This window comes from Jaculus jaculus, chromosome 10 (genome assembly GCF_020740685.1).
Source record: "Jaculus jaculus isolate mJacJac1 chromosome 10, mJacJac1.mat.Y.cur, whole genome shotgun sequence".
Classification (NCBI taxonomy): Eukaryota; Metazoa; Chordata; class Mammalia; order Rodentia; family Dipodidae; genus Jaculus; species Jaculus jaculus.
In genome coordinates this window covers 72,887,600-73,031,778 of record NC_059111.1, presented here as the reverse complement: position 1 = coordinate 73,031,778, position 144,179 = coordinate 72,887,600, and the positions used below count along the sequence as shown (strand labels likewise).

The 144,179-nt window shown below is 39.4% G+C and overlaps 2 pseudogenes; one reads left to right on the top strand and one right to left on the bottom strand.

Moving 5' to 3' along the window:
- Positions 1-61: 61 nt before the first annotated feature.
- Positions 62-1,421, bottom strand: LOC101596393 (annotated as a pseudogene).
- A 25,719-nt stretch (positions 1,422-27,140) lies between these two features.
- Positions 27,141-86,103, top strand: LOC123463971 (annotated as a pseudogene).
- Positions 86,104-144,179: the final 58,076 nt, after the last annotated feature.

Sequence of the window (144,179 nt, the reverse complement as noted above, 5' to 3'; positions counted from 1 at the left end):
TATACTTTACTTTTAAATTTCCTCCTTTTCTTGTAGTCGGTTTTTCCCCCCAAATCCCATTCTACCCTGGCTTAGAGTCCACAAATTTCATCAGACCATCTGTGCTCATGGACTTGGGCCTTTCCAGGGGGAAGCCCAGGGCTCTGCTCCAGATGAGTTGTGCCAGCACCCCTAGTGCCCGTGACACCCCAAACAAGACTGCGTAGTAATTCATCTCCGTCATGCCATAGTATTGGAGCAGTACTCCACTGTGAGTATCTGCATTGGACCAAGGATTCTCAGCCTTTCCTTGCTCTAGTAGGATTTTGGGCACAATCTTGTGAAGTTGAGCAACCAGCTTAAACAGGGGTCATTAGGCAGGTCTTTAAGAGCAAACTCTCGCTGACGTGAATACCGTGGATCCGGCTTTCTTAGCATCGCATGGCCATAGCCTGGGACAACCCGCCCTGAGTTAAGTGTATTCCAGATGTAGTCTCTTAACTTTTCACGTGACACATCTTTATCAACTTCCTTCTGTGGTTGTGTTAGCCAGACAAGTACTTCCTGATTTGCAAGGCCATGAAGAGGCCCCTCTAGCCCATTCATAACTGCTGCAAAGGACAGGTAAGGCTCTGAAAGGGCACTGCCCACCAAGTGGCTGGTATGGGCACTTACATTGCCACCTTCATGGTCACTGTGGTTGGTAAGGTACAAACGCATGAGCTCAGTGAACTGGGCATCAGTATAGCCTAACATGTTGGTGAAATTGTGGGACCAATCCAATGGCCCCAATACTGCTTTGCTGCAGCACATGGTAGCTTGGCAATCAGGCCCATACAGTCTTCATAAATCAACTCCCAGTACTTGGTTCGGTGGACACACTCAGCATATGCCCGGGCAAAGTTACTTTCACTACTGAGGGCTGTAATGGCTGCACTGAGCTGAGACATTGGGTGTAGGTTGACAGGAAATTTGTCCAGCATGGTGATCACATGAGTAGGCAGAGCTGCTCTTTTTGCCCAGTCCTGTGAGAGCCAAGATACCTGTTCTTCTGTTGGTATCTGATCAGTTACCAGCAGCCAAATTAAGCCTTCAGGCAGGGTTTCTTCTCCACCCTTAGCCTTGGGCAGCAGCTTCTCACATTCAGGTATACTGTGGCCACGGAAACGGATGCCCTCATCAGGATCAAGAACTGAAGTTTCATATACCAGTCCTTTCGTGCCTCTCATGCCACCATACATCATGTCCACGGTGATTTGGCCCACCACTGTCTTGCCATGTTGCTGCCTGAAGGTCTTAATTCTGGCCTGCTCTTTAGGTATCAGATTGGCCAGCACACCTTTCAAATTCGTGGAAGAAGCACTGGCATGGCGGGCAGCAAGGACAAAGCAGGATGTATTCTTGGCTCCCCAGAGCCGGGCTGCTGCAGTGAGTAAAGCCATAGCAGGTGAATTCTGGGATCTGGCAGGGAGGGAAGGAAGGCAGAGAGCTGCGGCAAGGACAGGAGTGGCGGCCGCTGCAACCTGAGATGTGGTCATTTCATTATTATGTGGGGATGTCTCCTGTGCTGTATCCCCATCACTCCCCCTCCCTTAAATGCCAGCAGCATTCTTTGCTCAGTTGGAGAACAAAGTGTCTTTGTACATTGCATGTTGTGTATGGTGGGGTGAAGTTATCCATAGTTGAGAATCAGTGCTTTCTTCCCTTTAGATCATTTGCATGATCTAAATTTAGATACATTAACCAACAAGCTCCCTGTATCCCAATTTCTGCTAGGAGGATGGAAACAAGAATCAAGAGAGGGAAGAGAGGCTGAGTTGCTGGCTTGAAAATCAAGGCTCGGGAATATGAACTCTTGGGAAAAATTATACATAGTCTCAATGTTTGAGCTCAAGATACTTTTCCACTTTCCATAGAAGTGGATATCTGTTTGAGTTTTTAATTTTAGACACTTAATTTTAATTTTAAAATTAAAGTGTTCTTATGGGCAATGAGATGTTCACATTTTGTCATTTCTATTATTTATATCATTGTTGGTCAGGTGTATCCACATGTATTTGCCTATATATTATTTTTTCTAGTGCAATTGATTGGAAAGAAAGCTATCTTCAACAAGGATTTTCTCTTAATTTATCTTGTTTTTAAAGGTTCTTTCTGTAAATTCATTTATTAGATAAAATACTATGAATCTTTTTATGACATTTGATTCATGTCATGGCATTGCTTTTTAAGAAGCTTACATGAATTTCTCTTCCCACTCTTAAGACTGAAAAGTATCATTTTCATAATATCTTTTCAGTCATACTAACTTACATGGAAAAGTAAGTTATTTTATTTTAACTTGCCTGCTATGAAAGTCAGCAATCACTATTTCTTACTTTTTTTATAGTCCTCCTATTTCTGTGAAAGTTATATTTGCATATTTCCTCACTAAGTGAGGCACTGTGTTTCACTTAGAATATACTCATGTATAACTAGAGAAGGCTCAAAAAAGTATAAAGTCCAAGAAAACATCAAACCCTACAAAACACTACAACATGGTAGGGATTAAATTAAACTTCACAGTTATTACTTCAAACACCACTGGTCTTAATTCACCCATCAAAAGATACAAGTTAACAGAGTGGATCAGGAAAATGGCACCTTCACGTTGCTGTCTTCAAGAAACCCAACTCACCACTAAAGATATACACCTCCTCAGGTACCAAATACACCAAATACAGATGCACCACAGTTTATAGTACAAAACATACTTGAAAACAAAACAGAAATAAGCATCAATACCATCATAGTTGGGAATTCAATAATCCACTATCATCAATACACAGATCATCCAAACAGAAAATCAATAAGGAAGTAAGAGTACTCAACACCACCATTGATCAACTAGACCTAATGGACATCTAAAAAAATTCCACCTCAAGTCTACAGAATACAGATTCTTCTCAGCAGCCCATGAAGCCTTGTTCAAAATTGATCATATAGTAGGCCATAAATCCTGTTCCCTAAATTCAGGAAAATTAATATGATTTCCTGCATAATATCAGATCACAAGGCTGTAAAGCTAGAAATTAACAACAAGAAATGTTTCAGGAATTCCCCCAGCTCCTGAAGACTGAAGAACACACTTTTAAATATAATAAATGGTTAGAGAAAGATATCAAAAAGGAAATTGTAAAATTTTTCATATTTAATGACAATAAAACACAAATCATCACAATTTATGAGATACAATAAAGATAGTCCTTAGGGGAAAATTCAAAGAACTAAATGCTTTCATAACAAAGACAGAGAGATTCCAAATTAATAACATAACCATCTACCTAAAGGCTTTGGAAAAACAAGAAGAATCCAACCCAAAGAGCTCCAAGTGGAAAAAATCAAGATCAGAGCAAAAATTAATGAATTGGAAAGTAAAAAAAAAAAAAAAAAAAAAAAGAAACTTCATGAAATGAAGAACAGGTTCTTTGAAAAAATAAACAAGATTGGTAAACCATTGGCCAATTTGATCAAGCAAAAAAAAAAAATGCTTCAAATTAACAAAATTAGAAATGAAAAAGGAAAGATTACAACTGACATAAATGAAACTGGAAGAATCATTAGGACATACTTTCAAAACTTCTACTCCAAAAAATTGGATAACCTGGAAGAAATGGATGAATTCCTAGCCACAGCTAAACTCAGTACATCTTAATTTCTCAAATAATCTATAACATCCATCAAGATTGAAAAGGTAATCAAAAACCTCACCATAATGAACAGTCAAGGACTGCATAGCTTCTCAGCCAAATACTATCAAATCTTCATAGAAGAACTGAAATCAATTTTTCTCAAATTGTTCCACATAATCAGAGAACAGGGAGTGCCCCCCAACTCTTTTTATGAAGCTAGAATCACCCTAATACCAAAACCAGACATAGATACAACAAGCAAAGAAAACTATAGGCTCATATCCCTGATGAACTTAGACATCCTGAACAAAATCCTTGCAAACTGAACTGAACAACACATCAAAAGTATTATTCACCTTGATCAAGTAGGCTTCATCCCAGGGACATAGTGACAGCTCAACATATGGAAACTGGTCAACGTAATACACCACATAAATCAACTTAATCACAAGAAGCACATGATCATTTAAATAGATGTAGAGAAGGCCTTTGAAAAAATACAACATCACCTCATGATCAAAAACACTGAAGGAGAGATTGGGAACAAGACAGGGGAGCCCACTCTCACCACTATTCCTCAAGATCATACTAGAAATCCTAGCCCAAGCAATATGATAGGAAAAAGAAAAGGGATACAAATTGGAAATGAAGAAGTCATATTAGCCATTTGCAGATGGCATGATCCTATATAACTGACCAGAAAGTCTCCATCTCAAAACTTCTAAAGGTGAATAATTACTTCAGTAAAGTGGCAGGATACAAAATCAACACACAAAAAATCAGTACCCTTCTATACACAAAGGAAAAATATACAGAGAAAGAAGTTAGCAGGGCTTTCTCATTTTCAATAGCAACAAAAACAAAAATTAAAGGTACTGGAATAACACTAACCAAGGATGGACAACAATCATTAAAAAAAATCCAAGGACAACAAATGTTGGCAAGGATGTGTAGAAATAAGAACCCTCATTCACTCTTGGTGGGATTGTAAGCTTGTACAACCTCTATGGAAACAAATAGGGAGATTTCTGAAAAGGATGAATACAGATCTTCCAACAGACCCAGTTATTTCTTTAGTGGGCATTTATACTAAATGCTCCATGCTTCACTACAGAGATATTTGCTCAACCGTGTTTATAGCTACTCAATTCATAATAGCTAAGAACTGGACCCAACCAAGGTGTCCATCATTGGATGAATGGTAATGAAGTTGTGGTACATTTACATGAAGGAATTCAACTCAGCAGTAAGAAAAAAAAATGACACAATGAAATCTGTAGAAGAATGAAACAGATCATACTCAGTGAACTCACACAGTCACAGAAAGGCAATCACCCTGTGGTCTCACTCATCTGTGGTTCCTAACCTGGATCAGCCTCAGTTGCTGACTTGATAGGCAACTCAAGGTCTGGACAATAGGGATGGATGGTCTTAGGGGGAAGGTAGGGGTGAAAAACCCAAAAATGAACCTAAAATGAACCGGTACCATAGAAACCTTTATTCTTGAAGATAGACAAGAAGGTTGAACCATCAACAGGAACTTGGTGGAGGGGGATAAGATGAAAATAAGGGCCCTAGTAGGGGTTGGATTAAGTGTAATCTTAATTAAAAAAATTTATTTTGTTTTTTTGGCCTGTATCTCTCAGTATAAGAATGCAATTACCACCCACAATGATATGTTGATTGGAGAGACATACAAGGTCCCCCAAACAAGATAGGATTCTGTCAAAGCACTTGATTACCAAACTAAGGTAAATGGTAACACCCTAGTCTTGAAGACTTCCTGTGCTGCTGGCACCAAATACAGAGAGACCTGGTCAGATTCTGGAAGAGAGCTAGACCTCTGACAGTTAGCCCATCTAGTGCTGGAAAGCACTACATGAGCTGCTGGGGGAAAGTGGCCAACAACTGTCCAAGCAACTAGGGGTCTAAGCTACTCAGAAGCAAACACCCTGATGAGATGTACACACAAGTGCAATGGTGGCACACAGCCTTGGTGGGCAACCTATAGCTTTCTGATTGGCTAAGAGATCTGCTCAGTGGCAAGGAACCCATATGTGTGTGGAATTGGGAACCAGGTCAGAATCCCATGGAGACAAGTACTATGCCCTCCAATGTCAAGATCCCAGGAATCTTGGGTTAAAAGAGGGACTATATCCATCAAATTCTCTCTAAATTAGTAATGTTTATCCAATTTAACACTCTCTGTTGGACAATCTGCTTTTCTTTTACAGATGGTAGCAAGACCCAAGGAGATAAACTACCTCTGGCACTCCAGCCAAACTCTATGTGAAACCACAGAGGAACTGGGGAAATGAGTTAGAATGCAGCTTCCATGGTAAGCCTGACAATCAATACCTAGGTGAAGGAGACAGATGTTGTGGACACTCAACATCTACCAAAGCAGAGATTGAGAGGCTTCTAAGAGCCCATCACTAAAGTAGACTTAAAACCCACCCAACATGGCTCAGGGAATTTTACAGAAGAGGGGGCAGAAATATTGTTGGAGCCACATGTTGAGAAATCATGCCGAGAGGCACTGCTTCTCTCCAGTAACTGACTACTGCTCCCATAACACATAACCCACAATCCCACAGGGAAAACCTGCAAACCTCCTGAGCAGGGTCCCCAGTTTGGAATGGAGGCAGCGATGAGGAAAAGGATGGTACCAACACATGATGTATCCATACTAATTATGTCCATAATTAGTGAAAAATTCACAACCATGATATTTAATGAAAGAATATCAAATGAGACACAGATTAAATTATCTTGCTAGTGTCAAAAAAAAAAAAAGAATGTGCTCATGTGTACTCTCTTAGCTCTGGTTCTCTATAATAGTTTTTTCTATCTTCTGTTTATTTGGTGGTATAATTTTAAACAAATATTTAATAATGAAATTATGTTATTATACATAAAAATCCCTTTACAACCATGTAACAATATTTTTATATATAATGATCTTTTCACAGTTATTTTTTTTTTTTTAAACCATCACTGTTATTTGTCTTGACAGGACTCTGCATGAGTACTCCCAGGACTTTTGCTGTTCCTGTAGGGCTGAAATATACCATCATTCAAATGTGTTTTCATAACTGCACTCTGTTTTCAACACCCACATGAAAACCCAAGAGAGTACAAAAGGAACTGTATCATTCACGGCACATTAATGTAAACCAACTCACATCCTTATAGACTATCATCTTTCAAATACATGTACTAGGCACAAAATTATAGTTGACAGAAAATATGCTTTCCCAACATAAATATATCAAGGAAGATTTTTGGAAGTGGAAAATAAGCAGTTATTTTAGGTCCATCCACAAGTGAATAACTTCCATGTCTGTCCACTTGTGCAAGTATAGTCAGTGCTCATGGGTCAGAACAAGGAGAAAGGAAAGATCAGGCAGTCTTCAGTCAGAAAATCCCAGTTCCAAGTCCTGTCTTTCGAAATTTGTAATAACTGAGTCAACTTAACCTTATTAAGCCACATCTGTTTTCTTACATATAAAACAAATCAGTGGCTTAGCTTGGTTCAGAATTGGAGCTTTGAGAATTTTCACTCCAATTTATACATCATCACTGTATGATATGAATTGTAGCTTCCATTGTTAAGGAATGTCTTTTTGAACTTTTTATTACAACAGCCACAATGCCCTGACCACATTTCCTCTCCCACATTGCCTACCTTTCCTAACTCTCTATAGTGCTTCTCACCACCTGATGTCCTATTGATTGACTAGTCACAATACACTGTAGAAAGTACTCTCAAGGGGAGAGATTTTCCTTTTATCTCCTTCTGTTTCTCTAACACCTGGAAAAGTATCAACAGACACTTTACTTGTCAAATGAATAAATAAATGATGATCTTACTCTTAGTCCAGGATTTCCATATTATTTTCTCTGCTATTTTTGAATCTCTTTAAAATTATCTTAGAGTACAAACTATACTGAAAGTGAATTGACAAAATTGTTTGATTTTTGTGTTATTTAATTGCTAAATTAGAGAATGTTTTTAACTAAGAAAACTTTAGCATACACTTGAATTTCTCTTATACTTGTTCAAAGTACTATCTTTTAAACTAGAGTGTCAAGTCTATTTTTTTTCCATTTATTTTGAGATTAAACATTAAAATACCAAGGCATTGAATTATGCATTCAGTACCATCTTTAGGCATGTTGAATGTCTGGTGGAATTCTTCAGTCTGGGTCAGCATGAATCTGTAGATCTGAAAATCCAATTTTTGTGTTATCCTACAGCAATTTACAAAAATGGACAATTTTTTATCTTTTAAATCAATGAGGGGAAAGATGGAAAAATAATATGCTCATGTGATCAAGTTGAAACAAATAATGCAGGCTCTTTCTCCTAGTGCCACAACCTGTTAGCCATAACTTTCTTTTCTTTTCTTTCTTTTTTTGAGGTAGGGTCTCACTTCAGCCCATGCTGACCTATATAGTCTCAGGGTGGCTCGAACTCACAGTGATCCTCTTACCTCTGCCTCCCAAGATCAGGGATTATAGGCGTGCACCACCACACCCAGCCCATAACTTTCATTATGACATTTGATCTTTCTGAACCTAGGACTCCCCACTTACAAATGACAGCAATATCCTTTATCTAGTGAGGTTGTGGGGGTTGAATGAAATTAGCATGGGGGTTACTCAGTACAGTGATTTATGGAATCATAAACTCAATAAATTATTTCCTTCCCTCAATTTATTTTATAACTAATGTAGTATGAAGAATTCTGATGGCTGATTTGATTCCTAGCTCCCACATTATCTGCATGACCAGAGCACATTTTATAAGCTCCCTGTGCTTTCACTAGTGGATCTGTCACAAGCCACAGGGGATGGTGTCTGTCTCCTAGGGTTCCTGAAAGGACGGAGTCAGGTAGATACATGTGTATGTTTTGCATTCTACCTGAAACATGCTAAATGCTCAGAGAGGAAGTTTATTATTAGTAGTCATTTAAGTAAAGCAAACTGACACTGGCACCAATTGCCTGAGATAACAATGATGGACACAAATTTAATGGGAAAGGAAAACTGTCACTAAAGAATCATTCTTGTATCTGTACTTTCTTTGTTTCTCAAGTTTATTATTATTATTTTTTATTGTTTGAAACAGTATCTCACTATGCTGGCCTAGAACTGGCTGGGCTTACAGGAGTGCACCACCATGCCTACCTGGTTTCCCAAATTCCTAACAACAATTATATCCACAACAGTATTTGTTTTTAAAAAATAAGGGACAAGGGAACATCTTCACAAACACTAATTTATGATATTGCCTGAAATGAATCAAAGGCACAAATTGTTTTCCGGGCTGGAGTAACTCATGTATTTCACATAACATATATCTGTCATGGACCATTGTTGGAATCATTCTAGAATGTGCTAACTTGTAATATTGTAAGCAATAGCTCCCGAGGTTTACCTGTGATACAGTGACTGTTGTGTGGCATTTATTAGCTGATAAATGACTTTCTTATGGAGTCATGTTCAGGGAGCCACTCCTGGAGGAAAATGACTATTTTAGAGAAAAGATAAAAATGGTGCTAAAATATGTAAGGTACATTTGTTTGTTCTTTTAAATAGGAAGTTTTGAGCTAAATTTAAGCTATAAGTCAGAATTTTTTTTTGCCACTTAAGCAATGTCCCAGATGAAGTGCATTGCCTATTTGTGCAGTCATTGAGAACAAAGCAGCCCAGTGATATTGGCTTTATGTCCAAAAGCATATGATTCTATGGTCACATTCTGTGCCAGTGCTTTATATGGGACATCCCTCACCTGGTGAGGTCTTTACTGGTCTGAAATGGCAGACTGATTCCTTCATCTTATGAATAGTGAGCTCACACTTCCATGGGCTCCTAGATTCTATAAATTTTATTGGTCCATCAGCTTTAACTACTAAACATGAAAGAGCATGTCTCCTGGCTCCAAAATTAAAAGATGCATTAATACTCCAAAGGACAGGCCACATGGGTAGAAAAGTGACAGAGCTGTTGCCTATAGCTTGCCCTACTTTAATATGCTAAAATGCACAAAATATACAGAAATCCATTCTTAAAATCCATACCATTATTATTTTTAACACTTACAATTACATGCCATATTTTTGAAATCTTTAAATAAATATGCATTTCTAGAAAAGTGTGCTTTCAGTTCTGATACTACCTACCCTAGGGAGTCCTACATCTAAAAAGTCATTAATGCTCCTGAAGCATTGTGCCAAATAGACAGGATACAATTCAGTGTCGTGATTCAAATGAGAAGTGGTTAAAATACCTTTTCACTTGGTCTACAGTCAGGACACTATATTGCATCCTTTAACTGAGGTATATGGAAATCAGGAGAGTGCAAAGCTAGCTGAAAGCACATAGTTTCAAAGCCACATTGAGTTGCACTACAAGTAACAGGGTGTTGCATACTGATCGGTCCTTCACACCTATCTCAGATATTCCACCATGGCAATCACCCCAACGCTTTCTTCCTGAGTCTCCTCATGTGGAAACTAATAAGCCAGGAGGAAACTTTCACAGACTCCCATTTCTAACATTGTGTGGCTCCCAACTTTGCTGGTTCCCAAGTTTTGGCAAGACTTCTGACATTTGATTAGAAATTCTTAGAGGATCAACATTAATTTTGTCTCTCAACCTACTAAAAACAAATAAGTGAAAAAAATATGATAAAGGAAATAAAATTTATAAACAACAAAGACCAAGTAAAATGTAGTACTATCTACTGCCCTTATATTCATTATTTACATTAGTTTGCTAGAGTTCACCCATGACCACCTTCTGTCCAAATCTACTTGTTCTAATTCATCACTCTCCTCAGTTTCTTTTCATTTTGTGTCATAATATGGGAAAGTCTTTCATAGACAGAGTCTTAGACATCTTCTCACTCTGACTTTAATGTCTGTGCCTCTTTTGTTTTAATTTCTTTTATTTATCATAAAGATCAGCCCCATCTCTTCTTCTTTCTGTATATTCATTTCTTTAGAAAAACGATAATTTTCCTCATCTCTTAACCTACCTACCATATATAAATGTTTCTTCAAAACATTTGCACAGTGAGAGTTTCCCTCCTAATCACATATGTATAATAATCTATAAGGTGGATATTTACATATATTGTATTATGTCATTCTAACACATCAAAATTGAAATTTATCATATTTTTCTTCTCAACTTGTCAAGAAAAGCATAGGCTAGAGCATTTCTCCAACTTTAAGTTTTCATTAATAATAATACTTTTGCCTCAAGCTACAAGTTTCAAAAGCTTTAAGTAGCTAAGATGATTAAACGATAGTCAGGCTACCTGTGCTCAAATTTTATATTAGCTACTTACAGACATTAAGACCTTGTTAAGTTATTTATTTCTTTTTGTGCCTGTGTTACCTTATATATAGAATAGGGCTGGCTAAACACTTTAAAATACATTGACTACTCTGGTACACTACCTATTTTTTTTTTTTTTGGTTTATTTGGTAAGATATTATTTATAGAACCAAAAAAAGTCAAAACATGATTAACTTTAGGAAAAACAATAAGCTGCCTAAGGATGAAGATGTATTAGTTGTAATTCACCTGTGAATAATAATTGGTTTATTATACGTGAATACTGGATATGGACTTAGCTAACATTGTGAAATAATAATGTTAGGATGCAGAGAAAACATTTGTTTGTAGTTGTGGTGTGTGTGTGTGTGTGTATGTGTGTGTGTGTGTGTGTGTGTGTGTGTGTGTGTATAGTGTGAAAAGGGCAAATATGTGACATATATCACAGAAAGACCAATAAATAACAATAAAGCATGTTACTGAGGAATATAAACACTCTGAAAAAACCCCATTGAATCCAGACATGGTGGTACATGCTTTTCATTCCAGCACTTGGGAGGCAGAGGTTGGAGGATCACCATGAGTTCAAGGTCACCAATATAAACCAAAAACATTAAAGACTAGGTGCAGGAATGAACCAGAGCTGGGATGGAATATATCTGTGAGCTACTTATTTGGGCCCATAAAATTTTCATGTTATTATTTGAGTTAGAACTCTATGTTCAAGTTTTTTTTTTTTTTTTTTGAGGTAGGGTCTCACTCTAGCCCAGGCTGACCTGGAATTCACTATGGAGTTTCAGGGTGGCCTCGAACTCACGGCAATCCTCCTACCTCTGCCTCCTGAGTGCTGGGATTAAAGGCGTGCGCCACCACGCCTGGCCTATGTTCAAGTATTAATGGGGTAAACACAAAAATTTTACCTAGATAGATTACTCAGTGATTAATGTGCATTCCTGCAAAGCTTCCCAGCATTGGCTCAACTCCCTAGCACCCATGTAAAAACAGATGCAAAATGGCGTATGTATCTGTGATTCCAATGGTGCCCATGACATCGAAAGGCAAAGCCAGGAGAATCCAGAGTTCACAGACGAGCTAAATCTGATGTCCTTTGCAATCTGGACATCTGTTTGCAGCAACAGGAGACTCTACCCCAATGAAGGCATAAGCACAGACACCTCAAGGTTGTCCTTGGACCTCCACATATACACAAGGGACAACCCATTTGCACAAATACAAGATAAAATGTATAAAATGTAAGATAAAATATCAAACAAAACTTTTAAAACATTCATTCAATCATGGAGAGGAAAATGTTACTATTTGATGAATGTATTGTTTGCAAAATTTAGTATTCTACACTATAACTTGGAGTGCTAGCTATAAGTATAAATTGATTTTGGAAATAGTAAATCTGTGGTAAATTTATAACCAAAGTCTAAGGCAGATGTGGATGTATAACTGATGGATCATGAAAGGCAACTATGATATTTGAATGAACCCTTTTCAAAGGATCAAGAAACCAGCTTGCAAGGATTTCAACCCTGACCTACAAATCATGAAGCAGGGTCAAATGTGATTATTTACTCAAACAGTGATCAGACCAAAGACACTTTGGCAATATTTCCGCATATATATATATATATATATATATATATATATATATTTTTTTTTTTTTACTAATGCTCTGTTCTACTTCTGCATGTCACTTTCCAACTTTATTTATATTTACATCAAGTGCCATCACCACCCACATAGTTGGATCAGTGTTTATGAAATAAAGTATTTTTGCAGTATGTTGAATATTAATAATTAAAACTACAACTTCAGAATAGCTTTAAAAACTATTAATGTGCTCTGCTTCTTAAATATAGATGAGTTTGTTATTGTTTCCTATAGAATGAAAGCAACAGAATTTATGGCATTTAATAATGGTGGGGAAATTCAAATCTTCCAATTAATAATCACTAGTAATTTATGGTGTACAAGATGTTAAATTGTTGTTAGGATTGTCTAAACCAATTTGGAAACATGAGGATGAGGGCTATTTTTTTTTCTTTTAAATTGGCCTTCATATCTACAGAGCCAATTTAATTTACTTTAATTTCTCTTATTTATTTGAGAGAAAGAAAGAGGGAGGGAAAGAGAGAGAGAGAGAGAGAGAGAGAGATTGAGAGAGAGAGAGGTGTGCCAGGGCCTTCAGCCTCTGTAAATGAACTCCAGATGCACCACCTCGTACATGTGGCTTGGGCACTGGAAATAGAACCTTGGTCCCTTGGTTTTGCAGGCAAACACCTTAACTGCTAAGCCATCTCTCCAGCCCTGGGGGCTAATTTCTGCCTTGTGTTATGATGGGTTCCAGAGAACTTTTGAATACCAAACACATCTCATAAGCATAAAAATGTTACTCTGCAATGGAACTTGAAAGGAGTGGGCTGGTTTCAGGAGGGGATGAGTACCCCTGAAATGCCAGGAGGAGTGCTGGTTGGCAAAGCCAAAGGTGTCATTAGTAAAAATCTTCACAATCAGCTCTCAAAGTACACCTTCAAGCATTTGAGGTAGCTGGCATTTTACCTCTTCAATAGCTTCAAGAGGAAACAAATACATTAATCAGAAGTTCTTCCAACCTGAATGTGTGAATAACAAAAATCATCCGTAGTGAAAAAAGGAAAGAAATGAGTGCTTCTTTAAAATCAACACTCCTAGTTTCTGCCACAGGAAAGAGAGGCTGAGACCTCTTTCATGTGCAGCTTTGAAAGCATACTGATGAGTGTGTTTTCAGAACTTGACATGAATGAAGATTATTTCCTTAAATCATTCCTTCCCACAACCTGAAAACTTGGGTTTTGACATATTACAGTAAATTTAAAGTCTTTTTATACATTGATTTGTGTGTGTGTAAGCCATGTGATCTTCATTCTTTATTCTTTTCCTTCTCAATAAGTCCAACATTATTCCATAATAATGACAGATTTCAAATAAGACATACTCCAAAAAATAATAAACCTAATAAGACATATTCCAAAGTCCCACTATGAAAATAGCGTTTGCTTTAAACTCAGGTTTTTGTCTAAAAGGTTTTTCTTAAGGTTTTAAAGAATGAAATTAATCAACAGAATGATCATCAATTCCAATTTTACTGTCTACTGCCATCAGCTAGGGAAGCTCTAAACCCACCCTCACCTGGCTGTTCGCTGGGAATCTGATGCACAGCCTGGCCTTCAGAACCCGCAGGAGCTCCCGAGCGGGTTTAGATTCTGGTCCTCACTCAGTAGCACTGCTCTGGAGATTAATGACTCAACATCAACCATCCTCATAAGATTGCACAATCTCAGATAAAAATCCTGTCTCCGAATCTAAACGTGGTCACCTGCAAATAGAGAAGCAGGCTCGCCAGCCAAACACGCCACCGGCAAATGACACACGCTCTTCACCAACCCCCAAAACCCTGAGGAGAATTTGCAAAGGGGAGGAGGAAATCAAAACTTCTGAGGCCCTGCTTTTCTTCTTAAAAGTACTTTAAAAGGAAAAAGAAATGTATTTTTATTTACATTTTATCTTTTTGTACATATTGTTAGGGGCCAGCCACTTTTAATGATAAGGGATGACCAGAGCAGTTTTCAGAGCTTTCTCTGTTCTACTTCTGACTTTACTTGTGGTGTGACTGTGTTCATTATAATCTCAAAAAAGAGGGGGGAAAAAAAAAACCTTGTAAAAACACAAAAACAACAGATAATCTTTTTTTTTTTTTTTTTTTTAAAGGTAGGGTCTTACTGTATCCCAGGCTGACCTGGAATCCTGGAATTCACTATGTAATTTCAGGGTGGCCTTGAACTCATGATGATCCTTCTACCTCTGCCTCCCCAGGGCTGGGATTAAAGGGATGCGCCACCATGCCTTGCTAGATAAATAATCTTATTCCGGGCATTCCAGTAACTTTTTTTTTTTTGTGTATGTACCTAGCTGTACTATAGTAGCTGGTTTGTATGAGATGGTCAAAAAGGCCAAAGATAAAAGGTGTCTTTCTCCTTTTTTTTGTCTATGAAATTGCTGTTCATTTAATTAATTAATTATTTATTTATTTTTGCACCTATTTGATGTATGTGCAAAACAATATCCAACAATAAACCAGAATTTTATTTTGATGAGTTGTTCTAAAAAGAAACAATTGTACAATCTGTACACTGAGTAGATTTATTTTATTTTATTTTTTTGTTGTTATGTTCTCTGTAGAGAAGAACCCAGAAGAAAGGTGCTACATTAATCACTAAAGCAGGATTCACCACATAGCCCATGTGTTTCTGATCCTATTGCACTTATTTTTTTGAATGACAAGTGAAATAATTCTGCCTTGTATCTACTACTGACTATTTCTTAGGATAATAATTGTCAGCAAAAGCTCAATAATGAAAGCACAATATAGACTTTTCACTCTGAACTCTAGAAATTCAACTCTACTTCAAGAATCTTTATTATTACTCATAGTTGGAAATTATCAGTTGGGCTACAGGACTATCAGTATCACAAATCTGGTATATTTCTAGTTTGTTTACAATTTCCAGTAGGCCAGCATAAAATTTAACAACATAAAATTGGAAAAAGTTTAATAAAGGATCTAGCTTGGTCATATTAATTTATAGAATTTGATATTATTCCTTATAATTACCATGGAAGGTCCCTGATTAAAGAGCCATGAGAAATCATTATAGTGTCTTTAGTATGGGAATAGCAGTTTCTTTATAAAAAACAAAAACAAACACTTGGATATAGATTAGGTAGAACAATATGAGTTTACTTGGGAGATACTGAAATGTCTTTGAGACATCCAAGTAGACATGTCAATAGGCTACTTGGCTGTGATATCTGGAGAGGTAAATGTACAAGTCTCCACAGACAGAAAATAGCTGGTTGTCATAGGCAAAATGAAGGGGCCATCAGCTAGGATGAGGAATCAGCAGTGTGAGGAACACCATGTACAGTCATATCCAAGAAATTCTGAACTAAAAGGGAAAATATAATAAACATGCTTTTATTTCCATCTATTTCCATATTTATATTTTTAATATACTTTTTATTTGCAACAGAGAGAGAGAGGGAGAGAGAGAATGAACCAGGGCCTTTAGCCACTGCAAATGAACTCGAGACCCATGTGCCATTTTGTGCATCTAGCTTTATGTGGGTCCTGGGGAATAGAACCTTGGTCCTTTGGCTCTTCAGGCAAGTGCCTTAATTACTAATACATTTCTCCAGCCCCATATTTCTATTTGTTGTATAAAACTGGCAATGGAATTATTATGTTAAAGAACATTTATATCTACTGACATTTTTATATGGCTTAGCTATACTATCCCATCCTTCTTTCTAGCTCTTAACTAGTAAAATTATGACCACTGAATAATTACTGTGTTACTACAAAGAGAGTCATTTAATATTTTTTTGTTCCAGACCTTGTACTACCCTTGGAGCCATTTGTATTTCCAAAATCAAATGTTTTATGGTAGATGTACTTTTGGTTTTGAATAAATGAGTATATTAAGACCATAGCAAGCAAAAATGAAAGACTATAGATAAATATCCATACAAAGCCAGGCACTGGCACATTCAGCAGAAATGATTGAAGTAGCCCCATTGAAAAGGGAAAGAACTGCCAAGACAGATAATAACAGAACGTCAGATTGGGCACTTAACACCATTCAGAACAAATGAGTTAAATCCTGACTGATGGTATCAAGTAGCACATAAACCACAGAATGGCAGATAAATTACAGATCACTAGATTGGGTGCTTATAGTCTCCAGCAGAAAGGACTGGAGAAACCCCATTGAAACAATTAGCTGGAGTTCCTGAGGGAGTCCTGTGTGGAGGTCTTTTCCTTCTGCTAGGCTTCCAGTTAGCAGTTCCCAACACAGGTACCTTTATATTATGAGACAAAATAGAGTTGAATGTTAAGTGTAGAGACCTGGGAACAACTGGCCTTCTGCTGTTCTCAAGGATGCAGTGTTTTATTCTTGGGCTCTTTTGCTGCTCTTTTTCTTTTGGTCATATGGTTAAGGGGCCTGTTTATCCCAGGACAAAGGGTTTTGGAGGACACTTTAAAATCAGCATTCTTGGATCTGAGATGGGGGTGCCTACTTTATTCTCAGACTCACCTTCTCGGAAAACTTAAGCAGCACATGGCAGTTTACCAACACAATTTATATTGCACCATTATACTATGCATAAATACATGTAAAGGAAAATTAATTAAATCATTAATTAAATGTAACTAGATGGTGAAAAGCAATTGAGAGCATTGACTATTGATCCATACTGACAGCTTTCCAGAAAGCTAGTGAAATAGCTTTCTTTTTCAACATCACTAAATATATATGATCTTTATCAATGTGATTGATAACAATGTTACCCCATTATCTCATGGAATTCAAAAATTTATATTATGGGCATATAAATGGCATTGCAATATATAAATGAGACCAAGAGGCTTTAAAATGAGACCCTGTCAGGAACACAGTAATTTTTCTAGTAAAGTTGCTGAATTAAGTTAAAATGATAATATGGCCATTTGTTTTCAGAACATGGATCAAAGAGCAAGTGTTAGAATATTTGCTTGCTAAGCTGCAGTAAGAAGAGCCCGTGGTTGCTCGCCACCCCTTCCCAGGTCTTCTTGCTGGTGGGACCGGCAGGACACAATGTCTTAAGTTACATCATTATTCAGACTGAGACTCAATAATAGCATTTCCAAATTTATCTAGAAACTTCAAAGTTACATAATGATGTGCTTGCTTTTGTTCACATAAAAAATCAAATTTTTAAACAAGACATTTTAAATTATTTATTTGGGAGAATAACCATGGAGCTATCTTCCCAGCACGAAGAATTAAATTTTGACTGAGTATTTTCATACTGCAGGAAGTAGAGAATTTTTGACATTTTTCATTTGATCAATATTTTGACTTGTCATACATCAACGTTAAGAACACCATGTTGCATAAATTTATGATATAAAAGTGCAGAATATGTTAGGGCAATTTTGGAAATTATTGGAAATTCTGTTCTAATGACAGGTCAAAATTCATTAAGTCCCATTTTTTTTAATGAAATTCAATTCAGCCACTCAAAAAGACATTTTTAAAATCTAACACCTGAACACAACAGAAAGATAGGTTAATTTGTAACTTATATGCTGGGAATTTTTTTTTTCCATAAGAGCAGAGAACTTCATGAGTACAGTAAAAACATTACATTTCATCACATCCAACAGTGGCCAGTGTGAGCCAAGTTGTTTCCCACTGTTTGTTGGTGTCGATGTGGTGTGACCCCAGGAACAGTTCAAAGTGACATGTTGTGTTCACAACCAAGGGTTAGGGAAGTCTATTGGTGTAATGGTCCTGTACCCCAGATTCACAAGAAGTTGGATTTTAAATTGTGTGGTCACATAGTATTCAGAAACCTTTTTCCAATGTTTTTGTATTTCTAAAATAATTTATTATGGCAATGGTATGATCCATTATATAATCAGTGTCTTTATTTATTTTTATTATATATGAACATATTTAGTATGTAAACAACACATGTTGGTACCACCCTTTCCCTTCTCCCTGCCCCTTTTCTGAAGAGCCCTTCCTCATTGGGGATGCAGGTCAACTCCATGGGGATTATGGGTCATGCGTTATGGTGGGGGTGGCTCTGTGCAAAATGCACAATGTCCCAACTTGTGGCTCTAACAATCTTTCCACCCCTCTTCCACAAAATCCTCTGAGCTATGCTGGGAGTACTTTAAGTCTACTTTGGTGATGGGCACTAAGTAGTCTCTGGATCTCTGGTTTGGTACATGCTGAGTGTCCTTAGTTTTATGTCAGATTCATTAAGAAAGCAGCACTCTTACTCATTTCTCAAGTTCCTCTGTGGTTTCAGTTGGGGCAAGGGTGGAGTACACTGGGTTATTTATCTCCTCAGATTCAGCTCCTCTCTGAAAAAGAGAAGCAGATTCTCCAATGGAGAATGGAGTCAGCATCAGTTAAATGGGGTGACCATTATTAGAGAGAATTTAAAGGGTGTAGACCCTCATATAGCCCAAGGATAATGGGAGCTTGACAATGGAAAGCAGAATCATTATCTGGATATGATTCTGACTTGTTTCCCAGTTCTATATATGGATTATTTTCCAATGAGTGGATCTGTTAGCCAATCCAAGAGCAGGTGCTTACCCACCATAGCTGTGTGCCACTATTGCACTTCTATGAGTTTGTTTGCTTCTGAGTCACTTAGACTTTCAGTTGCTTGGACAGATGTTGGCCACTTTCCCCTGGTAGCTCAAGTAGCACCTTTCAGCACTAGATGGGCTAACTGGGGACTGGCTCTCCTTTGGATTCCAACCAGGTCTCTTCATGGTTCATGCTGACAGCATGTGGTGTCTTCAGCAGTAAGGTCTTACCATTAATCTCTGGTGGGAATTCAAGTGCTCTGAGAGAAGTCTCACTTTTTTGTTTTGAGATATCTAGTAGGTCTCTCTGGTCAACAGCTTATTGTAGATGTATACCACATCCTGGTACAGGGAATTACAGGCCAGCACCAAGGGGAGGAAAAAAAGAAAAGGACAGAGAAGAAAGAGAAATAGGATAAATTTAAAGTTATGTTTTGTCTCACCCACTCCAGGACCCTTCAATTCAGGTGTTCCCCCTCAGGTCCTCTTGAGGGTTCCACCTTTTAGTCTGACTTCCAGGAGATAGGATTCTATAGTACTAGTTCAATTTGAGTTCAGTTTTGTGTGTCTGACCCCTGTCCCTCCCCTTCCTGCAAGCTGTATCCACTCTATTGTTCAACCCTCAAGATGCTATTCAGGTATGTCAGCAACTCGGGCTGATCGAGATTGGGAACTGCAGATGAGTGAGACCACATGATGTTGTCTTTCTGTGATTATGTGAGTTCACTTAGAATGACCTTTTCCAAGTTTGACCATTTTTCTACAAATTTCAATGTGTCATTTTTTTCTTAATCCTGAGAATTTCATCATGTACTTATGCCTATGCAGGCAAAGCTTTTCTTTTCATCCTGACAGTAAGGATATTTCTATTGGTATGTCTTGTGCTGACTCTGCATTCTATTAATAATAAAAGGCTAGAGGGTCGGGGTGTAGTTGAGGGGAAAGCTTTGCTAGCTACACACAAGGCCTGGGGTTGCTCCCCAGCATAAGTGCAGCAAACCATTGTCAAGCCTTGCACAGCTTTCTTGGTGCAGCCCCATGTTTCTGGTTAGTGTTTCAGGAACTTTTTCTCCACTTCCCTCTCTCTCGGGGGCTTCCAGTTTAGGTCAGTCTTATTAAACCAGCCTTTCCTTTATTGCTCAGCCTAAGTACCCCTCCTCCTGCCCTGTCCCCACCATAGCTCTCCTTCTCCGCAGCCCTACCTGGGCCTTGTTATCCTTTTCCACTGTCCCATCAGTTCTCAACTAGAATCCTGACCGATATATTTGCCTACAATTATTCCCTTTAGCCAAGACTTAATGTGGCAGCAACAATCATCCTATTTAAACATGCAAGAACCATCTGTATGGGCAGGCTATCTTGTCTACACCACTAGGATTGTTGTGCCTTGGGGTGGTTTTCAAATGAGGCCCCAAAGAAACTTGGAGGTTACCTACAAGTAGCACTTGAAAGGAAGCCCAGAGGCTCAGAACCAACCTGTCCTCTCCTTTCCTGGGCAGATTTGATTTGTAGAGGAATTGTACATTGGGATGATGCAAGCACCAACACAACAGGGAAAGATTTGAACCAGAAAGACATATCTTAAATGCTCACAGGAAATATCCCATTCATAGTCAGTAAAAAAAAGCCCCCATCCTTGTCTCTACATCTCACTACACCCCATAGTCTATGGCTGCCTCCTCTGATCATTTCCTCTTCTAGTCCCCTCTCACCAGCTTCCCTCACAAACAAAAATGAACAAGTTGTCTTTTGCCTTTTTGAATATGTATTCTTTGGCCTGTTGGAAGTATAGAAGATATGGTGTTTTTGGTAATTTATCCCAATCATCAGAAGCTTCCTGATAAGCTTGACTAAGCAGTCAACAGATAGGTACATGAATGTGCCACTGTACAAAATAAAAAGGGAGAGAAAAACAGAAACAGGCTTTATCCTTTATTTATTACACTGATCATTGCCTTCTTAGTTTCCTATTACTTTAAAGTTTGCTCCTTTTGAATTTTCCTAAGTCGTAAGACACACAGTCCCACTTGCTGAACATCTGAGCAGTCTCCAGTTGTATTCTTAGAGTTACACATCGTGTAGTTTTTACAATCCAGGATGCTAGTGATTTCATGAGTTTCTTCAGTTTCTAAAGTCAAACAGACAAATAAACAAAAAAAGAAAGAAAGAAAGAGAAGTATTTACTCCTGGATATGTTCACTGAGTTCTAGAAGGATTCCAAAAATGAAACACTGTGGAAAAATATTGATGAGAATGTCCCCCAGTTAAAACACAATTAGCTGTTAATAAAACTTAAATATATGTTTGTTTTAGAAGTACTAGGGACTACAGTCTGACATAGTATAAAGAACTGACCACCCTGTGCTTTGAATATGTCTAGCATTGTTGGATGATTTTAAAAGAAAGCCACATTGGGAGTTCATTGTACACCACCATAGCATACTGGATGCTCTTCCATTCCAGGAAGTGGAGGCCACAGGTGCATAGGTTAAGGTGTGGTTTCTCAGGAGATGTCTTACACTACTATACTCTCAAATATGTGACAAGGACTTCCTACACCTTTTATCATGAGCTAACTTCATTCAGGAGCCATTTTGAAATATCTCATATTTTATGTTCCAAATTACTGTATTCTAAGCTGGTTTTCTTCTGATACAATATTCCTGATAATTATTGATCTAAAAAAACTCATGTACATTTTTGCATGTTTATATATGCTGTGCGTGCATATGTGAGTTCTTCTGTATGCAGGTGCACTTTACCAACTGAGCCACCTCCACATCCTTCATTGTGGACATGTTACAAGCTCTCTTATATGATCATAGATAACATTAGAGAGAGGGTGTAGGAAGAAGAAGAGGAAGAAAGGAAAAAAGGGAGAGGAGGAGGAGGAGGAAAGGAACAGAAAATCAGATGGAGCAGATGTTGTTCATTTGCCTTTGCCCTTCACTTGTACATAGCACTCAAATTACCACACCCAGAGCATAACACTGGAGAAACAGAACTAGAAAGGGGGGCTTGACCTTCCCTGTATGCTATTTTGTGTTATATATATTGTATATATCTGGAAGTGGGAAGAACTGGACTTCAGGTCTCACAATAATTTGTAAAATGAAGGATCAGAAAAGGTAATCTCTGAATTCCATTTTTTAAATATAATGTAAGAGTACACTCTAAAGTTAAAATGAGAAATTTTGTATGAAATTCTCAAAATTTTATTCATTTTAAATGAGTTATTTGTAAAAAAAAAAAAAAAAGTAAATCCTTCCACTCAATGAATACATTTAACTAGGTTCACTGAGTGCCCACCAAGACACATTGTTAAGTATTTTGCCATTTTTATAGTCTTTTCATTTGCTTCAACTTATCTCTTCCTATAATTAAAATCTTACCTGACATGGAATGTAGGCCAAGAAAGACAAGAGCTAAGGAAAGGAAATAAATCCTCATGGCAAGGTAGCACCAAAAGAGCCAAGTGTCTTGGCACGATCCAGCAATGTAAGTGCGGATGGTTTTAGAATCAAATCTGTGTGTAGAGATCTTTGTAGATGAGCAGGATCTCATATGCTGTAGTCTCTCTTGGATTTGTGGGCAGTCAGCTCCTCAGACCCCTGTGTCCCTCTTGCTTGTTTTCATCTCATTATGACATAGACAAGTTCTTATTACACCATCATAGCACCTCTTGCACAGGGTGAGGCTCCTCCAAACTGTTGCTATGTTGTGCAAGTGAGATCAAATTTGGGCCTCAAGCTGCCAATTCCATTAATCTTGATACATTTGAACTACCACACCAAACACTGGAAGGTTGGCTTCAATTATTTGCGGCTTATTTTTTCTAGAGATCAATGAATACCCAACCCTTAGGCATAATACAAGATATGCCATCATTTCTGAGAGAATTTCCCTTTACGGGTCTTTCCTAAGCATTATCTTTTAATAACACTAGAGAAGATCCACTTTTTATATTTTAAAGGGAAAAAAACCAAACTTTTGAAATTATGCAACAGTTAAGGCAGAGAGCTTTAATACATCTGGAAAAGAAATTAATGTCTTGAAAAACACCAAATGGTTGAACTCATGCTGGGGCAGTTACAATATTGTACAATGCATAGAAAGGCACATGATATACCTGCTTCTGATGTTATCCACAGTCTCAGAAAGTTTGGGCTGTAATGATGAAAAGGTATAATGGGGTTAGTTACAAACAGTAAGAAATTTATTTTTCATAGTTCTGGATTTTGGGGAAGCACAAGATCACACCCTAGATCCATTCTTTGTCTGGTTAGGGCCGACTTCCTAGTCAATAGTTTGTTCTCTTGTGTCCTTGTCTGGGAGAAAGGACAAAGGGTATTTTCAGAGGCCTTTTCATAAAAGGATCTTATGATCCCATGCATTAAAATTCCATTCTTTTGTTTTTAGCACCTCCTGTTATCTCCAAATAGCATAACACTATTGATTAAGTTTATTTGTATTTGAAGGGATACAAACAATATCATAATGCCCACAGACACATTTTACCAGGTGGCCCTAAGAGCTAGCAAGGCTACCTCATCAAATGAAGCAGCCTAATACAGCCAATCCTTACTCATCTATAACCCTTGGCTACCTCAGTCTTTGCTTCTAAAGCTTATCAGCCTGCTTCTTTATTAATTTTATGCCTTGAATTCAGAGACTTGAGACACATCTGAATTACTCACAGACAAATTCAAACTTCTAAAGTCACATTGCAACAATTATTTTCCAACAGTATTTTAAACTGTGTAAGAAAATTGGGTGATGTTGGGTTTATTCCCATCTTACTGCCCACAAAGCTGCCTTTCAGAACAGCTCAAATATGTTTACTGCTTTACAAGCAATGCTTATTGGGAATTTGAGTCCAGGCTTACAAGATGTGTCATAAGCCCTTTGAGAATGCTAAAGATAGCAACCCAGAGATTGCAGAGTTTTGATTGTAGATGATTTAAGCATATAAGGTAATGGTGGTGATCCACATTTATAATGAATAATCTTGCACTTGGTAGACAGTAAAAACTGAAGATATGGTGATTTGGTGTATGTTTCTATTTTTATTTTAGGTATACATAAGCTGAATGTTGATCTCTGCCAAATGGAAACAGTATCTTTATGTGTAAGGAAGTATCCTTTTCTCTTGTATGGTCCAGCCTTTACAAAGATATCTGATAATAACAATCTAAGTGCCAGGATAAATATTCCTAAGAACTACAGTCAGTGGTTTTTAAATGTATGTGCAGTATTATTAAATATACCATTGAACATGTTGTTAAGGTTATTTAATTTATGTCTAAGAAGCAAAAAGTCAGAACCTTATCTTCCTTGGGATGAGATCAGGCGTTTCCTCTTTATCAATACCAGAATCTCTCTAATGTGCAGAGCTCTGCCTTCCACAGTTGGTATTGCTCTACAAAGACAAGAGCAAAACGTCTTTCTTTGTACTTTCTGATGGTGGTTTGGTAGCGATTGAAAAATACAAAGGATGACTGGGAGATGCATCAGAGTTGAACTAATTCATAAGGTTTATCAGGATGAAAATCTTTAATTCAAAGTTAAATAGATTTAGGTGTTCTAAAAATGCTGGAAATTGGAAATCAGTTCAATTTTTCAGATTAGTATAGGAAAGTACAAAGAAAATGAAGACAGCTTTTATATCAAAATAAATGTTATATTTTATTAACTGTAATTTAAAACTTGTATTAAGAAAAGAACTGTATTTTTGTATCTCAAATGTCTATCAACATAACCTTTGATAAATTACAACACAAAATTTAGTAAGGGTATGTCAACAAGTGACATAGTAGATAAGCAAATCAAACCATTATATACTAATTCCAAATATATACATAAAGGAGAGAATGAGAGCTAAGATGGAAAGTAATAGAAAAATGAGAACATGTTACCATTTTCTGCTTTGAAAAAACAATTAGGTATGGAAATGCAAGTAGAGAAACATGACCCAGGCAGGTCTGGGGGGATATTTAATTGCAAGAGTACATGTTACAGAAGAGGAAACCAGAGGAGGAATTGGGCATCAGGAGGGGACATCCTACCCTGACTTGCATTCACTGTTGGCTGTGGTTAAGTTGCTTAAGAAAGCAAAGCTTAGAATAAAATTCAATGGATAATTTAACTCAATGTATACAAATGTATTTTTCTTTAAACTTGGATCTTAGGTGGAGATTGTCAAGAGATATCACAGTAAGCCTGAAAATAATACTGAAGCACAGGCTTGAAGCAGACTTGGGGCCCAACTAAGTCTCTCATGTGCTTTGGACTCTTTGGGAAATGACAGAAGTTCTGACTGTGCAAATGTTGCCATTGATCATTGGATGAAAACAATCTAAAATTATATGACTCTGAGTTCATGCATGTTTATTTTAATAGAATCAGTGTAATCCTAGATTCATATTTGTGATTATTTATGTGTAAACACACATATATATGCATGAAGGAGCAATATTAAAGCTATTTCACAGTTTATTGTCAGCTAATCAAAACAGGAGCTGGCTATATCTAACCAATATGGTCATAGCAGCACATACCTCTCAACACAGCTCTGCAGAGAAAATGTCACAGATTCATGCATAAAGATATAGATTCAGATTCTCAGTAAATCAAATGCATACTCATACCACAGAAGGCAATGCATTGTTACTGTTCTCACCCTCCATTGTAGAGTCAGAGTGCAGAAGGAAACTAATGTTTTTGAAAATAGACAAAAAAAAAGGAGCAAGGGAAGGACTGCATTTGAGGATCATTCCTTCAAGTAGCAGAAGCTGTGTTTGAATAAAGGCAGAACCTGGCATTGCTTTTCATGTACATAATTTATCTAATCTTTTGATTAATACTAGAGCTCAAAAGTCTCTTGGGAAAAAACTTTGAAAAAAAGTTGAATTCAGATGTACAGAGTTCAGACTCATCTGATGGATCAACGCAAGAAGCACAGGAACTGGGAGACTTGAGTGGGGAACTTAGGGAAGGACCTCCCTCCCCCTTAGAGAAAGAAGAGTCTAGCTGTGGACCAGACTTAGCTGGATAGGAAGATGGTTGTGGGCGCAGCTCAGGGAGGGGTGCAGCTGCAAGGCAGAGTTCATGGATGCTTCTGAACCCTATCAAGCTTTCTCTTCTGTGGGACCTAGGCCATCACTAAACCTATCTGGATTTAAGGGTTTTTAATGTATGAAATGGGGGTTGGTGATCCTTATGTGACAAATGAGTTGCCATGTAAAATCACTTTCCACTGGGGTAAGAGGCAAATCTTTCAAATCGACCTTCAAGAAGTGAGTGGTAATGCTGGGCCTATTGTTTTCAGCTGCTCCACCTGCCCCTGTCTTCCCCATTGATGCTGCAGTCTAAAGACCCATAGCATGCTTCGGCTCTTCCCATTAAATATGAAGACGGCTCAGTCACTTTGTCCTGTAAATAATAAGGTTTGGACGTGTACAGGTTACTATTGCCAACTAAAAAGTAGTTAAATTGAAAATTATCCAGTCCTGGCAGACATTCATGTGACCTAAGGTTTGGGTTTTTCTTAGAATTTATAACCTTCACAGTTAATTTTGCAAGACTTGTTTAAAGCCTGTCACTTAGCACAAATTGACATTTTTTAAAGCTCCAGTGTAAAACTGTAAAGACAACTTGGGGTCTTTTTCCTATTAGAATCACCTATTATTTATTGCACTAGTCATGGAAATGAATCATCAAGCTTTCCTTTTTAATATTTTCTTAGAAATTGGAGGTATTGGAGAAGATAGCATATCCTCAATTAATTTTATTTATTTATATATTTAAAAAAATAAGGCTAGCGAGATTGTTCAGTGGTTAAGCACACTTCCTGTGCAAGCCTGAGGGCCTGAGGAGGCCTAAGGAACCGCATGAGTCCCATCTCCAGAATTCTCACACACAGCTGTGTATGGACCAGTCCCATGGGGACAAGAGTCTGGAAAACCATTGGGGCTCCTGACTATAATGGCAAGCTCCAGGTTCAGTCGGAGACTCTGGCTGAAGTAAGAACACTGAAATATCTCAATCACACCTTCCCAGGCTCAGGGTCCCTTGCAGAAGAGGTGGTGGAAAGAATATAAGAGCCAAAGGAAGGGTAGGGCTTCCTATAACATGCTCCTCCAGACACAAAATGACCTGGATATCCATGACCTCACAGAGCCTGACACTACCTACACAAGACCATCATAATAGGAAGAAAGGATCATAACATCAAAATAAAAGAGAGACTGATTGAGAGGGGGAGGGGATATGATAGAGAATGGAGTTTCAAAGGGAAAGTGGGGGGGGGGAGGGAATTACCATGAGGTATTGTTTACAATTATGGAAGTTGTCAATAAGAAAAATTAGAATCTAAAGAAAACAAAATAAAAAAATAAAATATTTATTTTGAGTAAAAAAAATTAAAAGGAAGAAAAAAATTTATTTTATGACAGAGAGAGAGAGAGAGAGAGAAAGAGAGAGAGAGAGAGACCAAGTGTACCAGAGCCTATAGCATCTGCAAATGAACTCCAGACTCATGTGCCATTTGAGTATCTGGCTTTCTGTGGGTACTGAGGAGTCAAATCTGAGTTCATAGGCCTTGTAGGCAAGTGCCTTAACTGCTGAGACATCTCTCTAGCCCAAGAAATAAATTTTTAAAAATCAAATCAGAAATAAGTTAAATACTCCTCAACACAGAGTAATTAAATAAAGTTAGTTCCTCTGAAAAATCAAATAAAATACAGAATTCTCATGCTGGAGACATGGCTCAGCAGTTAAGGCTCTTGCCTTCAAGGCTTATTGACACAGGTTTGATTCCCTAGTGTCTATATAAAGCCAGATGTGCCAAATAGCTCAAGTATCTGGGACTCGTTGGCAGTGGCTAGAGGCCCTGGTGCACCTATTTTTTTTTTTTTTTCTGTCTTTCTCAGTTCTGTCTCTCTCTGCTTGAAAATAAATAAATAAATAAATAATGCTTTAAAAAAAAAAAGAAATACAGAATTCTCTGGTAATTCTTATAGAAAAAGAGTGGAGAGGCACCAGAAACAAGTGTAAAAACATGGCCATAGATGCAAATAATACTCATAAAATTAGAAGAGAATTCTACCCAAAGTTTATGCCAATAAGTTTAAAAGTTTAGAGGAAATTCTCCAAATACTATCAGGAGAGATATGCAACTAATAGATTGCTATAGAAAATAGCTGAAAGCACTTAAAAATATCTACCCTTAATAAAAAGCATCTGTTTCCAGACCACTTTTTGTATGTATTCTACAAAACCTTTTTAGGACAGACTTTTCAAATGTTTTATTTGAATTGCTTCAGAGCATTGAATATACATAAAACCTTTTTACTGTTAGGCTAGCATAAAACCACACTGAACAAAGACTGCCTTAAAGTCTTCCTGTGAATTCAACACATGTTAAAAATAATATTTTAAAGAGTTTGTGAATCAAATGACCTAGAATATGTTGAATGGTATATCAAGACCAAGTCAGACTTTTATAAGAATAAAATGATAGTCAAGCAATTAAACAATCAGAAATGTATCCAATTAATTCAAAATATAGAAAAAGTAAAGTCAGTATGACTCTTGTAATTGATAGTGAAAAGGAAGTTGATAACATCCTAAGTCTGCTCCTAAAATAAGCTCTGTAATCTTGGATGTGCTAGAAAAAATGAGCTTAACCCTTGTTTGTCTTGTGTTATTTTATCTTTGCTTTGACAAAATACCTGGCATAAGTAACAAGGAATGGAAAGTTTATTTTGCCTTTCAGTTTGAAAGTACAGTTCATTATATCAAGGGATGGCATGGCCACAAACAGCTCTAGATGTGACTACAGGAGTGAGAAGTGTCTAGTCACAATGTGTCCACAGGAAGCAGAGACAGATAAGGCTACTACTCAACTTGGTTTCTCCTTTCTTTCCTTTTTAATTCAGCCCATGAGATGATGCAGACACACCAGAGGAATTCTTCCCCCACTCAAATTTTTCTGTAAGCACTTACAGACTCAGAGGTGTCTCCTAAGTGATTCTGAATGTAGTTAAGTCAATAAAAATTAACCATCACACTCTCCTTAGGACTAACCAATAAGGTGTAAAAGATACATTTTCCACTTCTGTCTTCTGTCTAGGTTTTCCTTATGCCCAGGATGCAATTTTGCATTTCCAGAATAGGAAGGAATAGACTAACACATTCTGTCTGTCCTAGACATAATCACATGCAATAAGAAGGTCTGGCTACATAAAGGCATTTAAGATGGACTGTCTCCCCAAAACTCAGTGAGAGCTTTATCTTTGTAGCATTTGCAATAGATGAACAACCAGACTGAGAACTCAAATGAGGAAATCATTGCAGCTTTCATGGAAGTAGTATGTAACGTAGAGTGGGAATGACCCAGAGGACGCTTGGGTTCTGAGGTGGCAAATACCCAGTGCCCATAAACAAAAGCTCTGGGCTTGTGAGAGCTGTTCTAGCATGGCTGGAACCCTGGACAACTGTTGAGATTAGCTGTACTTCTCAGCACATTATGCATGTCATGTGAGTGCATGTGCATACGTTTTGCTTGTGCATTGAGTGTGTCCCCATGTGCATGGTCATGTGAGAGGAGTCACACTCAGTTTATATAACACATGTGAAATATTCTGAAACTATGATAAGTAGCCATAGAATTTTGTCAGATGGTCAAATAAAAGATTGCCATATTGGGCTGAAGAGATAGCTTACTTAAAGCATTTGCCTACATAGTCAAAGAACCTAAGTTTGATTCCCTGGGGCCCACATAAGTCAGATGCACAAGATAGCACATGAGTCTGGGGTTCTTTGCAGTGGCCAAAGGCCCTGGCATGCCCATTCACTTCCTCTCTTTCTCTCTCTGTGCCTCTTTCTCCCTCTCTCTCTTAATAAATAAAAATGTAAAAATTAAAAATGATTAGCATTTAAATATGACTTGCTTTCTTGTATTCCAGCATTAATCATGCTTCTGCTAAATGGAGGATATACCTCATTCACATTGGCAACAGAAATCTATGAAGCACTATGAAACCATCATAAGATGTATAAAATTAATATTAAAACAAGGTGATATGATTTCTCATACTTAAGCAAAAAGTTTAATTGGTAATACATATAGTTACTAGAAATATAGATAGGTATTGACTTTTGGGAAGATGATTTAATAGCTGAAATAGTATAAATGTATATGCTATTTAACTGAAAATTTTTTCTCCTTCAGGAATCAGTTTACATAAAATGTTTTTATAAAGTCATCGTTTTTCATAGAAAAAATAAATCTAATCTCTTTTGAACTGAAAAAAAATATTAAGAGATTTAGGCACAGTCATCCAATGAAACTAAAATTTATCAATTACCTTTTAATTTGTATATGTTACCCTGAAAATAGATACAAAATTCCTAAGGCAGGGACAGATCAGTTATTACTCACAGCGTCCTTGTGTACCAATTCTTCTGTTTTTCTGAGACTGAGGCATCTTAGAAAGTATAGAAAATTAGGAGACCATGGTACAGGAAAGAAGCCTTCACCCTGGAGTTCAGTTCAGCTTTCCTGTTGATAAGAGTGAAGAGATGTCACCACTGCTAAAGCCAAACTTGCCTTCAGAGACAATGCATGTTTTCTTGAAGTCATCCCAAGCAAGAATCGTTATAGGAATTGAGAGCCACAAAGCCCCTCTGGACTCTGGGTGGCCACAGATCTCCCAAGCCAATGGCTCTGGAGTTCTTGTTTTAAGATTAACAAGTTATGAACAATTGTAGACACATAGAATGCTTTGTTGTGGAAGATTCTGGAGATAGAGTAGAAGTAAAGCAGAAAAGCTCCCTAGTGGAGGAGCTGATGGGTCCTGAGCAGGTAGACACATAGTGATGTAGATTGGGTTTCCTTAGAGCCTTGGAGATATAAATTTGGCACTCAATTGGGATAAGCTTAATTACCATTTCAAATGTGTATGGAGGACCTTGATTGGTTGTTGGGTTAGGGAGGTCTTATGTCATATTTGCCTTGCTGGTCAAACAGCAGACCAGAAATAACTTATGGGAGGAAAGGGTTTATTTTGGTTTATAGACTGGAAAGAAGCTCCATGATGGCAGGGGAAACCATGGCATGAGCAGAGTCTGGACATCACCTCCTGGCCAATGTCAGGTGGACAACAGCAGCAGGAGAGTATGCCAAACACTGACAAGGGAAGCTGGCTATAACACCCATAAGCCCACCCCCCAAAACACACCTTCTCTGGAGACTGTAATTCAAAAGTTGCCATCAGCTGGGGACACAGCATTCAGACTACATAAGTATATAGGGGGCACTTGAATCAAACTACTACAGAAGGAGAGGTAGACTTGGTAAAAGCTGACAAAACTTCCTAGAGGGGAGGACCAAGAAATTCCTGATCACTACACTGAATCAGACTGGAGTTCCCTTCTGGAATCTCTAGGTCAGGTATGTTCTTCTGGGCCTTTGTCTCTAAGTAACTATCAACAAAAGAAGACTAACTTCTAACTCTATCAGAATGTTGACAGCAACTAATGAATCATGCTGCTTTTCTGCCGCAGAGCTAAGAACCTGTCTTTACCTGAGTGTAGGTCTCTGACAAAAACCTCCTCAGATTGTAGAAATGCATCTCCACCCACACCACTGCTGGCAGGACAGTATCATAAGAGTCAAATAGATATAACTGGGCGTGGTGGCGCACACCTTTAATCCCAGCATTTAGGAGGCAGAGGTAGGAGGATCACCACGAGTTTGAGGCCACCCTGAGAAAACATAATGAATTCTAGGTCAGCCTGAGCTAGAGTGAGACCACACCTCAAACCCCCCCCCCCAAAAAAATATTGATGTCACCATACTTTTAGTAGGCTGCACACTGTGAGAGACAGTGTCAGTAAGGCTCTGGGGTTCATCTAGCAGATGGCTAGCTGTTTCCCTGCTTCCATTCTGTGTGGGGAGAGAATTTATGCTCCCCAATAGGAACAGATGACCCTTAGGACTGCAGGTGAAGAAGCAAGTCCAAGCTTTCATCCTTTGGGGTACAAATCAATATTTCTTGGGGAAAGTCCTGAGTGTTCACAATTATAGGATATTTCTATAGCTTGGAGAGGCAGTTGATTTACTTGCTGAATGGGAGCAGATGGATCTGAGGAAGGGAGTCATTTACTGACATGGCACTTTAATTTCTTCAAGAAGCCAAACTATAGAAATATGAAAATACCCTCCTCATGATAAGCATATGAATAAGGTACAGATTTATGATATAATCACCAAAATTAATCATAATATGTAAAACTAAATGAAAACTAACAGAATAATTTCTTGTGCATATCTGGTGGGCAAAAAAAAAAAAATCAACCTGTTATCTTTCAGCAAAGGGAATGAATATGGTAGTTTAAATGAAGGACTTTTGGGCTGGAGAGATGGCTTAGCAGTTAAGGATTGATTTCACAGTACCCATTTAAGCTATATTCACAGGGTGGTGCATGCATATAGAGTTCATTTGCAGTGGCTAGAGGCACATGCACACCCATTCTCAGTCTATCTCTCTGACTCTCTCTTTCTCTAGTAAGTGTGTGTGTGTGGGGTGTATTTGTTACTGAATTTGGGGATGAACCTAAGGGTGATTTTTTAAAAATTTCTTTCCAGTATTTAGATATTTTTATTTACCTATTTGAAAGACATAGAGAGAGCAAGTATGGGTGTACCAGGGCCACCTGCCACTGCAAACAAACTTCAGACACATGCACCACTCTGCATCTACAGGGCCATCAGGTTGAGCTATCTCTCCAGCTTTGTTTAAAGTATTTTTCAGGGCTGGAGAGATGGCTTAGCGGTTAAGTGCTTGCCTGTGAAGCCTAAGGGCCCTGGTTCGAGGCTCGGTTCCCCAGGTCCCAAGTTAGCCAGATGCACAAGGGGGCGCACGCGTCTGGAGTTCGTTTGCAGAGGCTGGAAGCCCTGGCGCGCCCATTCTCTCTCTCTCCCTCTATCTGTCTTTCTCTCTGTGTCTGTCGCTCTCAAATAAATAAATAAATAATTTTTTTTTAAAAAGTATTTTTCAGATTTTTAATTATATTAGTTTATTTTTTTTTCTTTATTCATTATGCACATGCTCAGTGTGTAAATAGCACGTGTTGGTACCATCCTTGCCCTCATCCCTGACCCTCCCCTCTGAAGAGACCTTCCTCATTGGGTATGCCAGTTATCCCTATGGGAATTGTGGGTTGTGCATTGTGGAGTTAGCCATCACTTATGGGGAAGAGCCAAAGTCTCTGTGTATAATGTCCCAACTTGTGACTCTAACAATCTTCCCATCCCCTATTCTGTGAATTTCCTTGAGCTATGTTGGGTTCTTTTTAGGTCTACTTCAATGATCAGGTCTTGGGAGCCTCTATGTCTCTGGATCTCTGGTTTGGTAGGAGTTAGGTGTTCTTTTTGTCTGTCTCCTTCACCCTTGTGCTGATAGGTTCACCAAGAAAGTAGCACTCTTGCTCATTTCCCCAATTACTCTATGGTTTCAGCTGGGGCCCTGGTTAGGTGCGAGGGGCTGATTTTCACCTCTGGTTCTGCATCCATATGAAAAAGAGAAGCAGATTCTCCAATGGAGAGTGAAGTCATCACCAGATAAATAGGATAACCATTATTAGTTTATAGAGAATTTAATAGGTGTAGGCCCTCTTGTAGCCCAAAATTGGTGGGAGCTTGATATTGGTGAGCAAACTCTTAATTTGGATATGATTCTGACTTGTTTCCAAGTTCCAGCTATGGGTTCCGTTCCACTGTGCAGATCTGTTAGCCAATTCAAGAGCAGTTGGTTACCCACCATGGCTCTGTGCCATGATTGCCCTTGGGTGAGTATCATGTCTGATTGTTTGCTGCTGAGTAGCTTAGACCTCGAGTTGCTTGGAAAGATGTTTCCCATTTTCCCCAAGTAGCTCATGTAGCACCTCTGGCACTAGATGAGCTGTCTGGGGACTAGCTCTCTTCCAGATTCCCTCCAGGTCTCTCCATGTTCCGAACGAACAGCATATGGTGTCTTTGGCAGTAAGGTCTTACCACTAATCTTTGGTGTGTAATCAAGTGCTCTGACAGCATTCTGTCCTCTTTTGGGAAGCCTTATAGGTCTCTCTGATCAACAGCTCATTGTGGATGGTAACCGCATGCTGGTACTGAGAGTTACAGGCCAGCACAAGGTAAAAGAAGGAAGAAAAAGATAGGTAATATAAAAGAGAGAGAAGAGAGAGAGAAAGAGAAAAAAAAAAAAACAGGAAAAAACTTAAGGTTAGTCTTCATCATACCCTCTCCAGGGCCTTTTGATTCAGGTGTTTCCTCTAAGGACCTGATGAAGGTTCAACCTTTTAGTCAGGACATAGGATTTTATGGTACCAGTTCCATTTGGGTCCAGTTTTGTGCCCCCTAAATCTTACCCTCCACTTCCGCCCCACTCTTCCTATTGTCTGGTCCTTGGGATGCCTACTAGGTATTTCAGCATCTCGGGCTGATCCAGGTTAGGAGCCACAGATGAGTAAGACCTTGTGACAATTGTATTTGTTTGATTGGGTGAGTTCACTGAGAATGATCTGTTCCAAGTTTGACCATTTTTCTACAAATTCCATTGTGCTATTTTTTCTTACTGCTGTGTAAAATTCCATCATATAGATATACAACATCTTGGTTACCCATTCCCCTAATGATGGACATCTGGGTTGATTCCAGTTCTTAGCTGTTATGAACTGAGTGGCTATAACCATGGTTGAGCACATAACTCTGAACTGAAGCATGGAGCTTGCGGTGAATTGATTCAGGTGTCCCTCATAAACTTAGGTGTTCTGAATGCTAGGTTCCTAGCTGATGGGGATTTTGGAATCATTGCCTCCTAGAGGCAGTGTATTGTTGGGGAAGATTTTATGGGTATTATAGCCAGTGTCCCCTTGACAGTGTTTGTTACACTCTCCTGTTTCTGTTGCCCACCTTATGTAGGCCGGGGAGTGTTATACACCCATTGCTCATGCCATCATTTCCTCTTGCCATCATAGAACTTCCCCTTGAGCCTGTAAGCCAAAATAAACCTCTTTTTCCCATAAGCTGCTCTTGATTGGGTGATTTCTGCCAGCAATGCAAACCTAACTTCAACAGAACTTAGTCAACCTTTTTATGAGCCTCCATGTGACTTTCCATAGTGGTTGTACCATCTTACATTCCTACCAACAGTGAAAGAAGGTTCCCATTTCTACACACCCTTGTCAACATTTGTTTTCATTTGATTTTTTGATGTTTACTATCCTTACTGGGGTAAGGTGGAATCTCATAGTTGCTTCAATTTGCATTTCCCTGATGATTAGGGATGTTGAACATTTTCTTAAGTGTGTGTTAGCCATTTGTATTTCTTCCTCTGAGAACTCTCTGTACAGTTCTCTCCCCCACTTAGTGAATGGGTTATTTGATTTTATTTTATTGCTTAGGGTTTTTAGTTCTTGGTATATTATAGAAATTAGGCCTCTGTCAGTTGTATTGCCAGCAAAAATTTTCTCCCATTTTGTGGGCTGTCTATTGGCTCTGCTTATTGTATGTCTGTGAGAAACTTTTCAGCTTCATGAGATCCCATGAAATTCCTGAGGTACTGGGGTTTAGTTCAGGAAGTCTTTCCCACTCCTATATCATGGAAATTTCCTCCTATATTTTCTTCCAGTAATAGCTGAGTTTCTGGTCATATATTGAGGTCTTTGATCCATTTGGGCTTGATATTTGTGCATGGTGAGTTGTGTGGATCTATTTTCATTTTCCTGCATATGGTTATCCAGTTTGTCCAGCACCATTTGTTGAAGATGCTGCCTTTTTTTCCAGTCTGTTTTGTTATGGCCTTTGTTGGATATCAAGTAGCTGCAGTTACTTGACCCAAAGTCTGGATCCCCTATTCTGTTCCAGTGATCCATAATCCTGTTTTGATGCCAGTACCATGTTGTTTTTGTTACTACGGCTCTGTAATATAGCTTTAGATCAGGTATGGTGATGCCTCCAGACATATTTCTTTTGCTGAGGATGTTCTTGGATATCCGAGGCCTTCTGCCATTTCATATGGATTTTGAGATAATTTTCTTTCTATCTCTGTGAAGAAAAATGTTCCGATTTTTATAGGTATTGAATTAACTCTGTATATTCCTGTTGGTAAGAATTCCATTTTCACAATGTTAATTCTGCCTATCCAAGAGCATGGGAGGTCTTTCCATTTTCTCAAGCCCTCCTCAATTTCTTTCTTGAGTGTATTTATGTTTCTGTTTTTAAAAATATTTTTGTTGGGCTGGAGAGATGGCTTAGTGGTTAAGTGCTTGCCTATGAAGCCTAAGGACCCCGGTTCGAGGCTCGGTTCCCCAGGACCCACGTTAGCCAGATGCACAAGGGGGCGCACGTGTCTGGAGTTCGTTTGCAGTGGCTGGAAGCCCTGGCGTGCCATTTCTCAATCATTCTCTCTGTCTCTTTCTCTCTCTCTTTCTGTCACTGTCAAATAAATAAATAAATAATGAACACCAAAAAAATTAAAATATTTTTGTTTATTTTTATTCATTTATTTGACAGTGACAGAGAGAGAGAGAGAAAGTGTCAGATAGAGACAGAGAGAGAGAGAGAGAGAGAAAATGGGCATGCCTGGGCCTCCAGCCACTGCAAACAAACTCCAGATGCGTGCACCCCCTTGTGCATCTGGCTAACGTGGGTCCTGGGGAATCGTGTCTTGAACCGATGTCCTTAGGCTTCATAGGCAAGCGCTTAACCACTAATCCATCTCTCCAGCCCCTTGTGTTTTTATTATATAAGTCTTTCACATCTTTGGTTAGTGTTATTCCAAGTATTTTGTTTGTTTGTTTGTTTGTTTTGTCACTATTGAAAATGGGACAATATCGCTAATTTATTTCTCAGTATCTTTGTCCTTGGCATTTACAAAGGCTTTTTATTTTTATGTGTTAATATTGTATCCTCCTACTTAGCTGAAAGATTTAATCACCTTTAAGAGTTTTGAGATGGAGTTTCTTGGGTCACTTATGTATAGAATCATGTTGTCTGTGAATGGGGCTAACTTAACTTCTTGCTTTCCAATTTTTATCCCTTGTATTTCTTTATCCCATCTTATTGCTTGAGCTAGGACTTCTAGTACTATGTTGAAGAGCAGGGGTGAGAGTGGACACCCCTGACTTGTCTTCAGCCTCTCGCATTAAGTATTATTCAGGCTTGAGGTGCTTTATATATAGCCTTTATTATGTTGAGATATAAACCATCCATGCTTGTTCTATCCAACATTTTGATTGTGAAGTGATGTTGTATTTTCTTGAAGGCCTTTTGTGCACCTATTAAAATTATTATATCACATTGACAGATTTCCATATGTTGAACCAACCCTGTATTCCTGGATTAGAGCCTTCTTGATAAAAGTGGATAATGCTTTTGATGTGTTGTTGAATTTGGTTTGTGAGGATTTTGTTCAGGATCTTTGCATCTAAGTTCATTAGGGAAATAGCCCATTAGTTTACTTTTCTTGTGGCATCTCTGTCTGACTTTGGTAATAGGATGATACTAGCTTCATAAAAGGAGTTTGGAGCTTTCCCTGTTCTCTGATTACATGGCACAGTTTGAGAAAATTTTGTTTCAGTTCTTTCATAAAGGTTTGATAGAATTTAGCTGAGAAGCCATCTGGTTCTGGACTCTTTTTGGGGAGGTTTTTAATAACTTTTTCAATCTTGATGGGTGTGAGAGGTTTGTTTAGGAGATTAATCTGCTCTGAGTTTAGCTTTGGTAGGTGGTATATGTCCAGGAATTCATCCATTTCCTCCAGATTATCCAATTTTGTAGAGTAGATTTTTTGGAGATAAATCCTAGTAATTCTTCCAATTTCACTTATGTCTGTTGTGATCTCTCCTTTTCATTTCTAAGTTGTTAATTTGTAGCAACTCTTTTTGTTGCTTGATCAAATTGTCCAGGGGTTTATCAATCTTGTTTACTTTTTCATAAAACCAGCTCTTTGTTTCATCAATTTTATTAATTGTTTTCTTGGTTTCCAATTCATTAATTTCTGCTCTGATCTCAATTCTTTCTTTCCATCTTGAGCTTTTTGGGTTGGATTCTTCTTGTTTTTTCGTTGCTTTTAGGTGAATTGTTACGTTATTGATTTGGAATCTCCCTGTCTTTGTTATGAAGGCATCTAGCACTATGAATTGTCCTCTAAGGACTGCCTTCATTGTGTCCCATAAGTTTTGGTATGATGTGTTCTCATCATTCAATTCTAGAAATTTTGCAATTTCTTTCTTTATTTTTGTTTCATCTACTAACCATTTACTGTTTAAAAGTGTGTTGTTCACTTTCCTGGAGCTGGTGGGATTCTTGGCACATCTCTTGTTGTTAATTTCTAGCATTCCAGTATTATAATCTGTTATTATGCAGGAAATGATGTCACTTTTTCTAAATATATGGAGGCATGCTTTATGACCCAGTATATGATCTATTTTAGAGAACGTTCCATGGGCTGCTCAGAAGAATTTGTATTCTGTAGACTTTGGGTAGACTGTTCTGCAGATGTACGTTAAGTGTAATTGATCTATGGTGTGGTTGAGCTCTCCTACTTCCCTGTTGATTTTCTGCTTTAATGACCTATGTATTGCTGATAGTGGAGTATTGAAATCCCCAACTCTATGTACTGGTGTTTATTTCTGTTTTGTTAACAAGCAATTTTTGTTTGATGAATTGTGGTGCACCTGTGTTTGGTGCATGCAGATTGATGATTGTGATATCCTCTTGTTGGATCACTCCCTTGGTAGGTAAGAACTGGCCTTCTTTGTCTTTGTCTTTTTTTTTTTTTTTTTTTTAGTTATTTCTTTTTTGGGTTTTTCAGGTAGGGTGTCACTCTAGCTCAGGCTGACCTGGACTTCATTATGCAGTCTCATGGTGGCCTCAAACTCAGGGTGATCCTCCTACTTCTGCCTCCCAAGTGCTGGGATTAAAGGCGTGCACCACCACGCCCAGCTTCTTTGTCTTTTTTGATTACTTTTGGTTTGAAGTCTATTTTATCTGATATTAGTATAGCAATGCCTTCTTGTTTCTCATTTCTGTTTTCTTGGAATATCATTTTCCACCCTTTCACCCTGAGGATGTGTGTGCCTTTAGTGGTGAGGTAGGTTTCTTGAAGATAAAAAATTTAGGTGTCCATTTTTCTGATCCACCCTGTTGGCTTATGTCTCTTGATGCATGAATTAAGTCCATTAATGTTTAGGGTAATAACTGTGAGGTTTGATCTAATCTCTGCCATATTGTGTGGTTTATGTGGTTTGGTGTTTTCTTGGACTTTTAGTTTTTTGTGCCTTCTCTGAGTTTGGTCTTGTGATCTGCTTCTTATAGGCACTTGAGGTTTTTTACTATTCTGTGTTGAGAATTCCCTGAGTTACTCTCTGTTGATTTGGCTTTGCATTCATATAGTTGTAGAGCTGATTTTCATGGTGAAAATTTTGTATTCACCATCTATTATGAGGGATACATTTGCTGGGTAGAGTAGTTTGGGTTGGAAGCCATAGGTTCTTAGACTTTTCAGTGTTCCATTCCAGACCCTTCTGGCTTTTAGGGTTTCCATTGAGAAGTCTGAAGTAATTCTGATGGGGCTATATTTATATGTTATGTGTTATTTCTCTCTAGCTGCTTTTAGGACCTTCTCTTTGTTATTGGTGTTTAGAGTCTTAATGATAATATGTCTTGGTTGATTTCTACTTTGATCCAGTCTGTTTGGAGTTCTGTTAGCTTCTTGTAACTTAATGGGATTTCTTTTGAGAGTGTGGGAGGGTTTTCTTTGATAATTTTGTTGAAGAAGTTCTCCATGCCTTTGATCTGAATTTCTTCCCCTTCTGGTATTCCCATGATCTGAATGTTGGGATGTTTAAGGGCATCCCTTAACACACAGTTCCCTCATGTTCTGTTCACAAACATTTTTAAACTGATTCAAATTTTTGGACTCATGAACTGTTTCTTCCATTTTGTCTTCCAGTTCTGACTTTCTATCCTCCACATGACTGATTCTATTCTTGAGAGCTTCTATAGAGGTTTGGACTTGTTCAATTTGGTTTGTACTTTCTATTGCCTTTTTATGTATAGTATCAATCCGTGAGTTCGCTTTATGTGTCATTTTATGATTTTCTTAATTCTTCTTGGAATTTGTTCTTAACATGTATTTATTTCTTCATTGAGTCTAGCCAGCTGATTATTGAGGTCCTTTTTGTTTTTCTTTCTTTTTCTCTTTCCTTCAGATCATTTAATTGTCTTTGGAACCCTTTCTGTTTTTTTTTTTTTTTTTTTTTCCTATTAGGTCTAATCTAGTGAGGATAGCATTCATACAATTATTGGACCTTTGTTGATTTTCTGCAAGTTCTGCTAATTGCTTGGCTGGGGTGGTATAACTTGTGTTTTCATTTTGGGGTTCTGATTCTGTTGTTTCTTTTATATTTTGATTATAGACTTCCATTGTGGTACTTGGAAACCTTGTTGGATTTTCTTTCATTTGATGTTTTCATGTTATTCCTTTTGTGCTGAGGTCTGCCTGTCATAGCATAGGAACCTCATATATTTAATTCAGGATGAAGCTTAGTTTACTCTTGAAGTGTCTTCAGTGAGTATTCCTTTTTGTGTTTGACTCAATTAGGTTTCTGGTGACAATGGGTCCTGTCGGCTCAGATGAGAGGAGTCTGCTAGTTTCTGGTGGGGGCCTGACAATTTGGTGGAGAGGCTCATTGGTCAGTGGTTTGGAGTACGGGACTGCATGGTCAGGTGACCTGACCAGATTGGGGGGGGGTTAGGGGAGAATGGGTGAAAACAGTCTGGTATTGCAGTTGGGTGGGGGAGGATGGGATTGCATAGTCCTATGATGCACAGGGTGAGGGGATGGGACCATGGGGTTCTGTGGCAATGCAAAGCAGAAGGTGGAGGAGACTGTAGGGTCCTGTGACAAGGCAGGGTGGAGGAATGGGACTGCTTCAGGTCCAGTGACAAGGCACAGTGAAGAGGCAGCTGGGATCAGGGTCGCAGCTGGGACTAAAGTCCCAGTGGCAGTGGTAGGAAGGTGGAGGGGAGCTGAGGGGGGTGGGGGATGCTAACTGGCTGTCTTGGGTCTGCATAGCCTGCAGGTAGTGCAGGAGGACCTGGTCTGTGCACAGTGGGGTGGCAGCTGGGATGGCGGGCACAGCTGAGAGTAAAGTCCAGGTGGCAGGGAGGGTCCATATCAGTTTATTTTTGAGGTAGGGTCTCACTCTAGCCCAGGCTGACCTGGAATTCACTATGTAGTATGGAGCTCACAGTGATCCTCCTACCTCTGCCTCCTGAGTGCTGGGGTTAAAGACATGTGCTACTATGCCTGGCCATATTAATTTTTTGAAAGGCAGAATTTTGTAATCAAACTTATTCATCAACTTTTTTTCATATTTAAAATCAGCCACAAGATTTATGAATTATATCTGTTACCATTCATTACATAGTTAGGATTAGCATTTATTTCAACAGAGAAATGGGACATATTGTGATAATCTTTTGGTTGCTGTTCACCAATATTTGTTTCACAATAACTTAAAAGCCCTTCTTAACATATTGCTAAGCATCTATTCCATATTTGGCATTATAACTGATGCTAAAGTCACAAACCCTTGCAGTTGGTTCTTTCTTGAACAGGTCACATTCTCCTGAAGCTAAGGAGCTATCTCATTAGTCCTGTAACAATTAACATCAGAATTCACTGTACAAAATGAGCTTTCTTTCTGCCTGAGAGAAATAGGAAATGTTTCACCATAAGGCCTTGTTTGTCTATAGCTCCTGAAATACCTGTCAAATCACATATGTCTAGCATGTTATTTACTCCATCAGCCTCCGAGGCTCTGAACACACAGCTTAATATTAACTTGTGCCTTTGGTTTTAAGTGATGTCTACATCCCATCAGAGAAGCCTAGTCCAAGAGGAGACAGATAATGTGATAAAGTTGAGTGGGGTCTTTAGAAATGCTGTCATTAAAATTAGAGGTTGCTGTCCCACTGAGTATTACCTTATGAACTAAGTTATATAAGAAGTAGATGTTCTTAACAGAATTAAGGTTGAAACAAACATAGTACATAAAAAGAAAGAGTGCATTCTTCTGATTGATGCTGAAAGTGCTGTCTGTTGCTGGTGGCCACACTTCCTCACTCTAGCATGCACTCACAAGAAGTTGGTGAGGTGGGGAGCGCTGGGTAGAAAGAAAGGAAAACTTTAAAAAAATCTAGCTTCATTTGCTTTCCATTGCTTGCTTTTAGCACTGATTTTACAGGTCACCCAGGGTCATGGTTTTAATCTGAAATGTCATCCACAGGCTCATGTTTTGAAGGTATGATACATGAGTGAAGATACTTTTGCCAATTAAAATAAAATAGATCTACATGAGACAGAATGGGAATCTGGGGAAAAATTCAGTTCGTAATGTGCTTTCCATATAAACATAAGAACCCAAGCTCAATCCCCAGAGCCCATGTATAAACAATAGCAAGTTATGGTGGTGTGTGCTTATAATCTCAGTGCTGGGGAGGTAGAGAAAGGTGGATCCCTGGATCTTGCTGACTTGTCAGTGTAGCCCATGTGGTAAGTTCTTGAATGATGAAAAAGACCTTGTCTCAAAAAGAGGGTGTTCTCTGACCTTCACGTACATGTATATACATGTGCACATGTAGACATATGAAAATATATGCACTCTAAGCTAAGGGGTAGGATGGACATTTTGATCTCCCTTGTGTTGTGGACCTAGGAATTGATGTAATGTATGGGGGAACCAGCTTTTAAATGGCAAAGCAGATGATCTTAGGTTTGTTGGGACTTGAGGAAACAGGGAGATAGATACTCCTTCCTCAAACACATCCCCCCACCCCAGCAACAGGACAGAAGACTAAAATTGTATGATAGAAAACTCATTTTTCACCTCCCTCTTAAGCTATGCTTTAGTAACTACATTTAAACATGCAAATTTCTTTCCATCCTATCATTTCCTCCAAGTAACACTTTTAGTTGCCTCCACCTTGACACAACTATGAATGTATTAGCAACAAGCTTTTGTTTTGAAATAAGTGGTCCAGTCAGAGCACCCAGCACTGCTCTGCTGTGTTAAAAAGGACAGGGATGGGCTGGAGAGATGGCTTAGCGGTTACGCGCTTGCCTGTGAAGCCTAAGGACCCTGGTTCGAGGCTAGATTCTCCAGGACCCACGTTACCCAGATGCACCAGGGGCGCATGCACCTGGAGTTCATTTGCAGTGGCTGGAAGCCCTGGTGTGCCTATTCTCTTTCTATCTGTCTCTCTATCCCTCTCTCTCTGGTACTCTCAAATAAGTAAATAAAAATTAACAAAAAATATTAAAAAAAAAAGGACAGGGATGAAGATAAGGGAGGAGGGGCTGTTTGTCACTGGAAAAAAATGTCAAATTCCTCATCCCTGTGAGGCTCCAGATGCTTCAAAGTAGCATTTTGGCTAATTTTAGATACACCCCCCCCACCGTGTCTCTGCCTCTCAATATCCAAACCCCCAGATATTAAAATGCCTTATAGGTTTAGTTTTAACAATACTCGAAACTGTTTGAGGGGTAAGTAGTTGAAGAGGAAAAATAACTAAAATAAATTTGCCTTGGTATGTGGGAGATCAGCATTATGACTAACTCTACTCATACTCCTTTGATTAGTACCAACCTAAAAACTATCTAATGTCCTGGCAGAAATCAGGGAAGCCATTTGTCTAGGGCCCAAACATCTCCTGGTGACAGGAATAAAAAAAAAAATGATATATCTTATAGCCAAATTAATAGATGCTCAAGGCTTTGATTATCTCTTTAGTGTAGGCTAAACTTATAGGAGGAGGCAAGCACTATTTTCAGTGACCTATCTATATTCTTTATTCTATATTCTTTAGATATTTTGTTTTATGGCATAGCATGGCAAAACAAGGAAAATGGATTGCTTATATTTTATTATAAAGCCAAGCCAAGTAGTTAATAATTTGGAAAAGGACTTTAAACCACTTCCCCACTGCTTAATGAAGCATAAGACATCTTAAGGTTTTCTTTCTGTTCTGGTAGCAGAGTCCTGAAGTGATAAACCACCAATAGGACTCACATAAATCACTCTTGGAGAGTAAAACTGCCTGGCCTTCTGAGGAACCACTTACAGTTGTGTAACCCTGAAACCCCAGGAGCTCAGAACTCTTAGGGAAAGCTATTGTGCACATGCACTCTTTAAGCCTTTAATCTTCCCAGTTCTCAAGAAAATAAAAAGACATAAAGACTTATCATGATGCTTTCCTGGGCCTGTACAGTCAGTAGGAAGGCATCAAAGAAAGTCCAGTCTTCTTCCATATTGGCATTAGTCACATGTCTGTGATATCTTTTCCCTTCACAGCAGTTTTTGTTTGGAGGCAGTAGACAATAAATCCTGCTTCTTTGAAAAAGCCAGCAGCCACATGTTACTCAGGCACATGTTACTCTTGGACTCAGCCTCAATTCTTTTCATTACCTCTCCACTCCTCATTAAACTCCCAGTTCATGTGACCAGCCACGTCCTACCAACAGTACTTACATTTCAAACCCTACTGCTTCTTGTTTTCTCCACCATCTGTCACCAGGTTCCCAGTAGCAGCCTCCGACTGGTTTCTGCTTTACTCATTACAAGATTCTAAATCACCTTCTAAGATATACATCATAATTACATATATACTAATCAAGCCCATTAACTTTTAAGTATAAACCAAAAAATTTCAAATGCTGATGCTGAGCTATAAGACTCTGTCTCTTTATCTGCATTGTATTCCACTGGTGTGCTCATTGCCAAGTTTACAACTCTGTAGGTTCCTAAAACACACTTAGCTTATTACCTTCCTTGAGTCATTTCCTGGAAAGTCATCTCTCCAAATCTTCATGTAGAAAATACTCTCAGGCTATTCAGGTCCTAGTATTCATGGTGCCTTTTTGGAGAAGGGTATTTTTGGTCTGCAACTGTGCCCCATGCCTTGTGGTTCAAACACTTTGTACACCTAATTCCCTAACTGGATTAACTATAACACGTTAATTTTTAAAATTATTAAATATATATCTTTAGCTAAATAAGAAACCAATTTAACTATCCCTTAGTAGACAGATGGATAAAGAAAAATATGATACATACATACAGTATAATTCTATTCAGCCATAGAAGAGGTAATATTATGGATGAATTATGAAAGGTAATATATTCACTTATCTAATCCAGGCACAGAAAGAAAGATGCTGTCTTATTTTGTTAGTATGTGAAATTCAAAAGAATTGGAATTGTAGAAACAGAGAATGAGAATAGTGGCTATAGGAGTTGGTGATTGGTGGTAGAAAGAGAAAATATTGAGAAGTTGGTCAAAGAATAGCAATGAATATAAATTTTAAGCTGGGTAGAGTGGCACCTACATGAGATGCCAGTACTGAGAGGCTGAGGCAGGAGGATTAAGTATTGGAAGTTCAACACCAGCCTAGGCAACATAGTGAGATCCTTTCTTTAAAAACAAAATAATACAAGTCATGGAAGATGATAGTTGAATGTGAGGAATAAGTCCAAAAGTTGTATTCCACAAAATAGTGACTAAAGTTAATATTGTATTATGTACCTGAAAAGGTTAATACAGTACATTTTAGGTTAATTCACCAAAAGGAAAAGCACTGCATTAATGAGCTTAATTTAGCCTTTACACAATGCATGTCAAAACATCACATTCTATGTCATTAAAAACACCTGTTTCTATACTAGTCCATTAGCTCCAAATAGGCAGGGACTTTCAATCCTGCTAGAGCAAGGTCAAATAGAATGGTACATTATGGGCTGGAGAGATGGCTTAGCAGTTAAGTGCTTGCCTGTGAAGCCTAAGGACCCTGGTTCAAGGCTCAGTTTCCCAGGTCCCACGTTAGCCAGATGCACAAGGGGGCGCACACTGCTGGAGTTCGTTTGCAGAGGCTGGAAGCCTTGGTGCACTTATTCTCTCTCTCTCCCTCTATTTGTCTTTCTCTCTGTGTCTGTCGCTCTGAAATAAATAAATAAATAAATAATTTTTTTTAAAAAAAGAATGGTACATTATAGGAATTTTTAAAAATTATTGAATGCATTCTTTTGACATATACGTACTACTAGTAAGAGTTCAACAACATATGTCTCTTCCAAGAGCCAGGTACTTTGTACACAGTTTATTAGGGTTGGCCTGCATTAATCTACTTAAATGACTAGGCATGGTGTTTGGCAGACTATACCTGTTGAGTCCTGCCTGAAGAAAAGCCCCATTGCAGGTGTACAGGTGTGGTACTCATTAGTGGCCTCCCGTCCCTAGACTCACCTAGAATGTGAAGATACTATCCCATGGGCTAAAGTCCCAGACCTAGTAAGAAGGGAAAAAACAGAAAGCCATCTGAATTCTAACATTCCCGTCTCTTCTTTCTGGTGTACACAGGAAGCCCAAGTCCCATGCTCCCATCACTACAAAGCCTTTCCTGCTATGATGGACACTGCTCTCTGAAACTATGAGCCTAACCCAGTCCTAACTCTCTGAAGCCCAGCAATAAGAACAACAACTAACACACATGTACCTGATTTCTGGCATGTGTATAATGTCCAAATGGCATATGTTGCTATATCTCTCATTTTCCCCAAAGACAGAGGCCATACTATTGGCAAAATTGAGTAATAGAATTATATACTTACACCTTATGATCATTCTATTGTCATTTAAATAATGTCTACCTCTGTTGTAGCAGAATTCTAATATGGAACTCCAAGAGTCCTGTGTCTTATTTTTTCTGTTACCTATAATCTATATGTTGCTGTGAAGGAATTTTGAAAACCTAAAGTCCCCAAATAAGTTTCCCTAAAGATACAGAAAAATATAGGATGGGCCTGACCTAATCACAGGGACCCTTTATAAGCATCATTCTCCCTGGCTGGAAGTAGGGGATGAGGTCAGAGAGATCTGAAGTACGAGCACAATTTAATGCTTCCTGGCTGGCTTTGGGGTTGGAGACCGCCACATACAATTACCAAAGAACAACTTTTAAGAGCTCCTAGAGATTTCCAGCCAACAGCCAGCAAGGAAAGGGCAATCACAACACAAGAAGCTGAGTTCCACCAACACCCTAAGTGAGTCCCCAAGAACAACATGTGGTTACCTCATGGGTTGCTGTGCAGAAATCCCAGGCCAGACCTACAGAAACTCAGTTATGTAATGAGCATAGATTCAACTCCTTACTTTGGAGCAGCTTATTATACATCTATAATGATGTGCTATGCTCTCTGGATCTAATGTGCCATGCTTTGTTCAGATCTCATATTTTCATGCAATTTTATACAAAGACTTCAAAGTCTAATTCATAACAGAAAGTGTGGGGACTTCTGGCCAAGATAGTGACCACCTAGCTGCGCTGCAAATCCCAGGGAAAGAAAGGCAAGGCATTAAGGGTTTTCTGGGTCTTCTTATCAGTGGGAGGGCACAGAGAGGGGGAGAACAGAGAATTGTGGATTCCCTCACAGGTGGGTAGACAACCTGTAACACCAAATAGCTATCATGGCCTGCGACCTGCCACTGTGGACCCATGCCCCACCACTGCCACACCCGACTCTGTGCTCCAATCATGCACCGATCCCTGCATGCAAAAGCTTAAACTGCTGTGCACACTTGCCCACATTACTGTCCAGCGAGCCCAGTCCCACAGCAACTGCCACACAAGCCCAGACTGTGTCTCTCGCTTGTGCCAGCTCAGGTGCCCTCCCCTACCTGTCTGCCATGCCCACCCTCCTACATTTTCCTGTGGTGGGGGAGCACAGACTGTTTCCAGGTCCCAGGGTTCTCAGCCAGAGTTTGGGCTGCTTCAGGGCTTGGTGCCTCAGTCCCCCTCCAAGCTCAAACACAGGCAGCTTTGGCACATTACTGCTTGAGAATTCAGGCAGCTTTGGTGCCCTTGTCAGGCAGTAGATAGGTGGCTTTGGCAAGTGGGAGCCAAAGCCCAGCCTGCTTGGCAACTGCCCCAGGCTGCCTCAGATTCCCATTGTGCCAGAGCCCAGGCTGATCCACTTACCTAACTGCCCATACACTATCATGGGCAGACCATGGTACAAAAGAAATAACATGAAAAATCAAACACAAGAAAACTCAGTTAGATCACCCAGTCCTACAATGAATGCATAGAACCAAAACGTAGAAGAGTTATTAGGATCAGAACATCATATTGAAGCTATGAGCAATGCAACCCTGACCAACCTACTGGTAGAACTTGCAGGAAAATGGCAAAGGACTGATAATCATGTGGATGCTACCATCACTGAGCTAGTATAATTTGATAAGAGATTTGAAGGAGTTCAAAGAGAGTTAAAAGATTTGAGGGAAAGTGAAAAAAAAGAGGACCTTCAAAATCACCTGGCCATACTAAATGAAGACATAAAGAAATGCAAGGATGAATTACAAGGATCATCAGAAAATGATGTGAAAAGGGAGCTTGACAGAGTGATGGAAATGATATAGGGAAAAGTAGAAGAAAATGCAAACTTAATTGAACAAGTCCAAAACTCTCTAGAGGCTCTCAAGAATAGAGTCAGCAAAGTAGAGGATAGAAACTCTGATCTGGAAGACAAGATGGAAGAAACAGTTTGAGAGTTCAAAAACATCAGTAAGTTCAGAAGTTCTTGCGAACAGAACATGAGGAAATTGTGGGATACACTTAAACATCCTAATATCAGAATCATTGGAATAGCAGAAGGAGAAGAATTTCAGACCAAAGGCATGGAGAACTTATTTAACAAAATAATAGAAGAAAACTTTCCCAGTCTCCTAAAAGAAAGGCCCATCAAGATACAAGAAGCCAACAGAACTCCAAACAGACTGAACCAAAGGAGACACTCTCCACGACATATTATCACTAAGACTTTAAACATTGACACCAAAGAGAAAATCCTAAAAGCAGCTAAGGAAAAACAGCACACCACTTTTAAAGGTAAGACCATCAAAATTACTTCAGACGTCTCAATGGAAACCCTGAAAGCTACAAGGGCCTGGAATGAAACACTACAAAGTTGAGGAACGTATGGCTTCCAACCCAAACTACTCTACCTGGCAAAAGTATCCCTCATAATAGATGGTGAAAGAAAAAATTTCCATGACAAAACTCAGCTTTACAATTATATGAACACAAAACCAAACCTACAGAGAGTATTTCAGGAAATTCTCCACAAAGAAGAAACAAATAGCAAAACTCAAATGCCTACAAGAAGCAGATCACAACAACCAAACCCAGAGTAGGCACAAAAAATGTCAAAGCCCATGAACACATATCTACCACCACAATATGGCAGGGATCAAATCAAATCTCACAGTCCTTACCTTCAATATTAATGGCCTTAATTCACACATCAAGAGACACAAGCTAACAGGGTGGATCAAAAAATTAGACCCCTCAATCTGTTGCCTTAAAGAAACCTACCTCACTACTAAAGACAGACACTTCCTCAGGGTAAAGGGGTGAAAGACAATATTCCAAGCAAATGGGAATAAGAAACAAGCATGTGTAGCTGTATTAATAATGGATAAAATAGACTTCAAACCAAAAATAATCAAAAAAGACAAAGAAGGCTACTTCCTACTCATCAAGGGAACCATTCATCAAGAGGATATTACAATCATAAATTTTTATGCACCAAACACAGGGGCAACACAGTTCATAAAACAAAGCCTATTTGACAATAAAACAGAAATAATCACCAACACCATCATAGCTGGGGTCTTCAATACACCATTATCAGTAATAGACAGATCATCCAAACAGAAACTCAACAGGGAAGTAAGAGAGCTCAACAAAACCATAGAGCACTTAGACCTAATAGACATCTACAGAACTTTCCATCCCAAATCCACAGACTACACATTCTTCTCAGCAGCCCATGGAACATTCTCTAAAATAGACCATATACTGGGTCACAAAGACTACCTCCACATATTTAGGAAAATTGACATAATTCCCTGCATGATATCAGATCACCATGCTATATTGCTAGAAATCAACAACAAAAGACCCACCAAGAATCCCAACGGCACCTGGAAACTGAACAGCACACTTTTAAATAACAAATGAATAGTGGATGAAATAAAAAACGAAATTTCAAAATTTCTGGAATTGAATGGCAATGAGAACACATCATACCAAAACTTATGAGACACAATGAAGGCAATCCTCAGGGGAAAATTCATAGCACTCAATGCCTTCATAAAAAAGATAGAAAAATCCCAAATCAATACCCTACCATCCACCTAAAGGCACTGGAAAAACAAGAAAACTCCAACCCAGAGAGCTCCAGAAAGAAAGATATAATTAAAATCAGAGCAGAAATTAATGAATTGGAAACCAAGGAAACAATTAAGACAATTGACAAAACAAAGAGCTGGCTCTTTGAAAAAATGAACATGATTGACAAACCCCTGGCCAATTTGATCAAGCAAAAAGAGGAGAAGGTTCAAATTAACGAAATTCAAAATGAAAAAGGAGAGATCACAACAGACATAAGTGAAATTGGGAGAATCATCAGGACTTATTTCAAAGACCTCTACTCCACAAAACTGGAAAATGTGGAGGAGATGGATAAATTCCTGGACAAATACCATCTATCAAAGCAAAACTCAGAGCAGATTTATCACCTCAATGAACCCATCACACTCATGGAGATTGAAAAAGTAATAAAAAACCTCCCCAAAAAGAAGAGTCCAGGACCAGATGGCTTCTCAGCTGAATTCTATCAAATCTTCATGGAAGAACTCAGACCAATCTTCCTAAAACTGTGCCACACAATTGAAGAACAGGGAAAGCTACCCAAGTGCTTTTATGAAGCTAGTATCATCCTAATTCCAAAACCTGGCAGAGATGTCACAAGAAAAGAAAACTACCAGCCTATTTCCCTAATGAACTTAGATGCAAAGTTCCTGAACAAATCCTCGCAAACTGAATCCAACAACACATCAAAAGCATTATCCACCTTGACCAAGTGGGATTTATCCCAGGAACACAAGGGTGGTTCAACCTACAGAAATCTGTCAAAGTAATACACCACATACACAAGATTAAACATAAAAACCACATGATCATTTCAATAGATGCAGAAAAGGCCTTTGACAAGATGCAACATCACTTCATGATCAAAACATTTGAGAGAATTGGTAATGGTTGGTTCATATCTTGACATAATAAAGGCAATATACAAAGCTCCAAAGGCTCAAATAATACTTAATGGAGACAGACTGGAGGAATTAGATTAAGAGCAGGAACAAGACAGGGTTGTCCTCCCTCACCTCTGCTTTTCAATATAGTACTGGAAGTTCTAGCTCAAACAATAAGACAGGAAAAGGAAATAAAAGGGATACAATTTGGAAAGGAAGAAGTTAAGTTAGCTCTATTCGCTGATGACATGATTGTATATGTAAGAGACCCGAGAGAATCCTTCCCAAAACTCCTGAAGGTACTAACTCCTTTAAGCAAAGTAGCAGGATACAAAATCAATGCACAAAAATCAGTAGCATTTCTATTTGCAAATGACAAAGATACAGAAAAAGAAATAAGGGACATAGTCCCATTTTCAATAGCAACAAAAACTAATAAAATACCTTGTAATAATGTTAACCAAGGAAGTGAAAGATCTATACAATGAAAACATAAAAACATTCAAAAAAGAAATTAAAGAGGACTTGAGAAAATGGAAAGACCTCCCATGTTCTTGGATAGGCAGAATTAACATTGTGAAGATGACAATCCTACCAAAGGCAATATATAGATTTAATGGAATTCCAATTAAAATCCCTACAGTGTTCTTCACAAAGATAGAAAAAATGATCTCAAATTTCATATGGGAAGGCAGAAGGCCTCACATGTCCAAACACCCTCAGCAAAAGACTTACGTCTGGAGACATCACCATACCTGATCTAAAGCTATGTTACAAAGCCATAGTAATAAAAACAGCATGGTACTGGCATAAAACAGGAGTATAGATCAATGGAATAGACTTGAGGACTCGGGCTTTGGGTCAAGCAACTATAGCTACTTGATATTTGACAAAGGCCCAAACAATATAGGCTGGAAAAAAGACAGCATCTTCAACAAATGGTGCTGGACAAACTGGATAGCCACATGCAGGAAATTGAAACTTGATCCACACATTTCACCATGCACTACACTCAAATCCAAATGGATCAAAGACCTCAATATAAGACATGAGGGCTGGAGAGATGGCGTAGCGGTTAAGCACTTGCCTGTGAAGCCTAAGGACCCCGGTTCAAGGCTCGATACCCCAGTACCCACATTACCCAGATGCACAAGGGGGCGCATGCATCTGAAGTTCGTTTGCAGTGGCTGGAGGCCCCGGCACATCCATTCTCTCTCTCTCTCTCTCTCTCTCTCTCTCTCTCTCTATCTATCTATCTGCCTCTTTCTCTCTCTATCACTCTCAAATAAATAAATAAAAATGAGCAAAAAAATTTAAAAAAATATAAGACCAGAAACTCGAATACTACTGGAAGAAAATTTAGGAAGTACTTTCCGTGATATAGGAATGGAAGAAGACTTCCTGAGCAAAACCCCAGTAGCTCATGATATTAAACAATCTCTCAACCAATGGGATCACATGACACTGAAGAGTTTCTTTACAGACAAGCATACAGTAAGCAAAGCCAATATTTGTGGGTTATTCAACTGATAGAGGCCTAATCTCTAGAATCTACAATGAATTCAAAAATCTTAACAGTAGGAAGTCAAACACCCCACCCACAAAATGGGGCAAAGAGATGATGAGGCAGTTCACAGAGGAAGAAACACAAATGGCAAAACACACTTAAAATATTCATCATCCCTAATCATCAGAGAAATGCAAATTAAAACAACTATGAGATTCTACCTTGCCCCAATAAGGATAGCAAACATCAAAAAATCAAATGGAAATAAATGCTGGTGAGGATGTGGAGAAGTAGGAACACTCATCCACTGTTGGTGGGAATGTAGGATGCAGTTATTCCCTTACTGGGCATCTACCTTAAAACCTTCAAACCACAGGCCAGAGAGATTTGCTCAAACATGTTTGTAGCAGCTCCATTCGTAATAGCAAAGGGCTGGAATCAATCCAGATGTCCATCACTAGGAGAATGGATGACTAATATGTGGTATATCTACACAATGGAATTCTACACAGCAGTAAGAAAAAATGACACAAAGAAATTTGAGGAAATACGGGTGAACCTGGAACAGATCATTCTCAGTGAACTTATCCAATCACAGAAAAAAAATCACTACATAGTCTCACTCATCTACAGCACCTAACCTGAATCTACCCAAGATACCTTACATACCCAGCAAGCATCTCATGGACTGGACACTAGGATGGACGGGGCAGGAGGGGAGGGCATCGAAGTGGTGGGAAACACTAATCTAGACCCAAACAGCAATGATACCATAAAAATCTACTTCCTAAAAGGCAGAACAAATGGTTGACCCTTCACCAGGCCCTTACAGAAAACACCTGACCCACAAGACACTGGAGAGTGTAGGATCAAGTCTAACCTAAGCCTTTTACATCTTCCCTCCCTCCCTCTTCCTCTCCCCACCCCCCTCTCTCCTCTCTAACTCTTGTATATTACTTATATTTTTTCTGCATTTTCTTAGTGGGCACTGACCTGTAACTCCCAGTACCAGCATGGGGCTATCATCCACAATGAGCTTTTGATCAGAGAAACCTACAAGGTTTCCTAAAAGAATGACAGATTTCTGTCAGAGTACTTGATGACCCACCAAACATTAGTGGTAAGACTGTATTGCTCAAGACACCATATGCAGCTGACATGTAAAATGGAAGGACATGGCTGGAAGCCAGGAGAGAGTCCGTCCCCAGACAGTCAGTGTATCAAGTGCCAGAAGGTGCTACATGGGCAACTGGGGGAAATGAGCAATATCTGTTCAAGCAACTCATGGTCTAACCTACTTAGCAACAAATACCCAGTTGTGATGCCCACACAAGTGCAATAGTGGCACACAGCCATGGTGGGAAACCAACTGCTCTTGATTTGGCTAACTGATCCCCTCAGTGGTAAGGGATCCATAGCTGGAGCTGGGAAACAAGTCAGAATCATATCCAAACATAAACCCTCTCTCCAATATCAAGCTACCATCTATCATGGGCTACAAGAGGGCCTATACCTATTAAACTCTCTATAAAAAAAAAAGTAAGGGTTATCTCATTTGTCCTGGAGCTAACTTACTCTCTGTTGGAGAATCTGCTTCTCTTTTTCAGATAGATGCAGATCCTAAGGAGAGAGCCACCCCATCATACCTCAAAAGGGCAATGGCTGAAACTAGAAAATTGGCGAAACAAGCAAGGGTGCTGTTTTCCTGATGAACTGGATACCAGCACAAGGGGGAAGGAGACCAACAGAGAGAAAAATCAACTCCTAATAAATCAGAGAGCCAGAGCCTCAGAGGCCCCCAACACCTCAGCACTGAAGCAGACCAAAAATGAACCCAACATGGCTCAGGGAAATTTTGCGGAAGAGAGGGAGAAAAGAATGTCAGAGCCACATGTTGAGTCAAGATATGCAGAGACATTTATCGTATCAATAACTGTGGGCTAACTCCACAATGCATGACCCATATACCTCAACCAGGAGGGGCCAATGGGTAGGGGGTAGGTCACAGATGAGCCTAATAATGGTCTCAAACTGCTTGTATTTGGTGAATAGAAAACTAATTAAAAAAAAAAAAAAAGAAAGTGTGGTCACCAGGTAACCAACAGGACAGGTCTGTGAACTACTGTGAAGGACATTGTTTGTTGGGTTACTATGATCTATTATAGGACAATAACTAATTCAGCTCTAATATAATAGCAAACCTAAACATAACACTCAGAACTATCTCACCAAGATTACAAGCAATCTTTTTCAAGATTAGGATTCATGTTAAAAAGTTTGAGAAGTCTCTGACAAAGTGACAAGTTTCTTTTCAGATCAAGTTTCAATAAGAGGAAGTGGTTATGAAAACAAAGGGGAGGAACTGACTTCAGTTGACTCCATGGGAACATGTGTTGTAATTCATACCTACTGCCCTGCAAAAGCTGGTTCTAACACTGCTGTTAAGACATGTCAGTGTTGCTTGCCACTGCTTTGCTCCTCCCTACTTTCTGCCTTTCTCTCAATCAAATAAATATAATTGGAGGATGTAAAAATTGGTAGGTCCCTTGGGACCACAGAGAAAGAATATTAATGAGAATTCCTCAGAGAAAACAAACACAAAGCTGCCTCCATTCATTGTTTGGAAATAGCTCAGCATGATTCTCCAATTAAAAATTAATCAAGTGAATAAGACCCTGCAATACAAAACAGCAAAAGGAAATTAAACACCTCCCCAAGGATAGGACTACAAGTCATAAAATATTAAAACACAAAACTGTGAATATTTACAGATATCATTTGCAAACTTAAAGTTGTTGATGATTCATCCCTAAAGAGACACAGGACCTTGCAGGAGTTGAGCAGAACTCCCATTTTACCAGAACCACCACTGAGAAGGTAGAGGAAAACACTGCTCAGAACCACCCTCAGGGGTGCTGACTCAGCACATCTGGTCTTGAGCATTATGTTGTGTAACTTGAAGAAAAGACTCTGGTAGGCATCTAATTTGAGAGGCATTGTTATTGGCTAGCTTAGCCATGATTGTCTCAGAAGCCAAGTTGTTCATTCTCCTGATGCACCATACTGTCTACCATGCCACTGTTTACTCAGAAGCTGAGTTTATAGATTATTTAGACATTTCTGTTTTCTTATCCACTTATAAATGAGATCTTTCTATACAGTGGTGAGTAGTTTCTTTCATCACTCTTCTTTTACTCATGTATTAGTTCAGCAAATAACAAGAGGCTGTTTGGTGCCAGGCACTGGGCAAGGACGTGGGGATTCAATGACTATTGTAGTGAGCTTTGAGTTGCTGGACAAAATACCTGACCAACAGTAACTGATGGGGGAAAAGGGTTTATTTTGGCTTACTGCATCAAGGGGAAGTTTCAGCAAGTCAGGGAAAGGATGACAGAGCAGAGGATGAGTATCACTTCTTGTCATAGAAGGTGAAAGATAGTAGCAAGATTCAGCTGAGCACTGGCAAGGGGGAAGCTAGGCTATAACACCCCAGCAACACACCTTCTCCAACAAGGCTGTACCTCCCAAATTGCCATCAGCTTGGGATCAAGTACTCAAAACACATGAGTTTGGAGGGAAACATCTGATTTAAACTACTACAGTGACAAAGAAGTAAGACAAAGAAAAACACAAAAAACAACAACTTATTCTCATGGTGCCATCGCCTTGTGTCATTTAAAAAGCCAGTATCTTTGAGTCAAAGCAGAGATCTTAGGCTCCTAAGAGCTCATCACTGAAGTTGACTTAAAACTAACACCACAGCTCAAGGAATTTTGCAGAAGGGAGGTTGGAAAGATTGTAAGAGCTATAGTTTGAGATATCATGCCCAAAGGCATTCCCTTCCCCCTCAAAATACCCTGACTGCTGTGCCACATGCATAACCCACAACCCCATGGGGGATACCTGTAAACCCCCTGAGGAGGGTCCCCAGAGGAATGGGGGCAGGGACAAGGGAAGAGAAGGTATTAACACATGATGTATCCATATAAAATATGTTGTTAATAATAATGATAGTAATAATACATAAATTAAAAAAATTAACTAAAACATTAAAAAAGCAAGTATAACAATATAATAAATTGTTCTGGGCTGGAAGAATAGGACCTATAGAAACTATAGGCAAGAAGGAAGCTTAAGAGGATGACAAAGTCTTATCTGTGTGGGTATGTCTGTCTTTGCTCCTGAGCAGAGTGGTTGTTGGGGAGAATGTAAAAGATGCCACTAGACAGGAATGCAAGGGCCTTTTAAGAGTAATATCATCTTGGCAAAGTATGTAAGCTATTATCTAAAAAGCTCTCTTCATCTCAAGACAAAGATAAGAAGCTAGATACCATAATAAGGTGTGTTTTGAAGACATCAAATCTTCTAACAGTCTAATACTTCCTCATATAGCAGTTCCTGTATAAATTAAAAGCTCTCTAACTTTTTTTTTTAATATTTTGTTCGTTTTATTTATTTATTTATTTGAGAGTGACAGATAGAGAGAGAAAGACAGATAGAGGGAGAGAGAGAGAATGGGCGCGCCAGGGCTTCCAGCCACTGCAAATGAACTCCAGACCTGTGCGCCCCCTTGTGCATCTGGCTAACGTGGCACCTGGGGAACCGAGCCTCCAACCGGGGTCCTTAGGCTTCACAGGCAAGCACTTAACCGCTAAGCCATCTCTCCAGCCCAAAAGCTCTCTAACTTTTACCCCATTTTCCTCATACATCATAAAAGAATCTTTTTTATGTTTTGTTTGTGTTTGTTTCTTTGTTTGTTTGTTTTGGACAGTGTTCAGGAGAGATATGTCAAGCAGATATTGACCCATTAAGGTAGCTGTTACTTAGGTGTGATACCAATATTGTCAGGCTAATAGCTCAAAATGTTCATAGACTTTAGAAGTCACAGTATTGCAATAATATCTTCTAAGTTTTCAGTTTCTTTGGGGTAGTAACATCAGCAAAAATGTATTTCTGTCATTGCTTTCTTGCTCCAGGTTTGGCAAGCTCATCAAGTTCAGGATACAGCTTTTATGTATTGAATTCAAAATTCAACTATAGTTCTAGAAATATAATTGGAGTAGGAAAAAGAGGAAGAGATCATCCTATATGAAGAAGAAAGAAAGGAAGTGTGAGAGTGAAAGAAACACTGCATTTGTCAATCAGGAGTATTTGGTGACAACTCAGTGAAGGAGTGATGCCCATACCTGAAACAATAAAAGTTAACCTCAAGGAAACCAAGGCAATAGTTTGGGCTCAGTTTGTTGGCTGTATACATAGTGATAGGCAGCATAATAGCTTTTTAGTGGATGACAGACAAGTACATGATAGGGGTCCTATAAGAATGTTTCTCTGAGTGAGTTAATTTGTGTAAGTGCATTCTTTTCATAATAAAGAAATTACCCAATGATTAATTTCTAAGGATGTGGTATGGCACTCAACTGTACTTCTTTTTCTCCTCCAGAGCTTCATAATGTATAGATTTCTTCCTTACTTTGGATACAGAGTACAATTTGCATTAAGAAGTCTGTTTTTCTAGCTTTAAGTAGGGTTCACCAGTAGGAAGGGGAAGAAATTTAGAACATTTATCTCCTTGGCCATACTTTGCTTGACTTTGCTTCTAAAGTCCACAACTCTAGCAGACTCTCTCTCTCTCTCTTCCTTCTCTTACAGTTTCAGATGTGGGAAAGTAATGACTTCCTACTGTTGCAAGCTCTACAGTGCTTCATCATTCTTTACTGGTTCTCCTTGACCTTGGCTTCCCTGCCTACATCTTTGTAAATGTTGCTTTCATTAAACTGTCCTCTATTATTTGATTTAAGTGAGCCATTTATTTCCCGTCTGGACCCTGACTGATATAACCTGCCTCAGACTGCATGTTTTTTATATTAGCAATGGAAAAAACCTACATGCAGCCATAGCTGAGATAGTAATAACTTTGTTATTAACAGTTACTTGGAAATTACAGCTTAGTAAACATGTTAGCTTGTTATCTCATTTCTTATTATTTATGCACAGCTATTGAAACTTAGACCTCACTTGTTCTGTTGGAATAATAATGATATATAATGAATGTAAATGTGGCTGTTTACAATGGAATCCACAGCTAAATCACATTCTTAGGAACTTCAGAACTCAACTGTGTTTAGTTTTAAAGTTTAATGACTTACAGCCTCATTATATAAATTTGCTGTGTTTGTTTTATCTGGACTCAGATCTTCAAATTATCTTGTATTCAATTATGAAGCTTTTGTTTCTATTGACTAATTTTTACAAATGGTGGAATTAGAACTTAGAAATTAATTATTAGCAGGTATCTATTTCTTTAAGAATATAATTATGAGAATTGAATTAATTTAGCATATAAATAAGCATCATATAGATGAAGCAATCACTATAATAATTGTTCTCCTTATTTTCAATCACTTTTCTTGATATGTATCTCTTTATTCTATTAATAAGAAAGATTCATAGGATAATTTTTGAATGAATTTTTGTCATTCTTAACAAATAAGGTTACAAGAAAACCTTTCTGCAATAAATTTGATAGTTTATAGGGTACTCACTCCATGACAAATATACACAAAATAGAATTTAGAAATAAACAATTATAACCTCATTTGTGTGCAGACAGTTGATGTAGTTATGGTAAGAATATTGTCATTGAATGCCCATAAGGCATATTTATGTATCAAATCCAAAGAATTTGATAGTTTTTCCTCTAATGTAATAAGGAAGACCTGAAAAAGTAAGAATTCAACTTAGTGGGTGAAACCAGGGGTATTAGTCCCTTTTCTTGTTGCTCTAATTCAAGAGGGAGAGGCTGTACCTCCAGCTGGCAACAGAACTTGGCAGCATTTTCCATGTGGTGCTGGTTTTATAAGCCTGATAGATGCAAGAATGATAGGATTTATAGGGACTTGTCCACGGTTTCAGAAGATGGTTGAGGTCAGGAAATAAGTGGCAATGTCAGATTCCCTGAAAAAGAGACCTAGAGAGGCCACTGCTTGCATTTGCAAGGTGATTTCTAAGTTGCAATGGAAACAGCAGCATCTCTGGTCACAAGATGGAGACTCTGGCAAATGGGATCTCTCCCTCACGGCTCCTAGTGTGAAGCAGTTGTGTCTTTTGGTGGAATGAATCTCCTTAGCAATCTCACAAGCCTCCTCAGCACCAACTTTGTCTGCAACTATAAAACCTTTCTTTCCCCGAGTGAAATAGCACGTGTGTGTGTGTGTGTGTGTGTGTGTAGATGCTGATCCTCACCTTCCACCTTTTTTGAGACAAGGTCCTTTCTTGTTTATCACTGTGTTCTCTGGCACACACAGGTCTAGGAGATTCTCCTATCTTTGCATTCCATCTCATGGTAGGTTCTCTGTGCTTACCAATAACTGCTTTTCATGTGGGTTCTTAGGATCCAGTGTATCTACTCACACTTGTGCAGTAAGGGATTTGTCCTCAGCCCTGAAGTTTTCCCATATCTATTTATCTGTTTACACCACTTGATGCTCTTTCACCATAGAGCTAGATAAGAGCAATGAGCATTAACTATGACACAGTCTGAATGCTATCTTGCTGTAAGATTGCCTCTGTCAAACAAATTAGCCCATTATATTTTTGTATGTGTGTGGTGTATGTGCATGTGTGTATTTCTGTTCATATATGTGTGTGCAAATGTGTTTGTGCAGGTGTATGCACATGTTGTGTGCATGCATGTGGAGGCCAGAAGTCAATGTCATGCCTTTGTTTACCAGTCTCCATTTAAAATTTTTAGACAAGGTCTCTCATTAAACTTGGAGGTCATTAATTTTGCTAGACTAGAGATAGGCAATGCGCCCTAGTGATCCTCCATCTCTGCCTCCTCAGTACTGAGATTATAGGTTGGTGCCACTGTGCCCAGATTTCATGTAGGTGGTGGGTCTATAAACTTAGGTCCTCATGCTTACACAGCAATCAAACATGTAATGAACTGAGCCACCTCCTCTGCTCAGGCCATTGTAGAATTCAACCTCACTTGTGTTATTAGGAAATGGACAGGATCCAATAAAAGTTTTTCCAGAATATAACGTGAATCATCTCTAACCCAGTTCCTTATTGAGTCCTTGTTCCCCTCTGAAATCCTATGAGCTGGGTCTCCACTCTGGGTCTTTCTGTATTCTGGTGTCCCCAAATCACACAAGAATGCCCTGTTAAGCTTTGCTTACAGTAGTATAGAGAGACTTTGTAGCCCAAAGTTCCAAACTTAGACATTCCTCTTGCAAACCATTCCAAAAATCCTAAGAACCACATAAGAGTGGCCCCATGCCTGGTACTAATTTTCTGTATTTGTTACTTTTCATACTTATGTGACAAAATATATCACACAATCAACTTAATCAAACAAAGGTTTATTTTTGTTCATAGTTTGACAACAGCCCATCATGGCAGGGGAGGCATGGAAACAGGAACACGGGGAAGCCGGTCATATTGCACATGTAGTCAGAAAGTAGAGATGAATGCTGCTGCTCTGCTTGCTTTCTTGTTTTTGCTGAGTTGGGGACCCTTGCCCATGGAATTATGCCACATATATTTAGCATAGATTTTTCCACCTCAATTAACCTATCTGAGAAACTCCCTTGTAGACATGCCCACAGGCTTGTCTCCAAAATGATTGTAGAGCCTTTTAAGTTGACAATGCATATTAACATCAGATTATGCTTTCTATCCTTTATATAAATAGAGGGCTAAGTGACCTATATCATTGAATTTTTTAAGTAAAAAGATAGATACACAGTGATAAAATGGGAAAATCAATGTCTTCTTCAAGGTATAACAAACATGAAATAACAATTGCTGTAAGTTGCATACAACAATTACCTTATATCATTTCAGTAGAAAACCAATAAAAATCATTGGGAAGTATGTTTTGGTTTAAAACAACAAATTTTATAACTAGTAAGACAATTTGCATTAATATAACCTCAACTTCCTATGGAATAGACTGATCCAAATTTAGCAAGCTCATCTGATACAAGTTAAGTGATTTTTGTTTGTTTTTGTTTTTGCTTTTTTTTTTGAGGGAAGGTCTTGCTCTAGCCCAGGCTTACCTGGAATTCTCTATGTAGTCTCAGTGTGGCCTCTAACTCACAGTGATCCTCCTACCTTTGATTCCCAAGTGCTGGAATTAAAGGAGTGCTTTACCAAGATAAATGTTTTTTAACTATGCTCATTCAGGTTGAGATGAAACTTTGTTGAACTGGCATGATTTAAGCTACCATTTTAGAAAGAAATAGTTTGATGGTAGGAAAAGGAGGTAAATGAGATCATTATGCATATATATATATATATATATATATAACATACATATACATGTATCTGTATATATATATATCTGTGTGTATGTAGATATAATATATATGCAAGAAAAGAAAGTGTTATGTAAAATAAACATTTGTCTTTATAAATAATGAAGTAATTGGTGATTGTTAACTTGATATTAAAGGGTTCAGGCTAAGAAGGAGGGATCTTTGTATCAGATTGTAATAATGACTGCCTAGAGAAAAGATGATGATAGTGATTTTCATCCACAAAAAGAAAAACTAAATGGTTAAAAATGAAATAAAAAAAAACAGTCACCATGGTGATTGATTTATCTAAAGAATGCTATAAACAACTGTATTGGCATATTTTTGGTTTTGATTGATTCATTTATCATCATAAAAAGTGATAATATATATCTACCTCTTCATGATTAATTTCCAATGATTCAGAATTTTTTCTAATGAAAATGAAAGAACCCCACTTTGTGATACATGGTATACCCACAGGAATGATCAGCTAATACACAGCAAATGGGTTCCCAGATCCTAAGTATCTAATCAATCAATCAATGAGATAAGGGGCTTAAGAACAGAAAAGCTGTTTTTCATGAGTTGTAAGAACTCTGTATGTTTGAAGGCAAAGAAGATGACCTTGATAGAAGAGAGAGATTGATCAAGAGAGAAAATGATCATGGAGAGAGAGAGAGTGAGAGAGCGAGAGAAAGAGAGAAAGAGAGAGACAGAATTCTCAGAGGTTTTGGCCAAAGGTTGTACAAGAAACTTCCAAGGCAAGGCTCACCTCCCTTTCTTCCTATAACTGGTTTCCATGACTCCTTCCCTGCTTCCCATTAATCTTCCTTTCCCTTCAGGATACCGGACCTATTTTTTTTCCTTAAATATTTTCTCCACATCATTTTTATGTCTGTTATCTGTCATAAGGGAGAAGTTATACATAAATAATTAAATATTAACTTATAAAATAAAACTGTTAATATTGTTATTAAGCTAAAACAAGTAAGGGAATGTTTTACATCATTTTCATTTTTCATGTAGTTCTAAAAGCAATGTTTTTCAGTTGACAGAAAAATAACATGAGATCACTCATAGGTAAAATCTAAAAATAAGTGGCCTCACAGGATTAAGATCAGAATTTTAGTAACTAGGGTATGGGGAGGGTAGTGGGAAGGGACAGGGAACAGTGTATCATTGGGTACTAAGTCACAGTCATATAGGAATAATATGTTTTAATGTGTTACTTTACAGCAGGGTGAGTATACTTGGAAAACACGTTATATCTCCAAAAAACCCAAAGGAAAGATTTTAATTCTTTTAACTAAAATAAATAATGTATGTTTGAGGTGGTACATATGCCTAATTTGATTTGAACATTGCATAATGCATGCATGAATCAAAACAGCCTATGGTACCCCCTTAATGTGCACAATTTATATGTGTCAGTCAAAATTAAATAAATAAATAAATAAAAGCCTAAAGATCAAACTTTAAAGACTTCACAGAGTTGACTTCTAGAAAAAGACTTATTTTTCAATTGGAGGTTTGTGGCCCATGAAAAAAGGCATTATGCTATAATACTCAAAACATATGCCTTAGATAAGACAGGCAGGACAACATCCACTGTTTAATGGTAGGGGACTTTGGTAAATTTCTTTGCCCATGAAATACTACACCTGTCTCTCTGTACAGAGTGGATCTGTAGCTGAGGTGAGCTTCAGTCTTCCATGCAGCATGCAGGAGACATTCCATAAATGAAAGCCATTGCCCATTATCACTTGTATCCTAAATTACCCAAAAAGGCATATTCAGCCAAGAAAATATGCCTTTAGACACTTACAGTTTTAATGTGCTGAGTCTCCATCAATAAACTTACCATTATTCTCATTTTCATCTAGAAAGTTTAAAAGAAGAACAAAGAAATGAGATTTAAATCAGCCTTCTGCCAATATGCAGAACTAGCTACTGATGTCAGCCAATTGTCCCCGAGATAGTGCAGTGTTGAGAAGCAAAGAGTGCATGCATTGATTTGACAGTTCAGGAGATAAATGAGTGTATCAATTTTAATTTAACTTCCCAAGTGTTCAAGTTGTCACTCAAGATCACTGTTATGCCAATGATCTGGAATTAAATATTGTTATGATTCCTGACATCAAATCCATAGTGGAACATTATTTTTGAGTGACAGTTAGGTGGAAAATTCCCAGTACTTTCTCTTGCAATCTGGGCTGGTGAGGTTTAATTAAAACAGCCAAATTACAAGCTGCCTCAGAAGATTTTATAACAAAATTACTGGCTGGCCTCTAGTAATAATGATGCCACAGACCATTGCTTATTGTCACATGAGCTTACTTGAATATAAAAGGATTGGTCATTGATTCAGTAATAGAAGCCAAGAAGTTTTATTGCTGTCATTTCTGCTGCTTTTACTGGCAATGAAAATAGAAGATTTAAAGTTTTAGTTGCCCTCATAATCATACCCAGTCCTGAAAGAACAAGGGAAATGACCAACACTTTAAAAGGTCATCCATTTGAAAATCTACTGAAAGCTAAATAATGTAAAATCTTAAGGATTTTGAATCCCATTCCAGACACTTTCAGGGAAATACAGTTTGGTTTGGACTCAGGCAAATCATCTGAGAGCCCTAGTGCCCCTGTTTGCCAGCCATTCACAGCTGCTCATAGAGTGGGGATCAAGCCAGTTAGGACCCAGTTCTGCTGGCAAGTAAGGACCAAAGTGTGCACCAGGATTCTTGCTTTTATAGTCCTTTGTTCTCTGGGGAGTGGTCTGAAATTTTAGAGAAGGAAAAGCTTTTCTCAGGATATGATTACTATTATCATCCTAGAAATTTTAGTTTTACATCTCAGTGAGGGAATTATATTCTTCAGCTTCTTCCACTATTCTTTTCAACACAATACCTGCTAAGTTGTTTGAAGCATCAATCAGCTGTCTCACAAAAGGCCAAATACTCTTCTTCTCTACTACTGCTCAAAATAGTTATGTACACAATAACCAAATAATCCAACTAGACCTTTTTGCATTTCTCTCATAATAACACCAGCATTTTATTATGGTTTTAAACTATAAATTGGTGCATTGCCTGTACAAACACTCTCAGGCTCATTATAGAATGTGAAAAAATAAGCAACTGATCCACTTCTTTGAATTATAGTAGCTTTTTTAGAAATGTATATTATGTTGACAAAGAAAGAAAAGACAAATACTAAGGAAAGTAAAGCCTCGTTAGTAAATGGCATTGGGAAAATTGGGTATTCATATGCAGAAAAAGAAACCATATCCTTATTTCCTATCAAGTACAAAGTGAACTCTAATGGATAAATGCTATAAAAATGCCTAAAAGTATGAATCAACTAGAAGAAAATGTAGGCTAAATGCTATGGCCTTTGTATTAAAAACAGATTTCTTTGGATATGACCTTAAATGTATAAACCAAAAACAAACATCAACAAATTGGGTTTTGTCAAACCAAGATAGTTTAGCACAGCAAAAGACACAGATTGAAGAGATAGCCAATAGAATGGAAGAAAACATCTCTAAGTTATTTATTTGTCATGGATAAGAACAATTTCCAGAACATATAAGTCTTTGGTAATTTCCCAAACAAAACACTCAAGCAATTCAAAGTCTTTGGCAATTTCCCAAACAAAACACTCAAGCAATTTAGCAGCAAGAAAAAAAAAAGACATTAAAAGTTGATGAATAATATAGAAACATTTCTCAAAAGAGGTTAGATAAATGGTCAACAATATATTAAATAATGTTCAACATCACTAATCACTGGGGAAATTCAAATTATCTCAGCCTAGTTAAAAGGATATAGATAGACAGAATGGTGGGGTCTTTCTGTGACAATTAATCTTGATAGCCAACCTGATTGGATCTCGAATCACCTAGGAAACAAATCTCATGACATATTTGTGAGGAAGTTTCTAGGTTAGGTTAAGTGAAGTAAGAAGACCCACTGTACCTCCCTCTGTGTGCATGGCTAGGGTCCTGGACTGAATAAAAAGGAGAAGGTAAAGTGAATACAAGCATTCACCTCTGATGAACCATCTCCTTGTAATTATAACATGAAACAAAACCTTCCTTCCAGAAGCTACTTTTGTCAAGGAATTTTTTCAGTAAGAAATCTCAATCTCCCTCTCTATCTTTCTCTCTCTGTTTCTCTCTGTCTCATATGTAACTATGGCCAACAACAAAGAAGAACTCTCATTTATAGTGAGCAGGAATGTGGGTAGTAATAGAAAATAGCAGAGTCATTATGGAAGACAGTATAGAGGTTCCTCAGAAAAACAGGAAATAGAGCTGCCATATCATTCATCAATTCCATTTCTGGATATTTGTGCAAAGAAAAGTAAATTAACACATCAACACAATGAGCAATGAGATATCTGCAGTCACATGTTACTTACTAAAGGACTATTCACAGTAGCTAAGAAATGGACTAAATTTAGGCTTCAATCAAAGATGAGTAGATAGAGGAAATGTGAACATCTCCTCTAAGGCTCAGGAAATAATGCATAAAATGGACAGAAAGACTAAGAATCTGGGTGTGGTGAAGCATGCCTTCAATTCCAGTACTTGGGAAGCAGAGGTAGGAGGATCACCTTGAGTGTGAGGCCTTCCTGAAACTGTGAACTCCAGGTCAGCTTGGGTAAACGTAAAACACTACCTTGAGAAAAAAAAAAAAAAAAAAAGAGTCAGAGGGTGGAGAGGAGTGCTATGGAATGCTTTGTCTAGGCTTTGCATGGCCATTACTTTCATGAACTCACAGTGATATATAACCTGCACAATATCCACTGGGCCCATCAACATTCTGTCATGGGTAATAAAGGAGGGCATGAGGCATCCATCCTTCCAAGAGGAGTTATAGGCAGTTAATGGTGGCTTGGAGAATTAAGAGGAATTTTCTGTAGTACTTGCTGTGGTAAATAATCGCACATCCATGCAGACAAGTACTCGTTTACTCCAGTGGGTCACACCCACACACAAGAAGAAAAGAGACATCAAAGTAGAAGAGGGATTAATTAGGAAGGACAGGTCAGTAGGAGGAGTACTGAGAGAGAATGTGATGAGAAGGTAATGGGCAAGGATTATGATAAAAATGCATTATATACATGCATGAAAATTGTCACTAACTACAAAAGGAAAACAAAAGAAAAATGTGGTGTTCCTATGCAGCATAGAAATGATTCTGACATACAATAGAATAGGATTCTGTAACTTGCAGCAGCATGTATGAAATTCTTGATGTTGTGTTAAGAGGTATTAATCAGGTATACACATACAATAATCTTGTGCTCTTATGTGCAGTAGCTAAACCACTGATTTCAAAGAAGTAGAATTTGACTATAGATAAGCAAAGCCTGGAAGGATACTGGGGGCAGGGGGTGGAGGAAAGAAGGTACAATGGCACAGTTGGATAGGAAGAATAACCACCACACTGAACATCATAAGATGTACCCTAATTATACGTCAATCAAAAATTAAAATGGGGCTGGAGAGATGGCTTAGTGGTTAAGCGCTTGCCTGTGAAGCCTAAGTACCCCAGTTTGAGGCTCCATTCCACAGGACCCACATTAGCCAGATGCACAAGAGGGCACATGTGTCTGGAGTTCGTTTGCAGTGGCTGGATGCCCTGGCACGGCCAGGCTCTCTTTCTCCCTCTGTCTGTTGCTCTCAAATAAATAAATAAAAATGAACACAAAAATTAAAATGCATGAGAAAAATATTTAAAGATCTACTCTTCCATTATTACTATGCAGAAATCTCCATGATAAATTATTTACCTTTTAGTTTCCTCTTTATCAGTGATATATTACCATATTTCTTAATTTAAAAATGTAGTTATTGGAGTGAGAAATGTTATTAGTTGTGTAATAGTGACTTATGAAGAAAAGATAGTTTGAGAATCTTATCTGAAAGTGTCAAAGTACTCAAGATACAAAGAGAGTTATGTAACTATTCCACCAATACATGCACAAAAATAGCATCTACTGTGCTCTTGAGAAATCAAATTAATCAATCCATGTGATACTCAGGAAGTACATGTGGCATCAGTGAAGCCCTCCATCAATGAAGACTCTGATAAACTAGGTTGTGAACATAACTGAAGCAGGAACTTGGTTTCTCCTGTCTAGCCTTATCCACAGACCTGGGACAATATTCAGCACAGAGCACATGGTTAATAGGTATTTGCCAAATAAATGAAACAGTGCATTCAAGAGTGGATCACAAACATGATTTTTTTTCACCATTTTATTTTCTCACTGAATATTGATTAAATGACTTTTGTGTGTATTTTCCCAACATATTTCAATAATGAAATCCATACAAACATGTGAAAAAAAAGTTCTGGGAATGTGGCCTCTTCCAACAGTGGGAAAGATGACAACTTGTTAATTCTTTTAGTGTCTACTAATTCTGCAAGAAAATTTGGTCTTTATACAATTTCCTATGGCTCTGAATTGCAGAGGTAATCCCACAAGAAAAAAATGCATGTCATGTTTTCATTCTTGATAACTGAAATTTCAAGCATTTTCCAGTTATTTTTCTTTCAAATAAACATGTAATTGATCATTTCTCAAGATCTTGTTTGCATTTAAATTCTAGTTAGCACAGTGTGATTTGTTTTGTTTTAGCCTTTGGCATCTCTTTCCATATAGCTAATAAAATGGTTGTTATTATATTGCTGATTATGTTGGAACATAAAGTTCACACCTATGAGAAAACCTTTAAGTGTACATTTGACATGAGAGCAAAAGGAAGCCATTGGGGTAGAGGGAAGGAACCATCAAGACAGGGTCAGCAAGAGGAAAATAGAGAAATGGTATGGATAACAACAAGATATGTGTGAAAATAAGAAACCATTGCTTTGTATGTTAATTTCAAAAACAATTAGTGAAAAATAGCCTTTAATACTAGATTTAACTATATTTACCTCTGTAGTTTGAGCCACAAGAAATGACCTTATAAGCCATGATTCTACGAATTCTCAATGCTTTTTATTCACCAACAATAGTTAAACTATTTGTTAGCTTTCATTCACATACTGTAGAAAATCTTTGTTAAGTACTCATGATTAGATTATCAGAAATCAAAGAAAATTAATTTAAGTAATTCACAAGTCTGAGTTGCATTTAAAGTATCTCTTCCAATAGAATTTCTACCTATTTATAGATTTCAGAGGAATGAAAAATAAAGTAGTGGGTTAAATACAATGTGCCTATACTAGTTGGAAGATGAATACAGGGGGCAGCCACATCACTGAATGGCTGGGGTGGGAATCAGTGTTGTGTTTCTTAGCAAATACCAAGAGTGAATGAGAGAAAAAAGGGCTCATGAGTCCTTTAACATATCAACAATCATTTTCATTAACATACTTACTGGTATTTTTCTAATATGATTTCCAAATGCTAGAAAGTAGCTCATTAGGCTAAGGGACTATAGGGGAATAAGCTATCTCCATCTCCTTGTTTATATGACTGACAGTCATATCAAGCATATTTTTCTTTATGCAAAGATAAAACTATCCTGAAGGTCAACATTATCCCTGACCCTGAATAAGTCAGTTAATGAAATGGTAGCTTTATCTGCAAAGTTCTATTAAGAGCATTGATGTCCATCCCATAGAGACTTCTAAAATTATACACTCAAGAGTATGCACAGGGACAGCATGCCCCTGTCTACTTACCAGGCCTCTACTGACTCACTCACTGATTTATGAAGTACAACATGCTGCAAAGGCTTTCTTAGTAATTACAGAAGATGACTAAGGTTTAACTGTATAGCATTTCTCATTATACTATAGCAACAGTTTCTAGAGGATTCAATTACATAAACTAAAAATTAAGGTTTGTGTCTAAGTATGACAAAAAGCTCATTAAATCTGATCTACATTTCAATTAATTCAGAAAAAAATCTCACCTAATGTTTGATTGATTGTGTAACTTACTGATTGGTAATCTTGTGGGAGTCAAACACCATGCTGAGGATTTAATGAAAATTATTGATTTTCTCTCCACAAAATCAGGACCAGGTGATGAACTTCCAGTGGACAAAATAAAAACAGTGATTTTTCACTTGCCAATCAGCTAATGTGCATCATTAGATAGACTGTTTTGCCAATGCCTTCTGGTTCTCAGCTCTAAATACTTCTCCCACTATACTAATTAAGTTATACCTGAACCACAAGTTTAGATTTGAAGTTGATGATAGGTTCAAATCCAGATGCTTGCTGTTTTACTCCTCTAATGACTGGCCTGCACAAGTCTAGGTGGTAGAAAAGTAAGGCCCCTGAAAGTGTTCTAGACCCTCATGACCTTGATTTTCAAATTTCCCCATTAGAAGACCAAAGCACTTACTTTAATGGTGTTCTGTTTCCCACCTATTTCCTTGAATCTGGCTTATTTATTCAATCCTATTTTGCACGTTCAACAAAGTGGAATGATAAGGTCAAATTTACAGGTTAAATATTTGTGAACACAGCATTAGATTCATGATCTAGTACAGTTGTACTTCTATTGAGCTTTTAGTAATTACAGGCTTCTTGGAAAAGTATTACCCTAAATGCCCTATGATGTCAGCACCTGAACTAAAAGCTACACACAACAGGTTCATGGATTTACCTAGTGGTTTCCAATGTGGATACTCAGGAGACATGCCAAATAACCAAACTTTCACTAGTGTGTAAAAGTAACATTTCAGACTGTGTCAACTCATCAGGTATTTTGTGTATTTTTCCAAATGCATTATCATTACCATACCATTTTGTAAATGGATGTAAAACTTTAAAAGACTTTGGCCTTAGGAGATAGTTTTATGCAGCTGGAGGTATCTGAAAATATCTGGCTGAAGAGAGCCTCAATCTCCTATTTATTTCATTTTATTATTCATCAACCAGTCACAAAGTAGACAAGCACATCTTGTGCACCTGCCATAACAAAGAAGTCTTCTAGATGCCCAGTTAAAGAGACAAATCTGAGATAGATCCAGCTCCAGGAATTCATGACCCACGTGGCAGGAAGCCCTCATGACACATCCTTCTGCTGTAGTCACCATGGAAGGTGGAATAGCTAATGTGCTATTAATAACAAGTTTCTGGAGCTGATGAAACAGTCAGTTAAAATATTGATGTTAAAAAAGTGGATCCAGTTGTTGTAACTTTGTTTACTGATAAGCAATGTGATATATGTTATGTATCATATAGAACATGTGTGATATATGTTGTTGAATACACATAAAAGGGGTGCAATTATAAATCATAAACTATAAATAATCTATATCCTATCTTGTGTTTACTATAATCCATCATTCAGGTAAATCCACTGGGAGTTTTTCAGCCATTAGGAATCGTCTATTTTTGTCAAAGCAGAAAATAATATATCTAAACAGCACTACCATAGAGGCCAGGTAATGAGTGAGTGCAGGATAGAGCTATTAAGTGCTATAATAAGTGCATCATATGCACAGCAGCCTTAGTATGTAGATAAAGAGTATCTAATCCAATATTGGGAAAGAAATGATGAGAGAAAACTGTACTATTAGGAAAGGGTGAGGTTGGTCAGAGGAAACTGTGCCCGAGTGTAGGTAGCATGGGATAAAGACTAGAATAGTTAGGATGCTGCTTGGAGCATGATAAGCAGAGCTCAGGTTAGGGACTTTGCTCCTGTCAACTTCCCAACAGATCAGAAGTCAGAATGAGGGCTCTTGAGTAAAAACTAGACAGGCTTTTCCAAGTTCACAGGCCAGTAAAGTTAACCTCTAGGAAAGTAGATCCAGTAGGAGCCAGACAGGATGTACAGCATAGCCAGAAGTTTGGTGAGATGGGTTTGAGTTCAAGTTTTGGGATCAGTATTTGGATAGGTGATTTGGAAAAGGAGCCCATTTTTATCAGAACAAACAGGACCAGACAGCAACAGGGACTGTGTGTGCATGTGAAACAAGATAGAAGTGCCTGTTCCTGCTCTTCTTATATAATCTGATTTTAGTATTTGTCAGGAAAAAGTTACTGGGTGAGTGCGACTCCAAAGACTTAAGCAAGATGATAAGTAAACACATAATAGCCCTAGCACTGGCACGTTCAATCTAACAAGGGAGGAAAATGAAAGTAAATGAGCTCTAACAATTCTATGCTGGAAGCTGGTATAAGCTAAAAAAGAGAAAACTAGGTTAACTGGCGATTTCAGCCTGAGGAGGTCAAGTGAAGTTTTGGACAGACATCACCAGGGAAAAAACTTGGAAGATGAACAGGTATTTATCAGGCAGAAAAACCAGTGAGAAAAGCATTCTGTTCAAAATAAGTCAAATTAGATAGGTGTGATGGTTCATGTTTTTAATCCCAGTACTTGGGAGGCAGAAGTAGGAGGACTACCATGAATTTGAGGCCATTCTAAGAGTATATGGTGAAATTCCACATCAACCTGGACCAGAGTGAGACCCTACCTTGAAAACAACAAAACAAAATGTCACATTGGACAAGTGGAACATTCCAGAACCCCAGGAGCAGCATGCCCTAAGCAATTTCCCCATTCCACCATGTCAAAGGAATAGAATTATAAAATAAAACAGTGTTTTAAGATGAGCTTTTCAAAATTAGTAGAGTGTTTTTAAGGCTCACTCATGAACCTTTAATGAATGTGTGCCAGAATTTCACTTCAAATAACGTCATTTGTTTCTTGTTTAATTTTTGTTCTTATTTAATCTTGAAGGAGAAATAAATAGCCATTAATATGATGTACATTAGAGATGATTTGGTTAAGACAGCAATTTTATGTTTTACCAATGACTGTTACAATACATGAAGCTTAAGCAAGAAATACCAGCATTATTTGTACATAGAAAGTTTCAGTGTGACAGCTTGTGGTTAAATCACTTTGTCTCAGGAACTGAGGATAGGAATCTTTAAACATGAATTTAAATATAGAAGTTATTCCAGGGCATGGGTAGACTTATTAGTTAACAAAAGTTACAATAGCTGAAACTAAATTGTTTCTTTTGTAGAACTTAAATGATAAACCCCGTGAAGGTCATTTGATAGAATAAGCATGAAGACAGGTGCTATCTTTAAAGGGGTAGTGCTCACAGATATCATAACATTAAAGTAGAAAATTTAGCATCAACGAGTAAATCTCAATCTTAAGAATCAGTTTCCCTATTAGTTAAAAGCTTGAAAGATAGGAGAACATAGCTAACTTGGTTGATCACTTTGAAGCCTGTTTTCAAAACAGTTATTATGAACAAACAACATCAGTGAGCTGGAGGTTTTTGTTTTTTTTGTTTTGTTTTGTTTTGTTTTGTTTTGTTTTGTTTTGTTTTGTTTTGTTTTGTTTTGTTTGTTTTTCAAGGTAGGGTCTCACTCTAGCCCAGGCTGACCTGCAATTCACTATGGAGTCTCAGGGTGGCCTCGAATTTATGGCGATCCTCCTACCTCTGCCTCCTGAGTGCTGGGATTAAAGGCATGCGCCACCACGCCTGGCTTAAGCTGGAGTTTTAAACTTATCATCTCGAGGCATGATGACATAAAGTTATAACCTGAATAACATAGCATCCTGTAACCAGTTAGGGTTACTTATTTCTAGTCTTAATATAAGCTGTAGGCAAGACTGTCTTATGTACTTCAATGTGTTTTAAATCTGATTAAGTTCCTTAAAAGTCAGTTTACGCATTTAAACTTTTTTTTTGTTTTATCTTTTATTTATTTATTTGAGAGCAACAGACAGACAGAAAGAGGCAGATAGGTAGAGAATGGGCGTACCAGGGCCTCAAGCCACTGCAAATGAACTCCAGATGCATGCGCCCCCTTGTGCATCTGGCTAATGTGGGACCTGGGGAATCGAGCCTTGAACTGGGATCCTTAGGCTTCATAGGCAAGCGCTTAACTGCTAAGCCATCTCTCCAGCCCAGTTTACCCATTTTATATTTCTTTCTAGTGAAAACCTTGTTTTCAGAGGTATTTTAAGTGACCAAAACAAGAGAGAAAATATAGATTAATATTACCCACATGCTAGCCTTTTGCTTTTCCTTTGTCATCTATCAGACGGTTAATTCTAATCTATGAGAAACTGTTGGAAAGCATATGAATTTATTTAAATCTACTTGGATCTGAGACAAAGAAGCACTTGACCCTGAACTCATAGCCAGCTTGTAACATCTTTAAGCAGCATATGACAATCTACTAATTGTAGTAATGAATAAGAAAAGATGATAGAACAAAGAACCTGGCATCTTAGCATGTTAAACGTGTAACGGTAGTCGAAAACACAAAGACATTTTACTCGGAGAAATAGTAAGAGGTTAATATTATAATTTCTAAGTCATTCAAGAGGTAGAACACACAAAACTTAGTATCTTCTTAAAACCTTTGTGCATGAAAGGAATCTCAACCTTTGAAATGGACCTGGCCCATGTCTAGCATCTATATCTGTTTTTCCTCCATCAACTGTGCCTGGTTTGGAGGTTGATCACAGCCATGTGACACTGACTATGAAATGCCATTACCCTTTTCACCCAGTTCCCTCTAGTCTGCATTTTCCCTCCTTCTGGTTACATGTCACATATATCCTTGGCCTGTCCCTCCCACTTCTTTCAGCTCATACTAACTTCTGTGTTTCTAAGGCATTTCTCAGCATATATTTTGTTTCCCCATGCATGCATGTTCAAATTAGGGATGCTAGAAAGTTCCATCCCTGATAGATTAAAGAAAGAAGTTGCACAATATCACCCAGTAAATAGTATGATTTCAGACAATAGAAAAAACTACCACTAGGCCCAGGTCCTAAGGAGAGAATCACCCCATCATACCTCAAAAGGGCCCCAGTTGAAACTAAGAATAATTGGTGGAATAAGCAAGGGTGCTGTTTTCTTGGTGAAGGTGCCAGCACAAGAGTGAAGGAGATCAACACAGAGAACAATCAACTCCTACCAAACCAGATGTCCAGAGACACCGAGGCTCCTAAGACTTCATCACTGAAGCAGACCTAAAATGAACCCAACATGGTTCAGGGAAATGTTGCCAAGGAGGGGGCTGAAAGAATGTCAGAGCCACACGTTGGGTCATGAGACACAGAGACATTTCTTCCTACCCATAACTAAGGGCTAACCCCACAATGCCATGACCCATATACCCCAATAAGGAGGGGCCAGGGAGAGGGGAGGAGGTCAAGGAGGAGGCTAACAATGGTACCAACTTGACTATATTCACTGAGTACAAAACTAATTAAAAAATGTGCCATCAAACAAAAAAAGAAAAAACTATCACTAATTTTTAGCTTTTCAGTATTCTTCTGATCTCATTGAATTAAAGTGTTAAAAGATAAAAGTGTTAATAATTTTTATTTTATAATTTACCACATCATTTCTTGTGAAGCCTAAGGATCCTGGTTCGAGGCTCGGTTCCCCAGATCCCACGTTAGCCAGATGCACAAGGGGGTGCACGCGTCTGGAGTTCGTTTGCAGAGGCTGGAAGCCCTGGCGCGCCCACTCTCTCTCCCTCTATCTGTCTTTCTCTCTGTGTCTGTCACTCTCAAATAAATAAATAAATAAAAATACTTTAAAAAAATAATGGGTTTAGCTTTAGGATTTTTACACAAACTGTTGGTCCTCCTTCCCCAACTCCCCTACCCAGTTCCTATGCCTTCCTGCTGCTGTTGGTCCTCTTTCTGGGTAACATGCTTCCTCTCTCCTGGGTTTCACTATGTATCTCAGACAGGCCTTAAACGTGAGGGCCATCTCCCTCTGCTGCCCAAGTGCTAATATTTACCATATATGAGGAGAGGAGCAACCTAACTTTTGAGAGCTTCAAAATTCATCACAAAGGTCTGGTTATGAAAGACAGTTGATTCATGTAATTATTAGCAATTTTTCTGTATTTTATCTGAGCATGTGTCTATTTTCTATTGTTTCCAAAGACATACAAAAAGAGAGGGAAACTAAACTAAGTGAGAGAGTGTTACTTTCTCAGTTTCAGTTAACCCTATGACATGAAAGACATGTAAGAGAGAATGAGCTCACTAGGTATGTTTGGAAGAACAGTTCAGCTTTAAATTCATTCCAAATGCTTGAAGTATTTTCAATTTCAAGTCACATTTGTTCCTTACTATATCATAAGGAAAATTCAAAGCACACAAAAAAGTAAAATATTCATATAACTGTAACTCATTTGATGGCTAATATTTCCCCATATATTTATTCATTTTTAATGTTTATTATTATTATCAACAACATGTTTCATATGAATACATCTGTGTTTGTACCCTCTTTTCCTTTGTCCCTGACCCCATTCCATTGAGAATACTCCTCAGTGGGGTTGCAGGTGTTGCCCATGGAATTGTGGTTTATGCGTTGTAGGAGTAGTAGTTATTTTGGGTGGGGGGAGGAATGCCTCTGGGCATGATGTCTCTACCTGTGGCCCTTATAGTACTTCCACCCCTGTTCCACAAAAATTTCCTGAGCCATGGTGGGTGAGTTTTAAGTCTACTTCAGTGACGAGCTTTTAGGAGTCTCTGGATCTCTGCTTTGGTAGGTATTGAGTATCCTTAGGGTCTGTCTCCTACACCCTGGTGCCGATTATCAGGTACAACATGGAAGCAGCACTCTTGCTTGGATCCCCAAATCCTCTGTGGTCTTAGCTGAGGCTTAGCTGAAGTGCAAGGGGTAGTTTATCTCCTCTGGTTTTGCTACCTTCTGAAAAAGAGGAACAGATTCCCCAACAGAAAATGAAGTCATCATGGCATAAATGGGATAAGCAGTATTAATTTAGGGAGAATTTGATATATGTAGCCCCTCTTTTACCCAAACACTAGTGAGAGCTTGACAATGGAGAACATAATCTTTGTTTCCATAGGATTCTGACCTGGATCCCAATTCCAGACAGGGGTTCCTTTATGTTAAGCTGATCTTTCACCCAATGAGAAAGCTATTGGTTATCCACTGAGGCTGTGTGCCACTAATGCACAGGCATGTACACTGTCAGGGTGTTTGCTTTTGAGTAGCTTAGATCTCTGGTTGCTCAAAAGTTTATTGGCCATTTTCCTTCAGTGGTTCATGTAGCACTTTCTAGTACTAGCCAGGCTGTCTGAGACTGGCTTTCTTCTGAGTTCCAGCCGGGTCTCTTCATGCTCAGTCCCAGTAGAATATGGTTTCTTCAGCAATAGGGACCTAAGTTTTTCCTCCGGCAGGTAATCAAGTGCTTTGACAGAAAACTATCTTGGTTTGGAGACCTGGTAGGTCTCTCTAATCAACAGCTCAATGTAGGTAGCAACCAATTTTTGGTACTGGGAGTTACAGGTCAGAGACAGAAAAACAAATTCTTTTAAGCTTAGGTGTTGTCTCACCCACACTAGACCTCTACTTTTCAGGTGTTCCCCCTTACTCCTTTTGAGAGATCTTGTAGTCTATCTCTTAAAAGATATCTACTAAAGATAAAGGCTTCTCTGGTATCAGCTGGTATCTGGTATCAAATTTTGGATTTAATTTTGTGTTTCCCCCCCGCCCTCCCACTCCCCTAAACCCTCCCATCCCTGTTGACTTACCTTTCAGGTATGTCAGCAACTTGAGCAGGTCCAGGTTAGGAACTGCAGATAAGTGACACCATGCAGCATTTGTCTTTCTGTGATTGTGTGAGTTCAGAGTATGATCTGTTCAAAGTCTGTCCACATTTCTACACATTTCATTGTATCATTTTTTTTCTTACTGCTGAGTAGAATTCCATTGTGTGAATGTACCACAGCTTCATTATCCATTCATCCAATGATGGGGATCTCAGTTGATTCCAGTTCCTAGCTATAATGAATTGAGTAGCTATAAACATGGTTGAGCAAATGTCTCTGTGTTGATGTTATAGAGCATTTAGGAAAAATGAACAGGAAAGGAATAACTGGGCCTGATGGTAGCTCTATGTTCATCCTTTTCAGGAATCCCCAAATTGATTTCCATGGTGATTGTACAAATTTACATGCCCACCAACAGTGGATGAGGGTTCCTCTTTCTCTACATTTTCACCAACATTTGTCATTGTTAGATTTTTTTTTTTTTTAATGATTTTCATCCTTACTGGAGTAAGGTGGAATCTCATGGTTGTTTTAACTTGCATTTCCCTAATGGTTAGAGTTAGGGATTTTCTTAACTGTGTGTTAGTCATTTGAGTTCTTCCTCTGAGAACTCCCTATTCAGTTCTCTGCCCCATTTTTGGAAGGGGTTGTTAGAATTTTTATTGTTTAGCTTTTTGAGTTCTTCATTCTAGATATTCGGCTTCTCTAGTGGTATAGCTGGAGAATATTTTCTCCCATTCAGTGGATAATCTTCTGGTTCTGTCCATGGCATGTTTATTTATACAAAAACTTTGTAGCTTCATGAGATCTCATTGGTTGAGTAATTGTTTAATTTCTTGGGCTACAGAGGTTTTGTTCAGAAGTCTTTCTCAATTCTTATATTATGGAGGGTGCCTCCTGTTAGTTCTTCAGTAGAGGAAGAGTTTCAGATCTTATATTGAGGTCTTTAATCCACTTGGACTTGATTTTTGTGTATGGAGAGATGAGTGGATCTACTTTTATTTTTCTACATAAGATCATGCAATTTGTCCAACACCATTTGTTGAAGATGCTGTCTTTTCTCCAGTCTAAATTATTGGCACATTTATCAAAGATCAAGTAGCAGTAGGTACTTGACCTAAGGTCTGTCTGAATCTTCAGTTCTGTTCTCTTGGTCTATGTTTCTGTTTTTATGCCAGTACCATGCTCTTTTCGTTACAATACCTTTGTAATATAACATTAGATTGGGCATGGTGATACCTCCAGAAGTGGTGTTTTTTTTTTTTTTTTTTTTTTTCCTAAAGACTGATAGTCTCCAAATTTTCCAATTCTACTGCTCCATTTGGGCCAAGTATCCAGTGAACATTTCCATTCCAGACCAACAGTGCACTGCATGGTAGCCCTTGTACAATCCTGGTATGTCCAAAATATTTTCAAGTCTACATGCAAACCACATTTCATCTTCCAAAGGTTCTCCCAGCCTATAAGAGTCATCATGCCCTGCCTCATTCCACATCTCAGCAGCTGCTCCTGGAACTGTGTGCACTTCATGACCACTCCACACAGTTTTCATGCTTCTGAAACTAATACCAGGGATGAAATAAATCATGGCTTTGAAAAGTGTGTTTCTTCTCCAGTCAACTCTTTCCAAAGTGTTTGCATTTCTATCATAGTCTTTCCTTAGGCATCTTTTCCATTGCTTTAATGTAAATCAGTTGGGCCATACTCCTTAAGATTGCTCATGTGTTTCATAATAGCAGCTTCAGCAACCTAGAACTGGTCTCAGTACCTATAATTTTAACTGGTGTGGAGTTTTCCAACTTAAAATCTTAAATCTCTCAGTCCAATATCTTTAGCCAAGCACATCAGTCCATGACAAATTTAACCTTTGTCAAACCCTCTTGGCCTGGGCAACAGAATTTAGCCTTTCTTTCCCCTTAGAAAGCTCATAAGCCAAGCCCCGAAGTTCAATACTGTCTGCACTTAGCATTTTCAAACTTTCATCTGAATAGTCCATAATATTTGGATTACTGCTCCAAAAGGCATCTTCAGTTGCAAGCACCAAGTCCATGCCCATGCCTAAATTAAAAAAAAAAAAAAAAAAGTCCAAAAGACCAAAATTCACATGGTCAAGTTCTTTTCACCCTACTCCTAGTAACACAATCTGTATTAGTCAGGGTTCTCTAGAGGAACAGAACCAATGGAATGAACTGCATTACAAGGAAATTTATTGGATTATCTCACAGCAGTCCAACAATAACAATTTACAGGCCCAAGAGTCAAGGAACCCTGTAGCTGCTCAGACCACAAGGATAGATACCTCAACATTCCTAATCTGGCACTGAAAGCCTGGAGGCTTCCTCAACAGCCAGTGGTCTTCAGTCCATGCTGGTCTTCAGTCCACATGGGAAAGCAGCAAGCAGCAAACAGCACTGGCATCCAGGTAGCTGCCAATCCAACTACATACTAATAAAAAATTAACTATATTGGGTATCATCTATTCAAATTACCACAGGTGCCTTATATATAGCCTTATTATGCCTATTCTTTCCAGAATTTTGATCATGAAGTGGTGTTATATTTTGTCAAAGACCTTCTCTGCATCAATTGAGATAACCAAACGGTTCTTATGGTTAAGCTTATTTATGTGGTGTATTATATTGAACAATTTCTGGATGTTGAGTCATCCCTGTATCCCTGAAATGAAGCCTACTTGATCAAGGGGGATAATACTTTTGACATATTGTTGTATTTGGTTTGCAAGGATTTTGTTTAGGATCATTGCATCTAAATTCTTTAGGGATATAGGCCTATAGTTTTCTTGTTGTGTCTCTGCCTGGTTTTGGTATTAAGATGATGCTAGCTTCTTAAAAGGAGTTGGGGCAGATTCCATGGTCTCCAATTATATGAAACAGCTTAAGAAAAATTGGTTTCAATTCTTCAGTGATGGTTTTATAGAATTTGGCTGAGAAGCCATATGGTCCTGATCCTTTCTTTCTGGGGAGGTTTTTGATTACCTTTTCAATTTCCATGGATGTGATTGGTTTGTTTAGAGGATCAATGTGCTCTGAGTTTAGTTTGGGGGAAGGTGGTATGTGTCTAGGAATTCTTCCATTTCTTCCAGGTTATCCAATTTTGTGGAGCATCAGTTTTTTCTAAAGATTTATTTTTAGTTATTTATTTGAGACAGAGGGAGAGAGATAGAGTGAGTGAGAATGGGTGCTCCAGGGCCATCTACCAACTGCAAACAAACTCCAGACACATGCCCACCCATGTGCATCTGGCTTATGTGGGATCTGGAGAAATGAACCTGGGTCTTTAGGATTCACAGGCATGCACCTTAACCACTAAGCAATCTTTCCAGCCATGGAGTAGCAGTTTTGATACTTCCAATATAATTGATGTCTATTGAGACCTCTCCCTTTTCATTTCTGATTTTGTCAATTTGAGACTTGTCTTCTTTTTTTGCTTGATCAAATTGGCCAGGGGTTTATAAATCTTGTTTATTTTTTAAAAGAAACAGCTCTTAGTTTCATCAGTTTTTGAAAAAAAATTGTTTTTTTTTATTAGTTTTCTGTTCATTAATTTCTGCTCTGATCTTGATTATATATTTCCATCCAGAGCTCTTAACATTGGATTCTTCTTGTTTTTCAGATGTTTTTAGGTGGACAGTTAGGTTATTAATTTAGGATCTCTCTGTCTCTGTTATGAAGGCATTTAGCACTCTGATTTTCCACTTAGGACTGCCTTCATTGTGTCCCATAAGTTTTGGTTGGTTGTGTTTTCATTATTATTCAATTTTAGGAATTTTACAATTTCTTTCTTGATTTCTTCCACAACTCATTCATTGTTTGAAAGTGTTTGTTTACTCTCCAGTAACTGGAGGAGTTTTTGATGTGTCTCTTGTCATTTAATTTCTACCTTTAAAGCATTGTGATCTAATATGATGGAGAAAGCTCGTTCAATTTTCCTGAATTTTTGGAGGCATGCTTAATGGCTTAATATACAATCTATTTTGGAGAAGTTCCATGGGCTACTGAGAAGAATGTGTACTCTGTAGAGTTGGTCTAGTTGATCTATAGTGTTTTTGAGCTCTATTATTTCCCTGTTGATTTTCTGCTTATATGATCTGTCTATGATGATAGTGGAGTATTGAAGTCTCTGATGATGATGATGTTAAGTGTTTATTTCTGTTTTGCCCTCAAGTAGTATTTTTTTCATAAAGTGTAGTGCACCTGTGTTTAGCTAACATAGATTTATGATTGTGATATTCCCACGTTGGATCATTCCCTTGATGAATAAGAAGTGGCCTTCATTGTCCTTGTGGATTACTTTTGGTTTGAAGTCTATCTTATCAGATATTAATGTAACAGCACCCACTTGTTTCTATTTCCATTTGTCTGGAATATTATTTTCCATCCTTTCACCCTGAGGAGGTGTCTATCTTTAGTGGTGAGATGGGTTTCTGGAAGGCAGTAGATAGAAGGGTCCATTTTTTTTGATCCACCCTGATAACTTGTGTCTTTTGATGGGTGAGTTAAGACCATTAATATTTTAGGTTATTACCATGAGGTTGGAATTAATCCCTGCCATCATAAGGTGTTTCATAAAATTTGGTTCTTTCTTGTTATTTTCACTCTTGGAGCCTGGTCTATTTTTGTTATTGTGATGCTCTTTTTGTTGGGTCTTGAGATTGGCTGTTTGACTCTTCTATATGGAGTATTCTCTGAAGTATTCTCTGTAGGTTTGGCTTTGTGTTCATATTCATATAGTTGGCTTTTTCATTGAAAGTTTGCCTTTCACCATCTATTATGAAGGACACTTTTGATGAGTATAGTAGCTTGGGTTGGAAACCACAGTTTTTTAGACTTTGAAGTGTTCCAGTACAGGCCCTTCTGGCTTTCAGGGTTTCCATTGAGAAATCTATGTTAATCCTGATAGAATTGCCTTTGTACGTAGTGAGTTGTTTCTCTCTTGCTGCTTCTAGCACTCTCTTTGTTTTCATTGTTAAGAGGTTTAATTATGATGTACGTTGAAGAGTCTCTTCTTTGGTCCTGTCTGTTTGGTGTTCTTCGGGCTTCTTGTATCTGGGCCTCTCTTTTGAGAGATTGGGAAATTTTTCTTCAATAATTTTGTTGAATGTGTTCTCTATGCCTCTGGCCTAGATTTCCTCTCCTTCTGGTATACTGATGATCCAGATGTTTGGTCATTTATGGTATCCCACAGTTCCCTTGTATTCTGTTCACTTGATTTTTTTGAATTTAGCAAAGTTTTTGACTTCCCAATCAATTTCTTCTGTCTTGTCTTCCAGGTCAGAGGTTCTGTCTTCCACATGTGTAACTCTGTTAGTGAAGGGTTCTAGAGTTTTTTGTAAGCTTTATTTGATTTTTGGGTTTTTTTGTGTGTTATTTTGCATCATTTCCATCTCTTTCTTGAGATACAATTTCAGTTTGAGTTCTGATTTTCTTGATGCTTCCTAGAATTCATTTTTGCATTTGATCAAATCTTCATTAAACTTAATAAATTGGTTATTGAAATCTTCTATTTGTTTACTCACCTTCAATTCATTTATATCTCTTTTGAAGGCTCTAAAATTTTCTTCAATCAAGTTAAGCCTACTGTCAAAAGCTGAATGCTTTAAGAGATGATTTTGTTGAATTTAATTGATACATTTGTTGGTTTTTTGGTGGTTTGCTTTCAATTCAGTAATTCTTTTGATTAGTGCCTCAATGGCTATTGAGTTTTCATGTCAGGGATTGAATTTCTGATGATTTCTCTATGATTTAATTGGAAGCTTCCACTGTAGGGCTAGGCATCCTTGGTGGAATTCTTTCAGTTTTCTGATTTTGCTTGGCCTGTTTGCTTTGTGGTCTATCCATCTTGGGGAGATGGTTTATTCTACCAAGGAGAAGGCAAGTTTTTGTCCTTGTTGGATCTTCAGAGGGTGTTCTGTTTTAAATGTGAACTGGATTTGTGTACCTGTGTAGGATGGGGTTATAACCACAGTTGCGCAGATTGTGGAGATTACAAGTACAACAAAGGTACCTGGGGACCTAGCATCTCTAGTCTACTCCCTCCACTTGCATGTACTGAAGCACATGGGGATCACAGGTTGGAGAACCAGGAGCCAGGAAGTTGAAGAGCCAGGGTCAAGAGTCAGCTCCTACAGTGGCCCATGTACCCTCTGACTCAGGGGAATAGGGATGTGGGTACCCAGGGGCCAGTCATGGTAACAGAGCAAGAGACCTGTTTCCACACACAGGGATCAGGCCTCCCCAAGACAGCATTGGGGGTATTGGAACCAAGGAACTTGGAGACCAGTCAGGAGTTTGGGCTTACTCCCTCTGTGCCATGTGCACCCTCTGGCACAGGGTATCTGGGAACTGGGGACCCAGAGGCACTTCAATCAGGATGGTGGAGCAACAGGCCTGACTCTTAATTTGTTTTTGATGTACTATGTTTTGCTTATCCTTTTGTCCATCAATAGGCATTTAAATTGCTTCCACCTTTTGTCTATTATGACTGATGTTGAAAATGTATTCACATATATGTTTCTTTGTGGACTTGCTTCCACTTCTCTTGGGCTTAAACTTAGGAGTAGAATTGCAAGGTCATATGCATTAAATTACCCTGAAGAACTTTCCCAATTGGATGCATCATTGTACATCCCATAAGCAGCATGTGAGGATGTGCTTTTTCATATCCTCACCACCTCTTGTTATATAAGACCTTTTGATTCTATCCATGCTAATAGGTTGCAAAGAAGGAAAGAAAAGCATTTTTTTTTTTTTTTTTAGTTTCAGAAGGTTAACTTTGACATCAAAATAGGAAAAGTAGTTATAATGACAAGTGACACATTTTCTGACAAATTTAATAGCATATTGTATATCTGAAATTTCCCAAGAGCAGATAGTGAATTTCTCATTACCACTAAGCATTTCCTACCTAACTATGTAAGGGTAAAGAGAGAGAGAGAGAGAGAAGGACAAAAAGAGAGAAAGGGAGACTATAGTACATAGAATAATATAATTCATTTGTCAGTTTATGAAAGATAAGTGAAAAGGGTGTCACTACACCAACTACCTTATACTATTAGAGTCTGAACTTCATCTTGTTTTTTTCTAAGAAGTTTTCCTCATAATCTTAACAATTATCATGGAAAAAGAAAATAAGGACCAACTTTTTGAGACCATGTCAAAGGAAGCCACAACTTTTCCAGCTACAAAATTTTGTTGTTGTTGTGGTGGTGGTGGTGGTTTTTGGTTTTTCAAAGTAGGATCTCACTCTAGTCCAGGGTGAGCTGAAACTCATTATGTAGTCTCAGACTTTCCTCAAACTCATAGCGATCCTCCTACCTGTGCTTCTGGAATTCTAGGATTAAAAGCATGTGCCACCATGCACAGATCCAGCTACTAAATTTTGTATCTGGAGTTCCATCGGTAGCGGAGCTGAGAGCAGACCCCAGAGAGCCCTGATCAGCCCCACTGCCACCACCGGCCTAGTTACCATCATACCCTGGGAGGAGTCGCAGCAGCTGCAGCCTGCCCCAGTCACCATCACTGCAACCATAAGCAGCTAGGCCAGAACCAGCAGCCACCTGGCCCCCACCTCTCCTGACCCCCCCCCCCCACCGCTCAGCACCACACACCAAGCCTGGCACCCTGAGGGTGGGGAAAAGAAGGTCATGGCAATGAAGGCTTTGAGAACAGTAAAATGGTTCAGTGTAAGGAATAGATATGGTTTCATCAACAGGAATGACACCAAGGAAGATGTATTTGTACACCAGGCTGTCATAAAGAAGAATAACCCCAGGAAGGACCTTCCCAGTGCAGGAGATGATGGAGAGACTGTGGAGTTTTTGATGTTGTTGAAGGAGAAAAAGGTGTGGAGGCAGCAAATGTTACAGGCCCTGGTGGAGTTCAAGTTCAAGGCAGTAAGTATCAGGAGGCCCTATGGGCGCTGACCACAGTATCCCACGTCCTGCACAGGGAGAAGTGATGGAGGGTGCTGACCACCAGCATGCAGGAGATCAAGGCAGACCAGTGAGACAGAATATGTATGGGGCTTATAGACCACGACAACGCAATATTCATTTCAGGAGTCCTCCTCACCAAAGACAGCCCAGAGAGGATGGCAATGAAGAGGACAAGGAAAATCAAGGAGATGACACCCAATGTCAGCAGCCACCTCAACATAGGTACCGTTGCAACTTCAATCACCAACGCAAACGTCAGGAGAACCCCAAACCACAAGATGGCAAAGAGACAAAAGCAGCCGATCCATCAGCTGAAAATTCCTGGGCTCCCGAGGCTGAGCAGGGCGGGGCTGAGTAAATGCCAGCTTACCATCTTTACCATCGTCCGGTTTAGTCATCCAACAAGAAGAAACGAATATGAAATTCCAGTGATAAGGAATCAACAAAAGATTGGAGCTGAAGACCTTAAGTGCTTGCTTTTTGCCCGTTGACCAGATAAACTAGAACTATCTGCATTGTCTACGCAGCATGAGGATTTTTTTTAACTTTTACTTAAAGATGTCTCTTTTTGGTAAAGGCAAAAGCGTTTTTTGTTTTAATGCCTTTTTTTTCTCAATACATCTTTAAAGGTTTGTAAATTGTTTCATATCTGGTCATGTTGAGACCTTTAAGAACTTCCTTTTTAATTTGCAATAAAAAGTTTACAACTTGATTTAACAAAAAAGTCCACAAACTGAAAGCACCTGTTAAAAAAAAATCTTAAATAATGTCAAAAGCTTTTTTTTTTTTTTTTTGTATCTGTTCTTCCTGCCTCCATCTTCCTCCTCCAGCTTGGCTCTATACATAACTAGGGGTTTCCTATTTAGGATGCGTTAACAAGGGAGATGATGTCTTCAGAAGGTGAGAAACAAGGAACTCACTGGTTTCTAGCTTCAGTGACAGTAGTTCTTGTCCATAAAATGCATAAAATGAACCAGGAGAAAGTAGTTAAGAGAGAGAGAGAGAACCTCAGATTCAAGTGCATTGACATTTGCATATTATTTCCTTTAATCATATTAATAGAAAAAAAATACTATACAACTGGCCACGTACTAAGCACTTGGAATGTGTTTCCTTTAATTAAAACTTTGCTGGCAAACCTAATTTAGGGCTGGAGAGATGGCTTTGCAGGCAAAGCCAAAGGACCCAGGTTTGAATGCCCAGAACACATGTAAGCCAGTTGTACAAAGTGGTGCACACATCTGGAGTTCATTTGCAGTGGCCAGAGAATCTGGTGCACCCATTCTCTCTTTCTCTCTGCCTCTGTTTCAAATAAATAAATAAAATAATAAAGTAAAACAAAATAATTAAAAAAAACCTATTCTATGGGCTGGGGGAGACAGCTTAGTAGAAAATGTGTGTACCTCAGTTCCAATCCTGGAAACCATGTAAAAATCCAGATGCTGTAGTGCTGGCATCTGTAATCCCAGCGTACCTAGGAATAAAGGGGAGAGGGTAGAGACAGGCATGCCTGGTGATTGCAGCAATGAATAGCTAGAGACTACCTAAAACAAGGTGGAAGTCAAGGACCAGCATCCAAAGTTGTGTTGACCTTCACAGCTGTGCTATGGCATATGTGCAATTTCATTCACGCATATACACACTCGAGGAAAAAAAAAAACAAAACCAAAGACAAAAACAGAACATAACAAAACAAAATATCTTACTCTTTCATAGACTTTCTTAATATCTTAGAACACAAGAAACTGATAAGAATTTACCAGTCTTAATTTTTACAACATAACATTTTTTTTACTTTTTGAATGTTAGAGTCTATGTATCACTTATCATTTTACTACTATAGTTTAGCAACCATTACTGTCTTTATTGTTTTCTAAAATCCTATGTACTCTATCCTTTGGAAGCTAACTTGGACTATGTGGTATTTTATTATTAAAAATCATTTCACATTTAGCAAATTCAAAAAGTTCTACCACACTATTAAATTTATTCATCTTGAAATTATAATAAGTTCACTCCATTGTTAAACTCAATTTTCCAACCAGCATAGAATATTTATAGTTATAGAGGTCTTTGTGCCTTTTCACCTGTTCTTAATTAACTACTATAGCACCAGACAAAGGCATCCAGTATGTAGCGTCCATCTCTACTGGAAAATCAGGAAATTTGTCCTTTCCTCAGCTCTTGTGTGGCTCCCCACAGAGTGCCACTTCCCATGTTAATGTCCATCTAATTACCTTTCCCATAACACTCATCTCCCTCAGTGAGACCTGCAGCAGGAAGGAACTAAGCTGTGGGGAAAAAAATTGAAATGAATCCTTGGTGAATACAAATCACATTGATAGCGATCACTGAAAGAAACCCTGACTAGCTATTGTTTCAGTCACTTAAAATGAATATTAATTTGTATCACATCCAGGTTACAGAAGAAAATAGAAGATAGGTACAATCTTGCAGCAGACACTTGCTTTGAACCTGCAAAAAGGAATAGTCTAACATAGGGATGAATTCTAAATGATATCCCTATCTTACAGTACTGAATTTGGGCTGAAAGAGGGCAAGGAGACCATTTAGGATACTCCATTAAGCAAGCAAGAGTGAGCTAGAAAAAGTGAGACATCTCTGCTGTATATTAAGGAGGAGTATCTATATATAATAGAAAGAATTAGTAGGAGCTGAGAATGAATTGGCAGTGAGATTTTAGAGAAGGTTCCATGAGCTGCCAAGAAGAATGTATATTCTGTAGAATTAGGGTGGACTATTCCATAAGATGTCTGTTAAGTCCAATAGATCAAAAGTATTGTTTACCTACCTTACTTCATGGTTAATTTTCTGCTTAGATATCTGTCCAATGATGATAATGAAATATTAAAGTCTTCTACTATAATTAGGTTGGGGTCATTTCTACTTTAATGTCTAACAGAATTAGCTTTATAATTTTTTTCTTCTGTGTTTGGTGCACATAGGTTTGTAATTATAATATCCTCTTGTATTGTTCCTTTGATGAATATGAAGTAGCTTTCTTTATCATTTTTGATTACTTTTTGGTTTGCAGTCCATTTTGTTTGATATCAGTATAACCACCTCTGCTTATTTCTTACTTTGGAATCTCTTTTTCCATCCTTTCACTCTAAGGTGGGGTCTATTTTTATTGGTAAGATAAGTTTCCCATAGACAGCAAATGGATGGGTCCATTTTTCTGATTAAGCTTTTAGGCCTGTGTATTTTTATTGAGGCATTGATACCATTGCTGTTTAGCATTATTAACTGTGAGGTTCAAATTAATCCCTGTCAAATTGAAGGCTTTGTGGAGTTTGGTGTTTTCTGGGACTTTATAAGTTTTTATGTCTGTTCTACTCCTGGGTGCTATTTTCCCTGCTTGTAAACTTGGGTATGACTATTCATCTCTTCAGTTTAGGTTATTCCATGCAATATTCTATGGGGGATTGTCTTAGTTCTTATATAATTGTGTAGCTGCCTTTGATCATGGAAAGTTTTTCTTTCTCCTTAAATTATGAGGGATAATTTTGCTGGATCTAGTATTTTGGGTTGGCAGTCATGATTTTCTTTTAGGATTTTAAATGCTCTATTCCAGTCCCTCTGGCTGTTTCCATTGAAAAACTCAGAGGTAATTCTAATAGGTTTACCTTTGTATGTAAGAAGCTGTTTTTATCTTGCAGCTTTTAGATCCCTTCTTTGTTTACAGTGTTGAAAGTTCTAACTATAATATTAAATGTGGAATTTCTTCACTAGTCCTATTTGTTTGGTGTTCTGAGCACCTCTTGTATTTTGGTAAGGATCTCTTTAGTGAGGTTAGGAAATTTTTTTAGATAATTTTTTTGAAGTTATTCTCTATACCTTTGTTCTATATTTCTTCCCCTTGTTGTAAGCCAATGATGTGAATATTTGGTCTCTTTAAGGAGTCCTAAATTTCCCCCATATTCTGTGTACACATTTTTTGGAATTTATCATTGCTGTGGACTGCTGGACTATTTACTCTGTTGTGCCCTCAAGTTCTGAGAGTCTATCTTCCATATAGTGTACTCTTTCTTGACAATTTTTGAAAAAAGAGTTCTTGCACTGTTATTGTTTATTACTTTTTTTTTTTTTTTGGCATCACCATCTCTATTGCCAAAATATTTGTTGACATGCAACAGCTAAAAAGTAAGTCCCTACTGCTAAAGACAACATAGCTTGCAGCCTCAGGACCTCAAGTGACCATTCTGGAATTGAAAGGGAATCCAGTTACTTCCCAAGTAGTCCTCATAGTGCTTGAATGTGATACAAAAGCAGCAAGCAAACTGCAGTTGTCAATTGACGGTTTAAGCAGGATATCCTGAAAACCATTTCTGGGGAAATAGCAACAGACACTATGGTCACTCAAACCAGAGAACATAAACTCTTAAAGCCAGAAATCCAGAGTCTAAGAGAAAGCAACACTAAATCAGTTCTCTGTACTGATCACCAAGGCTCAGGGAGTATTGTGGAAGAGGGGGCAGAAAGATTGTAAGAGCCTCAGGGTGGGTGGGAATAGCCTCAGATATCATGTTTCCCCCATCCCTGCAGAGATTGAGGCCTCTTGGTCCCCACAAAGAATACCAATAACTCCAACAAAGACACTCAGCATAATTGAAGCAGGGGAGAGGGGGTCTATGTCTGCTGCAAACATTTTTATTAAGAAAATATCAATAAGTTTAAAAAGAGCAGGATTGACTTCCAGTCAAGATGGCCACTGCCTAGCTGCACTACAGACAAGAAGGAAAAAAAAGGCAAGTATTCAAGGGAAACTAGAAACTTTTTGCAAGAGGGAGGGCACAGATTGGGGTAAAAGAGGGTAGCACACACCCCCGCGACCCACACCCCGCCACCCCGCCCGCCGCGACCGGCAGCATCAGGAGCGGCCCTGCGCCCCGGTGCCCGGTGGTGCTGCGCGCACTAAGCCCCACGCGCCCCCGCGGGCCCCCACAACCCCCCTGCCCATCACAGCCTGCGCGCCACTCCCCCGCAGAGCGCCCCTCCCCCCCCTGCACCCCATGCTCCCTATCCACAAGCAGCAGGCTCACCTGAGCGCCCCGCAGCGGCCCGCGTCCCGGGCGCCCAGGCGTGCCCCTTGACCCCCGCCCCCGGCGCGCCCCGAGACCCCCGCGCCCCACCCCCGCGTGCCAAGCCCCACCCCCCCCCCCACGCCCCACACTCCCTATCCACATGCAGCAGACGCGCCCCGAGTGCCCCGTGGCTTCCCGCGCCCCGGGCGCCCTGGTGTGCCCCACGCCCCCACGCCCCCTGTGCGCCCTCAGACCCCTGCGCCCCACCCCCGCGCGCCTCGAACCCCCCCCCACCCTGCACGCCCCTCGTCCCCCCACCGCACACGGCCCACGCACCCCCGTGCGTCCAGAGCACCCCACTGCGTCCCGTGGCCTCCTGCACCCCGGTGTGCCCTGCGCCTCCCCCCCCCCGTGCCCCCCGGGGCCCCCCCGCGCCCCGTGCCCCTAGCCCCCCGTGCACTGCGGCGTCCCACGCGTCCCGCACGCTCCCCTGCACCCCCCTGCGTGCCCGTGCCCACCCCACATGCCCCATGCCCCCATCCCCCCCGCGCCCCACACCCCCCTCAGGCGACAGCGTGCCCCTCACCCCCCCAGACCAACCAGAGTGACCCACACCCCCCACCCCTCCAGGGCACCCAACCCCGCGCCCCCTGAGCCCTGCTGCCTCCCGCACGCCCCACCATGATTGCCCGGTGCCCTGGCACACCCCACGCCCCCCCCCACCCCCGCTGCGTGCCCCACTCGTTCCATATACCCCGTCGCACCCCACGCCCCCCGTCTGCCCACCCAACCACGCACCCTCCGCACGTCCTGCGTGGCTGTGCTCTGATCGGGCACCCACCAGTCGTGCCTGCCAGCCTGCTGCACTGAAGCTGAGAGCTCCTACCTTGCCCTTGTTCTCTGATCCTGCGAGTAGACCAGCCACGTGGTGCTTGGTTCGCAGGCCCGTGGGGGCCACCCCTGCCGTGAATAGGTGGCTGCCAGATCCCCTGCTGCTGTGCTCACATCACTTGCCGCGGGTCAGCCTCTACTGTGTCCTGATTCCGTACCCACATCATCTGCCTCTGCACTACAATTGCATGTGCAGCAGGCCCACTCCCACAGCAAGAGCCACACAAGTACACTGAGTCACTAGTGCCAGCGCAGGTGCCATCCCCTACCCGTACATCACCACCCATCCCCCACTCCCCTGAGGCAGGAGAGCACAGACTGTTTACAGACCCCAGTGTACCCAGCCAGAGTCTGGGCACCTTCAGGGCTTGCTACCTCAGTCCCCTTTCAAGCTCAAAGGCAGGCAGCTTAGGTGCATTACAGGGTGAGAATTTAGGCAACTTTGGTGCCCCTGTCAGGCTATGGTAGGCGGCTTTGGCAAGAGTGAGCAAAAACCCAGGCTGCTTGCAACTGGCCCAGGCTGCCTTGGATTCGCATTAAGCTAGATCCCAGGCTGCTCCACCCACCTACCTGCCCATACACTGACATGGGTAGACCACAACACAAAAGAAATAACATGAAAAATAAAATGGAAGAAAAGCCAGACAGATCACCTAGTCCAACAAGGATCACAACCAACCAAAACATAGAAGAGTGTTTAGGCTCAGAACATCAAGTGGAAGCAATGAACAATGCAACCCTGACCAAACTACTGCTAGAAATGACAGGAAAGTTACAGAGGTTGGATAATCGTATAGATGCTACCATCACTAAGCTAGAGCAATATGATAAGACACTGGAAGGAATTCAAAGAGAGCTAAGAGAGTTGAGGGAGAGTGAAAAAAAAGAGGACCTTAAAAATCAGCTGGCCACACTAAATGAAAATATAAAGAAATGCAAGGGTGATTTCCAAGAATCATCAAGAAAATCAGAAAATGAGACAAAAAGGGAGCTGGACAAAGCGATGGAAGTGATACATAGGAAAGTAGTAGAAAATGCAAACTTAATTGAACAAGTCCAAAACTCACTAGAGGCTCTCAAGAATAGAGTCAGCGAAGTGGAAGATAGAAATTCTGATTTGGAAGACAGGATGGAAGAAACAGTTCGAGAGTCCAAAAATATCAGTAAGTTCAAAAGTTCCTGTGAACAGAACATGAGAGAATTGTGGGATACACTTAAACGTCCTAATATCAGAATCACTGGAATACCAGAAGGAGAAGAATTTCAGACCAAAGGCATGGAGAACCTATTTAACACAATAATTGAAGAAAACTTCCCCCGTCTCTTAAAAGAAAGGCCCATCAAGATTCAAGAAGCAAACAGAACTCCTAACCAACTAGACCAAAGGAGAAACTCCCCAAGGCATATTATCATTAAGACTCTAAACATTGACACCAAGGAAAAAATCCTAAAAGCAGCTAGGGAAAAACAGCACACCACTTTCAAAGGAAACCCCATCAGAATTACTTCAGACTTCTCAATGGAAACCCTGAAAGCTAGAAGTGCCTGGAATGATACTCTCCAAACTCTAATAAACTATGGCTTCCAATCCAAACTACTCTACCCGGCAAAAGTCTCCCTTATAATAGATGGTGAAAGGAAAACTTTCCATGACAAAACTTAGCTTTAATATTATATGAACACAAAACCAAACCTATAGAAAGTACTCCAGGAAATTCTCACAGAGAAGAAACAAATAACCAAACACAAATGCCTATAAGAAGCAGATCACAGCAACCAAACCCAGAGTAGATAGAAAAAAAAAAAAATTAAATTCCATGGAAATGCCAACACACCTCTACCACCACAACATGACAGGGATCAAATCAAATCTCACAGTCATCACCCTAAACATTAATGGCCTTAATTCACCCATCAAGAGACACAGGCTAACAGTGTGGATCAAAAAATTAGAACCCTCAATCTGCTGCCTTCAAGAAACCCACCTTACCACTAAAGACAGAAACCTCCTCAGGGTGAAAGGGTGGAAAACAATATTCCAGGCAAATGGGAATAAGAAACAAGCAGGTGTAGCTATATTAATATCAGATAAAGTTGACTTCAAACCAAAAACAATCAAAAAGACAAAGAAGGCTACTTCCTACTTATCAAGGGAACAATCCATCAAGAGGATATTGCAATCATAAATCTGTATGCACCAAACACAGGGGCACCACAGTTCATAAAACAAAAGCTACTTGACAATAAAATAGAAATAACCACCAACACCATCATAGCTGGGGACTTCAACACACCATTATCAGTAATAGACAGATCATCCAAACAGAAGCTCAATAGGGAAGTATGAGAGCTCAACAAAACCATAGAGCACTTAGACCTAACAGACATCTACAGAACTTTCCATCCCAAATCCACAGACTACACATTCTTCTCAGTAGCCCATGGACCATTCTCTAAAATAGACCATATACTGGGTCACAAAGATAGCCTCCACATATTTAGGAAAATCGACATAATTCCCTGCATGATATCAGATCATATTGCTATATTCCTAGAAATCAACAACAACAACAAAAAAACCCAACAAGAACCCCAACGGCAACTGGAAACTGAATAGCACACTCTTAAACAATAAATGGATAGTGGATGAAATAAAAAAAGAAATTGCAAAATTCCTAGTATTGAATGACAGTGAGAACACATCATACCAAAACTTATGGGACACAATGAAGGCAGTCCTCAGGGGAAAATTCATAGCACTCACTGCCTTCATAAAGAACACAGAAAGATCCCAAATCAATAGCCTAACCATCCACATAAAGGCATTGGAAAAACAAGAAAAATCCAACCCAAAAAGCTCCAGAAGGAAAGAAGTAATTAAAATCAGAGCAGAAATTAATGAATTGGAAACCAAGGAAACAAATAAGGCAATTGACAAAACAAAGAGCTGGTTCTTTGAAAAAATAAACAAGATTGACAAACCTCTGGCCAATTTGATCAAGCAAAAAAAGGAGAGACTCCAAATTAACAAACTTCAAAATGAAAATGGAGAGATCACAACAGACATCACTGAAATCGGCAGAATCATCAGGACTTATTTCAAAAACCCCTACTCCACAAAACTGGAAAATGTGGAGGAGATGGATAAATTCCTGGTTGCATATCATCTACCAAAGCTAAACTCAGAGCAGATCAATCACCTCAATGAACCCATCACACTCATGGAGATTGAAAAAGTAATAAAAAACCTCCCCAAAAAGAAGAGTCCAGGACCAGATGGATTCCCAGCTGAATTTTATCAAACCTTCATGGAAGAACTCAAACCAATCTTCCTAAAACTGTGCCACACAATTGAAGAACAGGGAAAGCTACCCAACTCCTTCTATGAAGCTAGTATCACCCTAATCCCAAAACCAGGCAGAGATGCCACAAGAAAAGAAAACTACCGGACTATTTCCCTAATGAACATAGACACAAAGATCCTCAACAAAATACTCGCAAACCGAATCCAACAACACATCAAAAGCATTATCCACCTTGACCAAGTGGGATATATCCCAGGAACACAAGGGTAGTTCAACATACGAAAATCTGTCCATGTAATACACCATATAAAGAAGCTTAAACATAAAAATCACATGATCATTTCGATAGATGCAGAAAAGGCCTTTGACAAGATACAACATCACTTCATGATCAAAACATTGGAGAGAATCGGCATGACAGGTTCACATCTTAACATAATAAAGGCAATATACAAAGTTCCAAAGGCCCAAATAATACTTAATGGAGAGAGAATGAAGGAATTCCCATTGAGATCAGGAACAAGACAGGGTTGTCCTCTCTCACCTCTGCTTTTCAATATAGTTCTGGAAGTCCTAGTTCAAGCAATAAGACAGGATAAGGAAATAAAAGGGATACAATTTGGAAAGGAAGAAGTTAAGTTAGCTCTATTCGCTGATGACATGATTGTATATGTAAGAGAGCCGAGAGACTCCATCCCTGAAGGTGATTAACTCCTATAGCAAAGTTGCAGGATACAAACGCAATGCACAAAAATCGGTAGCATATCTGTATGCAAATGACAAAGACACAGAAAAAGAAATAAAGGACATAGTCCCATTTTTAATAGCAACAACAAAAAAAATAAAATACCTTGGAATAAGGTTAACCAAGGAAGTAAAAGATCTATACAACAAAAATATAAAAACTCTCAAAAAAGAAATTGAGGAGGACTTGAAAAGATGGAAAGACCTCCCATGCTCCTGGATAGGCAGAATTAACATTGTGAAGATGACAATCCTACCAAAGGCAATATATAGATTTAACGCAATTCCAATTAAAATCCCTACAGTGTTCTTCACAGAGATAGAAAAAATGATCTCAAATTTCATATGGAAAGGTAGAAGGCCTCGCATATCCAAACATATTCTCAGCAAAAGAAATACCTCTGGTGGCATCACCATACCCGATATAAAGCTATATTAGAAAGCCATAGTAATAAAAACAGCATGGTACTGGCATAAAAACAGGAATATAGACCAATGGAATAGACTTGAGGACCCGGATTTTGGCCAAGCAACTATAGCTACTTGATATTCAACAAAGGCCCAAACAATATAGACTGGAAAAAAGATAGTATCTTCAACAAATGGTGCTGGACAACCTGGATAACCACATGCAGGAAACTAAAACTTGATCCACACATTTCACCATGCACAACACTGAAATCCAAATGGATCAAAGACCTCAACATAAGACCAGAAACTCGAAAACTACTGGAAGAAAATTTAGGGGCTGGAGAGATGGCTTAGCGGTTAAGCGCTTGCCTGTGAAGCCTAAGGACTCCGGTTCGAGGCTTGGTTCCCCAGGTCCCACGTTAGCCAGATGCACAAGGGGGCGCACGCGTCTGGAGTTCGTTTGCAGAGGCTGGAAGCCCTGGTGCACCCATTCTCTCTCTCTCCCTCTCTCTGTCCTTCTCTCTGTGTCTGTCGCTCTCAAATAAATAAATAAAAATTAAAAAAAAAAAAAAGAAAATTTAGGAAGTACTTTCCATGATATAGGAATGGAAAAAGACTTCCTGAATAAAACCCCAGTGGCTCAAGTTCTTAAACAGTCACTCAACCATTGGGATCATATAAAGCTGAAGAGTTTCTTTACAGACAAACATATAATAAGCAAAGCCAATAGAATACCCACAGAATGGGAGAAAATATTTGCAGGTTATCCAACTGATAGAGGCCTTATCTCTAGAATTTACAAAGAACTCAAAAGTCTAAACAATAGGAAGACAAATACCCCACTCACAAAATGGGGCACAGAGTTAAACAGGCAATTCACAGAGGAAGATATACAAATGGCAAACACACACCTATGAAAATGTTCATCATCCCTAATCATCAGAGAAATGCAAACTAAAACAACTATGAGATGCCACCTTACCCCAATAAGGATAGCGAACATCAAAAGGTCAAATGAAAATAAATGCTGGCGAGGATGTGGAGAAGCAGGGGCACTCATTCACTGTTGGTGGGAATGCAGGATAGTACAACCACTTTGGAAAGCAATATGGAGACTCCTGAAAAAGCTGACTATAGAAATACCAACAGACCCAGTTATACCATTACTGGGCATCTACCCTAAACCTTCAAACCAAAAGCCAGAGAGATTTGCTCAACCATGTTTGTAGCAGCTCAATTCGTAATAGCTAAAAGCTGGAATCAACCCAGATGTCCATCACTAGAAGAATGGATAACAAAGATGTGGTATATCTACACAATGGAATTCTATACAGCCCTAAGAAATAACGACATAAAGAAATTTGAGGAAAAATGTTTGAACCTGGAACAGATCCTTCTCAGCGAACTTACCCAATCACAGAAAAAAAATCGACACATAGTCTCACTCATCTGCAACACCTAACCTGAATCTGCCCAAGATGCCTTACATACCCAGCAAGCACCTCATGGACTAGACAATGAGATGGATGGGGGGGGGAGGGAATGAAAAGGTGGAAAACAGTAGTCTGGACAAAAACGGCAATGGTACAATAAAATTCTACTTCTTAAAAGACAGACCAAATGGCTGAACCTTCACTAGACCCTTACAGGAAACACCTAAACCACAAGAGACTGGAGAGGGTAGGATCAAGACTGACCTAAATCTCCTACATCTTCCCTCCCTCCCTCTCCCCCTCTCCCCTCTAACTCTCTCCTCTCTAACTCTTGTATATTAGTTATCTTTTTCCTCAATTTCTTAGTGGACACTGACCTGTAACCCCCAGTCCCAGCTTGGGCCTACAATCCACAGTGAGCTTGTGATCAGAGAAACCTACAAGGTTTCCCAAAACAATGACAGACTTCTGTCAAAGTACTTGATGACCCACCAAAGGCCAGTGGTAAGACCCTGTTGCTGAAGACTCCATACACAGCTGATGCATAAAATCGAACGGCATGGCTGGAAGCCAGGAGAGAGTCAGTCCCCAGACAGTCAGTGTGTCTAGTGCCAGAAGGCGCTACATAGGCGACTGGGGGAAATGACCAAGATCTGTCCAAGCAGCACATTGTTTAACCTAATTAGCAACAAATAACCAGATGTGATGCCCACACAAGTGCAATAGTGGTACACAGCCATGGTGAGGAATCAATTGCTCTTGATTTGGCTAACTGATCCACTCAGTGGTACTAGACCCATCGCTGGAGCTGGGAAACAAATCAGAACCATACCCAAACACATCCCACTCTACAATGTCAAGCTACCATCAATCACGGGGTATAAGAGGGCCTAAGCCTACCACACTGTCTATCAAAAAAGTAAGTGTTATCTCAATTTTCTGGGTGCTAACTGACTCTCCGTTGGAGAATCTGCTTCTCTTTTCGAGATGGATGCAGATCTTAAGAAGAGAGCTGCCCCAACATACCTCAAAAGGGGCCCAACTGAAACTAAGGACAACTGGCGAAATAAGCAAGGGTGATGTTTTCCTGTGAACTGGATACCAGCACAAAGGGGAAGGAGATCAACGCAGAGAAAAATCAACTCCTACCAAATCAGAGAGCCAGAGCCTCAGAGGCCCCCAACACCTCAGCACTGAAGCAGACCAAAAATGAACTCAACATTGCTCAGGGAAATTTTGCGGAAGAGGGGGCAGAAAGAATGTCAGAGTCACATGTTGGGTCATGATTTGCAGAGACATTTATCATACCAATAACTGGGGGCTAACTCCACAATGCACGACCCATTTTCATTAACAAGGAGGGTCTAATGGGAATGGGTAGATCATAGATGAGCCTAAATAATGGTACCAAACTGCCTGTATTTACTGAAAAGAAAACTAATAAATTAAATTAAAAAAAAAAAGAGCAGCATTCTGCATGGTGTCTTTGCTCTTTTTATGCTATTTATAAGCTAGACATAACAAGTTTAATAGAAATAGAAGCTCTTTAGTTTTGTTTTTTTTTTTTTCCTTAGGTAGGGTCTTGCTCTAGCCCCGGCTGACCTGAAATTTACTATGTAGTCAGGGTGGCCTCAAACTCATTTATTGTGATCCTCCTACCTCTGCCTCTCAAATTCTAGCACTAAAGATGTACACCACTACACCAGCCTCTTTATTTATCTTTATTTTATTTTATTATTATTATTATTATTATTATTTGGTGTTTCAAGGTAGGGTTTCACTCTAGCTCAGGCTCTCTCCTGGAATTCATTAAATAGTCTCAGAGTGGCCTCCAGCTCACGGCAATCCTCCTACCTCTGCCTCCTGAGTGCTGGGATTAAAGGTGAGCACCACCATGCCCAGCTCCTCTTTGTATTTTAATACGAGGTGGCACAGTGGGAAATTGGGATGACTCTGAGATTTCTAGATTGATTGGTTAGTAGAGATGGATTTCTCTGGGTGCTAACAGATGAAAATATCAAGTGTGGGTGGAAGGAAGAAAAGATGAAAATGATGCTCAGTTAGAGGGTTTTGGAACATCCAGGTGGACCTAGGATTATTGGGTGATCTGAGTTGAAATTTTGCTTTTGGAGAGCTTGCAGGTAGTTCTTATCCTCTGTATTTCTGGTGACATCAAAGGACAGTTATGTCTCAATTTTCATATTCACCCTGGTAATGCATTCATAGGCACTGAAAATACCAAAGACTAATCATGCAAAATGTCTATGTAAAACACCTTACAGCCACTCTTAAAGAGAGTCTTAAAATATTTTCAAATGAAAATATTGCCTTCTGAATATTAGTCTATACCAAGTTTCTGGCTGAAAAGTTAGCAGAGCAAATGCAATTACAATGTTTCCTTCTTTTGACTGAAAAATATATTTCAAAGGCATTAAAGGGCATCATATAATAATATTTATGGCACAATACTTTTAGTCTCCCTACTATATCATTATGGTATCACTTTGAGAATTATGGCAAACAGGTGGGAACAAGAACCACATACAGAGACAGAGAAAGAGGTCTTGAAGGTCCCTGCACTGAAACATATGGGCTAAGGTGATAAGACATCAAGAATGGAGTTTTCACTCTTTTTCCATGCATTTGTGATAAGCAATACATAAGTTAAATTTACAAAACCTGTCCTTTTACAAGAACATCAAAAATAATTAAATGCTAAGCAATAAAGTTAATGAAAGAAACATCTCAACTTCCCTTTCCACACCCCATTAACAGCCACCTCTTTGCTTTTCTCTTTATATTTGGTTCAGCATTCATAATGTTTAAGTGCATGTTTCTCAATTCAAATTGTTGCCAAAGCAGTACCAATTGTTTTGACTTGGAGGGACATTTTTATGTAATCCTTTAGATGTGACCTTTGCCAAAATGTAAAATTATTTATTTTTTAAACAAACCCAAGAAATGTATGGACTAGACTTCCCCATGCCTCATAGAACCTCTGAGCATGGAAGATGATGAAAAAACAAAACTAAGAGCATTTATAACAAGTATTGCTGGATCTTAACACAGATGCTTAATGATGTCCACATTAGGCCATCTCAAGATGTCATGTACCTTCCATCATCCTCTAGGCTTATTATGTTAAGGCATATCTCCCGAGAACATATTGGAAAACTCTATCTTCTGAATTTAGGGCAGGCTAGACAGCCAGTGTAAATGAGAATAATAGCAAAGCCTTACAAGAGGATATGTCTAGCAATGTAAATAGCCCTGTGGGGAAATGTAAAATTGCAAAGAAAAATGCTTTATAAAAATAAAATCTTGTCTGAAAATGCCAGTGCTAACTCTCTTCAATAAAACATAAACTTAAAATAGAATACTATAATCTCTAGTGCATCTTGGTCTTTTGAGAAGACAAAAAAAATATTGCTCACTTTTTATACACATGCTTCAAACAACAATTCAAACAACGTCCCTGAAGCCATAGTAAGTGTGCTAGAGGGTTGCCACTCTAATCTAGTCTGATAAAGCTTCAAAAATGCTGTAAGACAAAATGTGTTTGGATATGATACCATGGATTTTAATTTGCAAAAAGTCACTCACTACATTTTAATGAACTTGTAAATTTGTCACATGACTGTAAAAATCTGTATTATGGAGAGGGTCCTGGTAGTTTGTAAAGCCACTCACTTGTCCTACAGAGTACAGCCCTGTGCCAGACAAGAGCTTATCTTCCCTCTAGGAATGCAGACAATGGGTATTCTCTTGTCAAGACATCCATCTACATATATGTTGCTAGGGTATTTTTGAAAGAGACAAGGTTAAAGATATAAAATCAAAAGCATAAGAGTTATCTAAAAAACAGTCAAGTTCAATTGAACTTGATTTTCAAGTTAACACTTGAAGCTATAACTCTGCTTGGACCTTCTCAAAAAAGCTTGTTGATGCTTGTGCTCAATTTCAAAAACAAAAATTTCAACCCAAATATTTGGCGACTGAGTAATGCTCTTGGCCAGCTAGGTAAACATTATGTCCAATCAGGGGGTTTAGATATTGTGACAAGAAGTCAACCCTTAGGACACAAACTCCAAGATAGCCTGATTCAGGCATTTTATACAGTCCTTGATTGGAGACAATAGAGGGAGAAAATTATATAGAATATGCCAAACATTTCTCCCCTATTCAACTGACCATAAATCTGCATACAGGAAACAATACTTCCACATCAGAAAGGCAGGAATTGACTTGAAGAAACTTGAGACCCTAGAATGAGCTGATGTATTGACTGAACTCCTTTAGGAAGCTAAGAAGACAAATTCTACATACAAAGGCATATGTTTTCTTAGGGTTAGGGTTAGGGTTAGAGGATGTTGAACAATCCCAGTAACTTGTCAACAGATCCAGAGGCTGAAGTAGAACCCTGTGTGTGATGAGGAGCCTTCGAGAGTAAAGCTTTCTCTGGGTCTCAGTGATGGATGGCTTCTGGACCAGCTAAGTCATCTGAAAAGGTAAAATCAACTTATCTTGGTGTTGAAGTGAGATCAGCCCTTGAGATTGCCTCCTACATGCTGAGGTGAGGGACAAGAATTCGCAGCAGGCCCTGAGGCACTGACATATATAAACCTTCTCATCCAAATGTGGACAACCCCTGTTCATACTGGGAGGCAGAAGTTCCTCATCCTATACTGGTGACAGAAACCGGGATTACCTTTCCTCCTTGAAGACTGTCATGGGAATCCACTTTCTTTTCTTCCACTCTAAGTGAAACAAAATAGGGTTAGAATGTCCAGTAAAGATGGTGGCATAGTGGCCATGCCAAATCAGCCTAGGAAAGGAAACAAGCAAAATAAATAAATAAATGAAAAAAATAGCAAAATGCATTCTTCTACTGAAAAGTCAAGGTATCTAAGTTATTATCAACAACAGTAGAGAAGCAGGAGAGACTAAGACCTTTCAGAAAGGAGGAAACTGGCCAGAGAATCCTGTCAAGGTGCCAGTGGCCACAATTCATGCCTGTGTTCCTGCCCACCTGACTGGCACAGAGCTGCAGGAATAGAAACCAGGTGGGAGGATTTGCCACACACATCAGCCTCCTCCCAAAGTCAAGAAACTTGAAGGGGAAATAGCAGGTACCAGGTGAAGAGCTGCTGGAGGAGAACACAAATGAGATCAGCTGAGCAAATCCAGTACAACTCCAGGCATTTTGCACAGCCTCTCATCCCCACACCATCAGTGCTGTGAAACTCTGGAGAACTCATTTACCCCAAACCACATGGCATCCAGCACAGCTGATCAGAAGACTTGATCCACAATGCAACAAAGAGGGATCAAGGTGGGAACTCAGTATTGGTGAGATTGGAAGCCATTCCAAAAGGTAACAGGACCTACTTGCACACACACAGGTACATAGACTTCATTGAAAGTGCTAATCTCTCTTTACATGTCAGAGCAGGTTAAGTGTTACATATACTTGGGTGGCTTTACCATTCTCCAATAAGCTGTATTATGGTGTTAACTATTGATGCCTTTGAGGTTTCCTGATTCATAAGTTCTTTGTCTTTCTCTTCTGTCATTATTGGGAGCAGGCTCTGACTTGGCCCCAGGCTGACATGGAACCTGTTTCAGACCAAAAATCTCAAACTCCCAATTGATAGGATTAAGGGTGTGGGGCAACACATACTCTTAAGGACATTGGCTTTATTAGATTGTTTGTTTGTTTTAATCCCCACTCTTGTATAAGTAATATGTGCTGGTTTAGATTGAATGTGTATGTTTCTCAGTTGAATTTTAGAATTTGTCAGCAAATTTCTCTACCCAGTCTACTAAAATAATTGAATAGCAAGCAAACTCAACACCTAGGGTCACTTATGCTGTTTTCTTTGAGTATAAGAGCTACACTAGGCACCTTAAACTCCTCCCAGAGCTACACTGGGCACTTTAAACTCCTACCATGAAGTTATACAAAGTTGGATTTCCATGGCTAAGAACACTGCAGATGGTTAGAAAACCCCAGAATCAAATTAACACAAGATTCAAAAATCTCTACATTATAATACAAGAAACACAAAAGAACACAAAAAATCAAGAAATTACAATCTCACCAAAAATTGTAATTCCATCAGAAATGTCACCTCTCCCCCCCGCCCAGGGAGACTGTTTTAGGTGAAATGCCTGACAAAGATTTTTTTTTTTTTTAAAAAGATTGTATCTATACTCAAAGAAATCAAAAAAGGAATCAAAGAAGAAAACAAACTCCTGAAGGAAAGCACAGGAAACCAACTTAATGAAATAAGGAGATCAATATAAGACTTGAGTAAGATAATAGAAATAATGAAAAAAAATTTAAATATTAGAAATGAAAAACACAGTTAGACAAGCAAAAGCTTTGTAGAAAGCCTAACCAGTGGTGATGGTTAAGGTGTTGTCAACTTGATCTGTTTATTAATCCACAAAAATCCCCTTTGGGTGGGTCTCTGAGATTGCTTCTAGGAAGGATTAACTAAGGGAGGAAGTCCTTCACCCAGAAGGACTCCTTCCCCAGAGTGGGTGGCCCCTGTCAGATGGGAACTTTATATAAGGAAGCTCAGGGTGAAAAGAGTCCCTTCCCTTCTACTTGGCTGCTGGAGTTGCTGACTGCCTTACTTCCTGTACTGAAGACCAGCATCAACTGAAGAGCTGTGTGGATTGAAAACAAGTGGCTCCTCAGGAAGCCTCCAGGCCTTCAGTGCTTGATTGGGACTGCTGAGGCATCTGGCCACATGGACTGAGCAACAACCTGATTCCTTGACTTCTAGGTCTGCAACTAAGTAAACAACTTGATGCTTCACCTTAAGGCCTTGGTAAAAGAAGAACAAGGCAAACCAAAAATCAATAGACAGGAAGAAATAATAAAGAGTAGGGCAGAATTAATGAAATAGAGCCCCCAAAACAATACAAAAAAATCAATGAATCAAAGATTTGGTTCTTCCAAATGAAAACCAAGATTGATAAACCCTTAGCAATTCTGCCCTAAAGAAAGAGAGAAGAGACAGAAATTAATAAAATTAGAACTGAAAAAAGTGCTACTATTACAATAGATACCAAAGAAATACAGAAAATCATAAGGACATACTGTAAAAGCATATACTCCACTAAGTTTCAAAATCTGAAAGAATTGGATGATTTCCTAGATTTACATGACCTACCAAAATTAAATCCAGATGGAATTAACCACTTAAATCGACCTACGTTGAAGTCAGGGTCATATTTCTGGCAGAAATCACCCAACTAAGAGCAGCTTGTAGGGAAAAAAAGGCTTATTTTGCCTTACAGACTCAAGGGGAAGCTCTACAATGGCAAGGGAAAATGATGGCATGAGCAGAGGGTGGACATCACGCCCTGGCCAACATCAGGTGGACAAGGGGAACAATAGTATGTGCAAAACACTGGGAAGGGGAAAGTGGCTATAATACCTATAATCCTACCCCTAACAATACACTGCCTCTCTGAGGCATTAGTTCACAAATATCCATTAGCTGAGAACCTAGCATTCAGAACACCTATGTTTATGGGGTACACCTGAATCAAACCACCACATTCAGCCCCCATAAGCTGATAACCATGCATAACATAATATACAATGCATTCATCCAACTTTAAAAGTCCCCATAATTTTATCAACCCCGATGATGTTCAAACATCCCCATAATACAAGGTCTCTTAACTAAACCATAATACAAAAAAAAAAAAACAAAACCTTAAAACAGCATAATGGAACACAATCAACATTCACACTGCAAAAGAAGGTATTGGGCTTAGCAAAGAAATATTCAACCAATACAATATTTAAACAGGGAAAGCATCAAACTCTGTAGCTCCAAGTCCAATAACTCCAGCCAGTGACAAGTTGCCAAGTCCAATAATTCTAATCAGCACAAGTATCTGCAGTTCCAATTCCATGCCTCCAGCTAGGCTACCCACAGTTCTGAAAAACTTCATCCAGGACTGGCAGCTCCTTAACAGCCATCTTATGGTCCTGGCACAGCTCCACTGGGTATGCAGTGCAATCCATGGTCCATCTGCATGGCTCCATTGGGTCTCCATGCAGGAATCCAGCAAACCTGCTACACACTGCCCATGGCTGTTTCCAAAACACCAGACTGCGTTAAAAATTCAGTGACTCTCTCATTCCTGCATTTCTTATATTCCACAATACCAGGTAGGGTGCCAATTTGTTAATCCAGTGGGGAATAGAACAGACTTTGAAGAGCAGGACACTTCTTCAGCATTAAGTCCCCTTCAAAAGACTGCATTCTTTCTGTTGTCTCAAGGCAGATCAGCTGGCCCAATATCAAATATGGTCATCTCTCATACAATTGCAGCTGAATGGGCAGATGTTTTGGCCCAAAGATTTCATTTTTTTCTGGGCCATATCTCTCTGTTCACACCAGTCCATTTCTATGCAATACAGCCCTGCACAAATTCTCAGAACACAAGCATAACAGCAAGCCTCTCACACAAACTGCTTCTAGCCCAGTCCAGGCAAAGCTCTTTCTTATCCTCACAAGTCAAACCTCACAGTCCTTAATTCTTACTGCATCCAGGTCTTCTAACTCTGACCAGAAAAGTCCATCAAGCTGTATTTGCATCACTGCAAAGCACCTTTTAGCCCAAGGTTTCAAATCCTTCCACATTCCTCTTGAAAATCAGTTCCAAAAAGGCCCAAGTCACACAGTCAGGTGTCTAGCAGCAATCCACTCCTTGGTACCATCATTAGTGTTGCAGTCATGTTCACATTGTTGGCAGAAATCACCCAACCAAGATCACCTTGTGGGGAAAAAAGGTTTATTTTGGCTTACAGATTCAAGCGCATGCTCCACGATGGCAGGCAAAAACAATGGCATGAGCAGAGGGTGGATATCACCTCCTGGCCAACTCAGGTTGACAACAGGAAAAGGAGATTGTGCCAAATATTAACAAGGGGAAACTGGCTATAACACCCATAAGCCTACCCCCAATAATACACTGCCTCCAGGAGGTGTTAGTTCCCAAATCTCCATCAGCTGAGAACCTAGCATTCAGAATACCTAGGTTTATGGGGGCCACCTGAATCAAACCACTACAAAATATAACCAGTATGGAGATGTGAGCATTTATAAAACATCTCCCAACTAAAAAAGTCCAAGACCAGATGGATTCACTGATGAATTTTGCCAAACTTTCACAGAACTAACACCAATGCTTCTCAAGTTTTTCTATAAAATAAAAACGAAGGAATTCTACCAAACTCCTTCTACAAAGCCAGCATCACCCTGATACCAAAATCAGACAATGATAGAACAACAACAACAACAACAAACTCCAGACCAATCACCCTCATAAACATAGGTACAAAAGGTTCTCAACAAGATACTGGCAAACAGAATACAATACAGGCCCAGTGGCTATGGGAAGAGTATAGTGGTAGGAGGTCAAGCAAGGATTCAGGGAGTCCAATTAGCAAAGAAGCAAGTGAGAAAGGATAGCAGCTTAGACAAATGAGGCAAAGCTAAAAAAAGGATTCAGCTCATGGATTTGATGGAAGAGAGAATCAAGAATGTCTTTTACATATTTGACTTAGGTGATTAGATAAAAAGAAGTGCTATACACTGTAAACAGGGAAGGCTGGAGTGGGAAAGAGTTTAAGAGTACATGGAAACGGGACTTTTATTTAAAACATATTAAGTTTCATTGCTGATAAGATAACCAAATAGAGATGTCAACATGTAGTTGAGGGATGGGGAGATGGCTCAATGGTAAAAGACACTTGTTTGCAAAAGTTTTCAGCTTTGGTCCAATTCCTCAACACCCATGTAATTGTAGATGCAAAAAGTGGCTTAATCCTCTGGCAGTTGTTTGCAGTGGCAAGAGAGCCTGGCATTCACACACACACACACACACACACACACACACACACACACACACACACACAATTTAAAAATGTGGTTGAGTGTTCAAATCTGGAGCTCAAAGTAGAAATGAGAACTGATTTGAGATAGAAATTTGGAGGTCATCAACCATGTGCAAGAAAGCACCTATTAGAATAAAATTCTGTCCCATTCGATTTGACCAATTGAGCTTTTGTTCTATTTTCAGTACTTTCCTATTAAGAAAAAAAGTATTGATGGAAATTTAAGGTGTGATTCATAGATAGTGTAATTTACTAATGGCATAAGATCAGCAAATACCTTTTTAAAAAATGTAAAAAAAATTTTGTAGTCAGTGAATACATTCAAGTTGGTACCATTGTTAGCCTCCTTCCTGTCCTTCTCCCTCAACCAGGATCCTCCTTGTTGGGGTATATGGGTCATTCATTGTGGGGTTAGCCTTTAGTTTTGTGTAGGAGAAAATGTTTTTGTGTGTCATGAACCAGCGTGTGGCTCTGACATTCTTTCTGTCCCCTCTTCCACAAATTTCCCTGAGCCATGTTGTGTTCATATAGTTTGAGGCAAATGACCCTACCCTGTCTCCTTAAAAAGATGCATAGTTTTATTTTAAATTGTTTTATTTATTTGAAAGGGCGAGAAAGAGAGAAAGAGAGAGAGAGAGAGAGAGAGAGAGAGAGAGAGAGAGAGAATAGGTGTGCCAGGACCTCCAGCTCCTGCAAATGAACTCCAGACGCATATGCCACCCTGTACGTCTGGCTTCATGTGGGTACTGGGAATCAAACCTGGGTTGTTATTCTTCACAGGAAAATGCCTTAACTGATAAGCCATCTCTCCAACCTTAAAGATACAACTTTGAATCTGAAATATCCCTCACAGGCTCACACTTCGAGCTTTTGTTCCTTAGCTGGCAGGGCTATATTGGAAGGCTTGTAACCTTTAGGAGGAGGGGCTTAGCAGGCAGTAGGTTACCAGTAACAGCCCTTGAAAGGTACATCCTAATTCCTGATTCTGGTGTCCACTGTGGACCACTACTATGTGAACAGTCTCTATCATGTGCTCCAGCCACAATGTACTGAGATATTCTACCATGTCTTCCATACTAAAATAGACCACAACCAGCCCTCTGAAATAGTGAACCAAAATAAATCTTTCCTACTGTAAGTTTTTCTGTCAGCTGTTTTGTTTCAGCGATATAAAAGTCACCAATACAAATAAGAACCTGGTCAATGTCCTGATTTGGATGTAATGTTAGAAATACACTAGGCATAGCATTTATATATATAACAAAGCATCATATTGGGCATCATTAGTGCTTATAGAGTTTACTTGTCAATTTTTAAAAAAATCAAATAAAAGCATTTAGGGAAAGTGCCCTATACTAGCCAGCTTTTAATTGCCGTAGCTCCTTATGAAAAATCCACCTAGTTCTATTTGGCCTTCTTCCCATTTCCCACTTAGTATTTATACAAAGTGGACTAATAAAGAGACAAAGATCTTGCACAGAACCCAAGAATGGAAATGCAGCCACATTTCAGTACAGTCATAGAACCAGAGACAAAGAAGTTCATGGGACTCTCCATCTCTCCTTTTTGCTTTCAAGTATCTGTTTACCATCCTCTCCTCAAGACAGAACTATTCTTTGTCACAAAGATAATCCCAAGTTCACTGCATCATTGCTCTTGGTTCTTCTCGATACCAACTGCTCCTTATCACGATTATGCCAGGTGCCATATGACTGCAGATTCACCAAGGGGCAAAGGATGGTCACCTATATCTCAATGTTGGGTTATCCATTGACTTATTTCGCAAACAGAATGGGGCAAAAGTGAAAGTACACCAATTCCAAGCTCAGGTTTCATAAGACATTGCATTTTGACTCATTTTTGATCCTTTTTCTATTGCCATGAGAACATTCCTGGTCTAGGGTAACTGGTCTAGGATGAGGATAAAGGGCATGGGGACAGGTTCAGCCAAACCCTAGCAAACAAACATGCATGAATAAATTCTGATGGTTGGTTGATCCAGAGGTATGGTTTGTTTATAGAGTTAGTGTTCCCAAAGTTAACTGATGCTTGGCATAGCTATAGCCACAGATACTAGTTTACCTGTGTTGTAATCATAACTTCACTTTAAAGAATATATTTATTTGCTTATTTGCAAGGGGAGAGAGAGAAAAAGAGAGAACACCAAGACTTTTAGCAATTATTAAAAAAAAGACTCCAAATGCATGTGCCACTTTGTGCATCTGACTTTATGTGGATACTGGGGAACCAAACCCAGGTTATTAGAATTTCTGGTCAAATATTTTAACTGCAGAGCCATCTCTCCAGCCTCCAACTTCACTTTTTGAAGAGCCTGCAGAGGATCAGCTGGGATCAAGTATGAGCCTAACTAGGAGCGTTAGTTAGTGCTACAAATGTAAACATCGTTCCTGATGGCCCATCCCTGTGTGTCAGAGGGCCAATCCCACCGAAAGAGAAAGCTATAGTGGCTATTGTGAGCTGAGCAAGTATCCAAAGGGAATTTATTTCTTCATGCAAAGCACTATCAGAGAAAGGGGTGCCTTAAGGCATTTTTTGTTGTGTACCCTGTGGTGTGTGTGTGGTGTATGGTATACACACATGTATATACTGATACAGCATCCCATGCTCACCTGCAACAGCTTGAGTAGGACATTGGACACCCTGCTCCATACTGGTCACTGGCCTGTCTTTTCCTCACAATGATGATAAAATTTCTTATTGATTCTGGAGTCTGCCCTTTGTAATCCCTAGCAATTCTCCAGTTGCTGCTCCTCACAAGACTAAGATTTCGGGTGTGTGTGACCACATTCCCAGCCATTTACATGGGTTCTGAAGATTTGAGCTCATGTGGTCTCAGGCTCCCTTGGGGCCTCATGCATGTGAAGGAAATACACCTAACCACTGAGTTATTTCTCCATTTCCACGTTTTTCATGACAAAATATTGTCTCTTTAATGAAAGTTTTGAATTCCATATGCAACCAGACTTTGAAGGAAAAAATAATGAAAAATGCCCATGTTCCTTAAAAAGGGAAGATGGAGAGGAAACAGGAATGTTTAAATGCTATATATCAGAAGTTTTGGGTTGAATTTAATCAGTGGTTCCCCAGGAAATCAAGTGTGAAATAGAATGGGTAGAAAGTAATTTCTGCCCCTCGGCACACCCTACAATGAACCCGTAAGCACGGGCTGCACAAGTCCCCGCAGGTGAGTGGCCAGCAGGCCCGGCTCTGAGCCCAGCAAAGAATGGAGCCCTAGGGATCTGTTGATGGAGCACAAGGCTGAGGGTAGAAATGTGAAGTGGAAGCATAATCACAGCCATATTAAATGTAATGAGTACACAGGTGATGGTAGTCCTTTACTTGAATGACAGATTTAAAATGAGAGAGTGTTACACAGCAGAAAATGGATTATTCATATTTGCTTCTTGGTAGCCAGAAAAAAAGTGAATAAAATTCTAAACTGTTTTTGCCTTAGACATAAATGATTTTGTCTCCTTTAATCATTCTTTGAGACATATGATGAGGATTAGCAGATTTTGAACAGAGAAGTGTTTTCATAATAATGTACATAGTTCTGCTTACATCTAATATTTAATTAGTTCTGATTACTAAGCCATTTCTGAAAATATTAATATAAGGCAGGAGACTACATGCTATTTTGGGAAATAAAAAGGATGATTACAGTTTTATGCATGTGTAAAAACACATGTAGGGCTGGAGAGATGGCTTAGCTGTTAAGGTGCTTGTCTATAAAGCCTAAGGACCCATGTTCGACTTTCTAGACCCTTGGTAAGCCAGATGCACAAAGGTGAGGCAAGTGTAAGGTTGTATATGCCCACTAGGTGGCTCAAGCATCTGGAGTGTGGTTGCAGTGGCTGAGGCCCTGGTGTGCCAGTTCTCTCTGTCTCAATCTCTGTCTCTCTTTCTCTCTTGCTCACTCTAAAAAGCCTGTAGATATAGTTATCTATAAATATGAAACACTATGATTACAGGGACCATGTACTACAGTTTAAGATGGGTAAATGGCAGCCTATTGTAAATCATAACTAAATGCACTCTGATGATTTTCCTGCAAACAATACACAATTCTTACCCAAAACAAGGTCTATTGAAAGTAGAATCAAGTAATAATAATAGTCACCAATGATCATAAGGACATGGGGCATGGTTAAGTGGCATACCAATGATACCAAGCAAGCAATGAAATTTGGAATGAATTTCTCTTAGAGAGAAAGTAAAAGGTAACTTTATGTAATGGAAAGCTGTTACAGATCTTTCCCAAGAAATCATATCAGGGAGCCAGAGCCATGTAGCCTCAATGGCAAGTCAGTGAGTCTAATGAAAAACTAGAAGCCTTCATCAGAACTGTTTTCTAGGCAGACCCTCCAGAGACAAACAAATTCACATACTCTGGAGTTGAGTCAAATCCTCACCTCTACCCTAGACCTGCTGTACCAGATGTTTCCAAAGAAACTAAGAATCCATATTTTTAATATGTTTCCAGGAGATTCTGCTGTGTAGACAGATTTGGAAAGCATTGCTCTGCAGGGACAAATAGACACCTAGGGTTAATACATTGGACTTATGCATAGTGTCACTTTAGCTGCCATTCAGAAGTCTCAGAAAACTCAAGCTAGATATAGCCCTTTGGCTGAAGAATTTCCAAACTCTCCCCTTCCCTTCCAGAGATGGAGAATATATCTTTTTTTTTTTTTTTTGAGGTGGGGTCTCACTCTAGTTCAGGCTGACCTGTAATTCACTACGTAGTCTCAGGGTAGCCTTGAACTTCTGGCAATCCTCCTACTTCTGCCTCCCAAGTGCTGGGATTAAAAGTATGCACCACCACACTGGGCTAAATATGTCTTTCTTTAAACATACTAGAAGAATAAAGCATTTCTACTTTTCTATTACAGAAATTTAAAAAATTATTGCAGGAGCTGGAGAGATGGCTCAGAGGCTAAGGTATTTGCCTGCAAATCCTAAGGACCTGGGTGTGATTCTCCAGTACCATCTAAAGCCAGATACACAAGGTGGTATATACAACTGGAATTCATTTGCAGTGGCTAGAGGACCTGGAACATCCATTCTATCTTTCTCTCTCTCTGTAATAAATAAGTAAAATAAAAATTACTTTAGATTGAAGTGAAAATCAGGTCTATCTGGAATAGGATCTGATCAAATAAATGTCTAAATTGTTATTTCTTGCATTATTTACTAGGACCATGGGAAAAAGTGGTACAGCTGGCCACAGATATAGCGTCCCTCTAAATGTGTTTCTGAACTATGTTTAATGCTCTTTTATATTTGAAAACAAAATCAACACTATGCTTCAGACACAAATCCTCACTCTACTGGTCTTTTAAATTACATAGCTGTTACTGTTCAAGGAATTATGCCACATGACAAACAGCTAATAAGTGAAAAACTGAAAGTTGTCTCCATCAGCCCACACAGCTTTCTGATGGGCACTCAAGGCAGGAGGACTTGTGAGAGTCTGCTTCGGGCACCAGCCATCCTGGCAGCCTGAGGAGTCCCATGCATCCTGTGAGTGTAGGGGACACAGACACCCATGGAAATAGCAACATTGAGGGATGGAGAGCAAAAGGCAGGTGAAAAGTCCTGTCTTCAAGGAAGCTTAGGATGCAGGTTGGATTGTTTTCTCAACATAAAAAAAATCAGTAAAGACTAATGAGCCTATGTTTAGAGACCTCATGATCAATAGGTTTCTGTGGCTGGAGAAGTCAACTTTGATCCCAGTCAGATGTTTCTGAACACATTAAAGAACAGCTCATAATTCTCCAAAAGGAAGTGGGCAAATAGAGGATCTCTGGCACCTAATTTTTATAGAGAAATGCAAGTAAGGTGGAATGAGGTGTATCCTTTTTAAATAATCACACACACTATAGCACTAAACATCTATGTCAGTTTGTAAGGAAGGCTACAAAGAAAGCAAGAGGTCATATACTTCACACATAGCAACCCAGAAGGGCAAGTAGAGGCAGATTTCATATGGTTATGTCTGCATGAGGAATGAGAAAAAAAAAAAAAAACTTTTTCTAAAAGAAGGGCACAGTCTGTCGAATAAACATGGTCAAATAGCACTATTTCAGCTCAAAAATGAAAGATTTGAAGATAGTTGTTTTAGTTACAAAAATGTGCCTGAAAGATGATAAACAGAAAAAATATAACATTTATTTCATTGATTTTTCAGTGAGATGCTTAGCATAAAAATAGTACTATACCAGCCTGTTCAGTAGAGGATGAAGAACTTAGCATGACTTCTGTTTCAAAGAAAGGTCCAGTTCAGTGCTGTGTTGGGGCACAGTAGCCTGAGCATGGTGATGGAACTGCCACACCTCTAAGATAGGAGTCAGTAGGTGAAAATGGCAGAACTCTTCTCTGAGTGGGACAGGCCATGGTCATAAGAGATGAAGGAAGAGAGCACTAGCTCACAGAGAAAACTAGATCATGAACACAGAAGAGACATTCTGTAGGGGGCGGGGAGTCCACAGTCACCTGGGAATATCCTACAGCCATTTGCCTCAGATTGATGACAGCTAGGAACAGAAAGGTCATTTTTCTCTATGACTAAATTGTAACCTTTAGGATATCAAGATCTCACAGGAATCTCTAAAAGAGTGTAATAATGTAAGCTTGACTTAGCGTGTGACACCCAAATGAATAAAAGACACTTGATATTTGAGTGCATGAACCCACTGTGTGTATAGAGTTGCATTCATTTAAGTGTGCATACTGATGTGCATACATTTTTGATAAAAATGATGGAACTTGCTGATGGATTTGACGACAATCCAGATGGTGGGTGGTGATGTCCTTTACTGAAACAGAGAACCAGGAGAGGAATCAGACTGGACCAGTGGGGAGTTGTAGATAAGGGTTCAGTTCAGGACATGTTCTGCTTGAGATGAAAATGCCATGTAGGTGGTAGCTATACACTGTGGCTTTAAAGGAGAGAGCTTAGAGAGAAGTGACATTGTGTGTCATTAGTAACTAAAATTGTGGGTTTCTGTGAGTGCTGCTATGAAGAGAAGCTAGGTGGAAAAGAAAGCAGGAGGGCAGAGGACAAGTGAGGACAATGGAGGAGTAATTTGGTTGAAGTACACAGTTTACATGTGTGAAGTCATAATGAAACTCACCACTTCCTCACAATTACTATGTAATAACAAAAGGAATACAAAAGAATGACTTCATTTACCAATAAACAATACCTTGTTGTTTATATTCTAGCACAAAATATATTTTCAATGTATCTTTAGGGATTCCTTTTTCATAGTAAAGTATAAATCTCTAGACCTGAGGACTGAGGAATGGTTCAATGGTTAAGAGTGCTTGCTGTGCAAATATGAGTGCCAAGAAAGTAAAGCGGAGCTTTGTCATGCGTACCTGTGACCCCAGTCCTGTGTGGGTGGAGAACAGAATTGCTGGAATTTGTTTGTCAACTTGTCTGACCAGAAAATGGAAGTTCTGGGTTTAGAGAGAGATGCCATGCCTCAAGGAAACAGGTGGAAGAGTAGCACAGGAGGACACCCGGAATTCTCCACCGGCCTCTGCACACACTGCACCCTGTGTGTGCACATCTGCACAGATATATGCACACACCACACACCACACCACATCACACCCTCCCAACTCACATATATGCACACACCACACACCACACCACATCACACCCTCCAACTTAGGTATATGCATACACCACACACCCACCACACCACATCACACTCTCCCAACACACACACACATGCATCTAGACTTGCAATATCCAGTAAATTAGCCCCTAGTCATATGTGGCTATTTATATTTAATCGATTAAATAAATAAAACTGTTAAGTTCTTCACATATATCAAGTGGTTCCCAAAGTAGACAGTGCGGATGCAGAATATTTGCTGAATATTAATGATTTACATGGAAAATTCTTCCTTTTCTTTTGTCATCAATGGACTGCTCACAGGGAGTAGTTTTCAGAAAGTAATCGTGATGCGCAAGGCTTGTACTCATTCTTCCAGACAGCATCAATCTAGATAGAGAAGGTGAAGAAGGTAAAATTAATAACCTAGAATCAAGGAACCTCAGAGTTGCTCAGTCCACAAAGCTGGCTGCCTCAGCAGTCCCAATCCAGCACTGAAGGCCTGTAGGCTTTCTGAGGAGCCACTAGTCTTCAGTCCGTGCTGGTCTTAGGTTCACATTGGTCTTTAGTCCATGCTGTTCTTCAGTCCACACTCGTCTTCAGTCCATGCTGGTCTTTTGTCCAATCTGGTCCCCAGTCCACACTGGCTCTCAGTCCATGCTGGTCTTTAGCCTATGCTGGTCTGCAGTCATGTTGGTCCTCAGTCCATGCTGGTCTTCAGTTCACACTTGTCTTTAGTCCATTATGGTCTTTAGTTCACACTGGCCTTTAGCGTGGACAGCCACACTGGTCTTCAGACCATACAGGTCTTTAGTCTATGCTGGTCTTTAGTCCACATGGGTCTTTAGTTCATCCTGGTCTTCAGTCCACACTGGAAGGCAGCAAGCAGCTCTGGCAGCTAAGTGGAAGGAAGAAGGAGGATTCTTTTCATACAGAGCTTCCTTATATAAAGCCCCCCTCTGAGAGAGGCCACCTACTCTGGGGGAAGGGCTCACCTTGGGGGAAGGACTTCCTCCTTCAGTTAATCTTTCCTGGAAGCAACCTCAAAGATTCCCCCCCCAAAAGGGATGTCTGTGAATTACTAAACAGAGTAAGTTGACAACACCTTCACCATCACAGATGCTCACCTTCCAGAGGCAACAGTGACACTGACCTGATGGAATGCCCCATGGTACATGTCAGCAATGTGCTCACTCCCTATCCTACCACAGAATAAAAGAAAGGCCTCCACTAGAACAACTCCCTTACATGACTGGTGTCTTATTTCTGTCTATGAAACATCCAGGGACCTATTCCTTGCCTTCTTGGAAAATCTATGACCTGTTCTTCAATAAATCCCATTGTGCTCAGATTAGCAAGAGTGGGCTCAGTCATTTATAAACAGCATTCATGGTGGAAATTCATACCCAAGTGGAAGGAGTTTGCCCCAGAACATTTGTCCACACACATCAAGTTTGAGTCTTATGCCAGACTCTTAGGGACTGGGGATATAGTACATGCGAGCTTGTTCTCAAGAAGGGCTTATGAGTCAGGGAAGAGACTACAATATGCTTGCAAGAACATGTGGGCACAAGAGAAAGAGAGCATCAAGTTGGGAAAGGCTTTTAAGAAGATGGCTGATCCTTGAACTAAGTGGTTAAAAAATACTTTGAGGGCTAGAAGATGGTGCAGCAGTTAAAGGTGCTTGCTTGCCAAGCCTTCTGGCTCAAGTTCGGTTCCCCAGTACCCAAGTAAAGCCAGATGCAGAATGTGCCACATGTGTCTGGAGTTCATTTGCAGAGGCAAGAAGCCCTCATGCATCCAGGTTGTTCTCTCTCATAAATAAAATAAAATATTAAAAATATATAAATAATACTTTCTGTAGTTACTGATTGATTGGCTGACCAAAAGGAAAAGCAAAGGAGAAAGCATGTGTAAGGACAAGCAGGTTGTGACAGTCCCTCATGCCTAGAAGAAGCACTCAAAGCAGGGTGGGGAGGGAAGAGTCTGGGGAGAAAGCAGCAAGGTTCCAGAAACCAGTAATGGTATTGAGCACTAGTTGAGTGCTTACTGTTACTGTGCACATTGGTCTAACTATCCAACCTCGTATTAACTCCTCACTCCTCACTACGCCCTTATTGATGACTCTATTGCTCTATTTTACAGATACAGAGAAGTAAAGACTCGACAAGGTCATGCATATGTCAGGGTCAGCAGGAAGGGGTTTTAGCCCTTTAATCTCACTCCAGACTCTACACTTTAAAAACATTCGTTGACACATAATAATGGAATAGTGTGACATTTCAACATTGTGTGTGTGTACAGACTGCACGCTCCTGCTGACCCTGTGCGACTGCAGTCTGAGCATCTGTGCAGAGAGGATTTCAGATTCCATCCTAAGCAGCTTGACTCAACCCTCTGGCGGTGCTGCAGTGTGGAATGTTCAGACTTGTGTTTCAGGACAAGTACAAAGTATTCATAGAGTGGAGGGTAGATTGAGGGTGGGCATGGATGCAAGAAGACTTGACTTCACTTCCCACAATACACATCCCCCCTCCACACACACTGCTCCTACTGGAACCTACCATACAAGCCAGGATAACCAAATGGGGAACTTCTAGAGAAATAACTCAGTTCTAAGGAAAAAAACAGCAAATCTTAGCCTGCCTGGGCTACATACAAAGTAAGTTCAAGGCCAGCCTGTGCAATTTAATGAGAATCTGTCAAAATGAAAGTAAAAAAGAGAACTATGGGCCTGGGTGATGGCTTAGTGGTCAAAGGAGCTCACTTGCATGACTGCTGGACCCAGGTTGATTTTGACCCTTTCCACATAAAGCCAGATGTTAAGTGGCACACGTACCTATAAACCTCACCTTCCCATGTCATTGGGAGGTGGAGCTAGAATCCAGAAGCTTCCGGGCCTCTTGTTTCTCAGTGGAAAAAAACGAAGTCTTTCTCAAAAAGGAGGTGAAAGAGGAAGACAATCACCCAAAGTTGTACTCTGACCTCTCACACGTCATGAGCATGCACACACACATGCACACACATCATGTACAACATACATATAAATTATGTGCATACACACACACACACACACACACACACACACACACGTACACAAATGTTTATTTTATGAAAGAGGCCTGGGAAAACAGATCAGTGATAGAACATTTGGCTAGCATACTTGAGGGCTTTGGTTCAACCCCTAGTACCATGACAAAAACAAGGAAGAAGAGAAGGAGGGGAAGGGAGAAAGACAGTGGGAGGAATAAGAAGACAAGAAGGAAAGAAAGAGGAAAAGAGGAAATACTCAAGGTATTTAAAGCATGTCATGATTCCACCTAGCTTTGGAGCTTTAAGAATTAAATGTGAAAATGCATTCCAAGTGCTTAGAATCTGTTAGACCTTTGATTGATCAAAGGTGACCCAGTATCTTGGTTACCGAGTCCATGTGTCCCAAAGCCTTAAAATGCATCCCCCCAGTTGGAGCCATCATGAGTTCTAACCCTTGCCCTCTGTGATCCCTTCATAACACCCTCTTCACTGTTTTCTTGGTAATCCTTGTATGTCATGTGAACAGGTCCATTATAATCTCAAGTTCCCAGTGTAGGTGGGCATACTATCCCCACCTCACCCTCTGCACCTTGACACCTAGACCTGTCTATCTGTCTGTGCAGAGGGCATTTCCAGGAGGTGTGAAATGGGTTCCATAATACCACAGGAGAACTTCTTCTGCATCCACAATATTATTTTTAAATTTTGTTTATTTAAAAATTTTTTTACAGCTGGGCGTGGTGGCGCACACCTTTAACACGAGCACTTGGGAGCCTGAGGGAGGAGGATCGCCATGAGTTCGAGGCCACCCTGAGACTCCATAGTGAATTCCAGGTCAGCCTGGGCTAGAGTGAGACCCTACCTTGAAAAAAAATTTTTTTTTCTTATTTATGAGAGAACGCAAGAGAGAATGGGCACACCAGGGCCTTTAGTCACTGCAGACGAACTCTACACACACATGTGCCACCTTGTACATCTGGCTATACATGGCTACTGGGGAATTGAGCCTGAGTCCATTGTCTTTGCAGGCAAGTGCCTTCATCACTAAGCCATCTCTGTAGCCACACAGGTTTTTTTTTCTTTTTGAGACAAAATACTATTAAAATTCTAAAAAGGAATGATAAAGAATGAAGATGTGGAAGAAATGCCAGGAGAATTACAAAAGCTAATCTTACCCAGACAGTGGGTAGCAAGGAAAATAATTAACTGAGTGCATATCATGGGCCAGCCATAGCACCACCTGACCATCTGCCCCACCACTGAGAACAGCATTTAGGTTCTATCCCCTCTTCTTCAGTTCTGCATCCTAAACCCTGGCCTCTACAAGAGCATGGCTAAAATCTCTGTCTTCCTTCCATGAATTTTAAGGTTTACTTAGTACTCTTACTGTATTTCAATACATCTTGTTTCTACTTCATAGTCCTATGTAGTTTTTATTCCTATAGCCATCTCTCATGTAAGAAAGCAAGCTTGGGCAGTGTGGTTACTAAACATTTCTCCTCAGCCTATCAGACCTCACAGGTGATTTTTGCAAAAGGCTGGGATTACTGTTCAGCAGAGGCCCAAGGGACAATATTATTAGGCAAGGCAGAATGGCACATTTTACCAACCAAGCCACCAGTGCTGTTTTGTTTGCTGATTCAGGATGCCTTTCTGGGCTGGCCTCAGACCCAGAGGGTGCAATGGTCACAGGCTGCCTGTCAGAAATTAAAGGGTAATATCTTCTTCCTAATGAAGATCAGTGGTTCCCCACACCCTAACTGAGTATCAGACTGACCTTGGGAGATTCCTACAATTCAGATTTCTGGTCCCCATCCCAAGCAAAGTGGGGACTGTGGCCTGACAGAAAGGCCAGGACTTGTGCCATCCTATGTCCCTCAGATGATCCTGGTGCTGTGGGGGTCCTAGGAATTCCTGACCTGGAAAATCAGGACACAGAAATGATAGGCCAGCCACTATAAACATGCTAAAGTCTCATTCCTGGCAATTTAAAATTCATGGCCACCCTGGAAACAGAAAGCAAATGACCTTGAAATAATAATACACACAGCTAGATTAATTCCTTGGGGTGATCTTTGTACAGTTAATATCAAGACTCTGGCAAGGAAGCATAAGACTGTAACAGGTGAAGCTTAGAGCCAGGTGATATGACAATTATTGGATCCCAGAAGAAGATTTTAGATGGTTCAGGATGGAGGCTTGTTGCTGGTTCCTCAAGCCTTCCTTCCTTCTGTTTTTCTGCTTCCCTTTCCTCCCCTCCTCAAGTACAGGGCGTTTTCAGTTGCAGAATGATATTCAGAAATCAAACAGAAACCAGAAAATCATTTCTCTGGTTAGCATCTGTGTGATAATATGTTTACCACCTCTCTTCAGCCCAGAGTAACTGCAAAGAAAACCAAAAAGAGAGCAAGAACTCTATTTATCTAATTACTTCAGCAGAAGAAAAATGTGTTAATTAACTGACCTTAATAAATCATATATATACCTGCACTGAAGGATCATTCGATTTGCATGCAGCTCTGGCATCTGAAGAAAAGGGACCATTGGAATGATCTCACAACCTCAGTTCTGAGAGATGATCTATTTTTGTTTTCTCAAGAACAAATCTACTACCTCCAAAACTGATTGAGGAAACTTTCTGAAAATTATAGGTTAGTTATAATACCTTGCTTCCTCCAATTTCCTCAGTCCCTCCAGGGAATGTGAAATATTTTTAGAATCACAACAGTCTAACACATTAATTGGGTTTCCTTATGCTGGCTGCTGATTGGAACATTATACAGTAACGGGAGGGTGACTATGTGTGTCTTCTGCAGACTTGAAATCAGAAAGAGGCAAGGCACCAAGGAGGCTAGCTGTGCTGGGGAGTCAATGGAAACATTTCATTCACAGTCCCCTTCCCAATACATGGCAGCATAGAAACCTCCCAGGAAAGCTGCATAAAAGGGGAGAGAGGAAGCTGATAGTCATATTCTCAAAGATTGTTGGGACCTGTTAGTAGATGTACCATTTATATTTGCTTTCCTGGCTGAGGGCACAGACACGATGAGGGGAATCAATCTTGGGTGCATTTGCAAAGGAGACAAAGTCTGTTTCTCAAAAGCATTTATGAAATAATTAATCCAGCATCCTAACAGAGAGGCATATAGAGAGAAGATGTGACTCTTTTACAGAGGATGAAGGATGCAGGAGCTTCCTTAGCTAACTCGTGGTGATGGAAAAGCACAGCTGGCCTTGACAGGAAAGGCAGAACACCTGGCAGCTGCTCTAGTCCATCTGGTCAAGGCTGTCAGTACATTGTTTGGCCACAGTTGAGCCCCATAGCCAGAAGCAGAGCCAAAGGATGCCTGCTTTACATAAAGGGGACCTTTGCAGAGGCCAACTGCACTGCCAACACAAGACCCTACCCAGAGCTTCCTGGGTATTGAGTTGAATTATTGCCTCCCTGGTTCATATGCTCCTAGTGTCTCAGAATATAACCTTATTTGCAAATTGGATCATTTCAAACATAGTTAGGAAGTCATGCTGAAGTGAGGGAGATCCCTACCCAATGTCATTAGTATTTGTATAAAAATAAAAATATGGTATGGGGACTTTGAGTTTCAGCCACGAGTTGTGAAACCACTAGCACCAGTTCTGTACTCTCCAATTATACAACAAGTATATTCTTCAAAGACGCCTGCTTTCTGATCATCTGTTGTAACACTCCTAGCAGCCCTAGCAAGCTGGTACGCTGGACCAAAGAAGAAGTTTGAGTATGTAGGTGAAGATTTAACTCCTGGCATTGAAATCCAGCTGTATCATTCAAAGTCCAGCTATCAGACCTTAGACAACTTGTCAATTCTGCAAAGTCTATTTCTGCATCCATGACATGGAGTTGCTTGGATAGCACCTCATGACGGTTTTACTACGGTGATCTAAGTGAACTACTTGTGCTAAGTGGTTAGCTTCATATCTGCTATACAGTCAGTACTGAGGAGAAATGAGGTGGCTACCGCTGAGGGGCTGCAGAATGAAATTCGCACAGGAGGGGCAATAGTGGACATCCTATCTGCAATCTTTTCTCTTTTAGGATTTGCTTTGTAGACCCCATAGATTGTGATAGACATTCTGTATCATGATGGCTAAAGTTATTTATGTGTATGGGTGAGTTCCCCAACCTTGCCTCTCTCCTCAAATCCTCCTTTGTGTATCAGTGCTTCCCTAAAACCTGCCTGGCCTTCAGGCCCTCCAGCAGCATCTTTCTCTACACTTTGCACATTCCATGTCTCTGCTTCTACCCTCACCCTTCATGCCCAGGAAAATGTCTTTTCTTCCTGTTTTTGTCCATCTCCAGCTACTATGCCTGGAGTAAAGTTCCATTGCAGGCTCTCCTTTTCTTTCTTTAAGCCCCTTTTTGTCCTACTGATCCAAACACCCATCCACATCAAAGGACAGTGACTGAAAATTGGAGGTAGGTTCCCACTCATATCTAAATGTCACCAATTACTTTCTAACCTTCATCCACCCACAACTTACAAAAATATGCCTTTCAAAACCAAATGAAGATTATGTATCCAAGCTCTCCAAGTTGCTTGACTCTGTCTCCATGCCCTCATGAAACATTGCATGTTCTGGGAGGGAGCTCCAGGGCAGTAATAGCCTGGGCCTCCTCCCCTCCTCTGTGTGCACCTAAGTCTACTGTACACCCCCAGGGAAAAGCAAAGATAGAGGAGCAGTCATTCATCTGCAAACCCACAGAGGGAAACACCCTACTGAGGTAGTTCCTCTCTCCAAAACTCCAGTGACCATGAGTCAACCTTTTGGAACCTTCCCCAACCTGTTTTACAAGCAGCATTCAAGGCAGGAGTCGAGTTAAGTAAGCATGGTGTTGCACAGTGTATGGTGAGAGTAGTCCTATTCTCTGTCAACATCTAATTGTCAATGAATGATTAGATAGCATGTCTGAGTTTTGTTTGCAACATATTCCTATTTATTTTGAGGAACTGTTCCTTATGTGTTCCATATGAATCTCATGATACAAGCAAATAAAACCACATGCACAGGGTGATAAATCTTCACCAGCATTAGACCATAGTGCCCTATTCCCATGACAATAGTGCTTGATCTAGGAAAAGGACCTGATCTAAGAGGGCCAATCAGAATCCTTCCTTCTGTTGACATATAGATATGAGTCCAGAGACAAGCCTTTTCTCCTTATATTTCATAAACTGACAAGTTGTTTCCATGACACTTTTATAAATTTTCTTTCCACATTATGAGACCTGCCTGGAGAAATTGAGGAATAACTGAAGAGACTGAGAGAGACACAGTGAGTAATAACAACACTGTTTAGCCAGACCATATCCTCCTCACTGCAAAACATTTTTTTTTTTTTAATTATCTCAGTTGGAGTCTCAGCACTTGCAACCACAAGCTCATTTGTACCTGTGTGGCAGTGCTTGCAGTTAACAGTCGGCATCTGTTCTGTGTTAGTGCTTGTTTAATATTTTGATCAGTGACACCGCCTTCAGCAGCAATGTCCTGACCCATCAGAGTGGGTGGCTGGCGGTGCTAAACAGGCTGTGGGTGGGTGGCCTCTGTTCTCAGTGCACAGTAGCAGCCTCTTCAGTATTCCTGAGAGAAATGAGAAAAGGACAGAAAACTCATTCCCCACTCTTAAAATGTGAAGACTAGAACTGCAGAGGCTGAGCTAAACCCTTTATTCCTTATAATCTTCACACAGTCCCTGGCTAGAGGTGCTTCACTGAGCAATGTACCATAAGGAAAGACTGGAAAACTCACAAAAGCCAAGTCAAGAAGGACAAAAAATTACTTTTCAAAAGAGCCCAAACCTTAAAATCAGAGAAGTCAATCCCTCTGGGAACATGGCTCTAGTAATGTATGTGCAGCCTTCCCTTTCTTTCTTTTTCAAAAATATTCATTTATTTATTTGAGGGAGAGAGAGAGAATGGGCAGGCCAGGGCCTCTAGCCACTACAGATGAACTCCAGATGCATGTGCCACCATGTGCATCTGGCTTATGTGGGTCCTGGGGAATCTAACCAAGGTCCTTTGGCTTTGCAGGCAAATGCCTTAATAGCCAAGCCATCTCTCCAGCCCCACCCTTTCCTTTCTAAGGAGGACATGTGAAGGGTCGGAGCAGCCCAAATGCTATGTACTAAATTGTGTTTCACCAAATTCATATATTGAGATTTTATTCTTTATCGTGCTTCTATTTGAATATTGTCCCTTGACAAATGATTAGATTAGATGAAGCTGTGAGGCCTCCCCATGAGTCTAATGCCCTTTGAAGAAATGTGAGAGAAATTGCTGTCCCCCCAACTCTACTTTCTTAGTGAGAACGGAGCCTTTCTTCCATGCTGCCAGCTTAATCTTAGACTTCTGGGGTCCATAAGCTTTCTTCTCTTAATGTTTGCAGTCTACCGTATTGGGAGATGGCAGCTGGGGCTGACTAGAACCAATAACCTGACTGAACATATGGGGATTCTGGGGAACTGGCAACATGGATGCTGAGAAGTCAGCAATGAAAACAGCTCAGCCCTCTAGACCAGACAAGAGCAGGCATCCACCAAGAATTGTCCTGGCTCTAAGTTGCCTCAACTCCAGTCTATAAAGGATGCCATGTGAATATTTAAGTCCAAGAGACTCTATGGCACCCTCCTGATTAGGATGAAACTTCACCCTGCAAGGATACTCTGCTACATATCTGGAGGAGTTCCCCCCCCACCACCCAAACCATCTTCAAGTCCTTACACAGCAGTTCTAGCTGCCCTTAGACAGCCACCTTGGATGCTTAGCTGTTCCCCAGGCCCTGGATGGCCTTTTCACCATCCAGCCTGTATCATCCTCCAGGAGCTCAGGTTGCTCGGAAGCTGCTTATATGAGAATCAGAGAACAAGAGTGCCTACTCTATGGGTTACACTCTGTTGCTGAATTTCATGAGCCCCAAAGCTCCTGCCTTGGCCTCAATGAGGGCCACTTAGGAAAATTCCAAGTTTTGAGTGAACCTAAAAAACAAACTCTAAAATGTAGGGAGAAGAGATGGGCATTACCCTGTAGCTTCTTAGGAAAATCAACCTAGATTTTATATACCACGTGAGATAATAAGTTCCTTTACCCCTATGGGAAGACTTGGAATGAATTGCTTTATGTCAACATTCTAAGAGGAGCCCTCCACCAACTCTAATTATAGATCTGGTTTCATGTGACTCTACTCACTAAGATTCTGTCAAGTTTTCTCAAAGTAAGAAGCAAAAGCCTCAATGAAGGCTTTCTATTATGCCATTATAGGAGTAGAAGTAAGTAGGAAGCCTAAGGAGTGGCTTTGGCACATATCTCCACAGCCCAGAAAGAGCTGGGTCTCCGTTCTAGCCCAGCACTTGTGACACATGTACACAGATACCAATTTGATTCTTTTAAGATTTATTAATGACTCTTTTATTTAGGTAACTCTAGGGTGAGGGTGAGAGGGAAGACATAGTACACAGCATGGGTGCTAACAGTGGCCAGTCTTGTAATTGTGAGAGTCTGATTAGCATAATATGGGTTATAGCCACCTCTGTCGTAGATAACAAGCTAGAAAGTTCCCCTCCCCAACATGAAATAGCTCAGTTCTCCATCAACTGATGAGCACAAGTGCCAGGTACAGGAACTCAAGTTCTGCACAATCCCACTTACATGTAGAGTCTAAAAACGATGATGGTGGTTACTAGATATAGGAAGCATAGTGGGGAGAGGTTGATCAGTTGGTCCTAAGTTACAGTCAAACCGGAGCAAGAAGTTCTGGTGTGCTGTTGTTTTACAGGTTTATTATAGAAAACAATTATGTACTGCATATCTCAAAATACTGCAAGAAAGGATTTGGGATGTTTTCAACATAAAGAAATGGGCAGTATTTGAAGAGATTAGCTTTGTTTGACTTGATTAAACATTATATAGAATATGCATGTGTTGAAACGTCCCATGGTATTCATTAACATATACAGTTTTTACACTTTTATGTTTCAGTTAAAAATAAATATAATTGAACAAAGAAGAATTATTTATAAGACATGATGAAATTATATCTGTCATTCAAAACTTTTCTTCTAAATGCATATACCTTTCCTCTGACACATTTATATTTTCTCTTATGGATTTCAGAACTCAGCAGCTACTTTTATCATTTATAACATGTTAGTCACGCAGAATGATACATACCTCAGAAAATACAGGAAATTTCCTTGAAGCCCATTGGAAGACTACGTTTGACTTTCTAAAAGCATATTTCAGTAGGTACCTCTATACTTAAGGCTTCTCCTTTTCCTTCTGGGAGTCCCTTAGCAAACCTCTGAGGCCAGGAAGGTAATTGACTTGGCATCTTTTAGGAGAGACTCAATGCACATCTCTCTAGGCCTCTGCAGGGACAGGGGTACAGTTCCCTTGTCTCATATTGTCTGCCTGAGAGCTATGTGTTTGTAATTCCAACTCAAGGAATATCTGTCCGAGGCTTTACAGCATCCCTCCCATCTGTGTTCCTGGATCTGACTCTTAACATTACAGCCCTGCTGACATCACTTGGAAGACTCCAGCCTAAAACAATGGCAGCTCAGTGGCTCTGTAGAGAGAAAGTCAAGGGCTTGGAAATGTCACCTATGAGGAGGAAGCACAACATACAGAAGTATACCCATGGGGGGCATCTTAGCTTAGCTAACCCCCTCCCCAAACTTCTTTTCCAAGGGAAAATGAAAGGCAATTTGAGACTAGAGTAAGGGGTAATGCTAAAGCCAAGTTTCATGAGTCTGCTAAGAAAATAGTAGCTGTAAGTTACTGTGAGAAACTATTTGAAGTCTATATGCTATGGATGCAATAAACACTGAATTGCTTGGCAAATAATACTGAGACAGAATATATTATAAACTGAAGTTGAGCAAAATCACCACCCTGAGTGGAATAAACCTCAACTGCATTATTGACTCTTTCTACTAGAAATAATTCATATTTATATGGTAAATAACCCCTTCCCTGCAGGGTGATAGAATGACCTTCATTGGAGACACTGTAGAGAGCTGTCTCTCCAAAACAAACAAACAAACAAAATGCCTGGTAGTAGGAGCAAGTCTCTTCCAATCACTTCATAATCCAGGATTTGCAAGGCAAGGAAGCATGGCTTCTGTTCCACCCATCTTTCCTGTGGGGCTTCTTTGATACCAGTGTGCTTCCCACTTCTGCCACCTGCCTCAACATCTCCCAGTATAAGGTGGGCATCTCTGCCACCACTGTCATTGGGAGGTCAGGTAACATTCTAGAACTCAAAAAACTGAATTAATTTCCTTGTTACATTGTACACATTATCTTCCAATTCAGGTCCTTTTCTTGGCTTCATTTCTCACCAACAGCACTGCTGTTCTCTCAGTCACGCAGACTTACCAACCAGAGTCACTTTTGCTTGGGGATTGTTAGTCATGTGCTATCAGCTGCATGTCCAGAGTGGCTAGTGAGTAAAGGACAGCTGTAAAGACACTGCACCATGTTTACAGGACCAGACATAAATAATAACTCTGGACATAAGGCTTCTGTGAGCTTTACTGGTTGACCACTCTGTGGGCAATGTCAACATCATTGCCAGGAGGGCTAGCCACTGTTTATGACTCTACTGTGAGAACACAACTCATAGTTCTTGTTAGGACATTTCCAGGACTGTGTTCAATACATCTCTTCCCTTGGCTGATTTTCACCTGTGTCTTCTCACCATAATGTACCATAACAGTGAGTTCAGTGTCATGGCTGTCACTGAGTTCTATCAGTCCTTGTAACCAACTGCCAAACCTCAGACTGGCCTTGGCCTCTCCCTTGGAAATTGCAAGTAATCAAATATTAGAGGAAAGGGTGGTCTTATGGGCCATCCCATAACTTCACTCCCACCCTTGAATTGTCACACAGGGCTTGTTTAATTCTCAACCACCCAAAGAAGGAATTTAAAAAAATTTTCTGGGACAAAACTGTAAGCCTCCAGAGGGCTGGCATCATATCTTGTTATATTTATGAGGGATTTACTTTTGGAGTTTTTATTATAAGTATTTGGTACATACTAAGTTACTAATAATATTTTTTAAATTAATGAAGTATTTCTCATGGCTTGCCAAAATTGAGTGGCAAGTGACATATGGGTGGATGAGACCACTGTTTACTATGATGGGGTAATACTGGAAGGAGACAGGCTTGTAGCTGATAACCTTGTGTGATGACGTTGAATAAATCTTGAGATCAAGAGTAAAAGTTCAGCGGACTTTAACTTTTTTTTTTTGGTTTGTCTTTTGTTTTTCAAGGTAGGGTCTCACTTTAGCTCAGGCTGGCCTGGAATTCTCTATGTAGTCTCAGGGTGGCCTTGAACTCATGATGATCCTCCTACCTCTGCCTCCTGAGTGCTGGGGTTAAAGGTGTGCACCACCATGCCCGGTGACTAACTCTTATAAATATGTGGTTCATATTCGGTGCTGATCCTGAAGCTTCTTGGAATAAACATGATTCTGAACCTCCTGGGAATACACAATACTCTGATGTTAAAAAGTACCTAAGAGGAAACATCACAGTATATATCATCCATGCTATCTTGGCTGGGTTAGTTGCTTGCAGGTCGGGACTGTACATTTAGCCACAGGTCTAGGTGGAAGTAATCTAAGTACTGGGCTTAGAGCTGGGCTAATAAACCTCAGGTCCACCCCTTTCCCCAGTAACATACCGCTTCCAGTAAGGCTCCACCTCCAGAGGCTCTATTGGCTGTGAGTGTGAGGCTTAATCACAAACACATGGGAATATGGGGAACACTTTACATTCAAACTACCACATAATGAATTTGAAAAGCATAGCTTGGAAACATCAGACCCATTATTCACAGGTCCACTGAACTTTTGCTCTTGATCTCAAGATTTATTCAATATCATCAGGTGAGTTTATCAACTTTAAGCCTGTCTCCTTCTAGTATGAACTCCATCACAGTGAACACTCTCATCTACCCAGTGGCTCAAGACAAAAAACCCCTGAAATCTTCTTCGACTCTTTCTTCTCCTTCATTCTTCCACCCAATTAAAAAGAGCAGAGGATTCTTTTTATAAATGTCCTCTCTATTCCCATCCCTTCTTCTCCATAAGATATTTGCCATCCTTCAACAGTCTTTCAACTTACTGGTTTTGGCCCTCTCCATAATACAGTCAGAATGACTCTTTTTAGGGAGCACACATCTCACCTTGTATGTCTTTGGTAAAGTCTATACCCACTTCCTTACACAAGCTGCTTCTCAGGCACCATGGCCACCTTCCTGTCTTGCTTCATCATTCACCTCTTCCTCACCATACAGAAAGCCCTAGATATTCTGACCTCAATCCCGTTCTTCACATCCATTGTACTTCTCCCCAAGCATGTACCCATCTGATTCTTTCAGCCTGGATCTGAATTGACCTAACTCATTTGTATGCATCTTGTAGATCTGGGTAGAGTTAAATACTTCAGAAATATTCCACAAACCTATTGAATTTTCCTAAGATGGCCACTATATGTTTCACTCCTCACATTCTCTAGAGTTCTGAATTGCTTATGTATTGTATCCAACTGCTGTGAAGTTTAAGTGGTTTGAGAAAGCTTAAGTCACAAGGGAGGCCATTTATAGGTGCTGCAGTGATTAGCTTTGCCCAGATGCCTGACATGTGCATGGGGATAGCTCCCATGATTACATCTACCAATAATTTGCATGGTTCTGGTGGAGAGCTCAGGCACTTTGCAACAGAGAACTGATGTCACTGTGACCTTCTCAAACTTCTGACAGGTTTGGGCAGAACTATCTGGTGGTATTATGTTACTGTGTTTGGGAGCACATGATTACCAAGCATCAGTAGCTAATGAAATTCCCTGATCACCCATGTCTAGATTAGGCTTCTGTTCTCTGGATTCCCATGGCATGTTGTACCTCTGCCACCTGAACTTTCCACAATAAAGTCTAACTCTAAGCTCACCCATGTCTTCAAACAATATATACTAAATGCTATCAAGGCAGAGACCACAATCACCTCATGGACTTGCATATTCTTAACATTGCACAGTGCATGGCAAAAAGCAGGCCATCAGTAAGAACTGTCCACCAATTCTTCAATGAGAAAGCATCTTTCTGACTTGCCAAGAGCATTTGGTACAACAGGAAAAATACAACCCAAAATATGGACCCTAGTCCAACATTCAACCTCTTCTCTTCACAGGTCAAAGTACCTTAGGGTCAAGCAAAGGTTAATGGATGCCTAAACTCTGTTATTTTACAAAGTCAGATTTCAGTTTGTGGATTTTTATGAAAGGAAGACAACTTCTACATTGCAAAACAATCTCGGTAGCAAGAAGGTGAAAAGACCTAGGTCAGGGCCAAAGTGACTAATGATCAAGGGGGCTTAGACCACAAAGGGACTTAAGGAGAGAAACAATGTCTAACACTGACCTTCATCTAAGGTCTGAAATCAATTATTAATAATGTAGCCTGACCCAAATCTTTTTAAGCTACAGCTAAATTCTGCTTTCAACAGTAGCCTGTGCGATGCCCAAAAGGACTAGGGTAATGAGGCCAGGGTGTCACACTGGGGAATAATACTTTAGCAACAACTGTTTACTGGATAGGGAAAAATTAGAGGTGCTTAGGCAAGAAGCCAAGGTTTAATTCAGAAAAATTAGATGGAAATATAAGCACTTTAATTGCTTGATCAAGTAAAAACCTAAAAAGAACATTACTACTCAATCTTATTTCCTGATTAGAAATAGGGATAATGGATGAGAAACATGTTTGTGTTATAATGTAAAATACTTTTTACTATCCCAACTTTCAAATAAATTAAACAAGAGCAATTGAGGAAGAAATTTTCTTAGACAGAACTAGAAATTCAGTAACAACTCTTGTTAGTACAGAATGCTATTTTAGATTGTCCCCTGACTAGTTTCTTGAGTTTTCACTCTCAAAATATAATTACTTAGAGCATGTTTAATAAAATATCCAACTGTAATAAGTACAGGTGTAATATACTTGCCAGAAAACATTTCATCATCAGATGACAAGAGTTCTGTGTGCAGAAGAGTTTGCTATGGATCTTTACAAAGTACAGAGAAAAATTTTAGTGACTTTTTTTGTGGATATGCAAAATTTATATTTAATGTAAAATTCAGCATCTACAAAGGGCACAAAATAAATGCAATATATGTATGAAATATATATTATATTTGATATATATGAAATATACATAATACAAATATTTAATATTACACATGTGATAAATATACATATGAAATATAAATATATATGACATAAAGTAAACCAACATAAAATACACACTAAATTTCTATTATTATTACTTTTTAAATGTCTGGGGATTCTTAGTATTGAAAAAACATGGATTCTTTTGCTTTGGGCCACTTCAAGAATACCATTAAGAGTAATTTTTGCCAGGCCTGGTGGTGCATGCCTTTAATCCCAGCACTCGGGAGGCAAGGTAGGAGAATTGCCATGAGTTCAAGGCCTCCCTGAGTCTACATAGTGAATTTCAGGTCAGCCTGAGCTAGAGTGAAGCCCTACCTCAAAAAAAAAAAAAAAGAGTAACTTTCTATGCTTGTAACAAAACAAACAAACAAACAAACAAAAAACACCTACTGAGCAGACATGTGGTATTATTGAGTAACTTTCTGCCTTAATTCAGCTGTTCTAAATCGGATCGCTTTCTCTCCTCCCAACATGTTGAGACTCGTGATGATGGCAAACTCCTACCACCTAGTGGCAAACTCGGCTTTCTCTTCTAAACCTACATTAGGATTAGGATACATTCACTATTAGCCGTGATCTACATTTGTAGATCACCACTACAGTTTACTTTTAAGATGATAAACAGCTAAAACACCTTCATGAAAAATACCTCATGTTAGCCTCAAGACTTAAGCAATATTACCATTTTAGAGTTATGGCAGAAAACTATTTTAATTGTTAGAGCATTTTTCATTTTCATGTATATCGATAATATCAAAATGTAGGCATAAGTAGACGACATAAGGCACTTTTCCAATTTTTATCAATACTATTTATACATGTATACTGTGTATTTGATCAAAACCCCTCCTATTCCCCTCTCCTGACCTCCTCCTCTCCCCTTCCATTGAGCCCCTTCTTCTCTCCAACTGTCAATGGGAGTCATTCAAACCAAGAATAGACTATGTTTTTTCCCTCAAGTCTGTGAAACAGGGTCATATTTTTTTTTTTTTTTTTTTTGGCGTAGGGAGATTTTGTGGTCATATTTTTATGTCATTGTTTAATGTTACTTCTCCTTCATAAGTAATGATTTGAAAGTCACAAACCCCTGATTTAGAAATTATGGACTAAAGGTCAAACTAACGCAGCAGAGAGGAGAAGAAGAAAAGGGAAAAGTTAAAAAGTCAAAATCATGAAGTATGACATGAAGGTACTTAGCTACCAGGAAAGAATCAGGAAAAACTGTCATGGGCTATAGTGTTCTTAACTTCTAATCCCTTAGGTGCCCCAAGGCAGCCACCATACCCACCCAGAAGATACCCCTGAGGGTGCAGGCAGAACTCCTGACAAAATGCCCCTTACAACCCTATATAAGTAAACCTCCTTATCTTAGGCTAAAGCTTAATCACAAAGAATATGTTTATACTACACCAGTAAATATCAAGAAACAAATGTATGATAGAGCAAGAGGGCGATTGCTCATATAATTAAAACTAAATGCAGGAAGCAAGAAAGGAATGGCTGCAGAAAAGGCCCCAGAAGAAGAGATTCCAAGAATACTGTGTGAAAGGAGCCAATGATGACATGAGAATGGGGGCTCAGTCAGAGAGTACCAATGGCTGGAGGTCGATGATCCACCTACTGGTTACTGTGTCTCCTAAGGTCAAGGCAGTCACACATATACATCCTGTAGCATATGCTTGCTGCCTTCATACCTATGACTCCTGGAATACCACCCTTCATTTTAAGCACTTTATCTGCTGAGGAACGGATGAAGTTGGACAGAATCTAAAGAAAATTAAAATGACCATGGAGTGACAGATTTTTTAGAGGTAAACTAAATAAATTAAAAATGGAGAACTTAGTTGTATATGGCTCATATCACTAATACCAGCGCTTAGGAGGCTGAGGCAAAGGGATGCCTGAGATCAAGGTCAGCCTGCAGTACAGAACAAGTTCCAGGTCAGCTTAGGCTACACTAACAGAGCCTGCTTCAAAAAGCCAAAAAGGAAAGACAAAACAAAACAGACAAACAAAAAAAAAATTCCCCTCCCCCCACACAAACCAGGAAAATTTGGTTCAGAGACAGCAAAGACAAAGAAGGAAGAATCTATGAATGACATTTAGTCGTAAAACTACACATTCAAGTTTCTAACAAAAAGGATGAAAATAGGAAGACAAAGGAATTAAATCTTGAGAAATGGTAATGTAAGAACTTCTGGATCTTAGGCGAAACTAAAATAAGCAAACACAGTGGTGTGGCTTACCAGGAATACACCCAGCTTTATAAAAGAGGGAGAACTTGCTGGCTGAGTATTTTTTCCCTAAACCCACACATCAGATACAGAGCTGAATACTACAGAAAACACCAGGAGCATGCAGACCTTCTAGTCTGCAATATTGTTGTTAGTCTCCAGCAGGTAACCTGGGGCCTCGTGCTTAGAAGTTGCTCTTCTCTTTCCATCTGATTTATAAACGAGGAGCCATTATTTTGTTTCGCACTAGGCTCCACAAGCAATTATAGCAGGTCTGCACTAGAAAGATGAGAGATGCATGGTGATCTCTTGATCTCTCTGGATCTAGAAAAGCCTGTGGCTGTGGATGCTGATCATGAGCTCTCATGGCATATGGATCCAGTTTGGCTGGCAGAAGCCTGGGAAGCAGGAAGGAGAGAAAGAAACTCTTGAGATTGTCCTGGCTCCAGTTTATATTACTTTTTTCCAAGATTGTCTCTTGTTCAGATATAATGAATAATGACATTTTGCTATTAATAGTGACAGATTATTTACCCTCTACGTTTAGCGTAGGATCAGATGTACCATCAAGGCCTGGAAGAATTATAGATAGTTCTACAAGCAATATTAAAAAAATAGCATATTGTAGAGAAGGTATATGTTTATAAATATACCATTAGAAGCCATTCAGTAATGTTTCTTTATTCACTTATTTACAGTCCTCTCTGCTAGACATTGCTGGGCACCAAGGATTCAAGAATAAATAATGTAGATATGGTCTCTGTTCTCATGGCCAAGCTGGCAGTGACTCAGGATATGCTAAGTGCTTCAGGAAGCACTTCCTTTTTTAAAATTCTGAAAATAAAGAGGACAAATGAAACTCTTGTATGAATTAGACACCTGGGAAAAAGTATAGTACAAAGAAATCCCCCAGCACCTGCTAGCTTGGCTCAGAGTGTAGCATTTGGGTCTGTGAGCATCACATGTGCACTTTAGCCCCAGAAGAAGAGAGAGTGTGACATCTATGACCAGGAATGTGGTCAATCCCAGGCAATTTCATGTTGGTGACAAAACCAAAGATAGTTACCCCATAGTTCCCACTACCCATCTCCCTAAACATCCCACATGGGTGCCTGCCACTGAGTAGATGGGAAAAGCATTGTGTTCATACTACTGTCCATTTTATCAGGGAATTCTGGGGGAAGTCCTTTATTTCCTTCTTTTTGTTTTTAGCATGTTTTGTTTTTTAATTTATTGAAAAATTCTGTACATGTATATAATGTATTTTGGTCACAATTCTCTCCCATTACCTTCTCATTTCTTCCCACTGAACCTCTTATTCCCAACTAGTCTCTCTTTTATTTTGTTGTGTGTGTGTGTGTGTGTGTGTGTGTGTGTGTGTGAGAGAGAGAGAGAGAGAGAGAGAGAGAGAGAGAGAGGGGATGAGAGAGAGGGGGGTGAGGAGAGACTCACTGAGTTTATTTAGGGTTGGTTGCATGAGTATGGATTGGGGATTATTTACCAGAGCATATGCTATTTGCCAGTGGCTACACTATTTCAGGAAATGTCTCTCCCCAGGGACCATTAGCTGACAGTAAGTTTTCAGGGAGAGATGAAGACCACATGCACTCCTCCCTCATCCATGATGGAATGTTGATCTTGTGCAAGTGAGCACAGTCTTTGTGGTCCCATGTATCCAATGGCCGTGTCACACGGGCCTTATCACTCCTCCCCATCCTCTGCCTCTTACATTCTTTCCACTCCCTCTTCTGCCTAAGAGGAGGTTAAACAGATGTCTTGTTTTAGTGCTGAACATTAATCACTTAGGGAAGTTTTGAGCAGTGCCGCAACTCTGGCTGTCACCCAACTTCTATAGCCTATCCAGATCAGGAGAGGAACTCGGCAGCTACTCCCTCTGAGGTGCAACATTCCCTCTTGGAGGAAGACAACCTCCTCCTAAGAACCAGGACTCTAGGAATATGCTGGGCTAAACTCTGGAGCTAATGAAACTTACAAAGATCAGGAAGCTTGTGAAGCTGACCAGGATGAGGAAGTTCAGAAAGTTTTAAATTTGATAAGGTTTCTTCCACCCAGGGTATGTAAGCAGCAAGCAAATGCTGGGAGGGAAGGTTATTTTTGCTGGAGCAATTTGGACTTTTGTGAGTCATCACACATACTGAGGTGGGCTTTTCCATGATGCAGTTGCTTTTGAACCATCCATCCTCCTGTGACCAGTCTCTTCCCGTGATTCTGTAGGTAACCCCCAAAACACTCAGTGGCTCATCTGGCTAGATTTGGGTAGAATTGTTCCTTTGGTCTGTCATATCTGGGGTTGAGTAAACATTTGCTCATAAATCCCCAGAAAAAGTTCACAACAAATGAGATATAATCTTAGACCAGATAATAATAATAATAATAATAATAATAACAACAACAACAACAATAATAGTAATTCTGGCAAGGATATAGAGAAAATAGAACTGTTATTTACTGTGAGACCATATGTTAATACATTAACTATGAAAGATTGTATGAAGATTCCTAAAATGCCTAAAAGTGGCAGTGCCATTTACCAGAGCCTGTTAGTTACTGATTATAACAGACTTGAACTGCAGATGTTTGGTGTTTGCTTGATCGTTATTGAGTTTGAATTGGTTCAGTCTCTCATTGTTATGCCTTATATCACTTGGTAATGATTAATCTGTGCCTTTATATGCTAAAAGTATATAACTTGTTTTGACTTTGCAGGACTCATAGCTCAGAGACTATCTTAAATCTTAACCGAGACTCAGGACTTTAGACTTTTAACTTTTTAAGTTAGTAAAGACTATTTGGACCTTGAAATTGGACTTCATACAATTTATAATGTGGGATGGTTATGAATCTATTGGACAGGGGTGGAATGTGGTAGTTTGAATGGATGTTCCTCAATACATTCAGGAGTTTATTAAAGCTTATAACTTAGATCTCCAGCTTTCTGGCTGGAGGAAGTGTCACTGTGGGTGGGTCCTAGGGTCCAGGCCTAAGGTATGTTTAGGGAATTCCAGTCTAAAGATATGCAAACTGCTTGACTTTGCCTGGAGTGCCTAAAGTGTTCTTGCTTGTGGTACAGGTGGTGGCTTTTCTCTCTCTGCCTGGACTTGTAAAACTGGGCCAGCTCCTTCTTCAATTATGGCACATTCCCACTATCTGTAAGCTTCAAAAACTCCCTTCCTCCCATAAGCTATGCCTGGTCTGGAGGTTCATCCCAGTGAGCTGAGGCTGTCTGCTACAGTGCCTGTGATGGTCTTAATGAAACGTCCCCCATGACCTCATGTAATTTGAATACTTGGTCCCTAGTGGAAATTTGGGTGGTGGGGGCCTGATTGGAAGTGATATGCTGCTGCTGGCAGGCTTAGGGGTGTTACAGCTTCCTGTACCAGTAGTAGCTCAGCTTATTATGTCTGCTTCCTGCCAGCTGCTGTGGCAAAATGTGATGCTCAGTCTTTGTGCCATGATGAAACTTCCTCTTGTGTTGATAAGCTAACTAAACTATTTCCTCTCACCAGCTGCTTTTGTTTTTTTTTTTTCCCAGCAATACAAAGATAACTACAACAGCTACTTGGTACTAAGGAGTGGGGGGCATTGCTGTAATATGCCTGACCAATTGTTATTTGGTCTTTTGGAAATGATTTTTGGGAAGAATATGGAAGATTTTGAAACTTTAGAATAAGATTCCTTGCAGGGCTTGTAAGGCTGTAATGATGGACCATTTTGGTGAGCATTTGAACTCAACGCATAAAAAAGTGTAAACTCTGGAGAATCAGATTATGAAAGAAAAAGTATTTTATTAGGATTAAGCTAGAAACCATTTTTGTGAGAATCTGGGTGCATTTTACTTGTATCCTGATAACTTGCGCAAAGTTCATTTGGTAATGATCTGGTGTGTTTGGTGGGAAAAGCAATGGGATATGAAAAATATAAGTTGGCACAGAAAGAAACTAGTTATGGGCCATAGACTACAGCTTGGTTTTGAAAGTATTTAACTTGTGTGATTTCACAGGCTCACAGTTAAGAGACTGCCTCAGATGAGACTTTGGACTTTGAATGGAGTTGGGAATTGATAAAAGCTATGGTGACTTTTGCAGTTGGACTGAATACACTTTATATCATGAGATGATTGTGAGTCTATGGGAGCCAGGGAAAGAATGAGACATCTCCCATAGCCTCATGTATTTGAATATTTGATCTAAACTGTGACAATTTGGGAGGTGGATCCTTGTTGGATGAGGTGTATTGCTGGGTGCACGCTTAGGGATATCACAGTTCAGTTCTTCTTGCCAGTATAAGCTCAGCTTAGCGTTTCTGCTTTTTGCCAGCATCTCTGAAAAAATGTGATGTCCAGCCTCTCCCATCCTTTCCCTACCATAATGAAGCTTCTGCTAAGACTGTAAACCTATTATAGTCACCTTATCACTGCTGTGACAAACTGTCTGACCAAAAGCAGCTGAGGGGAGGAAAGGGCTTATTTCGGCTTGCAGTCACAAGAAGTAGCATCATGGCAGGGAAAGGATGGTGGAGCAGAGGCTGGGCATCACATGTTGCCACAGCAGTTGGCAGCAAGGGTGTACTCATTAGCCTGGCAAGCTAGGCTAATAAGCCTCAAGGTCTCCACCTAGCACTATTTCCTCTATCACGGCTCTATTTTCAAAAATGTTACCACCTGGGAGCCAAATATTGAAAACACATCAGGTTAAGAGGAATATTTCATTCCAATAGTCACAAACCAAAATAAGCACTTTCTTCTCACCAGCTGCTTTTGCTTGAGCTTTTTGTCCCAGCAATGTGAAGGCAAATACAACTGTGCCCATCGACAGATGAATGCAGAATTTGGTGTACATACTCAGTGCAGTGTGAAGAATGAAATCTTATCATTTGCAGCAACATAGATATAACTGGAAGGCATCATGTAAAATAAGATAAGCCAGACACAGAAAGATAATATTGCATGTTCTCTTTCATATGTGGAAACCAAAAATCAAGCTGAAGTAGAATAGGGACAGGGGGAGAGTATTAAGTGAGCGCTAGGGTAGTAGAAGGGTCAGCACATATTAATATGATTAATGCACTTAGTGTTCTTCTATGAACATATCATAGTTAACCCATTAATATGTACAATTAATGTATTTGTGTCTGTTACCTTCTTTTTCATTGCTGGGACAAAATACTTGACAAAAAAAATAGTAAAAAATATGCCCTGTCATATCTACCTGTATTTAGGAGATTGATGCTTGACATCTCATAACCTGACACCATTTATCAATCATAACTCTCAATAATAAATTCTTTTCACTATGATTTTATTTCAGCAAATAAGCTTTAGATAAGTTGGCTTCAAGAAATACAAATGTTTTGTTTATTTTTCATGTAAGTTACTAGTTGCATTTCTGACTTTCATGTGACAGGCTTTTGTTTTTGAAACTGGTTGATGTGATTTCAGTCCTGACTCAGACCTCTCCTGTGAAGTCAAATTCCTGACAGTAGATGATGGGAAATTTATTCCTTACTTTTTAAATATGAGTTTGGTCTTGCACAGGACTCTTCCACATTTCTGTAGAAATTTATTTTTAATTTCCAAGGTGTACTGGAGTCTCAAACTTGAAGAAAATTGTATCTAATAAACAATAGATATATTTATCCTTTAATTATGCAACTATATCAAAGACTGAAGGACAAGTTTAAATGACATTGCCAATCAAATTATTTTCAGATAGCCCTATCAGTATTTATCTTTATTATCTGAACATAGTGATGGGACTCAAAGCTCCATTTGCCTTGTGTCTTATTAATTATCTAGACATTTGCCCTAATTAGATTATAAAACCATTGAGACAAGGATTTCTATAAACCTTGCCTTGTATCTCCTTAATTATCTAAGCATTTTCTCCAGTTAGATTATAAAACCATAGAGACAAGGACTTCTACTAACCTTGCACACTTCCCTGCCTGTTTTAGATTGAATAATGTAAAATTTCTGCTCCTCAGGCACTTCTGTCAACCATAATATGAATAACTTTGCCAAGTTATGAGAATTACAGATTATCCACACTTTCAAAACTGTCTGGGGCTGGGGAGATGGCTTAGTGGTTAAGGCGCTTGCCTGCAAAGCCTAGGGATTCATGTTTGACTCTCCAGGTCCCATGTAAGCCAGATGCACAGTGACACAAGCATGCAAGTTACACAAGCACAGAAGCTGGATTACAGGTGTTAAAGACACTAGGCCTGGATTATTCAGTGCTGGGGATTGAGCCTAGGACTTCAAACACACTGTGCAAGCACTCTGCCCAACTGAGCCATGTTCCCTCATAAATGTTTATGTGAATTTCTTCCTCAAATATTTTCTACTGGAAGTCCAAACATATTTCATATGCTTTTATAATTTACTAAGTAAAAACAGATATACTTCTTTGGTTAGTATGTACATACAAATTTAACTATTTGCTTACATATATGAAGTTAATTTTGTAACACTAAACATTTCACAAGTTAGACTGACAGAGGAGAGAAGATGCCCCTGATCCTCAGATGCTGCCCGTGTAACAAATGATTGTCATAAAATAGCCTATGAACATCACAGTGAGAGCCCCGGGTCTCACATACATTTATACTTAGAAGCACACTTGCATTAAAGGGAATCCAGCGATTTCTACCAGGTGAGTTTTCTCCTTCTTAATATAATGTCTATGATTCCTCAGTTGCTGTATTATATACAAGTGTTTGCTTCTGTCATAAGTGAATTTTCCTTCTATATCATGACATAAAATACACATTCTAAAGAGCTAATCAAAGTAACTAGAAGAATTCAAAAATAAAAGCTCCTTTGCTCTATAAAAACACTCAAAGTGCATTTAAATTTACTTTTGTGGGATGGGAAGAAATTGTTTTAGTTTTCCTAAGGACAAAAAAAAAAAAAAATCAGAGTAGAACAAAGGTGAAGAGCTTTTAATTATAGATTAACTTTGACAAGGAGACAGTAAGTCCTATGCAATCCCTTCAAAGTTTAGGAAGGCAATGTAATATATAGATTGTAGATTCACTAAATGACTCAGTTGTGACAACCAACATTTTATATTCATATTTGTACTATTTACAAGGTAGTGTGAGTTTCATATTTGCTATAATGATTCTGAGAGACAGTTTTAACTTATTTGAGTTTTCTTCAAAAGATACTTTATAAGACAAACGAAGATTACAAGTTCTTATAAATAAATATATTTTTTATTTCTGCTAAATAAATAATTTATACAGATATCTTAGTTTGAGTATTCAAATCATGCATTCTGAATATACACATTTCTTTATGAAATAAAAATTTTCCAAAATAGAATTACATAACGAATCTTCATGAAACAATCATCTGCATTTACAAAGTGCAAGTGTATGGCTAACGTTCCACAAAATTGTTTCAAACATATATTCAGTTTATCTTCTTCCATTTCTCTGGCTATTTTATTGTTAGTTGTTATTTTAACATATGAAAATAAACAAAACACATTTATTGTTGCTGGTTTTTTTTTTTTTTTAATTTGAAGGGGGGGGAGATAGAGAGAAGAGAATTTAGAAGAGAGTAAATGGACCTGCCAAGGCCTCTGGCCACTGAAAATGAACTCCATCCCTATATATACACCACGTTTTGTTTCTAGCTTTTTGTGTGTACTGGAGAATCAAATCCAGGACATCAGGCTTTGCAAAGTAAGTGCCTTTTAATGCTGAGCATTCTCTCCAGACCCAACAAAATAAGACTTAGAGTTATTTTTTTAAGTAAGTGTTTCAGAATAGATACACAAAATATAAAGACTTAATCTTTTTAAAAATATGGGCACAGTTACTGTATGGCAACTTTAAATACTAAATATAAATTATTTACTGCTTTTTTCACTGCTATCATTGAATGTCTCATTCATATTCAAATCTTATATATGCTCTAAATATTTTTTTGCTTTCAAGAAGTGATAATTTTCCCATATTTACTCAAAATTTTATTTTGACTCATGTATCCATGTATTAATTTCTCTTATCTTCATGTTTTTCTTTGACCAAGATCTTGTGGCTGGAGTCTATTTCAACTATTACTTCGTGTAAAGTGAATGTTTGCCACTAGGTGGCAATGCATAACTTTTTTTGTTGTAGTTTCTGAACTGTAAAGGAGTAATAAAATTTTCTGTATTCTGCTCCTTAAAGTTTAATTACATGAGTTGCTTTTTTCATCTTATTAACAATACAATAAAGTTGAACAGAATAAATATATTATTTTGGGGGAAATAGAATGACAGTATCTTACAGTATTTGATTGTATCCCTCTTTTCCTTTTCATAGAGATGATGTGCTTCTTAATCCAAAGCAAACATTCAAGTACCTGTTTATATTTGGTTGGTAATTATTGGGTGCTTGGACCTCAAACTGCTTTATAATATGGCCCCTTATTTCAATATACTGTAAATACTAAGCTATAAATGATAAAACTCAATGAACACATCATAAGACCATGTGCTGAATGTCAAGTGGTCAGTTGGTCCTCTGATTGCTCTTATGAGACTTGGTTAAAGGAAGAGGTCTGAAGTTTGAGAGTTTTGCTGAGGATTTCTTAGAACAAGGAAGAGCAAAACTGATTCTTATGACAACTTAGTGCTTAGTAACAGGGGTAAGGAGTGAAGGCTGGTTTTTGGATGAACAGACAACAGAATCAGCTTCTGGAATTCTCTCTAATGCTTTCTTGAATGCCTCCCAAAACTTTCTGATGGGAAACCGTATTTTGTATCTAAGTGACTCAAATGAGTACAGAACCACTAAAGGATCCCTTACTTAGGTAGATAATTATGAATATACACTGAGATTTCACTGCACATGAAGTCCATTTCTCAGTGTTTACAAAGTTGAGAAGGTAGCAAGATATGGCAAATGAAAACCTCAACACTGATTTTTATATTTGTGGAATTTAGTGGGTACAAGGTATTACTTAACATACATATGCCAATGAGTATACTAAAAGTTCATTATAGATCACACACCAGGCAACTATGATTTAAAGTACCCTAAACAACAGATATAAAACAGGCCTGAAAGGATAAAGATTTCTTTATTGAGCAGAAGTAACAATAGAGTGCCTTACTCCTACTTGTGGCTTGACACTCTGACTTTTTTAATGCCCTCCCTATCAAATAGCCCAATTTGAGGCTAGAAGTATCAGCCAATATAGGAAAGATTCAAAGCTTAACATAGGTGAGGTGCTGATAAAATAGCATGGTTACTTGTATAGACTTATGTCCAAAAAATGACATGAATTCCCTCTCAGAACAGCAAGACAGCTGGCAATGGGCATTGAAGTGGTAATTTCTATAGACTTATTGAGAGAATAAGGTGTTATAAGACTGGATATTGACCACAAATCAGTTTATCACTGGGACAGGTATGCAGGGTGGCCTCTTTGTGGCCATCATTTAACATGTCACACAGTGTGTGTTATAGAATGGAATGGTTATAAACAAATGTGGGGAGGGGAAGAAGGTCAGGTTTTCTGATCATCCTCACTACCCTTGGTTCTAGGCATGGGCTCCTGCATCCTTCTGGGCATACTGAGGGTGAATAATTTGGCAATGGGAATTCCTTTTTCAGTCCCTCATAATGGAACAGGCCTGACAGCAGCTTTGCCAGCAGGGGACAGGTGCTCAGTAACATGAGAAGTTACTGTCATTCAGTGGGAGCTATCCATCGGAGTCATTAGATACATTATCTATGTGGTCAATTCTTGGTGACTTTGGGGACCTGTGTACAGTTGTGCTTTTCTTCTTCAAATGAAAAAGCAGAGAATCCTGGGGGGAAGCTGAGAAGGAGGAAAAGAGAGTCCCCATACAATATTGCTGGTCTCAGTATCAAGGCCATTCAAAATAAATTTGGGTTCATTTTAAGACAGTCTTGCTGGTTGTACCATGGTGCCTCACTGGTTATAGAATAGATTTTTTCATAAAACAAATAATCAGTGGTTGCTGACAGGATGAGAGAGTTTCTGATCCACTTGATCACTATCAGAAATGAGGATCAACTTGTAGGACATAGACAGGGCCCTGGGTTCAAGCAAACTTAAGCTGGCTGACATGAAGTCCCCAGGCTAAGGAGAGGTCACAGCAGCTTGAACCACCACTGGTCATATCTCAGGGAAGATGGCAGGGGAGCTCCTACCCCCATTCTTGGGGGTTGCAGTGAGCCAGGATCCTCCACCCATTCTTAGGCGTCACAGTGAGCCTGGACCCCTACAAAATCTCAGATCCCAAGATCAGGAAGTAAGACCGCTCCCTCTCCAAGCTACAAGCACGGGATACATGGTCATTCAGATAAGAGTTAGGCTTTGCCCACAACCCTGTGACTTTTGGCTAGTTGCCTAGAAATCTTCTAATATGATATCAGCTAGCATCTTTGCAAAGCCCATTCCCCTGCACCCTATACCTTCTCTCTGCCATTGCCTAAGTGCTGGAATGAATGT